Source organism: Pseudonaja textilis, chromosome 11 (assembly GCF_049901715.1).
Source record: "Pseudonaja textilis isolate UNSWEBS1 chromosome 11, rPseTex1.2, whole genome shotgun sequence".
NCBI classification, from domain to species: Eukaryota; Metazoa; Chordata; class Lepidosauria; order Squamata; family Elapidae; genus Pseudonaja; species Pseudonaja textilis.
This window is the reverse complement of record NC_142000.1, coordinates 1,458,487-1,578,151: the sequence shown is the minus strand read 5'-3', so window position 1 is coordinate 1,578,151 and position 119,665 is coordinate 1,458,487. Positions and strand designations below refer to the sequence as shown.

Sequence of the window (119,665 nt, the reverse complement as noted above, 5' to 3'; positions counted from 1 at the left end):
TGGATGGACCACTTGAACTAGAGTGGGTGGGAACGTTGCCATCACTTTGTATATGTGTTTTTCACGCGTAAATTCTCAGGTCTAGAATTCTTTTGATGCTATCACTTGATTTCCAGTAAAAGTTCCTTTACTCTATAACAATGGAGTTTAAGGGTGTCTTTCTTGGATTTTGAATGGAGCACTATCTGACATACTTAATGACCATTTGAAGTCATGACTGACCCCCCCCAAAGCTACTTACGACCCATTTTCAAAGTTACGGCTGCTGCATGCAGAGATACATGCACCCCAACATAACCTGATCGCATTTTGGGTGCTTGGCAACTGGCTCACATTGACAGCCATTTGTAGTGTCACAAGAGCACAATTTATGATGTTTCTTTCTGGTTTCTCTTGTTTACTTCTGGTTTCCTGCAAGAAACACCCACTGGGGAAAATGGTTTTGCTTAATGATTGCCACATTTGCTTAACCATTATAAAAACAGATCACAACTCTTGAATCAGGTCATGTGGTGCCTCAATGCATGACAATTTACAAATGAAATCCTATTCAATTCTAGACAAATGGCTGTCCAATGTATTCTCGAAAGCCTCCAGTGATGGAGCACCCACAGCTTATTTATTTATTGAATTTATATTGCCACCTATTTGCCCATTGCGACTCAAGATGGCTTACAGAATATAAAACCACATTTAAAACAATAAAAACTAACAAAAAGAATCAAATAAATTAATATAGTGCAATATAAAATCACCCCCAGATCTCACCCCACCCCCGTCCCGGCGACAGCAGATCACACAAGTCATTTGATGGGCTCCGTCCTGCTTTGGGTGCCCCAGGCCCGCTAGCAGACCCAGGTCTTCAGTGTCTTTTGGAAGAGTATTAGAGTGGGGGCCGTTCTAATCTCTGGGGGAATGATGTTCCAGAGAGAGGGAGCCACCACAAAGAAGGTCCCACCAGGTGTATCTCCCTCAGGGATGGGACCCAACATTCCTTGCCTCCCCGCTCTGATGGGTTGGATAGATGTGACCTGCAAGAGACAGTCCCTCAGATAACCTGGTCCCAGGCCTTTCCACTGGTTGTTCTGTCAGGAACATTCTCCTTAGTTTACACATCATGTGAGCTTGTGGGGGGGGAGGGGGGAGGTGCCTTCAAGTTAGTGTTGATTTTTGACTTTCATTGGACAAGCCCCTGCCATTTTCTTGGCATGTTTTTTTTTTGGGGGGGGGGGGCTTTGCCATCACCTCCTGGGGCTGCTCAGAGTCAACCAACCACCTTTGTGCCCAAGGTCTCCCCGTTTCTAGCCTAAAACCTTAACTACTGAACCAAGCTGGCTCTTGAAGAAGTGACCTGCAGTTCACAAAATCTTATGTCTTTTAGTACAATTTGTTAGATGCCAGTGGTGGGCTCCTAACCTGGGATGAAATGTGTGAAACAAAGAATTGAATTGGTTTATAGTGCAGTACTTGACATCTACAGCAGATGGCACTGCAGAGTAGCATACCAGGCTCTCCCACTCTCAGGAATTTGTACAGCAGTTGCTCTCTCTCACTTCAGCTCAGACTGGTCTGCCTATATAGGTAATGTAAATCCACTGATAAAAAAGATTTAATTCTATGTCCTGCACAACATTTAGCCCTTTGGTGGTTCAAAATAACAAGCAGCAAAGGTTATTTCGCAGTTAAGACAAGCTGGTTACTGTTTTAGTTTCAGGTTTAATGCAGTTTCTTAGAACAATTTGTTAAGAGTAATTTAATACTACCATATACACACATATCACACCTCGGTCTGCTTATATTGGGCAGAAGTTTTAAAATATGGTTTTATTTAAACTGTTAAAAATAACAAGCTAATACGAACTAATACAAAGTAAGGAAAAAGTAAGGAGGGAAAGGAAGGAAGGAAAGAAGAAAATAAAGGGAAAACAAAAACTGCAAGAAAAGAAAAACAAGTAGAAGAAAAATAGAAAAGGAAGATACAAAGTAACTTCCAATATTAACAGCAATTATAAGTTAACTTTCTTTTTTTTCTGATAAGTAATAAAACTATTGGCAATGATGCCCATCTGTCATCGGCGTTCTCTTTATTTTGGCATTTCATGATATGTTAACTATTTATCTTTGCCTCTTGTGTATAAAATGCTCCTTGTACTGACATTCATAAGGATGAGTTGGGCACCTCCTGGTTTGTATCTATTCCTTCTTCTCAATATGGCACATTTAACATAATAATTTTTGAAATCTACATTTACTTTGACTTTGTTGTATTATAAATAGCATGTCACCCAAATCTCAGATCACATCATTTAAACACTAAACATCTCTTATTTTTCAGTAAGTAATACCAACTCTTTCATTGAAACGAAACAACAAGCTCTAAAATATAATTTCAGATCAGATAAACCCAACCCTCTTCCTTCCTTTGCATATTGTAACACTTTATACTTAGCTTGTGATTTTTTTCCCCCTTTGCCAATATATCAGACTTAGATACATTGTTTTGCCAGGTCATAATCAAAGGAAAACTTCCCCCCACACACACACTTTTCCCCCACTTTTAATTTTGTATCATTAATACTCATTTGACATTTATTGGAGTCTCATTTGATACTCTGTAGTTGCATTCATATTGTCTGTTTCATATTACCTTTATCTTTTATTGTTTTGTAAAATACACCAATTGCTGGTATTCTGTAACATTTAACATTCATAGGAAAATCCAGTCCATTGGTCTATTTAATTTAATATTTTCAAAAGCGCTTTTTGCTAAAAAGTAATATTTCAAACTTACTGTTCTTTATCAATTTAAACTACTTTACATTAAATCCTTGTTCAGCTTTTTGCTAAACAATTTAAAATCCTTTAAAACCATTTTCACTTTCTTTGATCCAGAAAAACGGAAGATTCCCCAAGCAGTTTTTCCTTATTCTGCCAATTGGAAGATCTTTAACTGTAATTTTTTTATCTGATAGTTGTTTTAAAATAGTGGTATCTGATAGTTGTTAAAAAAGGATGCATGAAGCTTTGAAATGACACGGAGAGATGGAGGGAAGTATGCAGTGGGGTACCCCAAAACTCCATCTTAAGCCCAGTATTCTTCAACATCTTCATCAATGATTTAGAGGAGGGGATAGATGGGGAACTCCTCAAATTCTCAGATGACACCAAGCTGGCAGGAATAGCTACCACTCCAGAAGATACAGAAGGACCTCGATGGGTCCTATCAATGGTGAAAAAAGTAAGGTTCTATATTTAGGCAAGAAAAACTAAATGTACGAGTATAGGACAGATGGTACCTTGCTCAATAGTAGGAACTGTGAGAGGGATCTTTTAATCCTAGTGGGCAATCACTTAAATATGAGCCAGCTGTGTGCTGCAACTGCCAAAAAAGCCAACACAATCCTAGGCTTCATTAACAGAGGGATAGAATCGGGGGTGGGTTTCTACCGTTTCTGTCCACCTCTATAGAACCGGTAGCTCTGGAGAGCAGCAGACAGAGAACCGGTTCTATGTCTGCTGAGGTTTTTGCCCACCTGGGCTCTTACCTGATCTTTATTTCCTGATTTTTCAACTTCAGCTGCTGAAGGAGGCACAGCTGCAGTTAAAAAAACAAGAGGGCTGTTTCAGGCAAGGCTCACAGCGGGCAGGGAAGCTGGTAAATCCCGGACCGGTAGTTAACCCTGTTATATCCCACCCCTGGATAGAATCAAGATCAGATGAAGTGTTAATATACATTTCAGGAGACTAAAATTCTCAAAAAGAAACCTAATATATACATATTTAACAGCTTTCTGATAACTTTGCAATAGAACTTTGGTGTGTGTGCGTGTGTGCTAAACGCTTTGTAAGATCTTGTCATCTGCAGTAGTTTGGATTATGGCTGCTTGCTTTGGGGGTTTCTGATTTCCGCCTGTAGCAATTTGGACAATTTTTAATAGGACAGCAACAGAGGTGATATTCAGCAGGTTCTGATCAGTTCTGGAAAACTGGTATCAGAAATTTTGAATAGTTCAGAATCCCGCCTCTGACTGGCCCCGCCATCCCCATCTCTTCTCTGCCTCCCATTGAGTCCCAGCTGATCGGCTGGGTCTTCTTTTCTTGCCCTGCACAGGAGAACGGAGCTGGAAAGCAGGTTAGCGGGGTGGGGAGAGAATAGGGATTTTACAGGATCCTTCCCTTGCCATGCCCATCAAGCCATGCCCACAGAACCAGTAGTAAATTTTTTTGAATCCCACCATTGTACAGCAAGTATAAAAATGGTTCACAGGACCATCGATCTCCTAGGAGACACATATGGGAGGGGAAGGAGAAGTCACTGTATGGGAGGGGAAAGGGCTCAGGAAAACCACTCTGCAGAACCTGGCATTAAACTGAGCAAGGCAACAACACTGCCAGACAAAGCCCTGTTGGGCAGCAGCATTCATGAGAAGAATGAGTAAAGGAGATGGTTCAAAATCCTGTTATTTTACAGAATTATAGATTAGACTAACAAGAGTTGGAAGGGACCTTGGAGGGTGGGGTCTTCTAATCCAATCCCCTGCTCAAGCAGGAGACCCTGTGACATTTCTCTATCTGTAGGGCAGGTAAGTGTAGTGGTGGCTCTATGGCACCCCAGGGCCTAACCTCAGAGAGGTAGGGCTAAAGCTTTGCTACTGACAAAAAATGCATTACATACAGTTATAGCTCAGAACTGACTTTTATCTCTACTTAAAGGATTTAAATATCTCAGATATTCTCACTGTTGGCAGAAGTGCAAGCAGCTGTCTGTCAGGTTTAATGGTGGTGGCAAAACGAAGTCACTACAGAATATTTTGCTCCAAATTGTTGACCTGCAGCATAATTCCTGCACCTTCCTCGTTGCTGGTAGGGCAGCTTTCTTTCTTCAACATGGTTCAGGAATCTCCACAGGGCTTGTTCCAAGAAGTCAAGGTGGGCCTCTGATGCTGCACCCATCATCACATCACGCATTGCACTATCACAGCCAAGACCTTGGCTTTTTCTGACCATACCCTGTGAGCCCTCCTGACCTGGTTTGTTGACAGCAATACCATTTAGACTTATATGCCACCTCACAGTGCTTTACAGTCCGCTCTAGCCTGTTTACAGAGTCAGCCTCTTGCCCCCAATAATTTGGCTCCTCATTTTACCTGCCACAGAAGTCAACCTTGAGCCTGGTGAGATTTGAATTGCCAAATCAGTCTGCAGTACTCTAACCACTGTGACTGAGCCACCACGGCTAATGGTGATGATGCTAAAAATAATCGGTAGAAACCAGGATAATCCAAGGAGAGGGCAGAAAGACATTTGCTTTCTTCACAGATGGGCTGCAAAATAGGAGTTACAGATGGATCCGGAGTAGCTTTGCTTGAGCAGAGGATGTACCAACTCCATGGTATTTTTACTCCAGTTCAGCAGCTGCACCTGAAGCAGAATCAAATGTGTGCCATCAAGTCGTTATCAGCTCCTAGCAACTGCATAGCCTTCCCTCCCTATGAAAATCTTATCCCTAACCTGTACTTTCAGTTCTCCTGAGGTGCACTCATCACTAACGTAGGTGAGTCCATCCACCTTGTTGCCTCTCTTCTCTCCCCTTCTCTTTCCCAGCATTAGAGCCTTTCCAGAGACCATGGGTCGAAAGTAGGATGAGAGTCATTTGTGTCTCAAAGGACCATAGCAGACCTAAGTACAGTACAGGTAGTCCTCAACTTACAACAATTGAGACCAAAATTTTTGTTGCTAAGTGAGACATTTAAGTTCCCCCCCATTTTATGACTTTTCTTGCCATAGTTAAGTGAATCAGTTAAATTTGTAATATGGCTGTTAAGTGAACCTGGTTTCCCTCACTGTCTTTGCTTGTCAGAAGGTGGCAAATGGTGATCACAATTGACCCTCAGATACTACAATTGCCATAAATATCCATCAGTTGACAATTTTCCTCAGGTGACCCTCGGGATGCTGTGAAAAAACCGGTCCAGGGTCACTTTTTTCAATGCTGTTGTAACTTCAAATGGTCACTAAACGAACTGTTGTAAGTCGAGGTCTAGCTGTACTGTGCAAAAGTTTTAGGCAGCCGTGAATGCTTTCCGAAGTAGAAGCTTTTATATTTTATCAATTGCCAACATGGGGAAAGTCGATGAACAGAAGAGACGTCCAAATAAAATCAATATTTGGGGTAAATCGGGAGCCTCTCAGAGCTGGATAACGAACAAGAGCGGAAGAGTCGGCCGTTATAACAGTCCCCTTCGCTGGGCTTTCAGAATGGAGAAGCGGGCTTCAAATCCACACATCTCGAGGGCTGTCCCGGCTCAGGCCCCGCGCTCCCCTTCCCGGGGGAACGAGCGAGAGCCCGCGCCCACCTTGGGCCCGGCCAGGCGCCGCGCGAACCGGCGGGCCTGGAAGGAGGCGACGGCCCCGGGCCCCAGGAGGACGTCGACCTTAATCGAAGCGAGGGTCCGGGTCAGGGTCCGGGTCGGCCACGCCGGGTCTGGCCCGGGGAAACGGCCGGCCTGCGCCGTCGAGACCCGCGGGCTGACGGGACCCGTTGCCGGGCGCCGCTTGGCGAAAAGAGCCGCTCTAGGCGCTCAACCGTTTCCGGCCGCCTCGCCCCGCCCCTCCGCCTGTCAGTCCAGCAGAAGCCCCGCCCCGCGCAGACCCCTCCCCTCGGCGTCCGGCTGAGAGCCACCACTGTCGCGCCGCTCCTCCGTTTCCGGGCCGCAGCCGCCGCCGCCTAACCGCCCGCCCTCCCGCCGCTCCGGAGCGCAGCCACCCACCGGCCGAGCCCGCGTGACGGGCAGAGCGCCGCCGGCCTTCAGCGCGGTGGCAGGTGAGCCAGGGCCGCGCGCCCGCCGGGGCCTGGGCTCCCTCAGCAGGGCGGCCGCCGGTCGGTTCCGTGGTGGGAAGAAGGGGCGCCTGGCCTGACGGCCCTCCAGCTGGCCGCCGCCCAGCCCCGCGGCCCTTGGGGGGGCGGGGGTCGAGGCGCGGGTCCGCCGAGGGGAGGGGAGGGGAGAAGAGAGAGCCCTTGCCCGGAGGGTGAATTCTGAGGGGGCGAGTGCGCCTGCGTGGCGGGGCCCCGGCTCGCCCCTCGCAGGTCGGGACCCTCGCCCGCCGGGCGGGGACGGGCGGGATCCCCGGCTGCCCCGGGCCGGAGGCGAGTCGCAGCCCGCTGGCCTCGGCTGGAGTGGGCCGCCCCGCGTCCCCTTGGACGGACTGGGGCGGCGGCGGCGGCGGCTGAGGGAAGGTCTCCCGGGGCCGGTCGTAGAGCGGGGGGGGGGGCGTGAAAGACGGCCTGGGGCCATTTTAGGCTGGGCTGCTTTGAAGGAAGAAGGAACGGCCCCCTTTTCAGGAGGGGATCGCCTCAAGTGAAGGGCTGGATTCCGTTGGTTCTGAACCAGTGGGGAAGAACCCGAAAGTGTCTGCCTGTCTTTTGGGGGATGCGGGGTGGGGTGGATCTTGCCCTGCCTTGGAAAGTTCATCTCCTGCTGTCTCCGGCATCCTTGCAGAAACAGGGGGGTCAGGTGTCATTTCCAAAGTTTACACATTTCATCAAATAGTAAAAAGAAACCCACACAGAAAGAATAAGTCAGCATCTGAAAAGAGAACTTCGTCTGTTTTTTTTTATCCTTCTTAATCTGATTTAATTTTCAGGAAAGACTTCCAATAAGCAAAGCACATCCCTTTTGTTGTAAAATTGTTATTTTTAGGACGCTCTTTTGGTGTGATAAATTTGCCATTAAGTTGCAAGGTTATTCCTGTATAGAGTTTCTAATTGTGCACACACCATAATATTAAACTGCTTGAGGTGCAATATATTGCTTTAATGCAATAACAGTATTAAAATAACACAGGAAGGCTCAATGAAGAAAAGTGTTAAATATGAAAGCATGTGAGCTAGTGCTGTAGCTTTATCTTATTATTTTGAATGCTATAAATAAAAAAGTCACACCTATAAAATTGTTTGGAGTAGTGCTCATATTTTTGGATAATATATTTGGGCTATTTGTACATAATTAATCTGCTACAGCAAAATTTTTAGAATAGTGATCCTTTAAAGAGTATACCAAAGAGTATAACATTTATTGTGGTATATTTTGCATTGACTACAGAGTCCTGATCAACCAGTCCATGAATTATCTCAGTTTAGCTGATTTCATGAGTTCAAAGAAAAAGAATAGGCAAAAATAATCAAAATTTACCATTATGCAAAAGATTGAGCAGGAACATAATTCAATTTAGTTCAGTTGTTTCACACAGGGTGTTTATTTGAAGTTTGTTTATTCAAGAATGTTTCTTTAAAAAGAGCTGTGGACAGTTAAAAATTTGCCGTTTTTACATATGTTATTGAATCTTATATCCTTTAAATGTGTTTCTTTGAATTTAGAATTATTCCACTTGTCACTTTCAGGTTGTGTTTATGCAGTACAAAAAGTGCAGTTTATAAACAAAAGGCATGAATTAGGAGTACATACTCTGAAACGGCTCTCTTTTAATGCAACTTATCTCACAGTGTTGTAGGAGGACTGAGAAACCAAATATATAATAATTGGTATCTTCAAGTACTATAGGGATGATGAGATAAAATGTACTGTATGAATAAAATGCTCAGCAGTATAGTAGTCCTCAACTTACAACAGTTCATTTAGTGACAGTACAGTTACAATCTCACTAAAAAAGTGACTCATGACCGTTTTTCACACTTAGAATACTTTATTGGCCAAGTGTGATTAGACACACAAGGAATTTGCCTCTGGTGCATAACCTGTAACTATCATTACAGTATCCCGTGGTCACATGATCAAAATTAAGATGCATATTTATGACTGTTGCAATGTCCTAGGGTCATGTGATCACTTTTGCAACCTTCTGACAAGCAAAGTGGGGAAGCCAGATTCACTTAACAACAGTGTCACTAACCAAACTGCCGTGGTTCACTTAATAAGAAAACGGGGCAAATTTCATTTAACAAATGCTTTACTTAGCAACAGAAATTTTGGGCTCAATTGTGGTCATAAGTTGAGGATTACCTGAACTGCTCTGCTAGCAGTATTTGTATTAGATTCCCTATGTGGTTTCTACTTTAAACATCATTTTTCAAAATTCCATGGTATAATTTTTACATTATATCTACTTGTGCTTCATTTTCCTGCAATGGGAAATATATTTCTCTGTTGTTTTTTTTTGTGTGTGTGTGTGTATTTTCTGGCAGTGCTGTGCAGTCTTTATATTGCTGAGATGATTGCTTTACCTATGCAGCCTTAATAAATTTAATCCTGTGATGCTGAAATGGCATATATGCCAGTGTTGCAGATGAAAGTGCTGACTTCAAGGTTTTTGGGAGCTGCAGCAGAAGTTGCTAATTAAGGAAAGTCATTGTTCGGTCACTCTGGTATGACATGAAGTTGATATGCAGATTGAGATCCCAATTGTGCTGTTAGTGAATGGATTTGGATAAGTGACTGGTTGGATTCACACATTGTATTCATTTGTAATATGGCCTGTTTGGCCACTGCTGAGTCTGTAATGTGATCCAACAATTAGTACTTGTAGACTATAGTTTGGGAAATAGTATAACTGGATCCAACTAATTATGAGTTAGTCAAAGAATATAGTTAAGCACGGTATGTGAGCCACCTATGTTTTTCCTATATTATTGAAAAGTTATGAAAATGATGGTAGCAGAAGCTTTAAATAGAACTTAATAAAGGCATTAAACCTGTAATGTAGCATGGCAAAATTTCTGAGAAATGAGCATTTATAGTAAAGTTTTCTTCTCTAAATGAGCCACAGTGCGTGCTTGCCTTTATGAATCTACTCTTGAGATGTGCAGTCAGCCTCTCAGAAATTCTTGAAGTTTTGTGGCTCCAGGAGATGGGATGGATGTTAACTTGCTCTTCTGGATTCACAGATGTTAAGAATTGTCCTGATTAAAAGGGAGAGAGAAACAAATAGCCCAACAGGCAAGAGTATTGCAATTTTATTCGCAGCCATCTTTCCAAACAGCTTGTTTTTGAGCATAGATGTCCCACAAGATGTTTTCTTAGTAAATTATGTAACCCTTTGTTTACTAGTTAGTGTTGCTGGTTTGAATAAATATAGCTGTCTCATAGTCAACTCACATATTAAGCATGATTTATTAATAAACCATAGTTAGCTGGCTCACCTATTGTGTTTAAGATACAAGCTGTGTTTTATAGACTACAGTTGTTAGGTTCACACAAGCAAAACAAATCATATTTAGTCACTATAAAGATTTCTCAGTTATGGTTTGTGAACCACGGCTTATGTCTTATTGAAATGTGCAAATGCTATAGATGCAAGAATCTTCTTTGAAAATATAAACTAGGTTCTGACATCCATATTTAAAGATAATTGTTTTAGTTAGTATGATTTGTAAATATTACCAGAACTAAGTTAAAACCATGTTATATTTGATGCAATAGATCAAAGTCTTATTAACTAGGAACAAAACTTAGTATAATGTGTGAACTTGCCATTATGCATGCATCAAAAACAATTAAGAATAATTGTAGGAGAACTCTTATGTTACAAAATCTCTTGTATATGATATTGTATTCTGGATCCTACTGTATTTTTATTGTACATTTTCAGGTCTTAAATAGGCAGTTGATTTATGAAAATGAATCTTATTGATGCATAATAAGGTTAAAGCAGAAGTGTAAACTTGCAGATCCAATCCTAAATTGCAGTTATTCCACTGGTCTACCATTATAGCAACAGCCCTATATAGTATAATGCAAAAAGAACTCGGGAGTATTTGTGCACAGAATTATATTTCTCTTTCAGATATCTTGTGTTTTGAGGCACTTGTTACAATTAGGCATTTTCTGTCGATTCTGCACAGGGGGGAAAATCCTGTTACAGAGATGATGTTTGGTACATGTTACAAATTTTGTGGTTATTGCCTGTCCACAAATGTTAAGTGGATAATTATTCCTTATTAGTATAAAAAACAAACTTCACTTGTTCAAAATATTAGTATAGTAGTTAACCATGATTAACCCAGTTGGATTCACAATCAGAAAAATCCATAAACCTTGGGTCTAAAAATCACAGTGCTCTAATTCATAGTTGAAACTATTCTAAACTATATTAGGATACAGAGTAACAGAGTTGGAAGAGACCTTCTACCCCAACTCCCTGCCCAGTCAGGGCATACCATTGCAGGCAAATGTTAGTCCAGTCTCTTCTTAAAAACTTCCAGTATTGGAGCACCCACAAAGTCTGGAGGCAAACTAATTGTTCTAATTGTTAATTGTTCCATTGATTAATTGTTCTAATTGTCAGGAAAAATCTCCTTGGTTCTAGGATGCTTCTCTCCTTGATTAGTTTATTACTTTCCAGCCATTGCTTCTTGTTCTGCCTTTTTGTGAATAAGTGTGGTGGCCCTTCAAATATTGGAACAGGGCTATCATGTCACCCCTGGCCCTTTTCATTAAACTAGACCTACCCAATTCTTGCAACGTTTCTTCATATGTTTTAGCCCCCCTAATTATCTTTGTCATTCTTCTCTGTACTCTTTATAGAGTCTCAACATCTTTTGTACATCGTAGAGATCAAAACTGAGTGCAGCATTCCAAGTATTCTCTTACCAAGCATTATAAAGTGGTGTTAGCACTTCATGTGGTGTCCCTCTGTTAATACAGCCTAGGACGGCATTGGCTGCTTGGGCAGCTGCAGCACGTTGCTGGCTAATATTTAAATATTTTTCAGTAGGACTCCATTAGCTAGCTGTGAACTTGGAACTATAATTTCTTACCTAAATTATCATCATGGAGTCATGTTGGCCTGATTCACAACCATCTGTTTAAACACCATTTGTCCAATTTGCCATTAAAAATGCTAAAAGTCAGAATCAAGCCAACCATATTATAGCTTAATTTAATTGATTGTTGTTTGGTAATTATTGAGAGGTCAACATTTATGAAAATTATGAACGCTTTGCCTTTTATTTATGAAATTAGTGCAATACTTCAGATGAGTGTCATATGAGTCTGTACAGATGAGAATACTACATGCATGCAATGACATAAAAATGTGAATTTTTCTAACTTTAATGTGATTAAATGTGTACACATGGCCAGCTTAGAGTGAAACTTGTTGATACCAATCAGTTATTAGTGAAAGCTAGCAGTACTCAATGCACGCTTAATATGATACTAGTTTTCTGAAATTAAAACCTTAAGTGAAACCAAATATCTTGTTGCTGGTTCTTTTCTTCTACCTTTCCCAACATTCTTCAGAGAGCTAGTTGTTCATAAAATGTGTCCAAAGTAGAATAATTTACATAGAATAATTTTCATTGCATTACATTTCAGCTAGCTATTGACCAAATTTCATGGTTTACTTTAAATTTGCTTTATTGGATTGCCAAAATTGCTGGATCCACAAGTGTGTAATTTATTGGTTTTTGGCTTTGGGCTGAAAATTGTCTACTTGTGCTTTGTTTAGGAACCACTGGGCTAAAGCAAATATCTTTATATCTGTCGATCATATTGGCAATCCTATTTTTATCAACAGCCGCACGAAAAAGTGCTGCTGAGTTTTGTCTAAACTCAAACCCTTTGATTTTGAAGCCATGATCATCTTCTTCTGCCTGGACCTCGTTTGCTTTCAATCTTTCCCTGCAGGATTGAGTGAAATACGCCTTAGTTTTCCGAGTGTCGTATCACATGTCTGAAATATTCTAACTTTTGCTTTTTTATGGTTTTGATGATTTCCCTTGGCTTTCAAAGGTGGCTTATCACTTCATTTCTGATTTTGTCAACCCAGCTTATATGTAACAGCCATCTGTAAATCCATATTTCAAATGCTTCTAGTCTCTTCAGGTGGCTTTCTGTCAGAGACCAATTCTCTACTCAGAATATAGTTTAGCATAATGCATGAACTCAGTTACTATGTCTGTACATAATGTCAAGCCATTAAAACCAGAGCTTATAAATTGGACTCACATACTGAGCTAAGATAGCATAGGATTGAACCATTTTATGGTTTCCATGATGGAAGAATAAGAATTACTTTCCCCATTATTTGCTGCATTTAGTTCTTAAACTGCTAGATCGGTTGAGTTTTCAGTAATTTCAGATCTTACTGTAGTCCACAAGTTATTAATTAAATGATGGAAGTCTGCGATAATAAAATGAAATTTCTCTTTTAGCAGATTGGGCTTAAAATTAGAGATAGACTCTGCTGAAAAACGGTAAAAGTAAGTTCAAACTGAGAAAAGTCACCCTGATATTGTGAATTAGTGGTCAAGGTACTAGATTTAATAGGTAGCAGTAGGGTACAAATGAAATTGTCATTTGAACACTGCGGCTTAATTCCTCCTCTTCTTTAAGACTGGGGTCTGGATGGGCAGCGAGCTATTAACGCTATGAGAGATGTACCATATTGAAGTCTGGTGCTATTGTTTATGAAGGGGAATATGTATGGCATGACAACATTAAGTTCTTATCTACCGTGGATTTTCCATACCCTCTTTTTCTTTCCTGCATACTTTCAGATGGAAGCTTTCCCCCCTGTTTTTGAGAATGCTAATTCCAAGCTGCAGGGTGAAAGAATGTGTGGTCAAATAGAGCACAACTGATCATTAAGACAAACAATTGTTTTTAGTGAGTGTATTAAAAGCAAGTGCCATTATTCTATGTTTTCCTCAAAATTTTGTAGCCTTAACATTCATCCATAGTTTCCTTTTGCATGTATATTTCCCAGTACGTACCCTTTATTTGAAAAATAGCAGCGGTGGAGGAATTGTACTCTAACATCAAAGAGAGCTATTTGGAATCTACCTGACTTTAAGAGTTTGTGTCTTTTTTCCAAAAGGAGCATGGGAAGACCAGTTCCCGTAAATACTACATGACATGAATGTTCCAGAAGCCAGGTCTGATAATTTCAGTATTTCCTGTGAAATGAAAAGTAAATTTAGTTAATTTTACAGTTAGAAAAAAACACCATGTTTCCCATTGAAAATAGAGCAAATTGTAGAAGCTTAATAGAGAAGTTAAAGTACTGTAGAATTGCCATATCTTTCCTTTATCCTCCATGCATGTTGGACTATAATTCCTTTATTCCATGGTCATTGGCCAAACAGATTTAGAAGCAGAGTGATTATGCTCCAACACAGTTGGGAAATAATAGTCTATAGAATTGCCTATCTGAGCCCCATTGCCTTTGACAATTAACTTTTAAGATAACATGACAAAATAGAGCGGTGACTTTCCTGTCTTAACACAAGGGGCTTTAGCAGTTTCTGCATACCTGACATTGTTTTTAGAGATATTGTTCAGTAAGTATTAAGAATAAGTTTACTAAATTTTGTGGCTTTGCAAATTTATGGCTGGTTTTTTTTTCCAGAATTTTTAAAGATCTTTAGCTATACTATATTACACAAGCCAGAAAGAGCTGAGAAAACATCTAGAAACCCCTGGCATCCTGGATACAAACTGTTTCAATTTCTTCCCTCAGGACATCTCTGTAGGACATTGCATGCCAAAATAACCAGACATAAAGACAGTTCCCCCTACCCCATGCCATCACTCTGCTAAAGACATAATTCCCACAACACTGTCTTATGCCTAAGGATATCTCACCATATATCTTTCTTCTCATCTTTCAATTACCTACTCCTTATGATTATCACTTTGTTGGTTGTATCTTATCTGTAATTGTATCTTACGATTTATCACTTTCTTGCTTGCATGTACACTGATAGCTTATGCACCAGAGACAAATTCCTTGTGTGCCTAGTCACATTTGGCCAATAAAGAATATTCTATTCTATTTATGTTTAAAGAATGTTTTGACTGAGTAACACAGCTTTGATTTAACTCATATGGAATTAATAAAGAGTGGACCTTCAAATAGTTTGAGAGTTATCATCCAGCATTCTGTAGCCAGTTTTTCTCTTGGCTTTGTTGTTTGTCTAGGCCAGTGTTTCTTTAAGTAATGTGGATTGGTATGCTGGCTGAGGAATTCTGGGAGTTTAACTTGACTTAAACTTAACGCTTTTACAGATATCGGTGCAAGATGTAGGCTGTTCAGAGTAAAGCCGCCTTTTTCAATTGACTGATGGTGAATTTGTGAATCCTAATGGTGTTCAAGTGGTACTCCAATTGTTGTGGGACTGCACCCCAAGGCAGCTATTACTGTTGGTGCTACCTTTGCTTTCTTTTGCCAAAGTCGTTCGATTTCTATTTGCAAGCCTTTATATTTTGTTATATTTCCCATTTCCTTGCAGAGATGGCACTTACTATCTGTTGCTGTCTTCTCAATTTTGGTTTTGTATGCATTTGTTCTTAAGCAGGTTGTCAAACTGGCGGCCCATGGGCCACATGCGTCACAGGTAGGTCACGCCTACCTCAGCTCCGCGAAGGGAAAAAACATCACAATAAGCCATGTGATGGCAATGTGACACCACGAGTTTGACACCCATGTTCTTAAGGCTTGGTCTTGTGTAGCCGGAATTAGTTTCCTGCTTTTAGCCAATGCTTATTATTATCTACCTCCCCTGCTATTTTGAATGCACTGGTCATGTAATGCCTTGGCTTCCCATGCCTCCATTCTGTTCTTCATTTGGTCTTATAGGGCTGTTTGGTTTCTCCAGTAGTCAGTAGGCCTTCCTGGTATACTAGCGTCAGTGCATCTTTTTCACTATTCTAAGTAGTCTTCAACTATTCTTCCAATGCCCTTTTTTCTTCTTTAATCCATCTGATGTACTTGGAACTTTACATGCACACCCATTTCCCTTTGTAAGAAGAGTCTCAATGTTGCTGCGAGGATGAAGGGCATTATTTTTCCTGCTATTTATCCAAGGCCTTTAGTTCTGCTTGAGCCCACTCCTCTGTTGCAGCTGTGTATCTAATGACTGGAATTGCTCTGGTGTGGATTGCCTTAATGCTGAATTTGGACTTTTAAGATCTTCACTCTCTTGATATATTCATTTCTCATCTTTTTTAAAAAAACTTAATTAGGCTTGATATTGTCAGCTTGAAGGATGCCCAGGTATTTATAGAGATTGCCTTGATCCTGCCTCTTGATGCCATTTCCATAGGGCACCTTGATTTCGTCAATTTTCACTGTTTTCCCCATTTGATGGTAAGAATATCCTGGCTGTATATATGGAGAGTGTTGAACAGCGATTCTGTTTTAGATGGCGTTTTTCATATAGCTTCAGACTGTCCATGTAAAGGAGTGGGATAGCCTGGCAGATGTTCTTGATGTTTGATAAACATGAACTGAGTTATTCAGTATTGTTAACAGAGGAATCCGTGCAACGACAAATAGTAGTGGCTATTGTGTGTCCCTTTGGAAGATTCCTCTCTTGACATTAACCTCTCCCATTCTATCACCATTGACCAGCAACTTTGTCTTCCATTGTGCCATTGAACTTTGCACTGACTCCTGTTATTTCTAGGCACTTGATTATCCAAACTTGTGGTAGGGAGCTGAATGCCTTCCTGTAATCAATCCATCCTGCATTCTTGATCTCCCTACTCTTGCTGTTTTCCAGAATCATCTTGTCAATTAGGAATTGATCTTCTGTTCCTCTGCTATGGGTTCTTTTCTTCTCCAGTGGAAAGAACTTATTTTTAGGGGTGGCAAACTGGCGGCCTGCATCACACAATCCACGGCGCCCACCCCAGCTCTGCGACGGGGAAGAACATCACATGACGGCAACATGATGCCACAAGTTTGACACCTCTATGAACTAGATGCTGTTGGAGTGCATCAGCTACCACACCAGTTAGCAATTCAAACGTTGATAAGCAAGTAATTGGCCTGTAGTTGTCTGGTGCTGCCCCTTTTTGGGGATCTTTTGTTATCAGGCAGGTTGTGCCAAATGTTAGCCACTCTTCAATTTCACCTTCTTACAGTATGTTGTTAAACTGCTTGGCAAAGCATGGGTGTACACTATTCAGATGTTTCAACCAAAATCCATGCAATTCATTTTTATCTAGTGCTTTTATTAGGTTTATATTCTATATTTAGTACAGTTCAAGGTGGTACATATAAGTGCTTCATTATTGTTCTCACAAGTATCTTGTTCTTGATTTAGAGGCTGAAAGGTAAACAATTTTAGTTCTTTAGTACATTAAACCTGAGCAAAATGGCACACTTGGGATCAGTTCTAAGACTTTCTGACATGCTATTCTTTGTGCAACCTTATAATTTGACTTGTGTTGCTTTGCAATTAATTTGTTGCTTGGTTTTGTGACTTTAAAAATATCTTGACCTATTTAAATCATGTTTGCCTTGTATTTGTGGCTGAAAATATAATCTGATTAACCTAGTCAAACTGCTAGTGACTAATTTCTGATTTTATGGTAAAAGTATGTTGCATTTTGTTGTAAAAAGCTGGTGTGACTAAAGAAATTTATGATCAAGATCAAATGATTTTTCTTTTAAAATCTGAGCAAGTAAAATGTTTATCTTCTACTTAAGTGATTTAAATTTTTGCATAATAATAAAATAAATTAGGTTTAATCAATGGAATTTAACTCATTTTTTGCCTGCTCATTTCAAAGGATATAAATTCACTTAATAAGATAAAGTGTTCCTTTGTTAGTTTCTAGTTTTCTTACTTTATATTGTGGATAAAAGGAAGGTGAGCTCAGGTTATGTTCTTGTGTGGTAAGAAATGTTGAGCAAAATTAACTCAGTCCGATTATTAACAAACCTATTCAAGAAGTTAAATATATGGGAAAATCAGATATGTTGAGGATTGCAGAAATAGTTAATAAATGAAAATATATTAAAACAAGGTGCAAGTTTATTTCATAAGCAATGCAAAACCTGTATCATGAGAAAGAAGAAACTTGATCATGATTGGTCAAGTGGTTAAAGATGGTGAGTAGTAATAGCTTTTTGTAGTAGGCTTTTGGACAATTCATGTGCAGTTTGCTTTTTCTCTTAGACTTCTAACTAAATGTCAGGGTGGATTCGAAAATGTTTCAGTGGATTTTTAAATGCATGTTAAAATAATATAGTGGGTTTGATAATAAGTCTGAAAATAAGATTGAAATTGTTTTGAGTTACCAGTATTCCAAAATGATAAGCTGAGATTTGAGAAATGTATATGTTGGTTGTTCATTTACGCAGAAAAGTCCTTTAGCACAATAACCATATTCATGCAAAATGACTTGAAAAGAATTCTCATTTCTTCTTCAGTATGGTAGACCTATGTACAGTGGCTGATTTGTTCTCACTTGGCTTCTTCTGTCAGAGGGTGCAGCTACAATGACTAAAAACTTTCCAGGGAGAAAAAAAATAAAGTTGCATTCTAGAAAGGGCTTCAGGCATTCCGCTCCCAGACAAACCAGTAATAATTGGAAACCAGTGTTAGACGTTAGCATTAGACTCTAACTTGGTGGTAAGTAACTTCAAAGTACGGAGGGTCCTTGCTTACCCATCATTTGTTTAGCGACTGCTCAAAGTTACAATGGTCCAATGAAAAAATAACTATGGACCATTTATGACCTTCACAGTGCTCCTCAATCATTTTATTGCCATTACAGTCAGTATGTGTTGTCTTGTGCCTGACCTATAGGTTTTCTTTTTCCTTTTTCCCCTTGCACATTGAAAGCAATGCAACCATGCCTATAGCCTGGGGCTGAGGGCTGCAGACACATTATGCACACAGCTTACAGTGCTCTCTTGAAATCTTCTGTGGTTGCTCTACAAGGGGTTGGGGAAGCAAGTGATTTCTGTTTGCCTTCCCTGCAAAGTGGAGTGATTGGAGAGGAAGAGATTTCAAGAGAGGAAGCTGTTTGCTTTTCCACAGATCAAAAGGAACCACTCACATTTGCACCGGGGAAAGGAGAGAAACAAATGAGATTGTCTACAGAAATGGAGGTTTTTTTTCCCTTCTACATCCCGCATACAGAATGGAGTGATTGGAGAGAAAGAGATTTCAAGAGAGTGCTGTAATGTTTCTTATTCAGCACTCCTGCAGTTCCCAGCCCAGGCTGCAGTGTGACTCCGTTGCTTTCTATGTATAGAAGACGATAGGCAGCCATTAGAGCATTCCCAAAGGGCGAGGGAGTAGTTAGGAGGCAAAGAAGAAGAAGATGTGAAACTGGCTAGTCTTGTCTCTTTTCATCCAGAAAGTACAGGCAGTCCTCGACTTACAACAGTTCATTTTGTGACTGTTCAAACTTACAACAGCACTGAAAAAAGTGACTTATAACCGTTTTTCACACTTATAACCATTGCAGCATCCCCATGGTCATGTGATTTACATTCGGATGCTTGGCAAGTGACTCGCATTTATGACTGTTGCAGTGTCCTGGGGTCATGTGATCCTTTTTTGCAAACTTCTGACAAGCAAAGTCAAAGGGGAAACCAGGTTCATTTAAGAAGCTTGTTACTAACTTAACAACTGTGGCAAGAAAAGTCATAAAATGGGGTAAAGTTCACTTAGCAAATGTCTCACTTAAGCAATAAAAATTTTGGACTCAATTGTGGTCATAAGTTGAGGAATGCCTGTACAGTCATGGTCACCTGCTTTTCTAGCTAGTGGAAATGCTTGGCAGTACAACTGTGGTTCCAATTGGGGTTGTTAACTCAGTACAGTGGAACCTTAGGTCACAAACACTTCTGTTCACGACCAAATCGGGTGACGACCAAAAATTTTGGGAAGTTGTTGCTTCTGGTCACAAACAGATACAGCCACAGCGATTTTCCCTGCTGCGGTGATTTCCCCTTCTGCACCATTTTTTTTTGTCCGTGCATGCACAGTCAGTCTTGTTTCCGGTCAAGACCAAATCGGGTTGCGACCGAAGTTCTGGAACAGATTACGGTCATGACCCAAGGTTCCACTCTGTCATATTTAATTAGATGTGATGACCCAGGGTGGGATACAAAACAAACACAGTCACAGAAAACAGGTGAAGCCCCTTTTATTCCTTCAGCTTGCTTCCAAGTTCAGAATATCTTTGATGGAAGACAAAAGAAAACTCCCACACAGTTACATGAAGAAGGAAAAAAGCAACACAAACCAGGCAAGATCAGGGCTGGAGGATGTCCAAGATAATACACACACTGGGAAGGACGCCAAACTCTGGAGAGTTAAAAACTAGAGATATTTACACGCTTTGTTTCCAGCATTTGCCAGTACGCAAGTCCAAACTCTTATTCAGTTGTCACACCTGCAGCCCATGAAGAGGATCAAGGCCCTCTCCTCCCGAGCAGACCACGTCTTTCCCTTATCCTCTCCTCCCTGCGTGACCTAGGATGGAGAGGAGATGGGCCTGGGTCTTCCTCTGACTGCCCAGCCGGCCTCTGCCCTTCCCCAGCCTCCTCCACAACCTCTGGAGCCACACTCCCACTTCCTGTCGGCTGTTCCTCCTCTCCCTCAGAGTCAGTCTCCACCAGGGGCATGACATAGGATCACTGACCTTGATGGGAAGTGGCAAACCAGGCATTGTTTTTTTCTGATCATTTTTTTTTAATTGGAAAGAACTAAGCAGAATCAGTAGGACAACATAAACTAGTATACTTTAAACCAGGGGTGTCCAACCTTGGCAACTTTAAGACTTGTGGACTTCAATTCCCAGAATTCCTCAGCTAGCTGAGGAATTCTGGGAATTGAAGTCCACAAGTCTTAAAGTTGCCAAGGTTGGACACCCCTGGTTTAAACCATTATGCCAGATATATTTCACCAGATAAAGGAGGAGAGACCCTACTTTTTCAGTAACTTCCCTTCCCCACCCCCAGCTTTAAATTATTTATCATATATTTATGGCCACCCATCTCACCTGATGCGACTCTGAATGGTGTACGAACAATGATACTCATGGACTCCTAACTCATTGCAGAGCCAGAGACAGTGAGTCCTTGGAATGGAATGTGTGGGTGACCTTGGGGAAGGAGGGAAAGGGAGGCTGCCTGGGAAATAATCAGAGAAGAAAGGCAGGAGCCCCAGTGACTTCACAGTCAAAGGAAGAAACTGGGGAAAGACCTGCCATAAAGGATCAGGCAGTTAAACATAGCTGGGGGAAGTTTGTACTTTCAAACTTGCAAAATTCCGTTAATGCAGCCTTCCAGGAAACTGGAATTAACTCATTTGGTCATGTTTCCTTTCTGCTTTACCTGGGTGTCAGCCTTCAAGACCTTCCTCCTTTCCTTTGCTTCTTTCTGGCTGCCATGAGTAATGGGCTGGGGTGGGGAGTGGAGAGTGTTGAAAGAGTTAATAACTGATATTGTATAACCTGGGGTTTCTCATTCCTGCTTGGCTTTCTCTTCTCTGCTCAATTGCAAACCTTTATCTGAGTAAGCCTAGGTCAACTAATCATCACCACCTGGAGATGTCCACACGTTGAACTTCACAACTTTGAATTGGAAGAACCGTTTGAACTATTGGGGGTGGGAACATTTCACTCCCTTGATATATGTGATGCACGTGCCTATTTCCTCAGATTCGGAATTCTCTTGTTGCTACCACTTGACTTCCAGTAAAAGATACCTTTTCTCTAATTACAAGAGTCTAATTTCTTTCCTGGATTTAGAATGGAGGACTAACAATTATAGCCCTGCCTTAAGGATAAAGCCAGCTGGGCGACCTTGGGCCAATCACTATCTCCCACCTCTAGGAAGGAGGCGAAGGCGAACGACTTTTGAAAAACTTTCCCAAAAAGTCCAGGCAGTCTTTGAGAATTGGGCGCAGCTGAATGCAAGAAAAAAAAGCTGATGGTTTGCCTTTGGACTTTTTTTTTTCATTATCCTTGATAAATAATTCAACAGGTATGAAGGATATAAGTTGAGACACTTTGATTGCTTTCATACAGCAAGACTGAAATGCCAGCTATAGCTCTGAAACAATGCACATATTGTACATATAAGAAAACAAAAGTACAATTCATTTCAGTAGCTCTTAATTCCAACTAATTTGCAACTAATTTCAGAGCTCTTAAAATACTAAAATATACATTATAAAATATATTTTAATGCCAAATTATGTTTCATAAGTACATCGTATTTTAGGAGCTGATCTAAAGATTTATAGTGTGGTTCTTGGAAGCAAGGATATCAAAGTCTGTAGAAAGAAGAAGGGAGCTTCAAAGCAAAAAGTAGCCTGAATTTTAGATAATAGAACAGTAGATAATCTCTCATTTTGATTAAAGAGCAGTGCTGGAGAAGGTTATTTAATGCTTCCTTTTTTGAAAAAAAAGGCTACCTTTATTCCTCTCTGGGTGATACAGAAGCAATACAGGAAGTTCATTTGGGAAGACTGCTGTTTTAATTTAGCATAAGCAAATTATGCTGTGATCTAAAGGGAAGAAAAATAGGAGGAAGTCCATTCTTGTTTCTCCCATGTCACATGTTCTGTGACTCTGAGAAGATGTCAAAAACTGAGTGGTGCTATACTTGAACGCCATTTCCCCTTGTAAGCGGGACAGGTCAGGAGTGGGTTGCTCTTGTCCTAGCTGCTTGGACAAAGGCTGTCTAAAAGGCTGATTAGCCTAGCTCTGCCCACTCTGGGTGGCTCCTCCCAGATTTCAGCAAATGCGTCACAACAGATAGGACTGCCCCTGAAAAAGACCAATGGAGACCGTTATTGGGTCCCCCCTCCCATCAGCCCCCATTATGGACCACTTCCATTAGGGTGGGGCTGACCTGTCTCGCCTACAAGGAGAAATGGCGTTCAGGTATACCAGCGCCCATTCTCCCTTGTAAGGCTGCAACAGGTCAGGCATGGGACATACCAAAGCTGGATTGTCCTCGGGAGGGTTTAAGACTGGTCCTGGTCTAGGTAACTGAGTATTGAGAGGGGTGGCAAACAAATCCACCACCGGGAGAATCTCTGGGTGAGATTTGGAGAAACCGGGAAGGGTGTAGCTTCCATTCCGTGTGGTCTTTAGTAGCTCTGCTGAGCCAAGTCAGCCTGCACATTATCTGCGCCAGAGATATGCTCAGCCCGAATGGACAGGAGGAACTGCTCTGCCCATCTACCCAGAGCCTCTGCTTCTAACATAAGGGATTTGGACCTCATGCCCCCCTGTCTGTTAATATGGGCTTTAGTGGTTACATTGTCAGTCAAGACAAGGACATTTGAGCCAGAGATGATGTGACTAAATTTTCTGAGGGCTAATCGGACAGCCCTAAGCTCCGCCAATTGATATTGTGTGCTTGTTCCTCAGTTGACCAGATGCCCGAGCCAAGTGAGAACCTAGATAAGCTCCCCAACTGGATAAGGAGACATCAGTCGTGAGAATGAGTCTGTCCTCCACCTTGAAGGACTGACCCTTAGAAATGGCTCTAGAGAGCTACCATAGCAAGGAATGCGACACCTGCTTAGGAACCTTAACCCTCATTAAGGAGTGACTCTTACCGGTCTTCTGATGAGGCAAGTGGAACCACTGGAGGTCCTGGCATGGAGCCTGGCCCAGGGAACGATACCAATACATAAAATCATGTTACTTAAAAGTTGGGAGAAATGAGCTAAAGGAGTGGAGCTCTCTCTCATAATGCTCTTTACAAGCAAGGCTGTGTCTTGTCTTTCCTGTGAAAGGAAAACCTGACAACCCCAGGTGTCAATAATGGCTCCCAAATGAAGCAGATGAGTGGAAGGATTAAACTGGCTCTTTTTAATATTAATGGAAAAATCAAGATCCTGCAATACTGAAATGGTGGTCTGCAGGTTCCTCTGAGTCCTTTGAAAAAAAGAAGATAGAACCAAAATCGTCCAGATAACATTGCAGACGCACCAGGAAGGAATGTAGGTGCGCTGCTAGGTAAGCCAAAACTTTGGTGAACACTCCAGGGGTGGAAGACAACTCAAAGGGAAGGGCCCTGTATTGGAAATGCTGCCCCTGATAACAAAGCCTTAAGAAACATCTATGGGAATAACAGATTGGAATGTGTAAATAAGCTTCTGTCAGATCTATGGAAGTGAGGCAGTCCCCCTGCCTAATGCTCTCCAGAATAGTCTGGAGAGAATGCATTTTGAAACGCCTGTAAACTATAAATTTATTGAGCCTTTTCAGGTCAAGAATTGCCCTCCACCCCCCAAGGCCTTGGGGATGACAAAGAGTCTGGAATAAAATCCCGCCCCTCGCTGGTCCTCGGGGACCTCTTGGATGGCTCTGAGCTCGAGCAAGTGCTGGATAGCTGATTCCATGAGCCCCCTGCTCACCTTATCCCTAGAAATAGGGCAGGAGATGAAAAACTTCAGAAGAGTGGAGTAGAACTCTAGTGAAAGACCCAATCTTACTGAATTTAACACCCAGGCGTCTGTGTAATCTCTCCCCATTTGTTAGCAAACCTAGCTAACTGACCACCAATGGGGAAAGTCTAAGACAAATTAGTGTTGGCGACGGAACGGGTGACTTTCTCCTCCTCGAAAGGGCTGTTTGTCCGAGAATTGCTGTCTGCCCATGCCTGAATGATCTGGAGGAGGCTCAGGATGTTGATAGGAGGCCTTGGCTGAATGCTGGAAGCCAGATCCAGAATCCGCCCAGAAAGACAGGTGCCTGAAGTAAGGGGCAAGTCAATCCTCTGCCCTCTTGTACAGTGATAGAAGCACCTTCCTCTTATCCTTGGTTTTGACGAGGAACGGTTCTAAAGCTTCCCCAAAAAGCTTGTCCCTGCGCACAGGGCTAGCTTCCACTTCCTCCTTCCATCAGCCTGCCAATTACGCAACCAACACATGTGTCTGGTGATAGCTTTGGTGGCAAACTTGGCCCTGTGAAAAGTGTCATATGCTGTGAATTCAGTTGCCACCACAGTCTTATTGAGATCCTGATGGGTATGGATGTCCGTGCAGGAATTCTCTCTTGTAGTTGCTTCAACCATTTTAGTGACGTTCTGGTGAAGAACAAGGCTGCTGTAAATGCCTTGACCGCCCAGGCAGCCGCCTAGTGTGATCTCTGGAGAGACTGTTTGATCTGCTTTTCCTTGGCCTTGAGGACGTCCTCTGGATCAGAAAGAGCTGAAGAGGTGGAGACCAATGCTGAAACAGGTACGTCCACCATGGGCACTTGAAGGCTATTTGTGAGCTCTGAACCAACATTGAAAAATCTGTGGTCCGAAGACAAGGAATTGGGCCCTGTGGCTGGAGTCTCCAGCTGCTTCTGAACAACCTTCAGAAAAAGTCTAGAAGATGGGACCACCTCCTTCCTCACCGTCAGTTTGTTGAAGAGAACATCCTACTCCATGGGAGGCTGAACAGGGACCTCATCCTTCAGACTGGCCGTGTTCCTGGTTTTGAATAGCAAAGGGGTGAATAATATATGCTTGAAACAACCCGTGAACACTGGGATCTCAGGAGAAACGCCCTCATCCTCAGACATATCAGACTCTGTCTTGTCAAAGAATGCTCTATCAATCAAAGAATGCTCAGCAGCCAGAGATGGAGCATAGCCCGATACAGAAGGAGACGCATGTTCCTGAATGAAGGAACCCCTTTCTGACAGTAGAGCCTCTTGATCCCGGGAAGGTCTCACTGAAACCTCAGATGCCACTGAAGAATGCTGGGCAAACCTACGGATACCTTCAGAGATACCCTTCCTGATAGCAGCTAGGACAAGAGCAACCCACTCCTGACCTGTCGTAGTCTTACAAGGGAGAAGAAGGTAATACATACACATTTCCCCATAACTTCATCAAGACGATTCCAAGTTCTTCATCAAAAGATGCTTCCAAGGAAGTGATGCATTGTGGCTCAGGAAGGTTTGGGCTTCTTGTTCACGCAGAAGCAGTGGTTGTACTTTTATTTATTCATTCTATTGATACGATGTTTGTCTTATTGTCTCGAACTATTCTGGGTGGCTTATAGTATGAAATATATATATATATATATAAAAGGGTTAAAATTAAATTTAATAAGTAAAAGGTTAGAACCAACTTCACAGAAAATACTGGGCTGGGCCTTTGTCTCTCACTCCCTCAACCATCTCCAGCGTAGGACACCCCCTGGGGCCCCCAAGCTAACTGGCAGAGCCAAATTTTAAGGCTTCTCCAGAAGGTCAGAAAGGTGGAAGCGGGTGTCTCCTCAGGAGGCAAGAGGTTCCAGAGGGTGGGGGCCACAGCAAAAAAGGCCCCTTGATCCCATCAGCTGAAATGTTGAACGATTTATTTGCGTATATCAGTTCTCTACTGGCATTTGCTTGTGGTTCTTACTCTTCTGCTTTTTAAGGGAGCATGTTCACTTGCATTGCTCTTTCTTTCATTGTATCTGTTAATGTGCAGTTTCATTTGTCTTCATGAATTCACACTGATTGATTGAATAATTATAGGCCATAAAGGTGTTTTTGTTTCCTAGCAGTTCAGTGAGTTATTGAGTTCAATAACTTGAGCCTGGTCACTTGTGCCTCAAATGAGAACTCTGTGTTGGATTGTTTGTTTTCTTGGCTCTCCATGATAGTCTCAGAATCTTCTACAAAACCCAAGTTCAAAGGCAAACTCTTAGTATCGTGCTTCTTCAGAGTACAACCTTCACTTCCATTGAGTGTTACAGGGAATGTCATGGCTTATAAAGTTCTGATCTTTATAGGTATCCAGAAGTGATGACATTTAGTTGGTCTTCTTATATTTAGAAATTTAACTTTAGTCCTATTTTTTCACTATGTTCTTTGGCTTTTAGGATTAGGATTTATAGATCCTTTGTGGTGCCATTAGCCAATGCAGCTTATTGAAGTTTCTTCCTCCAATTCTAAAACCAGATTTATTTTCTTCCAATCCACCTTCCCTTGATATACACTATGCTCAGTATATATGGGTTGACTAAACATGGAGAGTATATACAGTTTTGTTGGTCTCCTTTGCATGTTTTGTCTATAATTTGGCTTTCTGACCTGTACGTACATTTCTCATGAGGACAGTGAAATGTTCTGGAATTATGGCCACTTTTCACAGTTTGATGTGATCAACATAATCAAAGCCCTTTCTATAATCAATAGGGTTATGTTTGATAATCATGAATGTTCTTGGATAAGCCTTTTTCATTTAGGACTGATTCCTGTGGTTCAAATAATGCTACAACAGACACGAAGCTGTGTTCCTCTTCACATGGCTCAGGATCTGGCCCTTATGAAAACAGGGTGTCTACTCTTGTCCATTTATTTTGGTAAATTTCCTTGGTAAAGGAAACAAAAATAACATAAAATACTCCTTCCTCCATGCTTTTTTGGGGAGGTCACGTCTGCAGCTCTGAGACAGGATACCACTGTTGAGCATGAAAAAAGAACGGAATTGAAGTTTTCCTGGTCAGTAGTTTTTTCCAGTGCTTTTACTAAATAATTAAGAAATATTGAGATTTTTCCTGTTTTGGAGAGATTAAGCTTGCCTAAAAAAGGATGTGTGTGGGAAAAGAACCACATGCTTTCTGAAAATTTCCAACTCCTTGCACTGCATTTTACAAAGGAGACTCTTTATAATTAATATTAGTGATAATAAGATAGGCCTGTTCTGTATCCGTCTTGAATTTATGTGTGTGGAGATGTTATAAAATAAAAGTGATGTGTTGCATTGGCCTTTTTCTGTTTCTTGGATTTTTGGTCACACAAGAAACATAACCGTAAAGTCAATATGATTAAAATTAGCAGAAAACTATATAATTAAAATTTATTAACACTTAACATTCAGGAATTTTAACTCCCAGTTAAAAGAAGGCAGTTTCTACTGGTTTCCTAACACTCACTCACTCTCTCTCTCTCTCTCTCTCTCTCTTTCTGTGTGTGTGTGTGTGTGTGTATTGCACAACTTCCTGAGACGAGTATTCCGTAGCCTGAGAGTTAGACTGGAGAAGGCTATCTATCAGGCAGCCGGTAGGCAAGAGGGGCATTTACCAATGGACTTCTGCTTATTTCACCTGCGTAGGTTAATCGGAAGAAGAGGCGTTCATTATATATGTGGGCCCTAAGCTGTTTAGGATTTTAAAGGTCAGTGCCAGCGCTTCAAATTTTGTCCAATAGACAGTAAATAGTGCAAGTTTTTCCGGGACAGGTACTGTGTGACTCTTGTAGCTTGGTACCGGCTAGCAACCTGCATTTTATCTGACTTGGAAGCTTGGATACTTTTCAAAGCTAGCCTCATAAAGAGTTCATTCCTCAAGTTGACACGGGCTGTAACAGACTTGCGAATAGACATCTGCAAGTCTAACCAGTTTACGAAAGGTGGCAATTGGCTGATAGTTTTGAAAACACACAGTTCATCACAGAATTCTACAGATCCAGTGAAAATTAAGGTTGAGGGACAATTCCTAACTGCAGATGTCAAATATGTGGCCCATGGGCTTCATGCGGCCTACAGCTTCCCGAGGGTGGCCCAAATCAGCTTAAAATGCAACTGTGTCCGGCTTGGCTCCATTCAAAATCCAAGAAAGAAAACCTTAAGACTGCATTGTTATAGAGAAAAGGACTTTTACTGAATATGAAGTGGTAGCAACAGAAGAAATACAAGTTCTGAAGCAAAAGGCGCAGAAATTACATCTAAAAAATTATCCCATGTTCTCACCCCAACAGTTCAAACTGGACATCCAATCTGAGGTGTGAATAATGTCATGTGGGTACATCTTCAGGTGGCGTCTCACACATCTGGTATGCCAAGACGGTCGACCTTGGCCTAGAATAGAATAGGTTAAGTTGATTAAATGCATTGATTGAATAGAGTATCATCTGTGTTTTATTGGATGTTACTTTGTTAAATCTTTCTCAGTTTGTCAGTCTTCAAGATTTCTGCTTGACTCTTTCCAGCTACCATAGAACTGGGGGGGGGGGATGATTGGGCCTCATGGGGGGGGGAAGGGTGCTGGAGGTTGAAGTTGTATGAATTGTAAAAGTTGGAATGCTTATTTGCTTACTGCGCAAATGCAGCCACTTATCTTTTCAATGCATTTAATCATCTTTGTTTGCTCTTCTTTGCAATTTTTCCAAATATTTCTCAACATCTTTTTAGTAATGTGGTGACCAAAACTGGATACAGTATTCCAGGTGTGGCCTCACTAAAGCTTTATAAAGTGGTACTAATACTGATTTTGATTCTAGGTCTCTGTTCAGTAGTGGGATTCAAAAACTATTACTACCAGTTCTGTAGGTGTGGCATGGTGGGCGTGGCCATGTGAATGGGTGGGTGTGGCTTTCTTTTTTTTGCAGCCCCACCCATTTGGGGGAGCTTCCTAGCCTCAGAAGAGCCTCTGGGGGGGCGTTTTTGCTCCCGTAAGGCTCCTCTGGGGCTCTGGAAGGCAAAAAATGGAATGGGGCCCCTGAGCTCTTCCCTCCATTTTTGGCCTTCCTGGGCCTCAGCAAGGGGAATCTACAGCTGATTGTCAGGAGGGAAAAAAAGAAAGAAATACCTTAGGCGAATGTCAGGCAGGAGGGCGACCGGGTGGCGGGGCGTGGCCAGCCAGAACTTACTACCGGTTCGGCGACCCACACCAAATTCTTGCTACCGGTTCGCCCGATCCAGTGCAAACCGGCTGACTACCACCACTGCATCTGTTTATACAACCAAGGATTGTATGTGCTTTTTTGCGCTGCCGCCACGTACTAATAGCTCATATTTAAATGAATATCCACTAGGACTCAAGATCCCTCTCACACTTTTTTGAGCCAGATTTCACCTAATCTGTACTTGTACCTTTGGTTTTTCCTGCCTAAGTGTAAAACCTTATTTTTCTATACATTGAATTTTATTTTGTTAGATAGGGCCCATTGTTCAAGTCTGTCAAAATCCTTTTGGATCCCGAGCTTTTTTTCTGTGGTGTTGGCTATTCCTGCCAGCTTAGTGTCATCTGCAAATTTAATGAGTTCCCCTTCTATTCCCCTCATCTAAGTCTTTTATGAAGATGTTGAAGAGTGTTGGGCCTAAGATGGAACCTTGTGGTACCCGACTGTTTACTTCCCTCCATGTAGATTAAGGATGACGCATTGAGTATGGTTTATCAGCAGTTACAAATCCATCTGGTGGGGATATTGTCTAGCCCACATTTTTCTAACTTAGCAAGAAATAGTATGTGGTCCACTTTGTCGAATGCCTTTCTGAGGTCTTAATTGTACACAGTATTTCGCTGATCTACTAATTTAGTTACTTTGTCAAAGAATGAAATAAGATTAGTTCGGCATGATCTGTTTTTAACAAACCCATGCTGGCTTTTAGTTATAACTTTATTTATTTCTAGATGTTCGCGGATATATTTTTTAATTATCTTTCCAGGTACTGATGTTAAGCTGATTGGTCTATAGTTTCTTGGTCTGCCTTTCTTTCCTTTTTTGAAGATAGGAACCACATCAGCTCTTTTCCAGTCCTCAGGTAATTCCAAGGTGCTCCGGGATCCTTGAAAGATACAGTTCAGTGGTTCTGAGATGACCTCTGCCAGCTCCTTCAGAACTCTGGGAGGTAATCCATCAGGTCCCAAAGATTTATATTTATCAAGATCAGATGGGTGTTCTCTAACTTGCTTATTTTTATTTTAATTTTTAATCTGTCTTTTACAGTTATGTTTTAGGTAGGTTGGGCTATATTCCTTTTTGTGTGAAGTTTGATAAATTAAGCAGTTCTGCCTGTTATTTCCTTGTCATCTTCTCTTACGTGGGCCTACTGGTTCCTTGACTTTTTTCTTATTTATATGTTGAAAGAAAATTTTTAAGATTATCTTTGACTTTTGTTGCAAGTCTTCATTCATTTTGAGCCTTTGCTTTCCTAATTTCCAAACAGATTGAAATTTCCTCTTTTCAATTGTTGATTGTTAACTTCATAAAATTTTAAGTGTTTAATAATTAAAGTTGAAATCAACTTAGAATAACTTCAGAGAAGAAGGAAAGAAGGTATAAACCAAAAGAGGGGGGCAATTTTTTCTTTTTTCTATTTTTTTTCTTTTATTGCAATATTAAATTCGGAAAGAAAAAGAGAAGAAAGACATTTAGATTTAAACGCTTACAAACTATTGGGAGAAATGTGGTCCCACAAATAGAGATAAACATCAACTCATAGGGCTGGACGAGATCTTGGAGATCTTCTAATCCAACCCCTTGCCCAGGGTCCTTATTCCATCCTGGACAAATGATTGTCCAATCTTTTCTTGAAAACCTTTAGCAATGGAGCACTAAGAACTCCGGGAGGCAGCTGTTCCACTGATTAAGGAAAACCTTCCCTATTTCCAGGTAGGATCTCCCTCCGACAAGCTTTCACCCATTGCTTCCTGTCTTGCCCTCAGGTGCTGTGGAGAATAAATCACCACACTCTTCCCTGTGACAGCCTTTCTAATGTTAGGAGACAGCTATGTTTTCCCTAAGCGTTTTCTTTGTTAGGCTAAACATGCCTACTTCCCTTAGCTATTCATTGTACTATGTCACATTGTTCTATCTTACGAAGAAGTAGGTTGGGATCTACTTTGTCAAATGTTGAAGTCTACGTATGCTATATCCAAAGTGTTTCCTTTATCCAGTAATTTAGTCACTTTATCAAAGAAGGCAATAAGGCTTGTTTGACATGACCTGCTTTTAAGAAACCCACGCTGGCTTCTAGTAATCAGCTTGTCCACTCTAGGCACTCACAGATCCGTTGCTTGATCATCTTTTCCCATATAGCCCAATTGTATGCCAGGTAGGCCTTTATAGGCAACAACCAGCACCTTGAACCACATCCAGGAGCCCACTAGAGTCAGAGCAGTGGCATTATATGGCTATGAAAGATGCAGAACCTGCCTGAACTGGATCAGTTACAGCTTCTGAATGCCCCTTATAGAGTATCTTACTTTGTAATATAGAGCATCTTAGAGCCATCCAAATGGGAGATGGTTAAGATAAGAGTTGCTGCGTGAGGTATGAGTTACTGTGAGCAGGGCTTCCTGGTTCAGAAATGGTGGGGCGCAAGCTGAACCTGTGCAAAAGTCTCCTTAGCTGCAGCTGCCATCTGCTCTTGGAGTAGGAGCGGTAAGTCCAGGAGAAACCCCAGATTCCCCGGGGAAAGTATCCCCAGGCAGAGTTAAGGGTGGAAAAAGAGGCCTCTTCCCCTCAGGCCACCCAGTCTTCTCAAACAAGCCATAATCCTCCATTGGACCCACACAGGCCCCAGGCAATGGGGAAGGACCGTTTCAACTGGCCCAAAGCGGAAGTGTGCAACTGGGAGGAGACCCGGGTTTTGTAGTCCCTTCCTTTGTAAGTCAGCTGGTATTGCTGCAATTTACTTTTTTTATAACTTATAATCCTCTTTACATTCCTCTGGATTGTAAACGAGCTCTAAATATTTTAAATAAAGGAAAAAAAACCCTCCATAATTTAATAAAGATGCGCTATGCTCAAATCACTGGTTTCTAAGTGCTTGTGCGATTTGCAGTGACATTGGAGAACAGGAAACAGGTCATTTTAACACTCTTAGGCTTAACTCTTCATTTTTCATTACTGTTTTTCCTTTCTTTTTGCTGTTTCTGATGGACTTGACAGCCAGGAATGTGGCATTATGTTTTATGTGTAAAAGTGGCATGCATGAATAAGAGACTGTAGAGGAGAAGAAATTTTTTTTCCGAGCCTTATCCTGGATTTTTTTTTTAAAAAAATGCTGGAGTATAGTTTCTGAGACCTATGCAGGTAGTTTTTGTTTTACAACAGTTCATTTAGTGACCATTTGAAATTACAACAGCATTGAAAAAAGTGACATGACCATTTTGATGAGCCACGGTGGTGCAGTGATTAGAGTGCAGTTCTGCAGGCTCCTTCTGCTGCCTGCCAGCTGCCTGCAATTTGGCAGTTCAAATCTCACCAGGCTCAAGGTTGACTCAGCCTTCCAAGGTGGGTAAAACGAGGACCCAGATTGTTGTGGGCAAGAGGCTGACTCTGTAACCGCTTGCAAAGCACTGTGAAATGGTATATAAGTGCTATTGCTATCTTCCTTCCTTCCTTCTTTCCTTCTTTCCTTCCTTCCTTCCTTCCTTCCTTCCTTCCTTCCTTCCTTCCTTCCTTCCTTCCTTCCTTCATGCAGTATTGCAGGCTAATTCTGCCCACTGCCAAGAGTTCGATTCTCACCAGGCTCAAGGTTGACTCAGCCTTCCATCCTTCCGAGGTGGGTAAAATGAGGACCCAAATTGTTGGGGGTAACATGCTGACTCCATAAATTGCTTAGAGGGGGTGGAAAGCCCTGTGAAGCCGTATATAAGTCTTAACTGCTGTTGCTATTGCTATTTTTCACACTTGGAATCATTGCAGCATCCCCATGGTCATGTGATCAAAATTTGACAAGTAAAGTCAATGGGGAAGCCAGGCACACTTAACAACTGTGTTACTAACAACTACAGTGATTCACTTAACAGTTGTGGCAAGAAAGATCGTAAAATGGAGCAAAATTCACTTAGCAACATAAGTTTTGGGCTCAATTGTGATTATAAGTCGAGGACTATCTGTATATATGCCTACAGAGGTGCATACAAGTGTGTCACTTTTTTTTATCCACCCGGAGGATCTTCAGCATTAGTTTCAGTTAAAACTGGTGATCTAAGTTGAGAAATGGCAAAGCTGGAGGGTTTTACAGTATTTCTAAGTTACTCTTCAGCAAGACATTTTCTTAAAACAGGTCACATTCAACTATCACCTGATTTCTCTCAAGGCATTTTGTAAGACCAAAAGTATAAACAGAGGAAGTGTTGAATGTCTGAACTTTAAATTGGACTGTAAATGACAAAAGACTTGTGATATCTTGAGTATATTTATTGTATTTCAGTTCAGTTTACAAATAAGACACAAGTGTTTATGTGACAGTCTACTATCCAGATTATTGTCAGACAGGTAGGAGTTAGCTTTTTATAGTAAAATATATTACTAAACAATAAACTTTTTGCAATTTTCCCTTGCCAGGAAATGACCTAGAGGCCTTACATTTCTGCATCCTATATATTCTACAATCAAGAAAAATGAACCCTGAAAGCACCACCACTTAGTAATATTAAAAGGAAACTACCTCAGCACCAAGAAGCAAAAGTGGAAAGGCTTGCAATAAAAAGAAAAGAAAACATATGTTATGAATAAAGTGTAGTAGCAAAGACTCTAGAAAAATATATGCTTTTTTTCAGTATTAAGATGGGATTTGACTGACAGGCTCCGTCAAATCAAGAAGTTATTTTGTCTGCTGATGTTAAGACTCAGTGATTCTTCAAGAACAGTCATAGTCTGCATTACTCATCACTGTTGAGCAGTGATTTTCCTTTCCCTTTCCTAATACTAACTGAAGAAAAATATAACAATGGTACTACTTTTTAAACATGAGTTTTCTTCAATTTAAAACAATATTAACACCAGGTGTCAGAAATGGATTGACAGAAAAACTGCAGCAAATGGCTTTTGTGTCTTGTACATTGCAACAACATTTTGGGTGCCCACTGTAGAACGCTTAAGGAGGAAATAGTACTTTTAGTTACCACCACTTGCTTTTGTGATTATAATTTGTAATTGCAGCAGTGCTGCATTTGAACAGTGACTTGTACGAGTCAGCAAAACAGCTGCCATTTTCACTATTGACACCTAGTACCTTGACTTTTTTTTTTTTTTTTCAAATGCCTTTTCTGAAAATTATGTGCATGGTCCTCTGCTATTGCTAGACATGGATGGATTTCCAAGAGAGCAACTCATGAGAATGAATTAATTCAAAAAACCCTTGGCCAAGTACTTCCTTATGTATTGCTGCAGTGCACAAGAAAGTAAAATGGACTATAAGCGGCGCTTCTTGCTTGGCGGGTCCAAGCAAAAAGGGCAGCAACACCAGCAGTATCAAGTGCCAGAACTGGGCAAGACTCTGGGCGCCTCCTTAGCATCTTCAGCTCCAACCACTCCTCTGGTTTCCCTGGCTGCTGCTGGCAGCTGCAGTCATGCGACTCCGGTCGCAGACCTCCAGCAGGGAATCTCCAAATACCTAGATGCACTCAATGTCTTTTGTCGTGCAAGCACTTTCCTCACAGACCTTTTCAGCAGTGTATTCCGGAACTCGCACTATTCTAAGGCAGCTATGCAACTGAAGGACGTGCAGGAACATGTCATGGAGGCAGCAAGTCGACTCACAGCAGCAATAAAACCAGAAATTGCAAAAATGCTCATGGAACTTAGTGCTGGAGCAGCCAACTTCAAAGATCAGAAGGAGTTCAGCCTACAGGACATTGAGGTAAGTTGCTTCCTTCCTTTAGGCAAGATCTGCTAAAAGATTTTAGGGTTGCATTCAGGGTAGACATCTCCAGTAGAAACCAGAGAAACACTTGAGCTACTGCACCTGGTATTTTCCTTGGAAAAATAGTGGTTGTGTTACTTTGAAACGTTTAACAGGTGGACTGATGCGGTCAACACATACCTTCCAAGCAATTAAAGTACCACTAATAAATGTATGAAAAAACAAAACTTCATGGGATTATGGATACATGGTAAGTTAGCTTTAGTTTGATACTGACATTATAAGAACGAATGCAGTTATTGTTTTTAATTTCCCTGGAATCTATGGGTACCTTTTCTTTTATATCAAGCCCTGTGCATGTAGGACATAAAATGCGAAATCCGTCAACATATCTATTACTGCAGTGACAGTTCAAAAACAGCATTATAGTGCCCATTCCCGTATAGTGTAGGGTTTGGATGTTTAAAGTAGTAACTGAATCCATATGTTTGAGTATGCTGCTTCTAGACATTAACTCTAAGAAGATAACATTGATCTAAGATTAAGTTTTGAACCCTTCACATCTTTTTTGAGGTTTGGTCCATTATTCAGAAATAAGGCCCCCTGGTAAGGTTTATGATATGCACTGGATTCCTGAATACCTTATGAAGTTTCCAATTGGCATGGCTCCACTTTATGAATGTAAAAAGGGATAAAATACTTGTTTTGCGGTGGTGTAGAGCTGGATTGTCTTTTCTAGCAGCAATCGGTATATATGGAATAAGAGCCATCAGTACTGAGAACACACCTTCTGTTTGGAATAATAATTCGCTCTCTTGAATTGGTAATGGGTACGGTAAAGCACAGTCCTGAAAAGATGGGAGATCCTCTAGATTGGTCCTCTGATTGTGGAGAGAGAGGGAGGGAGACACACAGAGAGAGAAAGAGAGAGAGAGAGAGAGGGAGGGAGAATTTTGGATGGTGCCATATTTTTTTTTAGCATTTTAGGCTTGCTGAGTAGCTTTTAAGAATCTTAGAATACCAAAAAACAGAGTTATGTATAGGGGCTGGGCAGGTCTTCTATTAACACACACACACACACACCCTGCATAAGCAGGAGACCCTACACGATTCCAGACAAATTGAGGTCTAATCTCTTCTTAAACTCCTGTGATGGAGTATCCACAACTTCACTGACAGGAATAGGACAGGACAGGATGTTGGCGACCTAATCCAGTGCCCTGCTCAAGCAGGAGAACCTACACCATCTCAGACAAATGGCTGTCCAGTCAAAAACCACCAGGGAAGAAGCGCCCACAACTTCTGGAGGCAACTTCTGTTCCACTGGTTAATTGTCCTCCCTGTTAGGAAGTTTCTCCTTCATTCCAAGTTGCTTCTCTCTTTGGTTAGTTTCAAACCATTATTTCTTGTCCTGCCCTCTGGGGCTTTGGAGAATAATTTGACCCCCTCTTCTTTGTAAAAGTCCCTCAAATACTGGAATACCACTGTCATGTCTATTACCCCTAATTCTTCTTTTCTTTAGGTTAACCAGACCCAAAACTTGCACCCATTCTTCATATGGTTTAGTCTCCAGGCCTTTGATCATCTTAGTTGATCCTCTCTCAAACTTTTTCCAAAGTCTTAGTATCTTTTTTGTAATATAGTGATCAAAATTGGTTGCAGTATTCCAGGAAATTTCTCCTTGGTTTTAAAATGGATGTCTCCTTGATAAGTTTCCGTCTATTACTTCTTGTCCCCCAGATATTTTGGGGAATAAATTTACCCCCTCCTTTCTGTGACAGCCATTCAAACATTAAAATACGGCTATCATGTCACGCTTAGTTCTTCTCTACATCAGACCAGACATTCCCAGTTACAGCAACTATTCATCCTATGCTTTAGCTCCCAGACCCCTACTCATCTTAGTTGCTCTTCTGTAGGAGATGATTAGGCTGAGCCCGAAGGAAGGGTCAAATGCATAATGAGTCACAAGTCCCTGCGCCCCCACAAGTAATCCAAGTCCAGCCCACCCTGAATGCCAACTTAATTCCTGGTCATTTGACCTTGACTGTTAATAGCTCAGGTTTTTGTAGAGAGCTTAAGCTTGCAATAAATCTTTATACTCATTTGAACTGCCTGAATCTCGGGATTTCTTTGGCGCTTGTCATTTGGAGTTCCTTACAAAATGCATAGCTGTGTGCGGTCTGGTCCAAGGCTCTCTTGTCACTTGCTTATTCTAATCATCTTTTTTTTTAAAAATAAAGTTTTGTTGAGTTTTAACAAAACAAATAAAACATCTTATTTGAGTACAGCATGGTTAGGATTAGGGTTAGGGTTATTACATTTCCATACAGCCACAATTTCATATGCATATTCATCTTATATATTCAACTTCATATCTTATTACTCTTTTTCCAACTTCTCACTATTTCTCCCTTCTCTTAATTTTCTTTTATGATTATCTCATTTTCTTCTTATTTAATTGTATTTCTTTTACCTAAATTTCTATATCTTTTTATTCATTATATTTATACTTTTGTCTGTCTTGTTTACAATTTCATTATGTTCTCTTCCAACATTCTTAAGAAGCAAAATTCCCTCTATGATTGCCAATTGGAGTGCAACATCTTTAAGTCTTGTTATTATCATATAAAATTTAACTAAACATTAAATGTATGCATTCTAAAATTATAACATTCAAATTTCTAATATCTATTTTATATCATGTAAATCTCATCATTCAGACTCTGCTTGGTACTTCCCCTTAAAAATGTAAAAAGAAACATTCTAAAAACATAGCAAAAACAATATATATATATATAAACATTAGTGAGCAAAATAGTTATTCAACTTTATTCTAGTACTGGTATGAGCCTTGTAAATCTTCCACGTTTCTTTTCAATATTTATCGATCTTTGAGAACAATTGAAATGTTTCCCTCCCTTCTTCATTATTACTTACTTGTTAATAAGTATACTATTGGATAATCATACAATTTTATCTTATAAGTTATTTACTATTAAAAAGCAAAATAATTATTCAAATTCATTCTAGTAACAGGTATAAATTTCCTTATAAATCTTTCACATTTCTTTTCGATATTTTATCAATCTTTAGAAACAATTACAATGTTTCCCTCTCTTTATTATTGCATTAATTATAAATAAACATACCATTACATATCAACACAGTTTTATCTCATAGATTATTTACTTATTTCATTTCTAACTCATTACAGTATTCTACTGTCACAACACTATCTTTTGTACCTTTGCAGAATCCTCACTTTTAACTTAATTTAGCCATTGTCTCTGTGTTTTCTACCTGAGTAAATACCTTTAATCCAAGTACTTTTCCCCTTTTTCTTTATTTCCTGGTTTTGTCCCTCATGAGTTCTTTCCCTTTCTATCTTCCCCCCTTTTTCCTCATCCCTTTTTTAATACCCTTCTCTCTCTAATTTTCCCTTCTGTGGTTTTCTTTTCTGTTTCTCCTTGTTGTTATACTTCTTTTTCAGACTATTTTTCTTTTTGGCTGTTCCCTTTAATCTCAAACTTTTAACTCCTTTCCCCCTTTTTCCCCTTATTACCACACTTTGCATTATTTGATCCTTGAAAATGGCTTCTTCTTTGTCCCGCCCTTCTTCTTGCTCTTGAAGCTTTTCCTTCTGCTTTTCATAGTTCAGGATCTCCATTTCAAGAAATTCAAATACGAAGCCAAAGGATCTTCCTCCCTTTCTGCATCTTCTTTCTGTTTTTTAAGACTCATCTTTAATTCCTCCAGGAGTGATGGCATTTTAAACACTTTTGAACAACCACCCGATTGACTTTAAGTAAAAACAGAAAAAGAAAGAAAAAAACCAATGCCCAAAACTTTTTTTAAAAATCACTAAATGATCCCAGTCTGTTCCTTCTTGTTTCTTTCCTTTACTTTTCCTTTCCATGGGTTACTCTATCTTTTAATAAGATTTCAGTTACAATGTATCCTCGGGAGTCTTTTCAAAGTTTCGCTGTTAATCCTCTTTATTTTTCCAGGTGGCACTCCATTTTTCCATTATTCCAAGTCCCACCCTTTTGCCTCCACTCTTCTCCTTTTTTAGGGCTTTAAAATGACCAAGAAAAAAAAAATCTTTATTCTCCTTTTGACACTTAGATTTCAGCTTAAGGTTGCCTATTAGTGTCAAAATAGATTAATATAAATTTCTTTCCATACCATTTGTAATTGTCAATATAAAGGTAAAAAAAGGGTTTTTAACCTCCTTTTCTCTCCCCTTCACCGCTTAAAAGTCTTCTTTCAGAAGTATCCCTCTAAGTACTTTTAGATTCAGGGTACCTTGCTTAGATGTTCTCTGTTGTTTAGCCCAGTCTGTCCTGCTTTCCTCTTCGTCTTCCTCCTGCACAATCTTATCCAGTCGGGTTCTCCTTTGAGGTGGCCATTTCTGACCACCGCTGCAACCGCCTTCGGGGAAAGGGAGTTTAGACCAGCCAAGGAGGAGAGATGCGGCTCCCCTCTACTTGGCTAGCAATCTCCCCCCTCTTCACCACCTCTACGGGGTGGCTTCAGCCCCAAATCCAAAGGATCGGGGTGCTCCAGCAGTGAGCACAGATCGAAACCGCGCACGATCACGGATTTCGGTCTGTCGCTGAAGAAACCCAAACTGGAAGAGCCTTATTCTAATCATCTTATTGGTTATAGCCCTTTTTTCAGCTTCTCATTGCCTACTTCTTGATAAGATAGAAGAATAGAATTCTTTATTGGCCAAGTGTGATTGGACACGCTACAAATTTGTGCATAAGCTCTCAGTGTACATAAAAGATATAAGTGATAAATCATGATCATAAACATATTCATCATGAATCATGACACATTCATCATGAATCACATTCATCATCATTTTTGCTTATTTAGTATCTTACCTAGTGATAGTCAGGATAGTCACTTAGTGTTAGTCATCAGATGACTTAATGGTAGTCATAGGATACTAGATAAGCAATAAAAATCATACTAGGAAACTAAATGAAACAATATGAATTGTAAAGATGCAAGCAACAAGGTCATATATAGTCATAATTAGAAAAGCAATAAGGTTATAGTCATGAGTAGAAAGGGAGATAAGTAATAGGAAGGATAAGAAGAATGGTAATATAGCCTTACTAAATAGTTGCACAGTCTTGTGAGAATTATTTGCTTAGCAGTGATGGCGTGTGGAGAAAAAATGTCCTTGTGTCTAGTTGTTCTGGTGCACAGTGCTCTGTAGCGTTGTTTTGAGGGAAGGAGTTGAAACAGTTTATGTCCAGAATGTGAGGAGTCTGTAGATATTTTCACAATCCTCTTTTTGACTTGTGCAGTAGACAGGTCCTCAATGGAAGGCAGGTTGGTAGCAATTGTTTTTTCTGCAGTCCTAATTGAAGTCTTTGTCTTGTTTGATCACAGAGCCGAACCAGACAGTTATAGAGGTGCAGGTGACAGACTCAATAATTCCTCTGTAGAACTGGATTAGCAGCTCCTTGGGCAGTTTGAGCTTTCTGAGTTGGCGCAGAAAGAACATTCTTTGTTGTGCTTTTTTGATGACATTTCTGATATTAGAGGTCCATTTTAAGTCTTGAGATATGATAGAACCTAGAAACTCGAAGGTCTCCACTGTTGATAGGGTGTTGTCTAGTATTGTAAGAGGTGGTAGTATAGGAGGGTTTCTCCTAAAATCTACCATCATTTCTACGGTTTTGAGTGTGTTTAGTTCAAGACTGTTCCAGTCGCACCACAAGGCTTGTTGCTCAACCTCCTGTCTGTATGCAGATTAATTGTTGTCCTGATTGAGACCAATCACTGTTATATCATCTGTAAACTTCAGTACTTTAACAGAGGGATCATTTGAGATGCAGTCACTGGTATTTAGAAAGAGGTGGAGACACCACACAGCCCTGGGTGGCCCCTGTGCTAATTGTATAGGTATCTGATGTGATCTTGCCTAGCTTCACCTGCTGTTGGCTGTCTGTTAGAAAGCTTATGATCCATTTACAAGTGTGGGCAGGCACAGCGAGCTGATTTAGTTTAATTAGAAGAATATCTGGAATGATGGTATTGAATGCCATGCTGATGTCTGCAAAGAGGACTCTTGTGTAGTTCTTCGGAGATTCACAGTGTTGTAGGATGTAGTGCAGAGCCATATTGACAGCATCATCTGCCGATCTATTTGATTGGTAGTCAATTTACAAAAATGTGGTATATAGACAGCATCAGCACCAGATGGATTCATAACTAGCTGACCAACTCCACTCAACATGTAATCCTTAATAGATTGTATGCAAATACAATCTCCAAGCTTAATATGTATCATCTGCAAATTTGAAAATCATATTTTTGACTTGCTGTTCAAAATGTTTATAATTTATAAATATCACAGAGCTTCTGCCTGTCACTTCCCACGAGGTTAATACAGGTAATCATTCATTTGTTTGATACAGTTGTTCAACCAACTTTTTTCAGTCTTATGGTAGTGGAGTCCACAGCACACAGTTTGCCATCTTTCTCACTCTCACTCTCACTTACTAATAAATTACCTAGATTGTTTATTAGCAAGTACAAATACAGCCAAAGAGTATAGCATAACTGTATATTCCAAATTAGCAAATCACCTTACAAGAATTGGGTTAGTGATGAGTTGTTTGGGCCCTGAGCTTGATGTTGATACTATCATCTTATTCTGGCTTGGTCAGAATATTTTATTCTTACACCGACTTTGCTTTCTGAATTTTACATAATAGTAAAGGATCTAGTTTTGCTTTTCTGCTATTACAATTATTATTGTAATTCAGATGACATCTGCAGGGAAAGCAAGAAGAATACAAACAGATTATCTTGAGGACATGATGTAAAAAATACTGCTGCAGGAAGGTCTTGATAAGAATCGTTTTTTCCTTGCATAAATGCCACTCCAGCTTAGTGATGTCTCTATATCAGGGGTCTCCAACCTTGGCAACTTTAAGACTTGTGGACTTCAACTCCCACAATTCCTTAGCCAGAATTCTGGGAGTTGAAGTCCACAAGTCTTAAAATTGGCATGGTTGGAGACCCCTGCTCTATATTGTCAATAGCTTTCTTCATATCTTCTTAAGCTATGTGTTGCTTCATGTCCTCTGTGTTTTTGTAAGAGATACCCCTGGTAAAAATATTTCATGTTCTAAATTTGCAGAACCCTCCTGTGTAACTGGTACTGTTAGCTAAATTTTCTGCATTCTTGTTCTCTATATCCATCCCAACAGTTCGCCTCAGGCATTTCTGTCTTAAGTAAAAGTGACAGGTGTCACTTTATTTTTATTGCATCATGGCTATTGCTGATACCACATGGGTTACCTTGCCATCTAAGCATTAGGGAGTACACAGAAGTGCATTTTTCTTTTAGCATAATGCAAAATATACTCACAGAATTTATAATTTGGGATATGTAAGTATGTATGAATGAAGTTACATTGGAATAGCTCTCCCTTGGTTAAAGATAGCCTTGATTGTTCTCCGTGTCTTCCTGTCTGAGTTTATGTGTAAGATGATTAAAGTATTATTTCCAGTCTTCAGAGCGGTTGAGCTTCTATGGTGTTTATAGTGAGGATAGCAAGCTGCATGTACTTTACTTTATGCATAAGGTAACTTAGGAGTTTAGGTTAAAGCACTGTGATGGTAAAATATGTCCAACAGTTTACAAACAGAGGCCATGTTCATTTTGGGAGGCTTTTAAGAAAAGGTGGGAGAGGATGATTGAGCAGGCTTTCCGGCACAATTTACAGTAACAGGTGGTTTTCGACTCCTGACAGTAATGGAGCCTGCCTCTTGCTGTGGGAAATCAAGTTATATGTTAAATGAAATGCATAATTATGACCCCCCCCCCATCCCCGCTTTCCCCAATGCATTGGTTAAATGAATGCATAGGCCGTTCAGTCGAGCATGGAGGGACTTGGGTGGGGGAGGCCTCGTGCAGGCAAGGTGCGCCCCCACCTCCTGAGATACTCCGTGCTCTGCTTCCTGCCCCTTGGGTCCCCCAGAGCCCTACGGGCCTCCTCCATACCCCACCCTGTCGCACTCACATGCTTCCCTTTTGAGCCCAGGAAGTTGGAGTGGGGAAGGCCGCTCTGTTCCTGGGCCACAGGGCATCATCCGGGAGGAGAAATGCTGCTGCTTTGCCTCCCCTTGCAAATGGGGAAGAACCGGGAGTTGGGGAGGACGGGATTGCGAGGGGGGGGAGCAAAAGCATCAGTGTTTCTCCTCCTGGGTTGTGTGATGTGGCCCAGCAAGGGCCCTGCCTTCCCTCCTCTGACTTCCAAAGCTCTGGATAGTTTCAAAAACTATGTGAGCAAATGGTGGTGGGGGTTGGAGAGGAGTGCATTGGACCCGGTGGGGGTGGCAAAGCAGACCCTGCGCCTTTGGGGACCTGGCAAGCCAAGATGGGAGGGGGAAATAAGTGGGTGGGTGTGCTGCAGCATCAGAAGGGTGAAGGACTGCAAGGGGTTGTAACTTTGAAAGAGGTTCGTATGTAGTTTTTGGGGAGGGTGTTGTAGCTTCAGACATTTGTTAAATAGCCTGTTGTACCTCGAGGACTATCTGCCTCAGTCACTTTGAATGCAGTAGGGATTGTCTGGCACGATCTGTTTTTAACAAACCCATGTTATCTTCTAGTAATAGCTTTGCTTGCTTGCTTGTCTTTTCCAGGATCTTCCCAGGTCTTGATGTCAGGTTGACTGGTTTGTAATTTCCTGGATCCGTTTTCTTTTTCTTCCTGTTTTGAAAACTGGAACCCAACCAGCCCTTTTCCAGTCCTCTGGTGCAGATTTTTTCAGGCAGCCTCTTTGAGAGTGAAAGAGTTACTTGGTGCAGGCATTCCATCTCGTGTAGGATGAAATCAGTCTGGTAGGCAAGCGGCTGGCTGGAAAAGTCTTGAAATCCAGGCAGCATTTGGGCCTAGAGTGTTTGCAGCCGCCCCCCCCAGTAACAAGAGGGCTCCTGGCTCCAACACCCCCCCATGCTGCAAACTCTCCATGTCAAAAACCTGCTTGATTTGGGGACTCACCTTTTTCAGCCAACCCCAGGAATCGGAGCCATCTTGGCATTGGCCATGGCTTGCAATGGCTTCTCTGCTGGCTTCTTCATTGACTTTCCAAGGAAGCTGGCAGAGGAATTGCAAATGGGGATCACATAATCGTAGGGCATGAGTGTAAAAGATTTGCCAAGCACCTGGATTGTAATTGTGTGACTGCAGGAACATTGCAATGGCCGTAACTTTGGGGGCGTGTCGTAAGTCTCTGTTCAGCACCATCATAATTTCAAAGAGTTGTTAAGAGAGAACTATCAGTAGTTTGGTGATTCTGTGCAAAATATTGGTGTATGAATAGAAAATAGTTTGATATTACCTTGAAAGGACCCTAAAAGCCTTCAGGCCTACTATATCATATAGTGTTGTGAGAAATAGTTGCTTTGTGTTCCTCATTGATTTGGTCTCAAATTCTCTGATGATCTCGTATTCTATGTTATTGCTGCTCAAATGTTTCTGTGGACTAGAAATAGATGTTTTTGGATTTTCCCTTATTCCCTATCTTTGACCTGCCTTAGAGGACAGCTTCATTTAATTTTATGGTATGTATGTATGTATGTATGTATGCATGCATGCATGTGTGTGTGTTTTTATTTTATTTTTAATTTAACTTTAATTTTTTTCTCCTTTTCATTCAAGCCCAAAGTGATGTAGATGTGCTTATGATTGTATCCTTCACACTGCATCAAAATGAAAGTTGAACTTTTCCTAAGCCCTTGTCATGGACTATTGCTAAATCATACTGGCCTGCTAGTCAGAAGAATTAAAACCATTTCCAAAATTTATTTTCTCCCTTTAAGCTACTGCAGTTCTGGAGAGAAGTATAGGGTGCAAAGTAAGTGAAACTGTTGGTGCAAGCTTTGCAAATATTTCATCTGGGACTTGTAATGGTGCCTCCTATCTGCAAGCAGAGGACAAGTGAGGGCTATTCATATACCAACTTGCGCTGACCCTTCAACTTCTACTTGGAATCTCATTCAGAATTGCATCCTTAATATACACTTGCTTCATGGCTATCATCTCTTGCAAGCTCCTTAGAAGTTATTCTTGAGCAAAACTGCAACAGATAACCAAGCTGGCTTGTCTGTGCTGAATGTATTTAAGAATTTTCATATTTATAAGAGATTAAATCAAAAGAAAAAAGTGCCAGAAAAGAAAATTGAAAGTTAAGAAATGAATAAATTACTTCCAACCATTTTTTTGAACAGATAATTACAATCTTATTGTTCCCCTTTCCTCTTAAATATTTTTCACATCCCCATACTTCCTCATTTACTCCGAATCTTTCTCAGTCTTCAGTTCCAACCTTTTTTTTTATTCAACAAAAAAAACCATATCAGGTTTCCATCTTTCAAAAAAGTTTTTGTTCTTTGTTTTCTCACTAAACAGAGAACATTTAACATCTGTATGAAGAGTTTTGTCATTTTTGCAAATTCTGACATTTTCACAATCTCATCCTCCACTGTGGGAATTCCATTGTTTTTCCATCATTGTGCATACAATAAATGTTTCTGAGGTTACCATTGATACTGTATAGTATCAATCTGCCATGAGCCTTTTATAATTCATTGTCCATAAGTCCCAATAAAAGAAGTTCTGGTTTCTTAGCACTCTTTTAAAATCCTTTGTATTATTACATGAATTTGTATCCAAAATTTCGTAGCTTTCTCACATGTCCATATGCATCCTGGTGAGACTGTGTTCCATCCTCATTCAGATGCTTAGCAACTGCCTTATGCCCACGCCTCCAAGGTCACACTGGGTTGTACTTGAGAAAAATGTCATCCCTTCCACTATCACGGTCTCTGGGTAAACCTAAGACACTTTTATTCAAGTGGTGGTGATGGTTTGTGCACATAGACAGTCTTTTAACATAAAACACTCACATTTACTTGCATCTCAATCTGCAACACTTTGAAGGAAAAACAGTATTTTAAATGGATATAGAGTTATATGTTCTGAAATTTTGTAAATTAAGTTGGCTGTGTTGACAGCCTGCTTTGTAATCATAACTTGTTTTTATTTATCATAGTAGGCTAAATTGTGGAGCTGCAAACGTCTTTGTATCGTCTGTGCTCTTTAGTCTGATATTTTCAAAATATGAAAATAAATATATTAAATACATTATTTTAAGTTAAATGAATTGGATTCAAAACAAGTGGTTTTGTTTCTTTAAGAGGTTTTGTAAAGCCCCTAAGTGATGCAAGTCTTTTCTGGTATTTTCTTATTGAATACTTAAAATAATGAAACTTCACAAAGAAGTCCACCAGCATACCTAAGTGGTTAGGTTTAAACTTTGTAGGAAGAAAGGAAATTACTGAATTGGAATGGAATGTGAGAGGAGACTGGATGAAACGGATAGGGAGAAGTGAGCCACTACCAGTTCTACTCAAGTAGATTTAGGTTCGACCATTTCTGACCAATTCTTGTTAATAAATAAATAAATGAAGTAAGGAGAACGGTTCAGGAGACCATATGTGCTTTGGTCTGTGAAAAGTTTTCTTTAATCATAGAATCTCCAAAATACTGGCATTAGTTAATTTGATAAAAATACACTTCAGTTGAATAACTTTCCTAGCATACTCTTTTCCAGATTCCATTAGCAATAATATCACGTATAAAATACAAGGAGTTTTGTTTGTTACATAGGTAGCAAAAGTAGTAACTGAAATTATTTCTGTATATTTAATAAAGACTTCTATAATAGGATAATCATCTGAAACTTTACTGGAACACTTGAATTTTATTTAAATTTGCATATGAATCAAATACTGAAAGTAGGACTAGGTCACTTGTGAGTTGCTTACAAATGTATGAGACTATGAAAAAGAATATTTATTCTCCAGCACGATGATTGGAGAATCCATAGCTTAAAAACCCTTTTGATCAATAAGTTTTCCACAGATTGATTGATTTGATTTAGGTACTGCCCAATTCTAGATCAACTCTTGGTGGCTCAGGATAAGAATTTTTTTTAAAAAAAGAACAAATAAAAATATATAGTCTAAGTAGAAAATGTTAAATAAGATGCAACACAACAACCTGTGACGTGCTAGTAGCACAAGGGGCTACAATCATCCCAGGCCAGAGCCTGGTCTTTAAATCCACAGGAGCACCAGCATGGTGGGAGCCCTCTAGATTTCAAGGGGAACTTCAATCCAGAAGAGACTAAGAAGGTTCTAGATAGACAGCACTGCTTGATCGGAGGAACCTCAAGCGTACCAATTCTGCCAGACGGAACCACCTGGAGATTGGTAGTATCAGGCAACAGAATCGCACATGGAAGCATACTAGGAAGCACTGGAGCTTGCAAAGCGGAGGTCTTGCCTGGACATGTTGAAGCATGCCCATTACTGCTGTTGCTCTCACTTTCTGGCCTAGTTGAAGCTTCTGAGAAGTATTTAAAAGCAGCCCCACGCAGAGTGCATTGCAGCGGTCAAACCACTAGTGATAGGCAAATAGTCCTCGGCTTAGCCCTGGGATTCCCATCACAAAGTGAGGTGATTGTAAGCAGCAGTGCCACACAGCTCGCTTAGCAACAGAAATCCTGGCATTGCTGTCATTAATTGAATTAGCGCTAGTCATTAACTGAGGACCCACCCCTATCAAAGCCACTCTGGCTCCCTCTCTCCCAGCCTTGACCTTTGGTAAGCTAAGGGACTGCCTCCTCTTCGACTCCCCTCCCCCATCTGTGTTCATTCGGCCACCCTGCAACCTCCCCTGTGGGGCTGCAAAGCAGCCCCAAAACGGTGGGGTGTGTTGCTGCTTGTCATCCTGTAGCTTTTTTGGGACTTCTTGCTGTGTTGTGGCTCTGGGGGGCTTCTTGGCATGCCGCTGTCCTGGGGCTGCAAACATGACCCCTGAGCCGCAAAGTGCAGTGCAAAGCCCCAGCTATCCCTGAAAGCCTCAGCCCTCATAGCACACGGCACAAAGCTGCAGACTGGATATTCCCTGGATACTCCATGTCAGAGGAGAATTCTGGGAGTTAAAGTCCACAAGTCTTAAAAGTTGCCTAGTTTCGGGATCCCTGCTCTATGCAACTGAAAGTTGGACCCTGAAGAAGCAAAATAGGAAGGGCAATGGTGTTTTTGTACTCTGGTGTTGGAGAAGAGTCCTAAGAATAACACGAGCAACCAAAAAAAACTCCCCAAAACCCAAGGGATCATCAGACAACTCACACCTGGATTTTCAGTGAAGTCACAAAAGTGTCACCAGCTGAAATTGTACTACTTTGGACAGATTATGTGAAGACCTATCTCTCTCCCTGGAGAAGGCTCTATAGCAATAGCCCTTAGACTTATATACTGCTTTATAATGCTTTACAGCCCTCACTCAATGGTTTACAGAGACAGCATGTTGCCCCCAACAATTTGGGTCCTCATTTTACCCACCTCAGGAGGATGGAAGGCTGAGAATGCTGGGAAAAGTGGGAGGAAAGAGTTTTAGTTTTGATTTTAGTTTAGTTTATTGTTTATTAATTAGTGTGATCATATTAAATACAATAAGATAAATAATGCTGTGTATTGGGATCTAAAAATATTCAGTGAAATAATTGTGTAAGATTATTGAAACCAGAAGCTCTCAAGTTGCATTTTAACTGTCAACATGGCAGTTTTTCTTAACCTCCATGAGTCCGTGCCTTGATTATTGATGGGTTCCTAATGGGCTATTTGTCAATTAGTGACTTTAAATGTTACGCTCTGGCTGGAGCATTTAAAGGACAGTCAAGGGGGTATGAGTGATGTCTTCTATTTGTGGTGGGCCACATATATATCTCTTTTGTGGATGAGATGCTGGATAACATTGTCCATGTTTAAAATCAAGGCGCTCAAACCTTGCTCTGGTTACAACTATTATTTGATCTTGTATTACACCATAGTTAGATATCTTTCTGTTGTAAGACATTCTGAGCCAAGCATTTTAAACACTGAACGTTGGTAAATGTCACTTTATCAACGTGAGCACTAGCATTAAGAATCCTGTTTGCTAATAAAAAGCCAAATCATCCGCAAAGGCTTACAATTTAAATTCTTCTTTTTAAATTTTCATTCCTTTTATACTCTTATCATCTCTAATATTTCTATTCAGCACTTCCAAAGTTAATACAAATAGCAAAGGTGATAGTGGGCATCCTTGTCTTGTACCTTTTCTTATATTGATAGGATCTGTCAATTCTCCCTCTATCATTACCTTTGCCATTTGCTTATGGTATATGGCTTCTATTGCTTGAATAAATTTTCTGGCAAAACCCATCTGTTCCAATAATAATAACATGAATCTCCAATTCACATTATCAAATGCCTTTTGTGCATCTAAGAATATCAATGCCATTTGTTTTTCAGGGTGTGCCTCATAATATTCCAAAGTATCCAAAATTACTCTCATATTATCTTTAATTTGTCTCTGGCAGAAATCCATTTTGGTCAGGATGAATAAAGTTATTTAAGTATTTTTTAAGTCTTTCTGCCAAAATTGAAGCAAAAATTTTGAAGTCTACATTTAGTAAAGAAATAGGTCTATAGTTCTTAATTTGCAGTGGATCAGCCTCTTCTTTTGGAATAAGTGTAATATAGGCTTCTGACCATGTTTTAGGTATCTTCTTCTTTAACATAACTTCATTCATGACTTCTAGCAGTGGAAGGCTCAGCGATTCTTGTAACGTTTTATAAAATTCTGCCGGAAGCCCATCTGGACCTGGTGCCTTTCCATTATTTTGCTTCTTAAGTGCTTCAGTTAATTCCATCATTGTTATATTACTTTCTAACATTTTTTCAGTCTCTTTAGGTATCTTAGGTAAATTAGCATTCTGTAAGTACTGTTTGACTCTTTCCTCATCAATATTCTCTTGCTTATATAGTTGTCCATAGAAGTCTCGAATAATTTCCTTTTTCTCTTTGTTGCCCTAGCAAATTTGACCTTGATCATCTATTAACTGCAATATTTTCCTTGATTCTTTCTCTTTTCTCAGTTTATATGCTAGCCATCTACCTGGTTTGTTTGCATCTTCAAAGTAGTTCTGTTTAGCACTTCTAATTTTCTGTGCTAATTCTTTTTTCTCTATTTGACCCATTTTGTGTTTAATTATGTCCAGTTTTAGTTTAATGTCTTTTTTTCTGTGGTGTTTTCTGTAGTTCTTTTTCAAGTCTTTTATGCTCATCTTCTAGAACTTTAGTGGCTTGCCTTTTCCTGATGTTCCTTTTCCTTGTATAGTCTATTATCACGCCTCTAGCATATGCCTTCATTGTGTCCCAAACATTCTGAGTTGAAGTATCTTCTTTTTTATTTTCTCTAAAGAAGGCCAATTCTTTCTCCATCCTCTGTATAAAGTCTTTTTCCTTTAAAATAGTATTATTTAACGTCCATCTCAATCTTCTTTTTTGTCCTTTCCATTTAATTGTCACTGGATTGTGGTCTGCCCAAGTACTTGTTTCAATGTTTGCTTCTTGAATATTAGTTCTGTTAAAATCCAAATCATATCTATTCTAGACCATTATAAATGTCTATTTGAGTAGAAAGTATATTATTTGATTTTAGCATTTCTTTCTCTCCATATATCTTTTAATAATTACTTCATCTGTCATTTTAAAGAAGGATTTAGGAAGAATCTTTCTATTTTGTTTTGTTATTGTTGCTGTATAATCCAATTTATTGTCTACAATTCCATTGAAATCTCTCATCATAACTATATTACCATAGTCCAGTTCAATTATTTTCATATGTAATTTTTTATAGAATTCTTCTTGTTTATTATTCGGAGCATAAATTGCAATCAGGAGTGTTTTCATATTATTGTCCATTATTTCTACCATTAATACTCTTCCATCTTCATCAGTATGAATCAATTTTGCTGAAATAGTCTCTTTAATATATAAAACCACTCCTCTTTTCTTACATTGAGTCAAAGAAGTAAATATTTTCCCTAATTTTGGTTGGACCAACAATTGTTCATATTGTTTTTTAATGTGTACTTCTTTTAGACAGATTATATCAAATTTTAATTTCTCCAATTTATGAAAAAAAAATTCCTTCTTTTAACAGCCGAATTAAGTCAATTTATATTCATTGTAATCAGTTTTATCTCTTCCATGATTATACTTTGTAGTTAGGTTTGGTGGCTCTCGTGGATCTTGGTTCACGTGGTTCTTTAATTTCCATCTGTCCACCTACTGCGCCTTCTTCTTTTACAGTCTCCATTTGGTCCTCTTGAAATTCAGTTAATGAGACCTCTTTTTCTGCCTCTTCATTTCTCTTTCCAAAGAATTCTGCATAAAATAATTCTGCTTTCTCAATTGAATCAATTCTATGTCTCTGTTCTTGCCATGTAAACATTAATCCTTCTGGAATTAGCCATCTGTAGTTCACCTCTTTTTTCAGTAGCATTTTAGTTAAAAATCAGTATTCTCTTCTTATCTCTCTCACTTTTCTGGGTATTTGTTTTAAAACCACAATCTCCTTGCCCTTATATTTCAGCGTTTTCTTTCTTGCCACTTGCAATATTTGTGTTTTAATGGTTTTTTTTGTAAATCTAATATGAACTTCTCTTGGTAGGTTATTTCTCATTGCATATCTTGTAAAAACTCGATATACTTCATCTACTCCATCCATCATCTTCTCTTCTGTTATTTCCAAAGCTTCCGCTAGAATTTCTATCATTATCTCAGCTAAATTTTGTCCTTTTTCTTCCTCTATGTTTTGAAATCTGAGATAAAATTCTGATCTATCCATCTCCCATATCAGCATCCCACTTTTATCTTGTTCAACCACTGTTAATCTATTGTCAATATCTCCAATCTTCTTGTCTCTTTGTTTATCTTCTTCTTCAATTTTTTGGAATCTCTCATCATACGTCAACATCATTTGTTGGATGTTCTCCACTTTTTCATCAGTTTTCCCTGTTCCTTTGTTCAATGTTCTCTATTCTTTGTTCAGTGTTCTCTGTTCTTTGTTCAATGTTCTCTATTCTCTTTTCAATATTCTCTGATTTTACTTGAATATTTTGAATTCCTTGCATAATCATCTGTAAGGTCACTTTTTCTTGTTCTTTGTCTTGCTTTAGCATTGTCTGGATTGAACGTTGGCCAGATGGTGGGGAAGGCGGAAGTAGAAGTTGAAGGGCCAGAAGCTATCAATTTCTGGCTCATTTTAAATAATTCAAAATCTTCAGGTTCTTCTGAACCTTAATCCAATTATGGAGTAGCCAATTATAATCCAAGATGAAAAGTAAAAATGGTAGAGAGAAAAAAGCCCAATAATAGTAAATGGAAAAAGGGGGAAAGTTTCTTCAGGTTCTTCTGAACCTTAATCCAATTATGAAGTAGTCAATTGTAATCCAAGATAAAAAATAAAAATAATAAAAGGAAAAAAGCCCAATAATAATAAAAAGAAGATGAGAGAAAAATTTCTTCAGGTTCTTCACAGCTTAATCCAATTAAGAGGTCTCAAAAATAAAAATAAACAAAAACATAAAAATGAACCAAAAGTATGGATGGAAAAAGCAAAAATCTCAACGAAGAAAGAAAAAGAAAAGAAAATTTTTTGAGGCTTTCCCTTTAAAATAAAAAGCGAAAGTGGAAATATTACAAAAATAAAAGTTTTTTTTTAAAAAAAGAAAGGAGTACAGTAGAGCCGGTAAGGAGGGATAGCACAACTTAAAAAAATAAATAAAAAGAACACACTGCACTTTATTTAATCATCCAAGGCTCTTATTATAACTCTCTTCTCCACAGACTTCAAAACCAAGCTTCAATTGTTGATAGAAATCCAGAAGAACACCTGCAATAACACTCTCCCGTGCTCTTCCCTCTATCTTATCCGGTTGCAATGTCCTTGAAAGGGAGTCTCTCTTTCTTTCTCAGCTTTCTCAGCTTCGTCTAAGATACTTTCAAGCCTCTAGTTGGCAGTGTTACAAAGTTTCTTTGCTCTCACCTTCCCCCTCTTTTCCCAGACAAAACGTAATAGAAGTTAAAAAAAAAAAGAGAGAAAGAAAACCATTTGTCCAAGATGGTATGAGGATTCCTGCTTTGGGCAGGGGACTGGACTAGAAGACCTCGATGGTCCCTTTCACCCCAATGAGTCTAATTAATTAATGACACAATAAGCATCCAACTTCCCTAGATATCCCTTCAGGCCAACTTCAGATTGCATATAAGGATCATACCATTCACCTATAGAAGAGATTGTGCATAAGGATCATGTCATTGGCATAAATCTAGGTTGATGTGTATTAAGTATCTTTGGCATGTGGACTTACTGAAAGCAGAGGAATCCTGGCTTGTCAGTACATAGAAGTTAATCAGCGTTGGGACCAGAGTGCCTCCCTGTCATAGGAATTTTAGGTTTCAGATGCCATTTGCTCCCATATGGAAACAGGGGTTTGTATAGAGAGTCTTAACAGTCTGGGTTCCATGCCCAGAAGTTTTGGATCATTTTCCTTAATAAATTAATTAACAGTATAATGTTTTGACTCACAGGTTTAACTGGGTTCTCTTTATCTAGTTTTAGGATCTGTATGGAGAACAGATAAATTTTGGGTCATATTTATGCAAAAATATTAACAATTCTAGACATCATAAATTTTTAGGTGCTATTGTGCTTCAAAAGGGCAGGCTTCTTGGGGAAGAAGGCAGAGCCTCCTTGCTGACGGACCGTAGATCGCGACTCTCTGCGGCTATGGTCTGTGCTCTTTCGTTGGAGAGCCCCGATTATTACGATTAGGGGCTGAAGCTGCCTTGGAGAGGCAGCGGAGTAAGGGAAGCCGCGAGCCAGGTTGAGGGGAGCCCCATCTCCCCTCCTGGGCTTGGTCTTTTTCCCCCCGAAGACGAATGCAGCGGTGGTTTAAAATGGCCACCCCGAAGAGGAGGACTCAGCTGGATTAAGATTTGTGCAGGAGGGAAGAAAGAGGTGGATAACATCTGAACCGGGACAACTGGGCAATACAACTAAACAAAAGTACCCCGGGGTTAAGGTAACATAGAATTTTTAAGAAAAGAAAAGTGAGCGGCGAAATTAGAAAGGGACGGGGGGGGAAAAGAAAATAACAATAATAAAGTTTACAAATTGGAGACTGGACTGTGCTGGAATATTGACGTTTGTAAAACCCTAAACAAAAAAATAGGGGGAAAAAGTGAAGACTTCGTATAATGGAGAATGCCACTATTTGACAAAAACTTGAGCTCAAACAAAAGGGAAAGCATCCTGTTTCTGAATGAACTTGTGTGGATATAACCTTAAAGAAATATTGAAACAAAGTTAGAATCTTAGAAAGTGAAAGCAGAACCAGAATAAAGAAAAAAGCAAGGAAAGACTGACTGTGGGATTGATTGATGTTTGTGGGATAGACCCTGGGCTGGAATAACTGAGAACTTTAGAAAATTGAAAGAAGGAAAGTAAAAGTGGTTTTTTTGTGGACTTTAACGATCGTAAAATATAAGAGTGTGTAATGATGATATCTTCGGGAATTAAAAATGGAACTTAAAAACATGAGAGAATTACTACAGGAAAGGGGCGAATCACTTTGCTCTGTGTTAGAAAAAATGGAAATGGCGATTGAAGAACAAGAAGAAAGAGCTTCAGAGGAGGAGGAGTCGACTCAAGGAGAAGACATCTTAAATAGACAATTAACACAAAGAACACCACAAAGAAGTGGGGAAAGAAGGAAGGTTAAAAAGTTGAGATTTAAGAAGGCAATCAAAAGGGGGAATACCTGTGAAGTCGGGAAAGGCAGAAAGACCCAGCAGAAAAGGGGAAAGGAAGATATTAAGAAAGAGAGGGATATAAACTGGAATGAGAAAAGGTATGGGGGAAAGAGGGGGAGGAGAAGCAGTAAGAAACAGGTGCATGAAATAAAGAATTACGGGAATAGTAAAAGGTTGAAAAGAAATTGTTTTTTCAGAGATAATGGTTCATGAATTAAAAAGGGGATTCGGCAGGGTGACAAGGGGTAATAAGAATATTTCTGCAATTAAAAATATTTAGAAAATAGGGTAATATAGATACTGATAACTTTTATTAAAAATTAAGGGGGGAAAATATGCTGCGGAATCCAAATGAAAAGATGTAATGATTATTATTGTAACTTCTTAAAAATAAGGGTTTATTGGGAATCAAGATGAGGGAATCTTAAAGGTATATTTTAATCATTGAGGTGTCACACTCAAAGCAGTAAAAAGGGGGAAACCTATACTTGTTTTTTTTTCCTTTAGTGTTAAAATTTGTATTAATTTAGAATTTATAAAAAGAATGTGTAATGGAAAGGGAATATGACAGATCAAAGAACCAACTAAATTAATAAGTTAATGTAGACTATTAAAAGCAAGGAGAGACGTTGGTAACTTTTTATTATCATTATTATCATTATTATTATTATTATTAGGCAAACACATATTGTTTATCTTTATTTTTAAAATAAATATTAAAGGATTATATTTGAAATAATTGAAATGAAACAAAAAGATGTTTCGATTGAGATTAATGAAAGAGGCTAGAATTAATGTGTTTGTTTCTCTCCTTACTGAAAATTTGGAATGGAAAAGGTAATGATAGAATTAAGTATTCATATATGAATGTATAATTGCTGTCATATTTATATGTAAAGGTGATGACCCGGAAATATGTTGTCCACTAAAAAGAGATTTTTGTTTTTAATGTGAAAAACTGAATAAAATTTGTTTTAAAAAAGCGGGGGGGGGGCAGGCTTCTTCCTTTCCCAGTGTGCAGGAAGCACATTTGAATATGTGATGTATAGTTTAGTTTACGTTATTGTTGTTACACCTTGTACAACAAAATTAAATGCCATCTTCAGTGTACATCATACATAAGAAAACTATAAAAATAAAACACAAACACACATCCTTCACATTCTATACAATTGAATTGAAAGCCCCTGATACTACATTAGTATTGCATTACACAGTAGAATTCAAAAGAGCTGCTGCCCTGGGATAGAAGCTGTTTTTCAGCCTATTTGTCCTTGTTTTTATTGTCCTGTACCATCTGCCAGATGATAACAGTTTTTTTAAAAAAGGGGGTTCCCAGGATGAGATGGATCTTTGAGGATGTTTTGAACTTTCTTAAGGCAGCGGAAGCTCTAAAGCTCTTCCAAAGAGGGGAGAGGGCAACCCATGATCCTCTGTGCAATGACATTAACCCTCTGGAGTGCTTTCCTATCTGCCACTGTGCAATTGGCAAACCATACAGGGGTGCAGTATGTTAAAATGCTCTCTATGGTGCAGCGGGAGAAGGTCACCAGAAGTTTTTCATTCAGTGGTTTTCTGAGAAGTCTCAAGTAGTATAATCTCTTTAACCAGGGCTGCAATGTGGGGCCCCCAGGTCAGGTCCTCTTTCAGGGTAACACCCAGAAACTTAAAACTGGCCACTTGCTCCCCTCGGTCTCCATTGATAAGCAAGGGCTGGAGGTCTGATCTGTTCCTTCTATAATCCACTATAAGCTCGTTGGTCTTATTGGTGTTTCGGGCCAAGTTACTGTCTTCACACCACGAAAGCAACTGGTCTACCTCATCTCGGTAGGCAGACTCCTCCCCGCCAGGAGATAAGTCCCACCAGTGTTGTATCATCTGCAAATTTAGTCATAGTATTACTGGTGTGAGTGGGAATGCAGTCATGTACATAAAGAGTATAGAGTAAGGGACTCAACACACAACCCTGTGGTGCGCTCTGCTGCCTGCTGCCTGCTCAGCATTTGAGCATAAAGAGCCAGAAAGATTTACTGACCTCTGATGCCCAGAAAAGAATGGGAGCTGAAAGATTATTTTGAACTTGTAGCTTTTGAATGGATTCATTACCCAGGCACTTCAAGGGGAGATATCAGCATCTCCACTTGAGGAAGGCCACTTCCTAGCATCAGTGGACTGTGTGACGCCTGTCTTCAGCTCTCCCCAGAGAAGCACCGCACATTTATTGGTTTCAATTCATGGCTTTCTCGTCAGAAGGTTCCCATGAAGGCTCAACCCCAAGAACCGTCACCAATATTCCTTTTTAGTCTTAAGCTGCTTTTTTATTGGTCTAGGAAACTAATCAGATCTGGGGGGAATGATCCTGTTATTTCTTTTTCTTCATTCTGAGAGAAATTAAAATCAGCAAAGACCATCTTTGTGCACCTTGTAATCTTGGCTGAGTTGGCTTTCCAGCAGCCGAGTCTCCTTTGATTGCTATATGTCTCCTCCCTGAAAGCCCTGTAATAAAATCCAGGAGGGGATTTTTCAGACGATCTCCTCTCTTGGCCACTTATAGAACATGTATTCCTGCTCTGGACTCCTGCTCATTTTTAGCCTCGGCGTGTTTCTGACCGAGGCTGTGCCTTTTCCTCTGCTCCCTCTTTCAAGATATTGTGTGTTACTTGATTACCAACAGATTCGGGTTATCTCCTCTCTGCCACTAGTAAATTGTTGCGCATTCTTTCTCCTGCCTCGCAACTTCCCTTCGGCTGCTTGTTTGTAGCCGTCTCCAGACAAGCCTTCTGTCAGCTTTGGAAGCCGTATTCCACGCTGCCACATAGCCTGAGAAAGTGGGAGGGGGGGTGATTTCAATTGAGTCGTTCTAAGTAGACAAAATAAAATTCTTTTCTCAGTTCAAGGTTATTAAGTGTGGCACAGGATGGAAAAAGGATCTTACATTGGGACGGATCGTGATTGGTCCATGTGATGTGATGACGGAAGAAAAGGGGATGGTTATTAGTTTGGGACGTTGTGGGGAGTCCGGGAAACTTTTAGTTTCGAGATTCCACAGATATGATGCCAGGTGCGATTCTCATAAAGGTCCTTTTGAGATGATGCTTGTCTCAGAGTTACTGATTGGAAGGGAGGATTTTTGCTGGAACGCTGACATCTTCCTGACCTCTTCACTAGCCTGGCTCCAGAAGCTGCCTTCCTCCTCCAGTTCGTTTCTTGCCCAGCTCCTCTTCAAGCCACATTCCACGTTCACATCACTCCTGCACTTGGCCTGCCAATTGCATGGATATTTTCTCCCTTCACTGAAGCCAGGGCACGAAAACAGCAGAAAGTCTATTGGCTCTGGAGCTCCTCCTCCTTTATATAACTCAGATACTTTGGAAGGCATCTGTCTGAGCCCTTTCCACAATTATCTTGTAATCCTGGACACTTTAGAGTACAGTAGAATGCAAGAGTCCCGCCTTAGCCATGAAAGCCAGTTGGGTGACCTTTGGCCATTCACACACACTCAGCCCAACTCTTTGTTGCTATTGTGGAATAATAGGAGTAGGAAAGTGTGTTGCATATATTTTCTGCTTTGAATTATTTGTAAATAATTATAAATAAAAATGTTTCAGCCCCCAGTTTCTACAGACCTCCATCAAGGCCATTTTCTTTACTGGCTGCGTCTTTTGTTTCCAGATGGATCAATAAGGAGGGATATTTGTCGGTAGGCTCAATTCCTTCCTTCCTTCCTTCCTTCCTTCCTTCCTTCCTTCCTTCCTTCCTTCCTTCCTTCCTTCCTTCCTTCCTTCCTCCCTCCCTCCCTCCCTCCCTCCCTCCCTCCCTCCCTTCAGTGGAACACTTTTCTTGATAGGCTGCCTCACTGTAGATTATGATTTCAGTCTCATCAAGTACCCAGGGCTTCTCCCTCTTCACAACAAGGGCAGGAATCCTTTCCTTTGCGCAGCTGTAGAGTCCTCTTCCACAAACCTGAGACTTTTGCCTACAGATGCTCTTCAACTATAGCTCCAGAAGATGCTCAACAATGAATCATAGAATCATAGAGCTGGAAATTATCTAAAGAGACATATAGTCCAACCTCTGAATATGGCAGGATTCTCTACACAATTCCCAATAAATCCCCACCAATCTCTGAAGATTCCACTGAAAGGGGAAAAGCCACTATGGGCAGCAACCGTTTCCACTGACTTCTCTTACTGCCAAGACGTAATGTCTCATTTGTGTCTTCAGCCTTCTAGCAAGTCAGGTATTTGAAAACAGTTATTGCATCCCTCTCAGCTTTCTCTTCTGCAAGCTTAACATGCTAGGATTTGTGGGACCTCCTGTTCTTTTCCCGTTGTAGCCATTTTCTGGACTTGGTCCAGTTCATAAAAGTTTTTTAAATTGCAGAATTGAACACAATAGCCCAAGTGAGGTTGGTCTTGGATTACGCCCAGTTAATTAACAGGATGAAGGTTTTTTGGAGTGGGAGTCTTCATTTGTGCCACATTCATCTCCATTCTTCCATCTCTTCAGTTTTCTCCTAACTTTGGGGGGCTTTTGGTGATACACGTCCCTCGCAAGAATTTCCTGTGCCAAATCAAGAATTCGTTGTCCTGTCAAATAAGTTGGACAGTTTATCTTTGCCTTCTCTAGAAGGTCAGTAAGTGTAGAGAAACAATAAGAATGAGTGCCTTGAAGAATAAATCCAAGTGTGGTTCTGTAAATGCCAGCTGGGCCCCAAAAGGGAGGCGAGAGTCATCAAAATTGGCCTACCATGAGTATTCTAGGTATTAATGGAAGGCTCTCAAGAGTCTGTTGTTGTTATATTCTGTAGCAGTAAATTACACTTCTAATAGTGTAGTAGCGGGGTCTGTTTCTCGTGATGGCCCACCTCCGAGGGCTGGCAGTCAGCAGGACAGTTCTTGTTTTCAGGAAGGAAGAGACAATACATGGCACATTCCCTGCAGGTCATGAAAGCAAGTCTTCCCAACTCCCCTCTCTCGGAGTGAACGTGAAAGCATGTTTGCTTGCTCGGTGATTACTGTAAGGATTAGAGTGTTTAATAATTTAATCGATAGCACAGTATATGTTTGCTTAAATTAACAAACTACAAAAAATACCAAGGCTTTAATAATATACTGCAGTTTAACATTCTAGGTTAGAGCACATTCATAGACCATATATATGTTTATTCAACAATAAATTCCATGATATTCCATGGGCTTATTTCTAGTTAAATGTTTAACTACAGGTAGCCTCGTGTTACGACCACAATTGAGCCCAGAATTTGTTTTGCTAAGTGAAACATATGTTAAGTGAGCTTGCTCCATTTTACGACTTTTCTCACCACATTTGTTAAGTGAATCACTGCAGTTGATAAGTTAGTGAAATGGTTGTTAGGTGAATATGGATTCCCCATTGACTTTGTTTGTCAGAAGGTCACAAAAGGGGGTCGCATAACCCTGGGACACAGCAGCCATCATAAATGTGAGTCAGTTGCCAAGCATCCAAATGTAAATCACATGACCATGAGGATGATGCAACGGTCATAAGTGTGAAAACTGGTCACAGAGCTGTTGTTAACTTTTGAATGGTCACTGAATGTTGTATGTCAAAGACCACCTATAGATGCTTTGCAGTTGCAGCCTGAAGTTTTAATCCTGTAAACAGTGGTCTTTCAGTATAGAGAAGAAATGCTTTTTTAATTTCAAAAATATGCATAGGATAGTGAAACAACATTTCTCTCAAGTTGAGCTTGGTTTTGGGTGATTTTGTGAACAATTTTTCCTTTCCATAGAAATGAGCTGCCATTGAAAAGCTTAATGTGCTTGGGGTGGTTAATACTTGGGTAAAAGGCCACTAGGAAATGCCAGGATGGGGGGGGGAAATCCAGGGTGAGATCATCAGATATTTTGCATGTGAAGATCTAGTTTGAATACAAATCCCACCATGTTCCTGAATCTAATGATGGTCTATATTTTTATTTATTTTTAACAGGTACTTGGACGTTGCTTTTTGACCGTGATGCAGGTTCATTTTCAGTTTCTATCCCAGGCTTTGCAGAAAGTCCAGCCAGTGGCTCAGTCATGCTTCATTGAGGCTGCAGCCCAGGAAAGAAAAAATTCTAGCATGAGTGAGACATCCAGCGCAAACCCCACAACCGAACTGGATGAAGCAGTCCGGTCATGGAAGGGAGCAACAGAGGTAGGGCTCCTGCTGCTGCTGCTGCTGCTGCTGCTGCTGTGTGGAGATGTCAGGACTTCTGCATTCAGGCTTCCCTCTTTAATCAGGATAGGCAGAATTGTTGCCTTTTCCTTCAACCATCACATAACTTAGTTTTGTTTCCTTTATGATGCCTAGGTTTCCATGTGCAGGGGAATTTTTCGAGGGTCACGTTCAGAAGATATGCTTATTAATTAGGTCAAAGAGTTTAAGTGGGCTCTGCAAGAGGAAAGTTGACCCAGCCAATCAAACTTAAAGTGCCCACTTTTTTAAAGTGCCCACCTGATGGCCCCAGTAATTCTGCTTTATCAACTGAGTGGATAAAATAGCTGATGAGAGGGATTAATTAACACTTCTAATTTTGCACCAGAGCCAGAATCTTAGAATGCTGTGTTAATAACAATCGCAAGTAGCATTTAGGCTTGTATACCAACCCATAACGCTTTTTTCAGCACTCTCTGGGCGGTGCATTACTTGCATATTGCCCCTAACAATCTGGGTCCTCGTTTTATTGACCTCAGAAGGATGGAAGGCTGAGTTGAGCCCTGCCAGGATCGAACTCCAGGCTGTGGGCAGAGCTTGCCTGCAGTACTGCACTTCAACCACTTCACCACCACCTTCCTATTTGTGGACGAGCCCACAAATGTTGATCATCTCTCTTTCAAGAATATTGTCAGACCATCTGCCTTCCCTTGGGAAACGGCAAATATAGACTGGAGGTTGGATCTGAGACGTTTCCTCCCTCAATGAGTTCTGAAGTTGGGGTGTCTCTTTACCCTCCAGGCAAAGCCCCCTTCCCTTCGGCGGGTGGCTGCTCTCCCCGTTCTACCCCAACTGCTTCTCTGCCTCCTTTGGAGCTGGGCCCGTTTGCTACACAGGGCTAAAGTCAGGCTGGGTTTGGAAATTTTGAAATAGCTGGCAGAGATGAGACGATTATTAGAGATGGCAAAATTGACTTGTTTGTTTAGACAATAACTAACATCCATTAGCGCTTGGAAATGCCTTACAAACTTTTTGCTGAAAAAAGGAAAAAAAAATGAACTTGTGATGTATGAGTTTGAGGATTAGAAAGGATAGGCTCTGGGGAAAAAATTACTGTTGTAGTGTTAGAGGGAGTGGGTAAAATATAAATTAATTGATGATGATAAGGAGGAAGCCGCTCCTTATATAACTTTTTTCTTTTCTTTTTTTCTTTTTCACTTACTTATTACATTCATTTCCTTTCCTCATTCAAAATTTGTACTATTTTTGTTTTTAAATTGTTTTCAGAAACGATACCAAAAGAATTCTATTTGCAAAGTTAGCCCCTTTGTCTATCATGATGAAGTGATCTTTGATCAGAGTTATGTTTGTAAAAACAAAGCTGCCTCTTTCCTAAACTTTGGCTTAATGTCCCAATATGAAATATAAACTATGACATTTAACTTCACTTAAACAATTCAAAACTACTCCTGTCATTTTGTCACCTTTTCTGCCACCTCTTTAAAAGGCCACTTCACGGCTTCGAGAGAAAGAGGGAGGCCGTGATGGCTGCTTGGCTGGAATCGAAGTCCAGCAACTCTTCTGCTCCCAGAATGTGGCCATCCCAGAGCACCAGCTAAAAGAATTGAACTTGAAAACGGACAGTGCTTTGCAGGTCAGTTTCCCTGGAGGGGATGATTATTTTCTTTACTCTCCAGACAGGGCACGATGTCCATGGTAAGGACTGGTGGTATGAAGGGGTGCTTTTCCTGTTTGGGGTTTTATGGACAGTCTGTTCTGATATTTATCTCTTATGTGGTGCTTTTTTTTATATATATATGTATCAGGCATATAAGATTGCTTTGGATAGTTTGGGTCACTGTGAATATGCAATGAAGGCTGGTTTCCACTTGAATCCAAAGGCAATTGAAGAAAGCTTGCAGGTAAGAGCCTCTTTCTCTGGATCTAGTCAAGAGAGGCAAAACTGGTGGGTAACAATCAAGTGGTTCTCTTTTGCTTTGGACTTTTGTGGCTTTAGGGCTGCTGCAGTGAAGCTGAAGCTCAGCAGACTGGACGGAGACAGACTCCCTCCCAGCCTATTCAGTGTGAGCTGCCAACTGTTCCCATCCAGATAGGGGCCCACTTTCTGAAAGGAATATCCTTCAACGAATCTGCAGCAGATAACTTAAAACTGAAAACGGTAAGTCTCTTCAGTTGCACTGTCGATTTTTTTGTCCTTCTGGGAGTAGAATCTTACTATGTGCTAGAACCAGATAGGTAGAGGGCAGGCCTTTGAAAATTTGTGGTACTGGGACACGTATATGTGGTATTCATGAGAAAGTGAAGTTGAGTTAGGTGCAAAAACCAATTCTGTGTTCAGCTAAGAAAACCTCTCTGCCATTTTACTTGGGCATCTTTTCTGCTTTGTGTCATGCCATCCTGAACTTCTCTGGCAGTTTCCCCTTGCATTCGGAATGGCTTTGTATGGTCATGGTTTGCTTCCTTGTCTCAGTTTGAGCTGTACATTTTTTCCCTGTAATTGCAAAGAAATTCCTCCTAATGTCTCGATGTGAACTTAACCTCTGTGTCTTGGTCTAACCTTCCAATTCCTGCTGTGCTTCTCCTCAAGGTGGCAGGGGTGGAGGTGGGGGCGGCAGTGGACAAGGTATGTTGTTAATTCTGGCAACCCTTTAGGGACTTTTTGCTGACATAAGGACTGAAAAGATGGTGCTTTATAGGTAAGAGATGGGATACGAGATACAGTTTGAGTTTGCAACCTCAAAAGTGGTGAAGGAGTCATTACACTTGTGATGAAGATTGGAAGTCACGTCTTTATATACTTCTTTCTTTATCGTAGTCTTACTTTTTTCTTGCATTTTTACTCCTCCTTTCTATTGTCTTTTAAGTTTAGTTTGGATTAGATTTTACTATTATAATCAACATTCTTAATAAAAATTGTGTGCGTATGTGTGTGTGTGTGGTTGGAGAGCATAGTGGTTAGAGCACTGCCGTTTGATATAGGAGACTGGGGTTAAATCCTATATGTTTGTCAGTAGGGATCCTTCAGCAAAAAACACCCCTTAATGTTTCCTACTTCATGTATGGGAATGAAACGAATTAAGAGTTATGCCAGCTCAGATGTCACCTCGTTTAACAAGTATCACATTTGGGAAACCGAACAACCTGAAGATATTGGAGCTATTGAAACGAATCATCTATGGATGAAACAAGAGAACCTGGAATTGACGAAATGCTACTATACCTGTAGTCCTGATCGGAGGAGACATATGATATGGGATGGATGGACAGCAAACCGACTGTAAGGACTTGCCTCGTCTGTCTTCTCAGGAAAGCACGACTCTTGAAACAGATGGTATTTCCCAAGGAGCTTTTACTGAGATAAGGGATTGCAGAGAAGTCAGGCGGAGTCTGAAGATTCCCACACAAAGCGTTCAGCTAATTTCCCCTGTTCATCCCCCACCCAGAGCCCCATGTCCACCCGTGGCCAATGCGATGCCGCACAGCTGTTATGAGAACTCAGAGGTGGGCTGGTGATAACAGGTCGTCCTTGGGGGGCCGTGGCCTCGGGTAACAGGCTGAAACTGCCTGGGAGGGAATCCATCCTGATGGCCCAGTCCCCCTCCCTAGTTCCCATGCAGTTACAGCAAAAGCGAAAGCAGTCCACGAAGCATCGTTCTGGCAGGAACCTGACACCTCCACCACTTTGAGAAATGCCCAGTGCTCCAACAGTGAGGAGGAAGCTGTTCTCACAACTTGAGGTAGATCAAACTATGTATTACATTCTTGACTCAAGAAGAGTTGGAGAAACAACTGGATGTGCAACGTTCAACACCTGGAGCTGGAAGGTTTTCTACCCCCTCCGTTACAGAGCACAAATGCTAATATGGGTATAAGATCATGGATGAATTAGCTGCAGTGAACTCTCAAGATCAGCTGCCAAGAGTCACTGGAGAAGTGCTGATACATCAGATAGTATGTGAGGAGATTTCAGTAGAGCCCTCACGCCAGTCCTTAAAGTAAACTACACACGTAGATGCTGCTAACAGCCGGCTTCCAGGTAGAGGGGAGACAGGACAGGGCTGATTATGAAGGACCTGCACAAGGAAACAAACCACCCACACTGTGTTTCCCCGAAAATAAATCTGGGTCTTATATTAATTTTTGCTCCAAAAGATGCATTAAGGGTTATTTTTAGGTTACGTCTTATTTTGGGGGAAATATAATAATAAATGTGTCCGTCTGGTTGATGATCTTAACTGGAGCATATTTGGTGGGTAGGGCTTATATTACAAGCATCCTGAAAAATCTTGATGGGGCTTATTTTCCAGTTGAATCTTTTTTTGTGTGGGGGGGGAAACGGGTCATTAACCTTTCTCTCCACAACATGAAAAGTCCTATCAGACTTTCAGAGTGCCGTTAGAAGAGACAAGGAGCAGTATTACAACATCAGTAAAGATATTGAAGATGGAACAACCATGGAAAAGCATAGCTCCTCAAATATTGAAAGACACGTCAGCCTTATTCCTTCTCTTTGTTAGTCTAGACATACACAGTTCCTGCAACTATTCATCATACCCTTTACCTTCCAGTCCCCCAATCATCTTTATTGCTCTTCTCTGCCCTCTTTTTGGGGTTCTCAACACATAATGAAAGCAATTTTTTGTAGCCTCCAGTAACCTAAGATGAAGTCCATCCGGCCCTATGATCTAAATTTCTTTAAATTGGTTACATTCTTATATTCCCCTTGTGTAACCTCTTTTTTTCTGCAATGTCATAATAATGGTCAGCTAGGACTCCAATTCCCTCTGGTTCAAACTAGGAATTAAGAAGCTCTTGTCATCATCACTTTCTCTTTGGATTGTCATTTCCCATGGAAATGACCTTGAATTCATCTTTGACTATATTCCTCTCCTTATATTTCCAATAGATTTCTCTTTTACTCTTACGTTTCATTCTGTTAGCATAGTCTATCTTGAATTCTACATATTTTGTCTTTTCCTATCTATTAGCATAGTATTTCTGAGCTGCAGAAAACCAGTAGTTTTCATTAAAACATGTGAAAAATGTTGCTTCTTTTCACATTCTTTTTATATTTCAGCAATTCTACATTTGTTCAATCAATTATGGCCTTGAAACTTGCAACTATATATGCAGATTCTGTTCTTGATTAATTTAATAATATAATTAGATAGAAATCCTTCTCTCTGCTATCCTTCTTGGTCTCTGGGATTCCTCTCTTTGGGAGAATTTTGACTGAAGAGAGCAGTGATCCACTTGAAATCTCGTAGCCTGGCTCTGATTTTCAGATACGGAGAGTTGGATTTAATGTCAAAAATAAAAATTAAAGCAAACAGCCTCCCTTTAAACTATCCCCCCAATCTCTTCAACAGGATGGTTTCATGCATTGTTTTTTTTCTCTCCACTCAGTACCACTTTCCAACATTCTCTTGTACTGCTTCTGGAGATGCCATTGGCATTTCCTTTTGATCCTGTCCATGTGCACACCGAATAGTTGGAGCTGGAACGGGGGCGTGGCAATGCCTGGAAGCAGTAAGTTTGTGGGAAACTGGTGAAGATTGGCTTGGGCCATCGTAACTTGAAGAACGGTACTATAAGTAGGAGTGCTAGAGATCGGCAGTGCAAAATAGATTGAGTTGGAGTGGGCAATTATCTGTCTTGCTTGGGTATTCTTTTTTTGCTTAACCCCTCCCCCCCCCTTGTGTTATATTGACAGCACACTATGATACAATTAATTAAAGAAGCTGGCTACCATAATGGAATGACCCCAAGAGATGACTCTCCTGTGACAGAAGTCCTGAATCAAGTTTGCCCTTCTACATGGCGGGGAGCATGTAAAACGGCGGTACAGTTGTTGTTTGGACAAGCTGGGCTGGTAAGTATCGGTGGATTGACAGCTGTATGAAGGTGGCCAAAGTGAAGGGAAGGCAGGAGTGGAAGGCAGGTCATTAGAGACTAACCTTAAATCACAGCACTTGGGCCTGTGGCAAAATGCTGGATTCAGGGTTTCAGCCAGCCTGATCTTATTTTCTCCACTTTGCTCCTCTCGACCTCCCCATTTCTCTCTCTCGTTACTCTTGAGATGGTCACACTTGCGGTTTCCTCCCTTTCAGTTTTTTCTCTGGCCTTTGCAAATATTGCTGACAGCAGCTCTTGTCTGTGTAGGTAATTCAGCTTGGACTAAGTTTGCTTTTGGCAGATACCACAATATCATTAACCAGCACATTCGACGTGATCATTGTTTTAGGGAGGACGTATAAACCTAAGAGCCAAATGGGTCTGAGCATATGGACGTATTTCCCTGAATGTTTCATCTGCTTTGCCATGTTTTTCCTTGAGTGGTCAGCAAAAGAGATGTTCAAGTGGGACTTTTCTAGCTTCCTATCATAGCAGTTTAGTTTTGAATTTGGCATGACAAAAATATTTATATTCCTGATTTTTCATCCTAATTTCAGGCAGTTACTTTCTTACTCTGCCCACAGGGAAAAAATTACAACGTGGATATATAGGTAGTCCTTGACTTACAACCATTGGTTTAGTGACATTCAAAGATACAGCGGTACTGAAAAAGTGACTTATGACCACGTTTCACATTTATGACTGATGCAGCATCCCCAAGGTCACGTGGTCAAAATCTGGTGACTTGGCAAGTGGCATGTATTTATTTAGGAGTCATTGAGTGACGACGCTTGGATGTCCTTTAATGTCTTTTAAGATCCATTGTTTCTGGTGCGTTGAAGCGATTAAATCCCTTTGGGTGTTTTGCAGAGCCAGGGAAGCAGTTTCAGGAAGTCAGCCGCATTGCTTCTAGTTGACTCTGCTGGTGAAGATCCTGTTTGGGGGTTGGTGGAGGAGGAAACATCTGTCCAGCAAGAACAATGGCTGCTGGAAGTCATTTCCCAGGCCCCGGGGGTGTGGAAGGTTAATTGGCTGGGATTGAGTCAAGTTTGGTTGAATCGGTTGGCTGTGTGCCTGTTTCCCTTGAAACAGACAGTGCGTATTCTGCCCCTAAAATCTGCTGTCTCTGCAGACAGTTTGAGGACGAGGACAAAGCTTTCATGCAAGGGACCTGGGGGTGGTGGGGGTGGTCAAGAGTTGTTTTTTTTTCCAATCTTGTCTGGCAGTTTTAAGCAGGATTAAAACGGATCCCATGAGTTCAAATGTTTACCTTTCCAAAAAAGCAGGAAAAGGAAGATTAAATTATCAGCGGATGAAAAATGTTTAGTGAAATGCTTGCCTCTAAATATATCCTGGACGTTCTTAACTATCACATTTCACGATTAGCATTTTAGCACCTCCTCACAACTGTAAATATCATTCATATATATCTCTTTGTTTAATGTTTACATGTTCTTGATCAGTGTCCGTGGTGGCGGCAACAAAATGATTTGTTGTTAAGTTTGAAGAGGGACATTCTAGTACTTTTAAAGTGGCGGTTGCTTACTTATTTTTCTTTGCAATTAGGTGGTTGTAGACACAGCACAGAATGAAAATAAAGAAGCTTATGCACCACAAATCAGCTTGGAAGGCTCCAGAATTGTGGTTCAAGTCCCATCAACTTGGTAATTAGAATTTGCTACTTAAGGAAACCCAGAACAGCATTGTGTGTGTTGTTCTGCGTGGAAAAAGTTAAGAAATTTTATTTTAAAGCTCTGTGTATTTTACAGTATGATCAAAACTATCCCAATACAGTAATTTGAAGGGAGTACATGGTTTTTCATGCAGTTGATTATTACAGTGGTAATAAATTTTGAATGATCTCTGGAAGCTTCACACTGAGAGCCTGCCTAACCTTTTGTCAGAAGATTGTCCTGTGTCACGTTCAGAACATTAATAATCTGATCATGAATTATAATACTAATTAATGTAATTAATTAGCATAATATAATTGATGGAAATATCTGATTCTCCATTTGCACCAGGTGCCTGAAAGAAGATCCTGCAACAATGTCTCTGCTGCAGAGAAGTCTGGATCCAGAGAAAACGTTGGGACTGGTAGATGTACTTTATACTGCCATGTTTGATCTAAATCGCTGGAAAGAAGGAAGGTTGGTAGACCTGGCTGTGGCTGCAGTTGGTACAAAATCAGCATTGCATAACACTCCTTGTTCAGGTGGAAATGACTGTGAGAAGCTTCATCTCGTTGTTGAAGCCACTTACACTATAAATCAGAATTTCTGGGCGGCAGCATTTGACATGCTAGGAAAACCATGGTAGTTTTTTTTCCCATACACATCTTAGCTTCCCATTTCAAGGACGTATTAGATTTATATGCCTCTGAGAAATTGGCTTGAACATGTTGCTTTAAAGTGGGGGTGGGTGGGAAACAGAGTAATCCAGAGACAAGAGGGTGTGGTCCCTCCATAGCAAAGGGCTGATCCCCCAAACCCAGATCAGAACACCACTACCCTGAGAGAAAGACTAGATCCAGTGTGTGACCTCTCAGGTGGGTTGGCTCTGTGTAAGTTGTAACTTGTCCATGGTGTCCATGAACCCTCCTGAACCACCCTTAGTGCCAGGTTCAAAGAAGGCAGCTTGAAGTTCCCCAGGACTTGGGAACCCCACTACCCACCTAGCCATAGGATTGTGGATCTCAGGCAATTGCTGCTACACTGCAAAGAGAGAGAGAGAGAAGCAAACAGAAATCCCAATTGATCCCTATGGCTCAACCTCACCTAGCAAGTCTCCCATCCATCTATGTCTGGAGCCCCACACCTGAAGGCCTTTGGAAACAACCCCCAGTCTCCATGCCTGCCCTGGAGTCTTGGCTGATGCCGCATCCAGAATCCAGGGGGGCCCATTACAGAGAGGAGACCCAGACACATCTGGTTCCAGGAATAGAGTCAGATGTGGGCCATTGGTTTGTATTTTGTTCGTCCCCGAATTGCATGTTTATATCTAGTTTTCCCAGGTCGTTTTTTTAATCTGAACCGGAGGGTCATTTTTGTTTCCCCAGGGAACAAGCGTTGCCCTACATCCAGATCCAACTCCAACGTGAGAGCTCTGACTTCGGAAGTCACACTGACTTACCATCTGGAAACGGCAGTAAAGCAGCGGGGGGGTTGCAGAAGACTTTCTCAAAGTTGACATCACGATTTACCAAAAAAACTTCTTGTACAAGTTCAAACAACAGTGGGAATTACTCCATTCCTAATATACCTTCTAAAACCCATTTTATAGCTAACAACTCAGAGGACAAAGCAAAACTACCAAGTAACGCAGACGTGCGACTGCAAAGTATCTTGAACCTGGGCAACTTTCCGAGGGTTCTTGAGCCTGCCCAGCTGATGCAGAGCTCAAACCACCACGGGGTCAATGGCCTCCTTGAAAGGCCGGAGGGAGGCATTGCGGAAGATGGTAAGGATGCCAAGGGCATGAATCTACCAACTGACCAGGAAATGCAGGAGGTCATTGATTTCCTGTCGGGTTTCAACACGGGCAAGTCCCAACAGACTTCTCCCCTGATGAGAAGAAGAACCTCGGTTGCCTCCTCCTCCTCTTCTGCTGCAGCAGAACAGAAAGCAGCTGCTGTGCAGCTGCCGTCACTACAGTTGTCATCTCACACCCCACTGCATCACCTTCAGCCCGGACTGCCCCAGCAGGCCCACCCCCAGAAACCCCAACAGCAGCAGCAGCAGCAGCAGCAGCAGCACTATCAGCCCCTGCGCCAGCCCATTGGGTCGCAGCAGCGCCTGCCCAGTAAGTGGTCAGCGGGTTCCAGCCAGCCCCCCGGCCAGACTGTTGGGCCAGGGCTGTCCTCGCTGCCTCAGTGGAGCAGCCACGCCTTTTCCGACCTGAGCCCGGACCTCTACAGCCTGGGCCTTGTGAACAGCTACATGGATAGCATGATGTCAGAGATGCTGGGGCAGAAACCTCAAGGGCCCAGAAACAACACGTGGCCAAACCGCGACCAAAGTGACGGGATCTTCGGGGTGCTGGGAGAATTTCTACCTTTTGACCCTGCAGGTAAGTTCAACTGATGGGGATGGTGTTATGTCACAGCATATTGGAATGTGTTTTTGAATACCAGGGCATTATCCTAAGCTAGCAGTCTCCTATCTGATCTGGGCAGCGCGATTTTGAGTTTAACCTGAAATTTTCTCTCCCCCTTTGATCTGAATTGCTTTACTTTGTTATTGGTTTTTAGCATGGTGAACTAATTTGTGTTTGCGCTTTGGATAACTATTGTAAGCACCCAACAGCAGCTTTTTATGATCATAGTTTTATTTGTATTCCTTTTTTTTAACAAATTTTATTCAGTTTTTCACATTAAAAACAAAAATCTCTTTTTAGTGGACAACATATTTCCGGGTCATCACCTTTACATATAAATATGACAGCAATTATACATTCATATATGCATACTTAATTCTATTATTACCTTTTCCATTCCAAATTTTCAGTAAGGAGAGAAACAAACACATTAATTCTAGCCTCTTTCATTAATCTCAATCGAAACATCTTTTTGTTTCATTTCAATTATTTCAAATATAATCCTTTAATATGTATTTTTAAATATAAAGATAAACAATATGTGTTTGTGTAATAATAATAATAATATTAATAATGATAATAATAAAGGTTACCAATGTCTCTCCTTGCTTTTAATAGTCTATATTAACTTATTAATTTAGTTGGTTCTTTAGTCTGTCATATTCCATTTCCATTACACATTCTTTTTATAAATTCTAGATTTTTTATTTCATGCACCTGTTTCTTACTGCTTCTCCTCCCCCTCTTTCCCCCATACCTTTTCTCATTCCAGTTTATATCCCTCTCTTTCTTAATATCTTCCTTTCCCCTTTTCTGCTGGGTCTTTCTGCCTTCCCGACTTCACAGGTATTCCCCCTTTTGATTGCCTTCTTAAATCTCAACTTTTTAACCTTCCTTCTTTCCCCACTTCTTTGTAGTGTTCTTTGTGTTAATTGTCTATTTAAGATGTCTTCTCCTTGAGTCGACTCCTCCTCCTCTGAAGCTCTTTCTTCTTGTTCTTCAGTCGCCATTTCCATTTTTTCTAACACAGAGCAAAGTGATTCGCCTTTTTCCTCTTTCCTCTCTCATGTTTTTAAGTTGCATTTTTAATTCCTGAAGAGATATCATCATTACACACTCTTATATTTTATGATCCTTAAAGTCCACACAAAAAAAACACTTTTACTTTCCTTCTTTCTTCTTTCAATTTTCTAAAGTTCTCAGTTCTTCCAGCCCAGGGTCTATACCAAAAACATCAATCAATCCCACAGTCAGTCTTTCCTTGCTTTTTTCTTTATTCTGGTTCTGCTTTCACTTTCTAAGATTCTAACTTTGTTTCAATATTTCTTTAAGGTTATATCCACACAAGTTCATTCAGAAACAGGATGCTTTCCCTTTTGTTTGAGCTCAAGTTTTTGTCAAATGGTGGCACTCTCCATTATACGAAGTCTTCACCTTTTCCCCCTATTTTTTTGTTTAGGGTTTTTCGAACCTCAATATTCCAGCACAGTCCAGTCTCCAATTTGTAAACTTTATTATTGTTATTTTTTGACAATCTTAATTCCAGCTTTATTTTATGCCTGTTTATTACCAAAATATTTTTGTCCAATTTAGTTAAATCTTTAGTTCTGGCTTCTTCCTTTCCCAGTTTGAAGCCCTGCTTAGCTGTCAAAAATATTTTCTTTTTTTTCCCCTGTCCCTTTGTAATTTTGCCACTCACTTTTCTTTTCTTAAAAATTCCATGTTACCTTAATCCCGGGGTATTTTTGTTTAGTTGTATTGCCCAGTTGTCCCGGTTCAGATGTTATCCACCTCTTTCTTCCCTCCTGCACAAATCTTAATCCAGCTGAGTCCTCCTCTTCGGGGTGGCCATTTTAAACCACCGCTGCAGTCATCTTTAGGGGAGAAAAGACCAAGCCCAGGAGGGGAGATGGGGCTCCCCTCAACCTGGCTCGCGGCTTCCCCTTACTCCGCTGCCCCTCCAAGGCAGCTTCAGCCCCTAATCGTAATAACCGGGGCTCTCCAATGAAAGAGCACGGACCCTAGCTGCAGAGAGTCGCGATCTACGGTCCATCAGCGAGGAGGCTCCGCCTTCTTTTTCACCATATTCTCAACTTTGTGAAAGCGCCCACTTTCACTTGTATTCCTTTTTTGATCAGCATAGAAAGTTTCCCTTTCCCTGTCCGTGGGCATCAGGCCATCACCGCTTCCACTACCCGAGTGATGGCCTGGCTGCTGCTTTGCTCGTGGTTTGCATTACACAAAGACAAGTTGCCAGGAAAGCCCTTTTCTGTGAAGGGCTGAATATTCGGCATTCAACAAACATTCCATACTATTAACTGTTTTCTTACATGGATGCAGGCACACACCGAGGGGTGGCTTGCTAAGCATCAAGAATTAAATCAGGGGTAATTGGGGAAGAAATAGCTGACTGATAGAGACTCCTTTTCTTCTGCCCAGTTGGCTCAGATCCAGAGTTTGCCCGCTATGTGGCTGGGGTCAGCCAGGCCATGCAACAGAAAAGGCAGGCGCAACACTTTCGTCGTCCCAGCAATGCACGTAGCAACTGGTCTCATCCTGATGACCTCCACAGGACCTGGCCCTTCCCAGAGTATTTCACAGATGGGTAAGGTGCCTTTAGTAACTCTTCTTTGTATACTGTATTGTGCAGTTTTTTATAGAAATTAAGTAAATTTGCTTTGATTGATTGTTGAGGCTGTTTTGTTAATCCAATACATTTTGTTTTTTACATTAAATGTTCATGTTGCACTTCTCTTAGGTTCAAAATGGTACATACAGATAAACAACGCCTCTGTTTTTCTTTTTAAGGGGATATGCCTGGGATACTTAGCTAAGAATAATTCCAAACATAGGAACTTAAGCTACAAGAGAAATCCTGTATTTACCTTGTAGTTTGAAATTGTCCCTCGAGATCTTGCTCTTTTGAAGAGGGAGTGCAAGGACTCCATTTTGCCTGGCTCCTGGGGCCACCCCTCTCAACCCTGCCTTGCTGTTTCTTCGCAGGGAGATGACCAGCAGCTGGTCAGGGACTCAGGGGGACTCTGCCAGCTCCAGTGACGAGACCTCCTCAGCCAATGGAGACAGTTTGTTTTCCATGTTCTCAGGGCCTGACATTGTGGCTGCTGTCAAACAAAGAAGGTAATGCTTTGCAGAAAAGCTGTCTGTCTTAACCTCGGTTTTCCTCCCTTGCCCTAGCAGGAATCACAGAAGAAGCTCTGTTTGGAAATTCAGATATCTCTTCTTTCTTACTGCTCCTGAATTGATTCCCGTGTGGTGCTACCTCACCTTACGAATAGATTTAGATAGTAAATGAGGGGCTGAGAGGCAGAATTCAAAGACAGTAGGTTGATGGTGCTTACATGGACCAGTTCCGAGGCGCCTGCTTTTAGGGAGTCAGAATACTTGCTGTAAAGTAATTATGGAAAGAGTGTCTGTGTGGGAATGTCTTAGCTGTCCAGGTAACAAAAGAATGGAGCTGGTATGAATTGGGTTCGGTCTTGTGTCAGAGCCAGTAAATGTGTTCACACAATCACTGGATGCATGGATGCCTCCGAAGGATAACTCAAAGTCCTGGGTTTGTATGGCAGGTTGAATCTTTGCTTTAGATATGCAGCAGGTCATTGTCAAACATACTTGAACTAGATGAATTCTTGGCTGAGTCTAACGCTGTTGCTCCTGGCTTAGAGATGATAGGGGGAGCAATTACAACTTCCCACAGTTATTCCAGAAGAATACTAGGGTGCTAGTTGATAGAATGCTGAAGCAGAATTCCCAGTGCACTGTGTGTGTCGATAGCTGGGTTGGTATCCCCACCTAATGGAATCAGTTAATGTCAGAGGGGATTCCTTCGTCTGGCATATTTGGGGGTGCCATGCCTTCTCTCAGTTTGACTATAGAATTACTGAATAGAGTATTGCATAGATTAAACAGTTTTCCCCCCATTAAACTATCATGACATTTTCCCTTCATTGAAATGAATATATGTAAATAATTTATTGCTTGTAAATCGCTTTGAAGAGAGATGGGCAGCAAACAAATTTAGTAAATCAACATTTTTATTTTGGGGTTTTTCAGAAAACACAGCAGTGGGGAACAAGACACAAGCACACTTCCTTCACCGCCACTCCTTTCCACCGTGGATGATCATAACCAGGCAAGTCTTCGACTGGATAGGGCGCCTCTGAAAGAGGCCGAGAGCGGAAGGCAGGCATTGAATGGCGGCTTGCGGGTCAGTTTTCAAAAGCAGCAACTTGAGACAAATGGAGTGTCAGCTTTGGAAGCCGTATTCCACGCTGCCACATAACCTGAGAAAGTGGGAGGAGGTGATTTCAATTGAGCAGTTCTAAGTAGACAAAGTAAAATTCTTTTCTTAGTTCAAGGTTGTTAAGTGTGGCACGACAGACTAAGACTGGGACGGATCGTGATTGGTCCATGTGATGTGATGATGGAAGAAAAGGGGGTGGTTTGTAGTTTGGGACATTGTGGGGAGTCCGGGAAACTTTTAGTTTAGAGATTCCACAGATATGATGCCAGGTGCGATTCTCATAAAGGTCCTTTTGAGATGATGCTTGTCTCGGAGTTACTGATTGGAAGGGAGGTTTTTTGCTGGAACGCTGACATGGAGACTCAGATTAAACCGCCTTCCTAAACCAACTTCCTAGATTAAAGGCTGATGATACCCTGTTCCCTTTGGGTGACTGGAATTTATTTCAGGTTGCTTGCTTTTATTTATAAACAAAATGTATTATGAGGTTTGTTTCTTTAGTGAATTGCGAGGATTACCCCTCTTTGTTTTTCCACAGCCAGGTTTGGGGTTTGGCAGGAAAACTGTTTGGCTGGGGAGCTTAGATTGGCTCCTACTGCTAGAGAACCTTGATCCCAGCCAAACATCCAGCACGTTGACAGCTTGTGTGCCTTTTCTCCCATAGCCAGAGAAGGCCAAAAAGAGGGAGCTTTAAATGCAGGAAGGAGGGCAATAACTGAGGCGAGGGGTGGGCGTGAGCAGGCGTCTCTTTTGAAGAACCTTCCCAGAAATCCCCGCTTGCGGGTGGACCCTTAAAAGGCAGCCCGGGGGCAGTTTTGCAGGCCACCCACAGTTCTGTGCTCCGTCCAAGAAAAAGGGAGATGACTAATAGAAAACAATCTAATCGGACAGCACTGGGTTACCTGGGACAAAGGTGAAGGTTGCTGAGGGGCAGCTTCATTTTAGTATTTCACACTTTCCCCCCCAGAACTGTAGAAAAATGATTGAAGGAGCCATTGAGCCAGGGGTCTCCAAACCTGGCAACTTTAAGACTTGTGGACTTCATCTCCCAGAATTCTTCAGCCAATTCTCCAGCGTAGCTGGCTGGAGAATTCTGAGAGTTGAAGTCCACAAGTCTTAAAGTTGCCAGGTTTGGAGAGCTCTGCGTCAAGCAGCTAATTGTATTAATGATGTGAAAGGCTGTGTTTAGAGCTGATTCAAGGTCTCTGCGTAAAGCCAAAAGACTGGGAGGTTGTGGGAAGGTGTGAAGTCTGTGTTTTTTGTCATTTATCCCTGGCTTCGGTGGCAGCGTTTGAAACTCAGCTGTCCTCCTTGCTGTTGCAGGACAATAAAACTAAAACTTGGCCCCCGAAGGCTCCTTGGCAGCACACACAGTCGGGTCAAAATATGTCTTTATATCAGCTAAGCAGCCCTGCCAGCCACTGGAACGACGCCATGCAGATGCTGCCGTCTCCCGTTTGGTCCGCCGCCAACGACTGCCCTCCTCCGCCCACAGGGATGGCCTCCCCGTTTGCCTACACCCAGCAGCCTCCGCAGTCGCCACCGTTGCCCCTGGCTCAGCACAAGCAGGGGCCCAAGGGCTTTAAACCTTTTCCGGGCAAGCACGAGCGCCGGCCATCCTATCTGCCGCAGTACTGATGCCCCGTTTCCTCCTGGCCGGAGAAGCAGCAGCCGAGGACCAAAGTCTTTGGTATGATCCGGGCTTGCTTGGTTTCTGTCTGCTGGGGGGTGGCGGTGGCGGGGCGGGGGGGCGTAACAGCTTTGGTAGTGAAGTCTCTCGTTCCTTGCGGCCCTTGGCACCCGGTGTCTACCCAACAGCCTAAGCTGTGACCCTTTCAAAGCATACGGATGCCCCCGGTCACAAAAGGTGACCCTCTCACCGCAGAAAACACTGTATTTTATAGCTATTTTTTCATATAGATTTATAGTTACCATTTCTTGCTAAAACAGATTTGAGTATTTTTAAGCCAATCTAGCAGTTTTGCTCAACGCTCATTTTCTTCAGATTTCTAATTGACAAAAATTATAAAGTCTTCGCTCTGACTTTCACAGGCTGTGATAGCTTTTTTAATGCAGTCGTTGTTAATATGCTGCAAACTCTTTGAAACAGGAGTGGGGCAAACAACAACTGAGAACCTGATTCTTTCCAGTTACTTAGTTTGTGCAAAACAGCTGGAACCGCTTGAAGTCCGTGAAAAGTGATCCTGGCCAAGCAGCGTGAGCCCTGTCCACCTCCATGAAGTCCTTTTGGTGGGTTTATGACACTCCGTTTGATACGCCTCCATTTGGCCAAAGGCATTATCCATACAGTGCTCCTTAAATATATGAAAGAATAGTTAAGACTACTTGCAAATATAAGTCTTATTTCAATGCTAGACTTAGTGTGTAAAAACATGAGCTGGCTCAGAAGAGAGAACTTAAAAACACTATTTTTTGTAGTGCTAAGAATTAAAATAAAGTACTTTCAGTCAATATGTGCCATTAAATAATTGAACCTGTGGAATTAGAAATATCTTCCAACCAAAGTGGATCTGGGGAATGACTGGTGCTTCAAATGGGAAAAAGGTAAATATGTATAGTGATCCCATTGTATATTAATCGAAGTGAGAGAAGTCTTTATAAAACCTATTTAAATTTTCATATTTCATCTTTGAAAGAGTAATTATAAACCACAATATTTTCTGGTATAAAGGTTTTTGACAGTATTAATATTATTTTTATATTTTCTTAATTCATATCATTCTAATACATTGACAAGTAAAATGGGTTATTAGTTATAAATACACATAGTTTTTGATGAAGATAAAAGCACATTTAAGTTCCCATTTTCTACAAACTTACATGTGTATATTAAAGATACCAAATATATATACACACACACACACACACATACATACATTCATATATATATACATATACATTTTTGTGTGTATGTATGTGTGTGTGTGTATATATATATATATATATATATATATATATATATATATATATATATATATATATATATATATATATATATATAATTTTCATCCTAGAAAAACACTAAATGTTGGGGTGGGTCGCGTAAAAGCCCTTCCACCCTCTGCTTGTGCGCCGTTTGGCGGGCCTAAAATGTTACTCTTTGTGCTGGTTAAGGATGCCAATGTTGCCTGTATTTATGATACTGTCATCTTGTTTCTTGAGATCCCATCCTTACCATGTTTACAGAACTGTTTGCTGTGCATAACTTTACAGTCATGTGCTTTGCACAATCAGTGTGGCTTCTGTCTGTACATTGTTAATGTTCTGTACTTTCTGCTAAAATGTTGGTGAATTTAAAAGTGATTTTGAGTCTCCTCAAGTATACAATTGAAAACTTGTATTGGACCTAAAATTGATTGCAGTTGTATGCCACAAGGCTTTCAAGTACAGATATATGTTGTGTTGAAATTTCCTGTAGAGCATTTAAGCTGCTGTTGCAGTTGAGTGACAAATGCAAACATTGGCAATTTTCTAAAATCCAAGTTAAATAGTGGAAATGCAGGTGGATCATTTTTTTGTCTGGTAGGTGCTGCATCATCCACTGCTTCCAGTTATTCTGAACACCTATAATTTTCCCAAGTATTGGCAAGCAAGGTTTCATACTGCCTAGTGCAAGGGGCACGGTGCTTAGTCAGATTATCTTTTAACGCAGTACTTACGTGAATAACTAATGCTTTGAAACTGGAACTGGACATTTTGTTTTTAATGTTGAAGCACCTGTAAGTAAAAACAACCCTATTTGCTTTATTAAAGATATACCTTTAATAATAGATTTTATTGTCTTAAAATAAGATTTATCCAAAAGGGAACGTTTGAAAGTTATTCTCCCGCTGTGGCTGGAGAGAATCGCTAGCTGGGCTCCTCCTCTTTCCAGCAGACGAGAACAATTTTGGGGTGCCCAAGGTGGTAGGAAAAGACCTACCTAATGTCAGAATTAAGAGCCGCTCATGTCAGAATTAATCCATATCAGTAATAAATCCATATCAAGCAAAACTCCAAGGTCAGCAGATTCCTCAAAGAGTTCTTTTATTAGAAATATCCTATTGGCACAGATCTGGTGAAAACTGACTCTGAAGACTCCTGCGATTTACACCAACTAAAAGTTTTTCTACTTTCTCAAAACAATCAGTCACATGGTCCAATCACGGTGCAGTGTAGCAACCAGGTAGCATCACTCCACCTTCCTCTGCCCAGGTGGTGTGACAATGTCCTTGGCTCTCAAGAGAAAATATTTTGTTTTGGCTACAGAATCCCCGCTATCTCAACCTCCCCCTCTCCGTCCCTCAGCTCCAGTGTGGTAACACTGAAGCAGTCAAAAATGACTTTGGTCAGGTCAGCTTCAGGGTTTACACCTACTGCACTGATTCCCCTGTACAACTGATTCGACCTTCCCAAGGTGGGAATAGAGGGTGTGCCTGCCAGGTACCTGCCTGGTCTCGCCTTCAAGCAGCTACCTCTCCAGGAGGCCCAGTCACCCCATCTGCCAAGCAGCATTCTCTCTTCACATCCCAGTGGTCTCCCCTGGAAAGCCCGGTGCTGATTCCTTAGCAGTTATTGGTATCATCCTTGATCCCTTGCCCTGTAAAAGAAGAGGGCCCCCAACATAGACCGGGGGGTGGGGATGTGTTTTTTAGAAAAGGAGCGTTGAATGCCGAGAGAACAGGGGCTCCCACAGCTGGCTCTCTTCTAGATAGGTAGGAGGGGAGGGGGAGCTGTCAAAGGAGCAGGTTTCCATGGATACCAATCCCAATCCAGTTTCTCATTGCTGACCAGCATTTTTTTTTTTTATATAAAATTCTCATTTCTGAAGGAACCCAATCCCGGCCATCCCCTGATCCATTAGTGAACCTGGTGGCTGAAGCTGTCCCAGTAGAAAGCAGCCCATTCCAGGCCCCTGGGTGGAAATCAAACTACCAATCAAAGCAGCAGCAGTCCAGATCCCACATAACAAAGACTTCTCCAGATAATCTTCTTTTCCCTATTTGCCTAAGTGACCTGTATTGCCAGAGATACCGGAGTGCTTTGCAGTTTTCTGTAGCTATATTATAGAGTTCAAGGCTGTTCTGACCCAAACCTTGTTCCAAGGAAACAAACACCAAACAGAGGTAAAACCTTTTAATGTTTCTCTGCAAATTCACTTCATTCACAGTTAAAAAGCTATTAAAACTAATTGTCTCTGGTAAGAACGAGCCTTGCCAAGGTGGTGCAAGGCTGCCAAGGACACTAGATTAAGTTGCCAAAAAATATTCAAAACAAAGTCTCCAAACCCAAACCAGGATAGTCCGAACATCCACAAGGCTTGAAGTGCAAGAACTTCTTTGCTTCCAGCAAAGAACTCCGGTTTCTCGGGCTGGCTTTTATCTCTTAGGGAGGGCCCATCACCTTGCAGCCTTACTCCCGAGTTGCCTGTGCTGCTGCAGCTGCTCTTTCCTTTGAGCAGCCCTGCGTGCACATGCACTGGGCACAAGGCTCCTCGGGGAGCTCTTCCTCACTGCTGCCAGCCTCCACAATCCCCGAAGGCAGCACTCCACTCCCTGATGGTCCTGGCCCCATCCCTGCATCACACGCAGGCCCCTCATTGGAGTCCTCGCTCTCCGAGACCTCAGCCATCTGCACCACTACTGGCAAACCACAACAAAGGCCCTGTATCACGATTGATTTATAACTCTGTCCTGGTGATAAAATAAAGAAAAAGACTTCCAGAGGCTCCACATCATTGGTCATCTCCTTGCCACCAAGACCATCGAGGCGGTTCCACTGGCAAGAGTCCCCATTTGTTTCAAGGTGTTGTTTTTTTTCATGGTAGCCTGAAACAAGGTGGATTGGAGTGATCTAGATTTCATACAAATAAGTCAGTATCAGAGTCCTCCATATTTCTTGTGGAGAAACCAAATCCCTCTCAGATTACTTTCAGCCTAGAAACTATTAAACTTCTTGGGCAAATTTACTTACATTATTTTGCCTATTCCACTGGAAGTTCTTGAGATATGAATATCGGAGCTGCCTCTCCCCATGTACCCTCCTCCTTTTGGGGCTGGCATTGAGCTCCAGAATGCACAAAGAGACAAGGAGTTTGATCGACCCAAATCTAGGCATCCTCATTAAAAAGCCGTGATTTCTACTTTAAAAAAGACGAACGTAACATCCAGAATCCAATACATCTCACCTAGTCTTGGCATAATTCAGAAGAAATATCTGCATCTAACAATGTGTAAGCAACTGGAAACAATTTTAGGTAGGTACACCTGGTTCTCCCAGATCACAGAATGTACAGGACTTATTAGAATTGCATGTCAATTAAACTGAATAATCTTGGTTTATCTCCAGGGCCTCATCATGCATGGATTGAGTTCACACATGCCTTGCTTGAGCAGGGAGTTGAACTCAGACCTCTAAGGTCCCTTCCAATATAACAATCTTACAAAGAGTGCTATTCTCCTTCCAGAAAGCAATAATGGTGGGAAAACAAGCTATGATTCCACTGAGCCTTACATATGAAAGAGTCCTTTGAATAGTGGATGTTTAAGGCTGTGGACAGGAAAACCCATCTTGGAAGGTCTCCACGCAGAGGCAGTGGCCCACACAAGGCTTCAGGCATACCATGAAGTCTTGGTGGGCTGGAAAACCAAATCTGCAGAAACTTGAGTTACCCCAAAATATATTTATTACCTTGACAAGTTCTGCTGATTTTGACAGAAATGCAGAAATGAACACACGTGATACGTGAAGGCAGAACCAAGTCCTAATCTGTCGCAAGAGAAGCCCCAAGAAATTGGGAAGAGGTGGAATTTCAGTTTCTGTCCTTCTCGACAGAAGACATCTAGGGCTCCTTCAGTTCCAAAGGCAGATTTGGTTTAGCTGGTCTGATGTGGATCTGGAAGAAGGTAGGTTCTCCTGTTGAGAAGGGGGCTGGACTAGAAGACCTTCAAGATCCCTTCCAGCTCCTATCCTATCATCTTCCTATCTTGTTTTCTTTTCTATTTTTTTCTATTTTCTATTCTCTTCTATTCACAAGTTTTTCAAGAGATCATACACGGTTCAGAATCCTTCCGTAGATCTTTTCCCACTGGAAGCTGCTTCCTGAATAACAATATCTTCATGGCAGTAGCCATAGATTCTCTGACCATCAGATGTTCCCCGGGAGTTTCAAGTCACTCCGCTCACCCAGATCCTGCATTTGATACACCTGAAGACCACAGCAACTGATTAAGAAAAGCCCGATATCCAAAATGAAACAACTGTCCCCAAATCCTCCCTTTCACACTGGACGCCCTCAGCCAGTGAACCCAGCTGCACCCTCCGGGGCCCCCCTGCTTGGTCCTGAAAGGGCTGCTCTGCCCACGTGTTGAATCTGTCTTTGTAGCAAGTAAACGTCCTCCTGCCGGGTGAGCTTCCTGGGCTGGTGGGACAGGCCTTCATGGACCCTTTCAGGGTTCCCCACCCACATTCAAGGCAACTCCACTCTCTGTGGCATACAAGATCTATACCGGCTGTGCTTCTTTTTGACATTTAGAGAAGCAGTGACGGAAATGGCGTGCCCGCCCATCTTCATGTTCTCTCCAGTGTGCCAGTACTGCCCACAAGTTCTTCTCTGTGACAGTTCCCAAATGAGTTCAGGTCTTTTCTGCAGGCGTCCCACCAAAAGCAGCACAAGCCCAGGCCTTTTCCATTAGTGCTTCTCTGAGTCACATTGTTCTGACCCAGGCTTTGTAAACCTAATTATTCACAAGCTTGTTTTAAAAGCAAAACCTATTTTATTGCAACCCTGGGAATTGTTTTCATTCCCAGCCAAAATTAATCTTAAACAGTTCCCCAAGATAAGCACACACCTTTCAGTTCTGTGAAATGCTGCCAAAAACAGAAGTATCCAATTATCTAGAAAAGAAGCCAACAAAAGTACAAGAAAAAAACCAACCAAAGTACACAAAGCTTCGAGGAGGACTCGGAACTGATCAAACTACTTTGCTTCCTGCAAAGGTTTCATCATCTTAGCCTGTCCTTCATCCCTTATGGGAGGGGCAATCACCTCCCAGCCTTAATCCCAAGTCGGCCTTTTTGTTTCAGCTGCTCTCACCTTCTAGCAGCTCTGCGCATGCACGCACTGAGAACAGGCTCCCCTGGGTCCTCTGCCTTGCTGCTGCCAGGCTCCAAAGGCAGCACCCCACTCCCAGATAGTCCTGGCCCCATCTCTGCATCAGACACAGGGCCCTCGCCCGAGTCCTCCTCAGACTCCCTGACTGGTCCCCTTTCTTCCCCACTGTCTGATTCTGCTGCAGTCTGCACCGGCTGCTGGCGAACCACAACACACACATCCAGAGCAGGAAGACAATTCTTTTACATATATATTGCAGTCCTTCGAGTCTGCAGAAGACATGCTGTCATGTACTTACTTCATCTGTGGATATGGAGGTGGCTCTGCAGTCCTGCTGAAACGCCAGGATCTGGCCCAGTGGGGCACTGGAAGTCCTTTGTTTAACAACTATAGGGGTTGTTCTGTGATGCCATTCACAATTTTCTATTAATTAGTGGAGGCTTCTTAGCACAGGGCTTGTCAGAGCTTCTGTCAACAAGCTGCAGTTTCTAGGTCCCCTTGCTTCATATAGAGGCCTCTCCTTCAGTAGGAAAGTCCTACACCCAGCCTGTTCAGCAAATAGCCCCCACCCACCCCTTTGCAACCCCTCCCAAGTTCTAGCCGAAACTTCATTCCAGTCACAGGAGGAAAATCAAACGCTGGACTTGCAAAGATGATTGATTGATGTTGCTGACCAGGGAAGCTTATGTACAGTATCTTCCACCTACTGTCTTTATAAAACAGAGCCGAGGTTGATTTGGGGGAGTTTTGGTGGAGTGGAATATCTGTCTTATAGTATTGGAAACAAGCAAATAGGTGGAAGCTAGAAAAAGCATTGCTGAAAAATGCAACTGTTCTTGAAAATTAGCTTGAGTTTTAGTTGTTGGCCTTTCTCTTCTCTTTCTTCGTTTAACCATTCCCTTTCTTTCTTTCTTTCCATCCATCCACTTTTCTTCCTTCTGTTTTCTTTAGTTCTCTTCCCACTGGAGCTATCATTTTGCCTTGCTATCTCCATCCTATTTCCACCCTTCTTTCTAGCTGTTTCCGCTGGAAAGAGTAAGTGTAGTGTGTATATTTGTTTTCTATGTGTGAGAAGGAATGGGTGGTCCATGCAGATGGAAATATGCTAATTTAATAAAGGGAGTGCCTTATTTTACAGGTAATACACTTGGATCAATAGGCTTGCATTCAATTAATAAAAATATTTTTCTCTTCAGCCTGCCCATTGTTAGGCTGTGGGTTCTGCCACATACATTCGCTTACATATATCCACATGTACATACAAGCCATTTATTGGAGCATACGAATATGCAGCATAAGTTTCATCTGACTTTACTAAGAGGTGTGTAAAAAAGCTGTCTAGGTTATCAGAAACAGCGGATCACAACTATTATAAAATGGATGCAGTGCTATAATGCGCTTTGATTGACTTTTATCACCCTGGTAACTCAAATTCAAGAAGTTATTCTAAATACTACTTTATTTAATTGAAATCCTTAGTAAATGATTTTGGAACCTTTAATACATATATAATAATTTTACAATGACTTAACACGTTTTAATACATTTGTGGGTTCCAAACTATAACTAGAGGGCAACCTCACTTGCACTTAAGTTCTAATTCAACATTAGCCACAGGAGGGACCAAAAGGGGAACTAAGGACATTTCCTGACAGAACAACGATCCAGTGGACCGGCTTTCTTCAACACTGGAGAGTTTTAAGAAGAGACTGGACAAGCACTGTCCATTGTTTCTTAAAAAATCCTTTTAAATAAATTTATTTTTAAATTCTGAACATTTTAAATGTTTGCCACTTTTAAATTTTTGATCTAAATGTTTTAATTTTAGGGGAATTTTTTAAAAAACACTTTTTAACATTTTGAAAACTCTTTAATTTTTAAATGAACTAGCTGTGAAAAGAAAACATAGCCTTGGAAGAAGAATCTGATGTTGTTGTGATTTGCAAGATACGTTCCATGTATGTACTCATAACCTGAACTATACACGTACTAAATGTACATTTAAATGAATTTCTTGAAGAAAAAGATCTATTCTAGCAGCAACTCCAACCACTCTAAACCTACAAAATGAGAAGCTCCAACCAAAGCAAGAAGACTGAACCCAAATAAGGAACAAACTGCTAGCAGAAGAAATGAACCTGTACATGAACCTTGACAGACAAACCGATGGAAACGTGTCACTCATAGAAGAAAATGACGACCAAGAGCAAATTCCCTGCTGAACAGTGCAGCCCAATCCAGTGAAGCCCCACTAGAGCTGAGCAACTGATTTCATATCTTCCTCCTGGAAAAAAAGTATGCAGACACCTGGAGCTGGAACATCACCAACTGTTCTGTTACAGGAAGAAAAGTAGTCCAAACTTTCCAAGAAAAAATGGTGAGTGTTGGGGATAGGAGAGTCACTTCTCAGGAGAACGGAATTGGCAGCCTTAAACCGGACAATCAATATAGGGAGGTTAGTTGTCTCCTTGGAGCAAATATGAAAGAAGTTGCTGAGAGCCTTACTAAAATAATAAAGCCCACAAATTACCATCCCTTCTTTTTCATGTGGGAACAAATGACAATATCAAGAGACCATGAGCAGCTCAGCAAGAAAGGTAAGGACCTAGGAGCACTTTTTTTTGCTTTTTGAACAAAAGACCAACATCCAAGGATGGAACAAAGGACTCCAGAAATAAAGTTAAGAGATGGTGCCACCAAGAGCAGTTTGGATCCCTAGACCAACCTGCACGACATACCTGAAGGGCTTCTGGCAAGGGATGGGCTGCACCTCAAAAGAACTGAGCTATTAGCTCAGTTTATCCAGGGGGCTTTAATCTAAACCTAAGGGGGGAGGGTGACCAATCTCTAGGATTTTTAGCACCTCAAGACAAAATCAAGTAAGGTAGGGAATGCTGAGGAAGGGGATGTAAAGCAAGTGACGTAGGAACTATACCCAGAATGAGCCATAATAAATAACTCATGCTTATACACTAACGCTTTAGGTTTGGGGAACAAACAGGATGAACTTAAAAGTACTAGTATATAAGGGCAGGTATTGATAGTTACCGTTACTGAAACTTGACGGGATGAAACTCATGACTGGAAAAGATATAAACTGTTCAAAAGAAACAGACTTAACAAAAGAGGTGGAATTGCACTTTATGTAGAAAACCATTACAACTTTACAGAAATGCATAAAACCAATATAATGAAAAATTACTTAGTTTTATTAGCAGGGAACATTTCAAAGATTGCTAATGTATCTAAAAAGAAGAACCAAAAAGCCACATTACCTTGTTGTTTGCATCAATCGAAGTTTCACTTGAAAGCTGATTTACACTTTTAGATTGCCAAATACATAGGGACTTAGGATAATTCCAGAGTTTAAAATAAATTATAGTCTACAATCAAAGCTTAGCATTCTTAGCATAAGACAAATATGAAAAAAAAAAAAACTTTGCCTGTAAAAACTGTGACACCCCCCCCCTCCCCACTTCTGGTAGTGAAATGTTACTGTAACTGTCTTCAATAGCATTTTCTTTTGCGTAAGGAGGGTGGTAATCAATCAGTATTTACTGATCATGCAAAGGCAAAGCCTCTTTTACGGGCAGCTCCGTTCTGCCGTTTTCGGCCAGATTCTTCAGGCGCTGCTGGCCGTCTCTTCCTCTGCTGATTCATCCTCTGTAAACAGACGTGACGGGAACGGTGTCATTCTATGACCGTCTTCTCTGCGTTTGGGGAAGGAGATGAATCAGCAATAGTAGCCAAATAAATAAGGTTTCTGTGCAATGTGTGCTGGTGCCTGTAGGAAGAAAAACAAAGCAGCAACTTAATTTTCAGAACTGCTGTTCCGGTTTCTCAAGAGTCGGCAAAGACTTCTGGGGTCTTCTCACTAAAGCAAGCTCATCTTGTATTCATGGGATTGCAGTTGAAGTCTTACACTAAGCTGCTTATTTATACACCTAATCACCTCCCAATTCTAGGACAATGTAAGCCAGTCTAGGATTAATTACAGAGGTGGTATTCAGCAGGTTCTGATCAGTTGTGGAGAACCAGTAGCAGAAATTTTGATTAGTTCAGAGAACTGGCGGTAACTTTCTCCCTGGAATAGGGAAGGAATGGAGATTTTGCATTATCCTTCCCCTACCACATCCACCAAGCCATGCCCACAGAACCAGTAGTAAAATTTTTTGAATCCCGCCACTGGTTAATTATTAACCTCCACCTGAAATAGTCTTACTAAGTTTGTTTATTCTCATCCAGCTAAGCAGAATGGAACAACTTGCCACAGAACTTAACAATTTCAATTTAATTATTTAACAGTAACCCAGCCCTTGAGCTTATCAACAGTTTTGTGCAAGAGATTTCCATTGGCAGAAGCGCATTTCAGGGGCGGCAGCAAATAATCTGCAGTATGTGACATGGAGGCCACGCTTCAGTGGAAGGAGGGTGATCCACCTGCCACCAACGGGTCCAGGCACGAACGAGCGGAATTTAAACACACATCCATCCTTCTGTCAGAATAAAAATCCTTACTGCAGGCATTCTGTGGCTCTTCCTTTATTCTGATACTCCACAATGCAGCGGATCAGCTGATCATTTTCATCCAGCAGCTGAAAGTCACAAGAGGCAACCTTACGTTACAAACGGAGCTCCTATACAAAGTCAGCACCCTCCCTCCCTACTAGAGAACGAAATACTTTGGGGAGCATTAAAAAGGCAGGATAGAATATTTTCCCTAAAGGAGAAATATGGGGAGGGGGGGAATCTTAAGGGGGGCAGGAACCAGCCCCAGTCTCCCTGCCCCAAGCAGAAACTGTGAGGAGACGGGCTTCTGGTGGTCCATTCAGAAAGGCTGGGTCAGCCAGAGACTCTACATCAGGGGTGTCCAACCTTAGCAACTTTAAGACTTGTGGACTTCAACTCCCAGAATTCTGGGAGTTGAAGTCCACAAGTCTTAAAGTTGCCAAGGTTGGACACCCCTGCTCTACATAAACAAATAAACAAGCCAAAGGTTGCCAAGATTTGCTCAGACAAACACCTAGGATTTGCACATCCCCCTTTTTGCCTATAGAACCAGCCATGACCCCTATATGACCCCATAGGGATCCAGAAGGTATAAAAACCCACCCACTCAAAAACCCCATTTTGTCAGCGACCCAGAAGCGCGCTGTGTGTGTGTGTGTGTGTGTGTGTGTGTGTGTGTGTGTGTAGGCTTTTTTTTTGTTCGTTCGTTCTTAAGGAACCTCCCGTTTTATTCTCGGCTTCCTAAGCCGCCTGACCCGAGACGCCCCTCGGGTCTCCCTCCGGCACGGCCCTCAAAGCCTGGGACGCTTGAATCCACCTCGCAGCTCGCCTGCCGGGGCTCATCCGCGGAGGCCGCGCGCCCGGGGCTGAAGCCGGGAGTCCCCCTCAGCACGATTCGCCCCTCCTCCTCCTCCGCCGGCGAGCACCCCGGGCAGCAGCGCCTCCCTGAACCTCCGCCCCACGCGGGAAGGAAGCGCGGCCAACCCGGAGCCTGGCCCGGGACCTCCCCCAATTCCTTCCCCGCGAGGAGGCTCCCTTCCCGCCGCTCACCCGTCGCAGCGTCTCCTGGTTCACCTCGGCTTTGCCGCGCAGGCGCTCGGGGACGAAGACCACCGACATGGCGCGGCCGGAAAGCCCGTTTTCCACGCCGCAAAGCCTGCCGGGACTCCCCGCTACGCGACCATTGGCTGCTCTCTGCGGCTCCCGCGCGGGAGGCCCCGCCCCCACGGGCGCTTAGAGACCAGCGATATTGTAGAGAAGCTCACCCCTATTGGACTGCTAGCTTCCGCGCGGACCTTTCGGACACCTTTTACGTCATTCGCGCCATTGAGTTCCTCGCGTCGGGTTGGCGCGACGATTGACGGTGCGAAAAAAAGTTGCGTGTGAGCGCCCCCTGGCGCTAAAGGACGCCCGGCGGAGAAAGTGCATCTTCTGGCGGCCCCGCAATGCTCAGTTGAAGCGGAGGCTGAGAAGGGACGCTGGGGCCCTTTTCCCGGGGCGAAACCCAGGGAAAAGAAGGCCGAGGGGAGGCGGGACAGCAGGCTCCAGTATTTGAGGGTCTGCCACAAAGAAAGGGCGGGGAGGCGGCAACCTATTTCCCAAGACAAGATGGAAACGGATGGAAACTAACCAAGGAGAGAAGCAACCTAGATCTCAGCAATTTCCTGACAGTGAGGTCAATCAACCAGTGGAACAGCTTCACTTCAGAAGTTGTGAATGTTCCAACACTGGAGACTGGACAGCCACTTGTCTGAAATAGCATAAGATCTCCTGCTTGAGCAGGGGGCTGGACTAGAAGACCTCTAAGGTCCCTTCTAACTCCTTATTTTATCTAAGACCTTCCCTTGGGGATCTCAGGCGTGCAAGTTTTCCTGAGCCCTGGTGCAGCAGTGGTTGCTACAGTGCAGGACTGCTGAATGCCGACTGCCTGCAATTTGGCAGTTCAAATCCCAACAGGCTCAAGGTTGACTCAGCCTTCCGCCCTTCCAAGGTGGGTAAAATGAGGGTCCAGATGGTTTGGGTCTGACTCTGACTTCTCAACATCTTCAAAGTAAAACCAAAGTCCAGTTGCCTTTTGAAAAAGTATCTTAGGGACAACCAGGACCTGGATGACTGAGAATCTTCATAGACAGCTGCTTTGTCACTGTTTACTTTATTCTATTTTCTTTTCTGTTTACACGCCTTTCCATTTTCCTTATTATTGTAAGCAGTCTAAAGTCGCCCCACGACAAGATAGGCAGCAAATGAATTTAACAAATAATAATAAAGCAACACAAAATCATGATTGCAATTTATTGATTTTACTTTGTCTACATTAACCTTGCTTATTGCAGATGAAAATGTATGTGTAGTCCCACAGATAATATGCTAATAAAAAAAAATAGGGATTGTCCGGAATTGAATAAACTTAAAATGGAATTGCAGGAGAAGGAAGAAAAAGAATATTATACAGTCTTGGGAGAAATGGTATTGTAAGCACTGGACTTTACCCCTTCAACCGAAAAGAATGAACTTCTGAAAGCTAGGTACTTCAAAAGGAATTCTTTATTGAAAGGAAGTGATCCAGGTACTAATCAAAGCAGAATCTAAGATGCTTCCAGGCATACAGTAAAAGATAAAGGGAGTTAGAACCCCTCCCCTTATTCTAATGTGGATTTAGTCAAAGAACCAACATGTGGCTAGTCCTCCAGTTGTATATCATGTGCAAGTTATACAGATTCAATATAAGATTTAAGTTATTCAGGTTACATCAAAAAGGATTACTTGAACCAACTCCTCGCCCCCTTTTTCTTTCATTGAAGAATGGCAGATACACGAATCTGACAGGTATGTTTTGTTAGATAACAGGAACAAAAGACAATGCAAAATGTAAATGATGTACATATGTGTGTTTGTGCATAGATACATCTATATGTATATCTATATGTCTGTCTGTCTGCATGTAAATGAATATGGAAAAGCCAATGCCACAACGTACGGCAAAAAACTAAATATGATTTGTTTTTAAAACTGTAAAACTTTAATAAAATTTCTTTTAAAAAGAAACCAGTTTAAAGACATGCATTCCCACCCGTTTTCCCATCTGCTGCCACACATTGGCAACTCACAACATACATTGCAAAAACAAAAATCATAAAATGCCCATTAAAAAACCCTGTTCAGCTTCAGGTTTTTTTCACAGCTTTCCGAAGGCAAATCTTTGCCTCAGGAAGATGGAAAGGGCAGAAGTTTAACAAGTAACGTTATTGAGGAGCGTTTGCCGGAGATGGAGCCGTCAGGAAAGGTTCCTCCGGTGACTTTGAGCCTCCCTCTCTTCGTCGTAGGGAGCCAGAAGCGGCTTCTCCGGAGACGGCAGCTCCAGAGGGGCAGCCTAGCCGCCCAGCCGCTTCCCGCAGGTTTTATTATTATGGGGCGCCTTCCGTTCAAACGGGGCCCAGAAGGGCGAGGGGGGGCATCTTCCAAGGCTGCCCTCTTGCCAGGCCCCCTTCTCGGGAGGGCCAGGAGCAGGGGTCCCCAAGCTTGGCCCCTTTAAGACTGGTGGACTTCAACTCCCATAATTCTCCAGCCAGCTTAGCTGCCGGACGGGGAAGCTTCGCTGTGGCTGGAGAATTCTGGGAGTTGAAGTCCACCAGTCTTAAAGGGGCCAAAGTTTGGAGGCCTCTGGCCAGGAGACAGAGGATTGGTCAGGATTGGTCGGGTGAGGCCGGTCGAGGCCTACTTCCTCTTCGGCGCCTGTTTGGGGGGCGGGGCGGGACGCGACACCCAAGAGGCGGCTCCGGACGAGGCACAGCCGGGCCGGGCTGCGCGGGGCTGAGGAGGCTCTTCTTTCCGGCGGCTCCGCGCGCGAAGCTCCGCCACGACCGGAAACGACCCCTCGCTCAAGCCCCGCCCCCTCCAGGCGCCGCTTCCGTCAACAGCCTCGCCCGCTGTTTTCGCAAAGCCTGTCCTCCGCAGAAGCGTGATGTTGCAGCGCCTTGGCGACTCTTAACTTTTCTTAAGTCTACGGGAATCGCAGCCCTTTTCTCGCGCCCTTCAAAATCCCGTAGAGCGATTGGTCGACGTCTCCTGCAAAAGGCGGCCCTCGCCTTGATTGGCAAGCCGGCAAGCCAAAGAGAGCGCCAGAGAGGCGTGCCCGGGGAGGGGCCACTTCGTGCGCGGTCTGTTGCCAGGGCGTCGGTTGTCCGGCAGCGGCCAATCGGGGCGCGGGGTTCGCAGAGGGCGCCCGGGGCCGTTCCCCGCAGAAGCGCCGCTGCTCCCTCAGGTGAGTCTTCAACTGGCGGGCCGGGCCGGGCCGGAGGTTTCCCGGTCTCAGCTCTCCGGGGGTTGCCGCGCCGTTCAGCGGCCGGCGGAACTCCCCGCCACCAGACGTCGAGGCGGAGGGCGGAGTTCAGGCCGCGGCCTCCCGCGCGCTTGTGGGCTCTGCGCGGTTTTGCACTTCCCAGCCGCAGCCGCGCTTCCTGGCGGGCGCTGCGGCGGAGCCCCGAGGCTTCCCGGGCGGCCCTCTCAGCCCATCTCCTCCCTTCTGCAGAGCGGCCTCCGCGCGCCTGGAAGGGAGACCGAGGCGTCGCCACGGATGGTTCCCCGCTGACGAAGAAGCCGCCGCCGCTGCTGCCCGCTCGGGAGCCGGAGCCCTGGGGGGCTGAGCCCCCGCGCTGCCGGACGGGGAAGCGACCATGGCGGCGGCCGTCGCCACCAAGACGACCTGGAAGCTGCGTGAGTGGGGCTCCCTCTTGGGCGGGGCCCCGGCTTCTCCTCTCGCCTCGGCCCGCCCTGGACGATGGCTGGGGGGGCGGGGGGCGGCTCTTTCCCATCGACGGGATGGGGAGGTCGGGGGAGGCAGAGAGAGAACCACCCTTGGCCGCCGCTGCTGCTGCTCCGGGACGGGCAGGCTCTCCGGCTGGAGGCCAAGAAGGAGGCAACGGCTCGATCGGGTTTCCCCGGCATTAGTGAAGCTCTTTAGGCCAGGGGTCTCCCACCTTGGCCCCCCTGAAGGCCTGGAGGGCTTCAACTCCCAGCAAAGCTGGCTGGAGAATTCTGGGAGTTGAAGTCCGCCAGGCTTAGAGTGGCCAAGGATGGAGACCCCTGCTTTAGGCTGAACTTGGGAGTCTATTTATATTTATATTTATTTATATGGACTGTTTCCCAGTATGATTTGATTGCTTGTTGTACCCTATGACTATTAAGTGTTGCATCTGATGATTCTTGATGAATGTCTTTTTATGTGCACCGAGAGCATTTGCACCAAGACAAATTCCTTGTGTCTCCAATCACACTTGGCCAATAAAGAATTCATTCATCCATCCATCCATTCATTCATTTTCCTGGTAGGCCAAGCAGTACTAAAGAAAGAAGCCCCTCCAGTCTACTATCCGGAGCCCTGGAACTAAGGAAAGATGCTAATAACTTGCACTTGCTTTCTTACCTAGAGGAAATCATTGCCCACAGCAGCAATGTTTCTTCCCTCGTCCTGGGCAAAAGTTCAGGCCGGCTCCTGGCAACAGGCGGAGATGATTGTCGAGTTAATATCTGGTCTGTTAACAAGCCCAACTGCATAATGGTAAGACTTGGTTCACTTCTTTGGGATATGATGGAAGAGATGGGCCCAAAGAAGCTCTGAGTTTGTCTTTCTTCAAAAGAGGGGAGGAGCCCTTGTTTCTTCTGCCTTTTTAGTTATGGGCTCATTTGACTGTTTAGGTCAGGGGTCCCCAAACTTGGCAACTTTAAGACTTGTGGACTTCAACTCCGGCTGGAGAATTCTGGGAGTTGAAGTCCACAAGTCTTAAAGTTGCCAAGTTTGGGGAGCCCTGGTGTAGGTGCTGTGCTGTGCTTTTGAGAGTGGCCCATGGTGTTCTGGAACAAGATGCTTAACACGTGGACTAAGGCTGATTTGGACTGGTTTCACAATGAGGACTGGTTACCATGTTTTCCTGACAAGATTGCATTTGGGGGGATTCAAATCACATGCTAAGCCAAAGACAGAGAAGCCACATTATGGCTTTGTGAAAGGAAATGTTCTGTCTCTTTCCCACAATATATTTTTTTTAATGTCTGTTCCTGCATGATTTTTAAAAGGGTTTTCTTTCTTTCCTATCTCCACATAAACTCTTAGTGAATAAAAGCCACTGTTTACGAACTGTGTTGCAGGATTGATCCTATGTAACTGTCTTGTATTCTCGCTGATGCCCCTTTAGTTTGTTGGAGGGTCATCTATAATAATTTTGATATTGCCACAGTTTCCTTTTCTGCTGATTGATTGTTTAGGCCAGGGGTCTTCAGACTTCAGCTTTAAGACTTGTGGACTTCAACTCCCAGAATTCCTCCTCCAGTCATGTTGGCTCAGGAATTCTGGGAGTTGAAGTCCACAAGTCTTAAACATGCGAAGTTTGAAGATCCTTGGTTTAGGCTCTAATCTTCTATACCCTATGTAGTCTATAAAAGAGAAAAGAAATGTACTTAGTAGACATACTCTTGTGCTGTTGGAATAGTATGCTGCCTAATTCTGGCCCAGTGGAATTCCCACAAATGCACGTGACAATTTGCCCTTTACTGCAATGCCGTTCCTGAGACACACTTTTGACTGTTGGGGGCTGAATTGGTAGCCAAGTGGTCCTTATCCGTTTTTAAAGGGTAAGAGCATAGCATCCTCTCTGGTGGTTAGTATCCAAAGGAAAGCACCCTGGGGGAGACATTGACCTCAGTGATACCGACTTCCCTGCCTTGACCCGCGTCCTGCACAAATGTAAAACCTAACTCCATTCTGTAAACTGGGTATTTCTGCACCTGATCAGTCTCAGGGTCTCTTGGAAGCCTTGGACTGCCACCTTAGGTGGGAGAGTTCTGTAGCGAATCCGAGAGGGAGGTGCTGCCTTCTCTTGGGTATTGGTGCTCTGTGTTTATATGTGTTTGACTGGAACTTGGAGCTTCTCGACCACTGACCATCAGTTATTATTATGTAAACTTTGTTTATTTTAGAAAGGGTTTTGCGGGAGGTAATTCTGTAAAGTGCTCAGTGCATGAGTTGTGAAGTGAAGAAACAAATTTGGCAAACCCAGGGGTACGTTATTTGAGGACAGAAAGTGACCCTACACCGTTTTTCTATCACTGCTCTAAGAAATCAGTTATTCTGCTGCCCTTTTTGGCTAACAACATTAATGTTTTGTTTTTCTTGGCTGATGACTTACCATCTTTTCAACAATGAGCAGCTGCTTAATAGAAGAACTCACTTTTGATTACCATCCAGGGCGATGTAGGTGATCAAATAACAGTGTTTTCTGCCAGTTTTCCTAATTGAAAGTTCTTGGCCAAAATAATTATTAGCTGATATTTCGTTTGCACTAGATCCCCTTAGCAGAACAGTTGAATCTGTAAGGTTGAAAAGCAGGAGGTCTCAACCCCCTTTTTCCAAAGGCCCTCGAGGAGTTCCAGCACTTGCCCTGCTTGTTCAGTGGCACGGGGGCTCCCGCTTCCACCCACAATCTCCCATGATATAGCTCCCCCCACCAAAGAAGGTCCTACAACCTGTACTGCCTTTAGTCACCAAAAAACGTTAAAACGGAGACAATGAACTCATTATAATGCAACCTCCTGGCTGTTAAAATAAGTGCTGGCCAGAGGATTCAGATTTTCTTTCCTTCTCTGGTGGGAGACAGGCCAATTTCATAAGACATAAGCAAAATTAAATTTTATTAGGAAAAAGACATGAGAAACCCTCCCTTTTTATTTGAATACTCATTAGGAAAGAAGGTAACTTGCGGAGCTGCCCAATTTCACAGGAGCGTATGTATGTGTGTTTGTTTTCAAACTAGTCTTGACTCTTGGCAACTACAAAATCCATGAAGTTTTCTAGGCAAGATTTCTCTCAGTAGCCTTGCTATTGTCTTTTTTCCAGGGCTAAGACTGTGATCGGTCCATTATTTATATCTAAAGCAAGATTCCCAGCTTCTGGTTCAAGACATTTATCACTCCGCTGATTTGGCTCTCTTTCACACACAGACACAAAACACAGCTTCTTACTTGGTTAAAAACAGAACAGGGAAAATTCCCCAAGAGATATGTTACCCTTCTAGTAAGCCACAAGATGGTGGTTTTACAGGCTGCTTCAACTGTCTTTTGGCAACTTAACCAAACACTTTGGTGGAAGAAGAGAGGGGCATCCACTAAGTAACTCTTTCGTTTGCTGACTTGGTGTGTGTCTCTAAAAACAGCAGTCTCCAGCGGTGTGTGAGTTGTGCTTTTCTGTGGTCACGCCCCAGCGTTTTAGCCTTGTGGTTGGGCAGATTTCCCTAAGCAGCCAGTAGGCAGCTCAACCTGCAGCTCGCTGAGTGTGATAAGGATGTTCTTCCCAGGGTTTGGCCCAGCTGACTCCCGATAGCGATGGGAAGGGATGGCGTGCGCTACCCCTAAGCTGCTTAGGAGAGGCTGAGTGAACAGCTCTTGTTCCTTTTGGATGCTCTGCACAGACCACCTTGGCTTTTCCCAAGTTAACATGCCCTAAGTGTAAACCGGGCAACGTACTACACAACGCTAAAAGTATATTTGGTAGCATTAAATGCTGGAAGGTTGTTTCTGGCTAATGATACTTTGTAGTCCAGTATTTACTTAAGGAAAATTACCGACAGTTTTTAATTTTGACGCTACAAAGGCTGTGATGACAATTACCCCAGCCACTGCGGCTTCCTTAGCAAACCACTACTCTAAACACTGAAAAGCCGGTTGAAGATTCATCCAAGGAAGTTACATTGCAGCCCAGACAGAGGGACTTTGAAGTTGTTAAGCAGCTTCTAGGCCTTCTCTATAGCTGGGAATCTGAACACAGTCAGTGCAGGGTGAGTTTGGATTGCCAATATCTCAGAGGCTTCAGGTTAAGGCTAGGTAGGTAGGCTCCCAATGTCACTTTTACAGCACAAATCTCCAAGGCTTCTGGGCTGGGCTGGAGGCCAGCGAAAAACCTCCGTACTCCCCAAAGGGCCCAATAACTTTTGTCCTCTTAAGACAAAAAATACGTGGCTTCTAGAAGTTGGCCCTCTTTTCCGGAGCATCAATATCCAAGATCAAAAAAATGGGGGTGCAAGGAAAAAGGTGACCATAGGGGTGATGTTGGGGGCCATTAAATCAGCCACCATTATAAAAGTAGCGTATTGTTTAGATGGAAAATCATATATAAATCTCTATTTGTGAAAATAACTGCTACTGTATGTTTTAATGTACCAAAGGAAAAACGTGTAGCATTACTCCACACATGGAAGTTACCTAATTTCCAGAGCAAATTTCACAACTCTGGTGATTGTCCATTACCAGATGGCTTTTCTTTCATCAAAAAATGTTTACTGATTAATTTGAGCAAGGAATACTCCAAATGTGTATTCCTTACACTGGATTTAGAAAGTCTACGTACCGCTGTTAAAATGCCAAGTTTCTGAGATGTAAAAAAATCAAACCAACACGAGTAATTTCATTTTTTTCCCACTTTTTGAGTAACATATAAGCTATACAATTCAATTGAAAAACAAACAAATCTTTTAGGAGGGGAGATAATAATGAAAAAACTGACAATAATGTGATTACATAAAGATGCACACTCTTAAGCTAATACTTTGCTGAAGCAGCTTTTGATTTTATGACGGCATTCGGTCTTTTGGGGTAGGAACCTAGGAGACGGCACATCTTCACCTGGGGATCTTTGCCCACTCTTCCTTACGAAAGCATCCTAAATCTGCACAGGAGGTGCCCTCCAAGCTGTGAGGGCATCTCCTGCGAACAGCTCTCTTTAGATCACCTCACAGTTTTTCAGTTGGATTCAGATCCAGGCTCTGGCTGGGCCATTTCAAAAATTTGCTCTTCTTCTGGGAAAGCCCTTCTTTTGTTGATTGGGAAGCATGCTTTGGTTCATTGTTGTCCTGTTGAAGGATGAAATTCCTCTGCATCTTCAGCCTTTTAGCAAAGGGTGTATAGACTTTCTACATCCACTGTATATGCCGGCACAGCACCCAACCCCATATTTCCTTCTGGCTCAAAGAAATGGGTCTACTTCCCGTTGGCAGACATCTGTCTCCTTGCTACCACAGATATCCTTGGAGCTGAACAGCTGTAGGTCCTTTTTTAAACAGGGCAGAGAGAGAGAGATTCTGCCTTTCTACTAAGAGAATTCAGAGGCAGAAACAGCAGTTGGTCAATTGGAAAAAAATAATTTATTTTGCAGTCATCCTTTAAACTTTTCCACACAAAAAGTCAGGAAGTGCGTATTGTTTAATAAAGGCTAGCAAATTGGCATATTTGCATAATTTTTTTACCTCTCTTGCACCAAAAGACAAAATTAAGCCTATCAACAAAAATCTTCTTTATGTGCTGCTACTGCTCAGATCCTTATTTCATGACCAAGTTAATTGTGGCTGGCACTCCTCCCTTCAGTTGGCTGACTCTTGTTTTTTTTTTTTTCATCTTGATCAGAGTCTAACCGGTCACACAACGCCTGTGGAGAGTGTGAAGATTAATACAAATGAAGAGCTCATTGTTGCAGGATCTCAGTCAGGCTCCATTCGGATCTGGGACTTGGAAGCTGCCAAAAGTAGGTTGGAAGAAAGATTGTTCTGGCACCTTCTCTCGTCCAGCTGGCCTGTAGAAAGGAGGCTGGAGAACTAAGTTCTGCTCTGAGTGTTGCCAGGGCCCTTAGTCTTAGTCTCTTTCAGGTAAAAGTCTGCTGTTGATCTCGGTCTGCGTGAGAATTGGATCTCCCTGGATTCTCCCCTGTTAGGCCACAGAGAGTGATAAGGAGTTTTGAGCCACAGATTTCCTTTCTGGTCACCCAGTAGCTTTGCCTTAAGAAATCATAACACGAGAAACAAAAAATACACATTTCACATAGATTTTATTGAAACTGACTTTGGAATTAAATGTTAGTTAAAAGTGCTGTTATGAACAGAACTGGTTCTCCTTCAAGCAACAGAGAAAAATTATACAGTACATAGATCAGGATCTCACTTGATAAATATTTATAGTATAGACACACAATTAATTATAGCATTTTAAATGCCTTGGCATGTTCTGTGCTTATGTGTAATATCGGCAGGGTACCACTTTTCAGGAAGCATGAAAATGCTTGCTAGCGTCAGTCCGATAACTAGAGCCAGGCTTAAGTAGAAAAACGTGATTCTGTGGACTTCTTAAAGGAGCGTGTGATATTTCAAAGCATGTAGAAAGGATTTTGGCCTGCAGACATTGGCTCTTTTTTGTCTCTTAAGTTTTATCTATAGGCCATGGCCAGGTCTAAAACTGTATATGTGTGTAATCATACAAACATTGCCATTATAGCAAGAACCATTTTAAAAAGAATTAGTAAACGGAAAAAAAAAATGTCCTAAAATGATCTCATAAAAGCTATTGATTAATACAAGAACCCAGAACTATATTGTGTTTTGAAATAAAGAGATACTCTACTTTGTTGGTCAATTGCATCCTAAGGGCAAGCAGGCATCCCCTGATCACCTTACTCTCTTAGGAAGATTTCAATAACTTCTCTATGAAATCCCTGGCCGGTGGAAGAAGCAGCCCGTGTGTGTGTGTGTGTGTGTGTGTGTGTGTGTGTGTGTGTGTGTGTGTGTGTGTGTGTGTGTGTAGAAGCGTTTAAAAGGATGATGTGGACTTGGGGAAGATCTTTGCCCACCAGGCTGGCTTCCCTGCAGTTTCTGCCCCCTCTAGACAGAAGCTTTGCTCTTGTTGAGTGAAAAAGTTGGCGTAGCTTACAAGCACCTGGAAAGTTAGTTGCAGCAACCCCCAGTTGAAGCGGGTTTGGTTTCCTTATGGCTTACCTCCACACTAATGGGAGGGATGCTGGAGTCTTGTGGATGGGAACAGCTTCTGCAACCGGCATATTTTTCCCCGTCCTTGATTGTTGCCTGCTAGGTTTGACTAGTCAAGTTGACTAAGAAGTTGGAACTGTACGTTTTTATCATTAATCTATTATAGGAAGTAGATCCTGTTTGTCTGGCGTTCAGTTCAGTTTTGCACACAATATGAGGCCTCCTGTGACCAGTTTATAAAGCTTTAATATCCTTCCCCGTTGATTTCTTCTGTTATAGAAAAATGACCCTAATCTGACCTATTCACCTTTAAGAAGGAGCATTTTGATTAACTTTATAATTTTATAATTATTTTAAAAATAAAACTTAACTAAATAAAACACAAAATTATATCAGCCACGCTGTCTTGGCATGCATTTATTACTGGCAGAATGGTGCCTTTTTAAATCATAATTTTCTTTCCCTGAATTTCCTCTTCAGTCCTCCGCACATTAATGGGCCATAAAGCCAATATTTGCAGCCTTGATTTCCACCCTTACGGAGGCTTTGTAGCTTCAGGGTCCATGGACACCAACATTAAGGTAAGGCCGATGCCTCTCTTCCCCTCCCCCCCCCCCACCCTCTACCTCTGCATGGTCTGATGATGAAGGTGGCGATGGGCAGAAGCAGGTGAAATGAATCAATAGTCGGTGTGCCCAAGTAGCTGCTTGGAGTTCTTGCTTTTGAATGTGTCTTTTGGCCACTTCTGAGTTTTGGCCAGTTTCTTGGTCATCCTATTGTAGTCGGGAATTTCTTCATGAAATGAAGATGGGAAAGAGTTTTGCCCTTTTCAAAAGTGCCCAGAGACCTGAAAGACACGAATATTTTTCTGGGTAACCCTGAACAACGGATACTTTTTCTCCAACATAGCCATCCATTTGTAGAAGCCACAGAAAGATCTGTGCACCGTTATCAAACCCCAGGAGGAGGAGGAGGAGGAAGAGAGGAGAATGCAGGACCTTCCGTGAAAAAGGGGAGACTGGTTTCTTAGAGTGGCCCAAAGATCCCTTTCAAATTCTATTAGCTCCATGCGCTGAAACGGTTACTCAGTCCCAAGTCAGAAATCAGGACTTCTTAATGTGAAGACAGGCCTTGATTGATTAGGACGGTTAAATGTTTTCTTCTTTTAAAAAGAAACAGTAATTTTTTTTTCTTTCATGCAGCTTTGGGATGTAAGAAAAAAAAGTTGTGTCTTCAGGTACAAGGTAAGAAGGAAAAATACGCTCTGTTTCCCCTGATCTCCTGAGACCCGCTTGTGCAACGCGTAACATTGACCGGGGCAATTTGAGAAGCTTTATGAATCCAGAATGACCAACGTGCTTGTCTTCTGACAAAGAGAAAGCAAAATACCAATCCGTTTTCCTGCAAGATACAATAACTGCACTTATATGCGATTCTGTTTTTCCTGGTGTTTCCCCCGCTTCAGGCTGCCGTGAACTCCAGAGGGCCGGGGGAGGGGGCAGGCGTGAACGCCGTTGTTGTCAAGGGGCTCTTGTGGCCCCTCCCCTCCTTTGGTCTCCTTTGCTGCCTTAGCTGACCCCTGACCCCCCCCCCACGGGAATTTCTCTGGGGCGTGTCATCGTAGGGGAAGACCTCCTCTCTCAGCCCAGCTTCCCTCACTGGGCTGCCGCCGTCTAAAGGGGTGAGAGGGGGCTATTTGGAAGGTTGCCTTGAAGGAAAGGCCGGATGCAAACCCATCTTGGTTCCCCTGTGCAGGGCCACACAGGGGCGGTTCGGTGCCTCCGCTTCAGTCCGGATGGGAAATGGCTGGCATCCTCCTCCGACGACCACACAGTGAAGGTAGGTGGGCCCTGCGCCCCCCCCTCCCCGCTCCCCCCCCCTTTCGATGGCGGCCTGGGCCATAGAACCGCTTAGCAGATGGGAGTGAATTGTGTTAGCGCTCTGGGCAAGAAAAGCCTTTCTGGTTCTTCCCCTGCCTAGTTGTGGGACCTGGCTGCCGGAAAGATCATGTTTGAGTTCACGGGACACACGGGACCAGTCAACGTCATTGAATTCCACCCCAATGAGTACCTGTTGGCCTCGGGGAGCTCCGACAGGTAACGTGGGCTCTCGCTGGGGCTGGAGAGGCTCTCCTTGACGGGGAAGGTTTGCCGAGGGCTTGTTGGACGATGTCACGGGCACTCATGGGGTGGCGGGCAGGCTTTGAACGGTTGTTGACGTGTGTGGAAGGGGTTCCTGCTTTTAGGGAAGGCCCCTTTTTTTTTTTTAACCAGCTTGGAAGCTGGTGCTTCAGGAGGAAGTCAGGATTTGCCCTCTGAGGTCCCTGTAATGTTTTCCATTGTGCTGAAGCCTCCATGAAGCCCCTGAGAATTGCTGTGCCTGATCCTGGAGCTGGTCTCCTCTTTGTGCTCAAAGCAGCATTTCTTCGTTTGCTTCCCTCCCTCCCTCCCTTCCTTCCTTCCCTACTGCGAAAATGTAGAATCCCTCAGGATTCTCTCAGCTCTCAGGATTCAATACCTGTGCGGCATAAACAGAGGCGTTAATGTTGAACTGGCCTGCTCAGTTGTCTGTGTGTAAAATCTTTCCTGGTGGGTTGTGGTCCCCTAAAGCAGACCTTCCCAACCTTTCCGGCTGGGGGGGCATGGTTCCTTGTGAGCGGTGGGCAGACATGTACACGCAGCTCCATTTGCGCTAGTGGCGGGCACACCATGGAGCGCAGGTGCTCGCCCTCTGCTCGCACAAGTGGAGATGTGCACATGTAGCTGCCCAGCACTTCTGTGCCTTGGTTCAGAGCAGCTCACGGGCCGGTAGTGGGCCACAGCCCGGGGGTGTGGGGGGGGGGGCCTGCCCTAAAGGATTCCGCTGCCTGGATCCTTCTCGGCTTCCTGCTGTGGGAGAGATGGTGGTCCTTCCTCCGCCGGCCACAATGCCAAGAGATTGTTTGGAGAGCTGGCATTGGTCCAGCAGTCAGCAAAGCCTTTTCTCTCCCATTTGCTCAGCCTGCTGCTCTTCTGCAGAGTTTTAGGCAGGAGTTGTGTGCCGTAGGAGTCTCCCGTCTTCTGCCCTCTTTTGCCACTCCCTGGCTTTCCTCCTGAGTTGTGCAACTTGGCTACGGCTTCATTATTTTTGTTTCATGGTTTGGCAATTAAACAGGATTAAATTATTGTAGGAATAGGCTTCTGTGTATTCAAGTAATTTGTCGAGACAGTTTCTTTTGCTGATTCTGCATTTATTTTTCAAAGCATTTGCATCATGAAATCTTAGACAATATCTGCTGTCTTCTTTCTCTGACTCAAAACCAAAGGTTTCACCCTAGATATGTTTTCCTGATTTCCTAGCAGTGTTACCCTTGTGGATATACCGTGTTTCTCATAAAATAAGGCCAGGCCTTATTTTTTTTTGACACCTGCAAAAACGGCTAGGCTGTCTTTTCGGGGGTGACTTAATTTCCTCCCCCACCTAGAGCGGCCCATACGCACGTACCTCTCCACGAGGCCGTTTCTATCGGCCGATGAAAGCTCCCCGAAGGCAGAGTCCCCAGCCGCTTCAGGGCGAGGCGTGGCTGCCCGTGTCCCCTCGCCTTTAGGCAGTCTCTTTCGGGTGATGGAAGCTCCCCAAGTGCAGTCACCAGCCACTTCGATCGGCCAGTAGAAGCGGCCTTGGGGCGAGCGCACACACACACTTGCCTCGCTGCGAGGCTGCTACTATCGGCAGACGAAAGCTCCCTTGAAGGCAGAGTCCCCAGCCGCTTCGGGGCAAGGCGAGGCTGCCCGTGTCCCCTCGCCCTCCCCTCGAGGGCAGGAAGGGAAGAAGTAGCAGCTTGTGCTTAACCGAGTTTCTGAACCTGAAGGTCCCTGCTCTTCCACCACCTCTCTTTTTACCGGGGGTCCGAAGACCCTTTGAGTTCATTCATTCATTTACGTTTCCCCAAGGGGCTTTTGGGGGGTTCTCCCCTGCAATGCAGCCATCATCTCTCCCGGGCCCAGCAGGACGCCGTCCTCCCCACTGGAGGGAGTTGGGGGTTCAGGGAAGTGTCCTGTTAATCATTAAAGCCATCTGAAAGACCACCCTTTGGGCCCACCAGGATGATCTTCACCCAGCTCAGGCAAAAAACCCAGGAGCCCCTCCACTCCGCCCCCCTCCCTGCCCCCCCCCAGTGCCTGCTCTGCTCAAGTCAGAGATGGTGGGGACGACAAGCCTTGGATTCCCAGAGTGCACCTGGGAGGGGGCTTGTCTAGGATGGAAGCTAAGCAGGGTTGGAGCTGGGATGGAGTCCCCAGGAGAGGATTTCCAAGGCTAGAGAGAGAAGTTTAAAAGAGCGGGACAGGAGAAGACAAAAGCTTCTTTAGCGACCCTCCTGCGATCCAAATAGTTGCAGTGGGAAATCGAGGGGGGGGGAATAGGGCTATCTGAGGGGACGAAGAAGAGCGGCTGGCTCAAGAAGCAGAAATGCAGCGGGAATCTTGGGGTCGTCTGATATTTATTCTGACAACAGCCTATGTACTTGCCCATTGAGCTTGCTGTTGCATTGAGTTTCCAGTTGCATTGAATTTGCATAGGCAAATTTATTTGCATAGGCGCACCACGCCCCAAAGCGGCTGGGGACTCTGTCTTCAAGGGAGCTTTTGTAGGCTGATAGAAGCGGCTTCGCGGCGAGGGGAGTGTGTGTGTGCGCTCACCCCGAGGCCACTTCTACCGGCCGATCGAAGTGGCTGGTGACTGCACTTGGGGAGCTTCCATCGCCCGAAAAAGACTGCCTAAAGGCGAGGGGACACAGGCAGCCACACCTCGCCCCGAAGCGTCTGGGGACTCTGCCTTCAAGGGAGCTTCTATTGGCTATCGGGGTATTCTAGCCTAGGCTACCTGCAGGCCACTCCTAAAGGCAAGTTTTCCCCCCATTCCCCCTGCCCTTCCCCCCCATTTCTCTTCACCTCGTGTAGTTCTAACAAACGATGTGAGAAATGGCGGGGAAACGCCTGGTTTGAATAGGCCTAAATTTTGGGAGCGAGGCTTAATTTCACCTCATGCCTAGAAATCATGCTGGGCCTTCCTATTGGTGGAGGCCGTATTGTTGGAGAAGCACGGTGCTATATCACATTTTCTGATGGTCATATGTACATTGTATATATTATTGTATGTACATTGAGTACCGTGCTGACTGTATCAAAAGTAAGTCACACAACCCACAACTCACCATCCAACCCTACTTCAACCAATCCACCATCACCCAAGACAAGGCATGCATGCTCCTAACTACCTCAGTTCCAACTACAATTGGCCTTACATGCAACCTACTCAATGCAAGAAGCCTTGTGAATAAAATACCTGAATTCTTAAAATACCTGAATATCTGAACTCTTACTAAATATGGCTAAATTCGACATCATATTTGTCTGTGAAACATGGCTGAACGCATCTCTCCCTGACTCCATTACCACAGTAAGAGACTATCATGTTTACCGATCAGATCGTGAAATCCGTAGAGAAGGTGGAATTGCTATCTTCTATAAAAAGTCCTAAAAAACATCCAAGCTGCCCAAGAGCTTGCTCTTCCTGAGACCATCATCTGTGAACTGTCCTTAAATATCACATTTTGATTCTCACTATGTTACAGAGCCCCTGATTATGACATCGAACATGTAAACAAGCTAAATACACTACTAACATGGGCAGCATCCAGCCCACACGCTTTTATCTTTCTTGGTGACTTCAATCTACCTCATATTAACTGGACCCTAAACGAATGTACAACTGAACCCATACACGCAACCTTCTACAATGCAGTAACAAACCTGGGACTGGAACAACAAGTAACCAACAATACTAGACTTAACAACTGCCTCCATCTCATCTTCTGCAATAGTTTGAATTCAATTTACAGAATACAAATTAAAGAACCCTTTTCCAACAATGACCACAGCATGATCAACTTTTGTCTCAATATATGTCCACACAAAAATCATCACAATGACAGAATCCCCAATTATATCTTATAGACAACGATCTCTCATCCCTTGATTGGCAATTTCTATTCAATGGATGCAATACTGTTGAAGACCATTACAACATTTTTTATTTGAAGTCAAAAGAGTCATCAAACTATATGTACCAACAACAATTCCCAAAACCAGAAAAAAACAGATTACCCATAACAATAAGGAAGCTTCAATCCAAAAAGAGATCACTTTGGCGGAAAAACAAATCTGGTCAGGTTGCCAACTTCATAAGCCGCTACAAAAATTTATGCCATCAGATAAAGACTGAATGCACCAATTATCACATTAAACAAGAGGAAAACCTTCTATGTACCAATTCCACCTGCACTTCCTACAGTTTTGTAAACAACAAACTAAAAGACTAAAGGTCCATCCCACCCCTGAAAGGACCTAATGGTAAAGACTGCAATGATGACACCATTAAAGCCAACCTCTTTAACACATTCTTTGGCTCAGTATTTGTAAACAGCAATGGATCATGCCCAGTATTTCCTAGTCAAACCACAGACAACTACAATGATCTAATACATATTGATTTTACAGAAGAAAATGTTGAAAAAGCACTATGCAATCAAACCATCTCTAAGCATAATCTTTGAAAAATCTTTGAGGACCAGCTCCTTGCCAAAACTATGGTCACTAGCCACGGTCATCCCCATCTTCAAAAAGGGAGACCCCAGCTTAGTTGAAAATTACAGACCAATCTCCTTATGCTGCGTCACCTGTAAAGTCATGGAATCAATTATTAACCAATCCATTATCCTCCACTGAGAAACAAACAACCTACTCTCTAATAAACCATTTGGTTTCAGAAAAAAACTATCCTGCAATCTGCAACTCTTACACCGCAAAAACATATGGACTACACAACTCGATCAGGGCAAAGCAATAGACGCAATCTACATAGACTTCTGTAAAGCCTTTGATTCAGTGGTATACGACAAACTGCTCCTAAAACTAAAATCTCATAGTATCTCTGGACACCTGCATAACTGGATAGAAGTATTCCTGTCAAACGGACAACAAATGGTCAAAATTGGGAGTGTCCTATCAAATTCTGTACCTGTCAACAGTGGTGTCTCCCAAGGCAGTGTTCTAGGATCAACTCTCTTCATACTCTACATAAATGTGATCATATCAAGAGCAACTGCGTTCTCTTTGCTGATGATGTAAAGCTATTCAACACCACCAACAATACTGCTACCCTTCACAAAGCCCTTGACTATGTATCAGAATGGTCAAACAAATGGCAACTTCAAATCTCAACAAATAAATGCTCTGTCTTACATATTGGCAAAAAAAATCAGAAAATAAAATACAGGCTGAATAGTCAAGACCTTGTTGATGATCCAAACTCTGTCAAGGATCTTGTAGTACTCATCTCTAATGACCTAAGTGCCAGAGCCCACTGTAACTACATAGTCAAAAAGGCGTTAAGAGTTGTTAACCTAATCTTACGTAGCTTTTTCTCTGGTAATATTACACTAATAACTAGAGCTTACAAAACATTTGCTAGACCTATACTCGAATACAGCTCATCAGTCTGGAACCCACATTACGTATCTGATATTAACACAGTTGAGAAAGTCCAGAAATATTTCACAAGAAGAGTTCTCCACTCCTCTACTCATTGCAGAATACCTTAAGCCACCAGACTCGAAATTGTAGACCTAGAAAACCTGGAACTATGACGCCTTCACTCCGATCTAAGTATAGTATATAAAATCATACACTGCAACTTCCTACCTGTTAATGAATCCTTCAGCTTCAACCATAACAATACAAGAGCACACAATAGATACAAACTCAAGGTAAACTGCACCAAACTTGATTGCAGGAAATACGACTTCAGCAACAGAGGGGCCCATGTCTGGAATACTCTACCTGACTCTGTGGTTTCTTCCCCAAACTCCAAAAACTTTAACCTCAGACTGTCTACTATTGACCTCACCCCTTTCCTAAGAGGTCTGCGGGGGGCGTGCATAAGCGCACCAACATGTCTACCGTCCCTGTCCTATTGTTTCTTTTATTTTTCTTATATGTATCCATTTCAGGTATTCATAACTATGTTTATAGTTATACCTGTTATCTTATAATCGCTTGAATAAATAAATACATAAATACAAATAGACATAAATATAGACATAAATTGGGAGATATTTTTTTAAAAAGCCAGGGATCCTTGTTATCTTCCTCAAAGATTTTTCCATTAAGAAATATTAGCTTGGATTAAAAATTGAAATATACTCCAGTATGTTGCTAGGAAGGGTTATGCAAGAACTTGACTAGGCAAAGGAGAGAAGGCAAAAGCTGTTTGAAGCGCACCCTCGCCCCAATAATTCACGCTCTTTCACATTCCGCCCTGGGGCTTGGACCCCGGCTGAGGAGCTCCTTTAGAATGACTGAAATTGTTTAAGGAGAGGTGGGTCAATGTTCCGCACTTTAGGAATCTGAGCGAGTGGCAGCTCTCCTTAAGAACCCAGACATAGAGAAATGAGATGTAAACAGAGCTGGAAATCAGAGTTTGGCGGCTGTTTGGTGGCTGGAAGCACAGAGTGACGAAAGAAGGTGGGATTGGGAAGAGCTGATCTTTCATTCCCACCATCTTTGCCTTTTTTTTTGTTTTCTTGTAGGACAGTCAGATTCTGGGACTTGGAGAAGTTCCAGACAGTGAGCTGCATTGAGGAAGAGGCCACGCCTGTCAGGTGAGATGCAACAGGTGTTTGTCAGCAGGAAAGACGGTGAGCTGTTAGACTGGGGGTTTCCGCCCATCCATGGCTTCAGCTGGCCGCATTTTAGGCTTTTCTTCAAATGTGGGGGCCGTGTCAGGTGAAATGGCACTCTTGTTGCCTCCCCCCCACCCCCACCCCTGCAGGTGTGTGCTTTTCAACCCTGACGGCTGCTGCTTATACGCCGGCAGCCAGGATGCCCTGCGCGTGTATGGCTGGGAGCCTGAGCGCTGCTTCGAAGTGGTCTTGGTGAACTGGGGCAAAGTGGCTGACCTGTCGATCTGTAACAATCAGCTGGTGAGTGAAGGAGGAAGGGCGGAGTCAGAGCTTCTGGCTGATCCTGGGCCCAGTTGTTCCGCTGCCCCCCCACAGAGGGCTTCAAGGGGGCCGGGGCAGGAACGGGAGGGCTGCCCCCAGCCCCACCGTGTTGCTTGCCAGGGCGGTTTCCTTCCGTAGCCCCAGTTCTCCCTGTAGCTCTGAGGAAGAGCAGCCAGCCTGGTGCAGCACAGAATCTTTTTCTCGATGCTCCTTGCAAATGCCTGAAAGTCTAACAATGTGGATTCTTTCCGTTAGATTGGCGTTTCTTTTACCCAAAGCACCGTCTCCTCCTATGTCGTGGACCTCAGCAGAATCACAAAATGTGGGTCTGGGCTCCACGGGCTGCTCCGAGATGACAAACCCCTGAGCCCGCCCCCATCTCTGGGCTCCTCCCTACGACGGATCTATGAAAGGCCGACCACCACCTGCAGCAAGCCCCAGAGGTGAGGGGGTGGGCTCTTGGGGAGGAGGGGTGAGCAGAGGGCTCCTGGGGGGTTAGTGGGGGTGGAGGCTCAGCTCCCTGGTCCCTGACCCCGCCTCTCCTCCCGCAGAGTGAAACACAACTCGGAGAGTGAGAGGCGCAGTCCGAGCAGTGAGGATGACAAGGAAGAAAGGGAATCCACCGCAGAGATCCAGAACTTGGAGGATTACAAAGAGATATTCCAGCCAAAGAACTCCATCAGTGAGTTGGGCTTCACATTCGTGGGTGGCTGGGGCTTTGACGTTAAGCAAAATACACCTTGCCTGTGTCTGTAGCCTCAACTTGATGAAGCTCTTAAGAAGGCCTGTTCCGTCTGAAACGCTGGCTCAGCGATGGTGAACCTTTTGGTTGTGGCGTGCCAAAAGCACGGGCCAGCACCCACAATGCAATGCACTCCGTCCCTCTGCACATGCGCCTGCAACACCACCACCACCCTTGCCCGTCCCCTTACCTGCACTGCGCATGCGCATGCCTTCCAAATGATTTTCGGCCTCCTGGGGGCTCGGGGGAAGCCTCTGCTGCCTTTGAAGGCTGAAAAACGGGCCCCTTTCATCCCTTTGGGTAAGTGACGGAAAAGGTCCATTTTTTGGCCTCCGAAGACTGCAGAGGCTTCCCCCGAGCCCCCAGGAGGCCGAAAATGCGCCCCCCTGGGTTCCAGAGGCCCTCCAGAGGCTGAATACGGGCACTTCCAGTATTTCCAGAAGCCCTGTTTTTCAGCCTCCTGAGGCTGCAGAGGCTTTCCTCGAGCCTCAGGAGGCCAAAAAAGGCCTCCAACAGGCTGAAAATCAGCTGGGAGATGCGTGCATGCACAGTGCGGGTAAGTTTGGCTGGGCTTGCATGCCCGCACAAATGGTGCCATAGTTCGCCATCACGGCTCCAGCTGCTTTAGAAAACTCTTTCCTCCGGAAGCTTCCAAGAGGCCGCCTTGCGTCTGCAAGTGGCTACAAAAGAGCTGACCCAGCAGTTGCTCAGGTGGTGAGAGAGATCTTCATATCCGAGTTTCCAGGTGGATCGTTAGCGAGGGTTTTCCTTCCCCTGAATGCGCTGTTGGAGGGCAGAAGGGGCTATGAGCTGGAGCTTGTATTGCTCAGCTCCTTGTGCCCGGAGTCCTTCCGGTCACCTGAAGTGGGGAAGAGTTACTGGGCAGTGCAGGAGAGCCGCACTGGAGTCAAGCTGCAGAAATCCAGAATAATGCCGTTTCTTCGGTCACCTTACGAGAAAGAAAAAGGTTCTGGTTGAAGTTGGGGTTTTGTCTTTCTAGCACGAACTCCCCCCAGCAAGAGTGAGCCTTTTCCTGCTCCTCCAGAAGACGGTGAGTTCAGAGGCCTTTCCTGATGTCTCCCGGGTGTTCATAAGCGGTAAAAGCGGGGGGCGCTGGCTGGGGGGCTATTCGAATGCGGAAAGAATTCAGTGTAATGGACCGCTTGGTTCTCTGCTCCCAAGGCGGCCAAAGGGGAGTCAGCTCAGGCTTGTGGTCCTGGGCAAAGGGGACCAGGGGCTTCCCTTTGTGGCTCCGCGTTCGGGGACGCCCGGGAGCAGTGGAGGGGGTGGTCTCAGGGAAGCCCCCAAGCAGGGCACGTACCCAGGTGCTGCTCCTCTCTTGCTTCCTGCAGCAGTCCAGGGGTTGGCAGTCAGCCCTCCTTCCTGCAGCCCTTGCCAGCTGTCTCTCCTCTGGATTTTGCTCCGGGGGTCAGCTGCATCTCCCGGGGACCCTGGCCCTCTTTGGCGGGGCTCGATTCCACAATGTGCTCTGTGAAGAAATGCTGTGGAGCCTCGGTCGTGACCCTGATCCGTTCCAGGATTTCGGCTGCAACCCAATTTGGTTGCGACCAAAGGCACATCCATCTGCGCCTGCACGGGCAAACCCCCGCCCCCCCAAATGGCACCAAAAGGGAAATCGGCGCAGAAAGGGAATCTTTCCACACCGATTTTGTTCACCACCCAATTTTTGAATTGTGACCCGATTCAAAAATCGGGTGGAATTTTTGTTTGCCACCCGATTTGGTTGTGAATGGGAGTCTTCGCGACTCGGGGTTCCGCTGTACCTAAGAATTGGGCCCAATGAAAACTCGCCATTACCAGGCAGTGCGTGATTTTATGTCCTTTCATCAGGCGGCCTTTTTATGTACCGCCCTTGTAAGCTTAAAGAAAGTCCAAAGAAAGCTGGGACTTTTCTCCAGAGCAGCATTGTGCCCAGCAGCATGGGTTTGGAGGTGGTGGTTTCGGCCTCTCCCAAGGAGATCCTCTCCCCCTCTCCCTCTAGAGGCCGCACCTGCGAAGGAGGCCCTGCGGGCTGGCCAAGCAGCAGACGCCGTGTCCCCGTTGCCAGGCCAGGAGAAGGTAAGTGCCTGGCCGCCTGGTTCTCCGGATGGGGGCTGCTCCTTTGGGGGTGGAGGCCGCCTCCGCCCATCTCTGGCCTGTGGGGGAGAGCAGGTGGGTGGCTGAGTTTGGGCTTTGAGCTGGCCAGTCCTGCGTGAGCCTGAGGAAGGGCAGGAGGGAGAGAGAGAAGGCTGGTGCCTGCAGCCCCCCCCCCCGTGGCCTCTTTGGGCCCGATTAGGGGAAGCGGGGGGGGGGGCAGCATCCCTCCTCCCCTCCCTCCCTCCCTCTTTCTCCATCAACCATTCCAGTGGTAAATGTGGTAAAAGAAACTTCTGGGACATTATTTTACCAGTCGTGTATAACTTGACTGGTAACCCCTCATAGGCACAGAAGTAGCAAGGCCAGCTCTAAAGTTCTGACGCAAAACCCAGCGTGGGTAAAATCCTCCTTTTCCCCCTGGGCCTCCCCACGGTTCATTGCCCACCAATCCAAGAGTTTCATTTCGTTTGGGGAACATCCTGAGCACCCCAGAGTTTTCCCAGCGTTTGATTTTGGGATTGTCCCAGGCGGCGTCCCTCCCCCACATTCCAGTACTTTCCCTCCCCCCTCCCTGTTCGTTTGTTGTCTGGTTGCGAGCGGGGTGTGTGTGTGTGCGACAAGTCAGCCCTGACACTCTTCTTCTCTCTCTCTCTCTCTCTCTCTCTCTCTTTCTTTCTTTGTCTCTGTCTCTGTCTCTTTCTCTCCCTTCCCTTTTCTCTCTCTCTTTCTTTCTTTCTCTCTGTCTCTTTCTCTCCCTTCCCTTTTCTCTCTCTCTTTCTTTCTTTCTCTCTGTCTCTGTCTTTCTCTCCCTTCCCTTTTCTCTCTCTCTTTCTTTCTTTCTCGTTCCCTTTTTGTCTCTCTTCTTGCCCTGGAAAATGGTGTGACCGTCCTGTCCTGTCCTGTCCTTCCCTCCCACAGACGGGGCCTGGTCAGAGGCAGCCCGTAGCTGCCTCAACCCCAATAACGCGGGTGGAGCCCTCGGTGATTCCAGCTGCCCGGAATGAGCCTATTGGGCTGAAGGCCTCTGACTTCCTGCCGGTACGTTCCTTGCTTGCCCGAAAAGAGAAGAAATAGTCACTCGGACGCTATTTTAGGGAGCAGTTTTTGATTTGGCCAACAATCTTTAGGGTGTGTAAACAGTAAACTATCGATAGTAAAACAAGTGTAACAGTCAAAGATTAATATTTAGAAAGCAATGGATGGAAACCAGAGATCCAGTCTAGAACTAAGGAGAAATTTCCTGACAGTGAAAACGATTGGAGTGGCTTCCCTCCAGAAGCTGTGGGTGCTCCAAGAAGAGACTGGCCGGCCATTTGCCTGAAATGGTGTGGGGTTTCCTGCTGGAGCAGGGGGTTGGGCTTGAGGACCTCTAGGGTCCCTTCCAAACTCTGTCCTTTTGTTACTCTGTTGTTCTGAAAGTGGGCGAGGAAGGAAGGAGGAGGCGGCTCTGTGATTCGGAACAGCAGCCATTCTTAGGAATGTCTTTTATAACAGTATATTTTCTGGGTAGCGTTTTTATTTATATTGGCCACCAGGAGGCAGTACGTGACCGATTTGTCCTATTTTGGGGGGGAGGGGGGAGGGGGCTCAGACATATCTTTCAGGTGACAGAACAGGAGGGCCCTTTTTTCTTTCCTGTGTCAGTTCGCACAGCCCTCATTTATTGCTTTGCCCCTAAGCTACGATCCTGTTGCCTCCAAAGAAGAACCCAATCTAGGATGCAGCTTTCGGTTTACAGCTGCTGGGGCGGAAATTCCCTTGCAAGCATTTGCGATCCCCTCCCGCCCGGCTGGGTGTATTTCCCTTCGCCTCTCTGCTTGCAGGCCGTGAAGAACCAGGGCCTGGCGGAGATTGCAGACGAGGAGGCCATGTCCCAGATCCGGAAGGGCCATGAGACCATGTGTGTGGTGCTGACCAGTCGCCATAAGAATCTGGACACCGTGAGAGCCGTGTGGAGCACAGGGGACATCAAGGCAAGCTTGGGGGCTGGGTGGGGGCTTGTGAACCCCGTGGACTCCAGCATCCTATCACTCGATGGGTTAATTTCCCCATTATTGCTCATTTCTTTAGTGCCTGGCATACAATGTCACGTGTGTCTACACATGCTACACACACACTGCAGTCCTAAATTGCTGGTTCCTTCTATTCAGTGCTTAGGCGCCTATCCGTGGTGCATGTCGGGGAGTGAACTAGCTTTACACCAGCTGACTAGTGGCACTCAGGTTGCTGCCTCTCCCAGGCTTCTCCCAGGCGTCTCACCTGGCTGCGTCTTGTGCCACGATGCCTTGAGTCCAGCCAAGTCCAGTGCCAGCTTCCTGTCTCCACACTCATGAATGCAGCTAGGTTTTTGCCACCGAATTGGTACCCATTTGTCTACTTGCATTGTTGCAGGCTTTCAAACTGCTAGGTGGGCTTGGGATAAGGTGCCAGGAGCTCACTCCGTCTCACAGAGTCAGGCCATTGAAGCCTCCCCCTTTTCCCCACTGGGCTGGTGACCTAAACGCCTGATTTGATAATAATGGGATATAACTGACAAGAAGTTAGACATGGTTAGTTGATCAAACAGAGTATCTTATTTCTGCTTCGCAAAATCGAGTCCTAACTTTCATTCTTGCAAGAAGCCACACAATTTCAGGATCCCTAAAATGTTGATCTCCCCTGTTTGTTATGATGCTCACCTGGAGAGGAAGGGGCCTCTATGGATGTGGTCCTCTCGGTTTGAAAATCTTTTGATCTTCTGATCGATATTGTCTTCAGTCTGGTGGCCCATATGAATTTGGGAAACGGCTTGCGGGAGTGACTCGGCTTGGCCTTCCTGCCTCCATCGCAGGATTTACCCCTGGGGTGTCCTTTCTGCCCAAAAGAGCAAAATATTGTCATGCAAGCGACTTACTTTCCTTTTCAACAGAAGAGAATCTCTAACTCAGGGTTGAACTGTGGAGCTTGGTGTTCTCTGAGCTTGGTGGTTTTCTTGCCGATGTTTCATTACCAAATCAGATAACCGCATCAGTGCTTGAAGGGAGTAGGCTTTCTTCTCATTTTGTATACAAAATACTCTCATTTATTTAAGAGCAAATCCCACCCTCTCCCGGCGCTGATATTAATCTAGTCTGATAATGAACTGTTTCCACGAAAACAGATGCTGTCGATCTCTAGAAGCAAATCTATTAGAGGGTGAGGGGTGCTGGGACTTGCGGTTCAGCATCAAGTCTCTGTTCTCTATTCTCTGTTCCTGCCACAAAGCCACTGGGGGTCCTTGCCATAACCCTATTGTGGTTTCTCCTCAGACTTCAGTGGACTCTGCTGTGGCCATCAATGACCTCTCGGTGGTTGTGGACCTTCTGAACATTGTAAACCAAAAACCGTAAGTCTCTTGTCTTCTGCAGGGGGAGCAGAGCGTTGGTTGGGCTGGCTGGGTGCTGGATCTGGGTTCTTCTCATCCACCAGAGAATTTGCTGGCGTAGTGAGAAGTGTGATTGCTCCCTTGGCACGTAACATGCGGTGGATCCCACAGGCTCGCCTGGGCACCCAAATATTCTTTCCTATCTGGAGGGACACGAGTCCCCTGAGTGGTTCAGGGCACAGGATGCTAATCTGGGGCTGAACTTGAAGCCGCTGCCGGCTTTCACTCCTGGTGGGAATAGAGTCTGCAGGCTGAATGGTTAGCGGGCTCCATCTCCCCCCCCCACCCGCCCCCCTTTGGCTGCTTCAGCCAAGATTTTTTGTCAGAGTTCCAGAAAACCTCAATTCCAACAAATAACTCTGAGACGGACATCTTCTCAAAAAAAATTTTTTATTTGGGTAGTACACTGGCACATCTGGGAAATCCTGAATCTGAAAGTTCCGGGTCTCCTTGCAATAAGTAAAAAATTAAAAATCCATCCTCTGCACCCATCATTGCATCACATGCCCCAATCACCATCCTTGAGACGTCCTCTCCACCAGGTGCAGAAATAACATGACCTTGACTTAGAAGAAGATGATATTATGTCTCACCACCTCCACTCCAAGGAATTCCCGCCTCCCATTTCCCCAGGCTCAAGAATGTGGCAGCGTGGAAGCATCTGGGGTCAATATGGCTTCCAAAGCTGATACTCTGCCTCTGAGGACTCAGGAAGTGAGGGATGCCAGTAACCTCTCTCCTTTTCCCAGATCGCTCTGGAAACTGGATCTCTGCACGGTGGTCTTGCCACAGATAGAAAAGCTTCTGCAGAGCAAGTACGAAAGGTAACTCTTTCTCCGGGCTGGAAGCTTCGTTAAAAGCTCCTTGTTTGGCAGTGCTGGCTCAGGTCAAGCCAGGGTCCCAGGGGTGTGCCTTCACCAGCCTGGCTTACCTGAGGGATCGGTGGGAAGGTGGGCTGGGCTGGCTGCTCGGGGGGCCAAGGTGAGCACAGGGAAGCTTTGTCTCAGGGGTGTCAAAACTCCGTTTCCTTGAAGGTTTTGCGAAGATCAAGGTTGTGTTTGACCTTGGGGGCCGGGTGGGCATGACCAGCTCAACGTCACTTGTGTCGGGGGCACTTCTGGTGGCCCAAGTGCTCCGCCAGCGAAAACGGGGCTCGGGAGAGGATTGCCGGAAGCCGTCGCAGCCTCCCGAGCTCCGTTTTCGCTGACAAAAGGCCCCACGGGCCGGTGTTTCCAGGCTGGCCCTGCAAGGCCTTGAGTTTGACTCTCATCATCCACGTAAATAAAACGTGGAGGCTTTTTCGGCAGTCAGCCTGCAATACTATAGTCTAACCATTGTACCACCACAGTCCAGTGAACACCAAAAAGAGCAGAACGCATCTGCTCCAGCAGCCAACACCCAGACAAGCAGGGATTATGCCAATCTACTAAGGAGAAAACCACACACACACCAACACTGGCAGGACAGCAATCAGAGAGCAAAGTCCACACTCACTCACTCACGCTGATGATGTTACCCAGTTGGGTAATGAAACATCTGCATACAGACCACCCAGCTCAGGGAGCACTAAGGACTCCAGAGTTACCACTATTTTTGTTAAAAGCTCTTTCAAAGAAGCTCCGTCTCGTTTGTTCTCTGTGTGTCATGAGAGCTTTGTGCCAAACGCTCCAGATGCTGCCCCTGACAGCCGAGGGCTCTCCTGACTGTAGTCAAGATGCTGAATCGCTGGACAACCCTTGAGGGAAGACCTGGGCGATGCGCTGAAAGGAGTTCTTTTTAAACTCTCTCGTCTCCCCAATTCTCTTCCTCTCGTGCCAGTTACGTTCAGACAGGCTGTGCGTCCCTGAAGCTGATTCTCCAAAGGTTTCTGCCCCTGATTACGGACATCCTTGCCGCACCTCCGTCGGTGGGAGTGGACATCTCCCGAGAGGAGAGGTAACATGTCTTCATTTCTGTACCAGGCTTGGTGGTGTTGTGTGAACATTCAGTAATGTTGACCCTCTCGTGACACAGCGAATTCCACAGATTTAGGCTAGAAACGCCGGGACTTGCATGTTCCGCTTCACCTCATGGAGTCCAATTATGTCCTTCCAAGGCTGATTAGAGGCCTCTGATGGTGTCAAGTTCTTATTTGCTCCCTGCCCCCCCCCGCCCCTCCCCCAAGCTCGAAAAGCAAGGTACTTTTTCCAGGGCTTCTTTCCCAAGACGTATCTCAAGAGAGGGCGGGGTGAGCTGCTAAAGTCCTGGATTGTTTTGCCCCTCGAGAATCCAGTTTATCTCCCAGGTTCAAAGGCAGGAATGTTTTTAGTTTCTTCCTCACATTCCTGGTGTGAAGTGGGAATTCGGTGCCTTGTTCTCTTGACTCATGAGAGGAATGTCCAGACAGTTGCATGGGAAGCGCTATTAGCTCAACTGGCAGTTCCAAATGGCTCGTGTGCCCACATGTTCTTTCGGCTCTGGTGAATCCTTACTCCCTCGTTACCTGCTCAAGCACTGGCCTGGGACAGGCAGTTTTTTTTTTACTACCGGTTCTGTGGGCGTGGCAGAGGAAGGAGGCTGTAAAATCTCCAGTCAGAGATGGTATTTGCCGGTTCTCTGAACTACTTAAAATTCCCACTACCGGTTCTCCAGAATTGGTCAGAAGCTGCTGAGCCCCACCCCGGGAGCAGAGCACCAAAAAGGCTGCCTTCCTCTGGGCAGGGTCTCATTGGGGCCTTCCGACTTCTGTTGGCTAATTGACCCGAGTATTTCACTCAGAGAAGGGCCTTTGGGGTAAAGTTCAACTGACATTGGGGGCCCCACTTACACCCAGACGTGCCTACTTTTCCTGATGTTACTTGTATTACTGTTACTTCCTTAATTCTTTGTTCTGACGTGTTATAAAAAAAAACAAGTAAAATGCTCCCTGGGCCCTCCAGGGTGGTGGCACCCTTTTTGCCAGCTGCTTTCCTTCCTGACCCAGGCTCCAGAAGTGCCACATGTGCTACAAACAACTGAAAACCATCAGCGCGTTCATCAAGAACCGGTCTGGCCTCAGTGGCCGCCACGGCAGTGCCTTCCGGGAGCTGCACCTGCTGATGGCCGTCCTCGAGTGACCGCTGTGGCCTGGGCTGCATTTGCCTTCTGCATTTGCCCTGCAGCTCTGGAGATGCTGCCGCCAAGGGGTGGTCTTCTCGTGGCCTTCTGTGAGGCAGCCTCTTCTGCACCGCACCCAGTCCAGTGCCTTACAGACACCTTTCCAAGCAGACTTTCCTGCTGGGGCACCACTGACCTCCCTGCACCGTGGAGGATGCTGAGGCCCCCCGGCCCGATCCCCTTCTGGCCAGAGGGCTTCCATCGCCTCGCACCTCCCTCTCCCTGCCTGCCAACAATGGTGGTAAACTCCTGACTTGCGTCCAGCTCCCCAGCCCTCTGGAATCTGTGGGGGGACTGGCCTGGGGCTGCTGATATCCGTGACGCCGCTGCACCGGACCTGCAGAGCCCGAGCCAGGTTTTTCTGGTAACAGATGGAGCCGCTGCTGGTGGAAATTGTCTCGGTACTGAGGAACAGAATGGATTTCCCTGCATTGTTGGAGCCAGTTGGTCATGTAATTGTTAACTTATGACAAATTTTATTAAAAATTTGCAAATGGTTTCTGTGTCTACAGAATAAACTCAGAATAAGCTTCCTTTACAACTGATGCTGGTTAGAGGTTCTTACTGAAAACGGAGGGTTTCGCTCAAGACCAAATGGCAGAGAAGTTTTTTAGCTGCAAAGCTTGAAATCCCTCCATGGAAAAGCTTCAAATGTTGATCTATATTTATTTTTGCTGGAGAAAAAGTAAACATTTTAGAGGAAATTTAAATGGGACTCATTTAAATTTCTTCTAAAATGCTTATAGATAAGATACAGAGATTAGATATATACATACACCTACATCAGACACACACACACGAGCTATCGCAACCTTTATTTCTAGGTTTAATATTTATTTGTAAATGTTATATTTTTTTAAGAATCACGCTGACTTCTTGTCTTTCAAGAAGTAAGGAGGAAGAGGAGGCAGCTACCAATTTGAACCATCTTTAAGGAAATGTTAGAAAGTGCCTAGTAGTTTTCCTTTGCTTCGTTCCTCTGTATATTGTTTCATTGTCGTGGATCAGTTCATTTTGCTGAATGTCTCAACACTGACTTGACTCATCCTGGCCAAAGCAGCAGCTAAAACTACAAGGACGACTTATCTTGTGCCCCATGAACGGTGAGAGGATTGTGAGATACCAGTTTAGTCAAGAGTAATAAGATTATCACCTGTAGCCATTAGCTATTTATATATCTCTACCGAAATAATCCACAGATTGATGAGGGCCTAAATTAAATTCATTGCTTTAGTCTGATTTTTTTCTTCAAGCAGGTATCTTTGAGGAGATTGCCTTGTGCTCTTGAGCTATTCATTGATGTAACCTTGGAGGCATTCTTACTCCAAGAAAATGTAGAATGTAAAACATGAAAGCAAATCCATTAATCTATATTCTATAGATTAAACACTAAAACTACACTGCTCAAAAAAATTAAAGGGAACACTTAAACAACACAATGTAACTCCAGGTCAGCTACACTTCTGTGAAATCAAACTGTCAACACTGATAATCAATTTCACAGGCTGTTGTGCAAGTGGAATAGACAAC

General features: G+C 43.2%; 3 protein-coding genes across 5 annotated transcripts; 2 read left to right on the top strand and 1 right to left on the bottom strand.

Annotated features, from left to right (window-relative positions):
• Positions 1-6,665: 6,665 nt before the first annotated feature.
• Positions 6,666-77,768, top strand: GARRE1 (granule associated Rac and RHOG effector 1). 3 transcript variants are annotated; one of them, XM_087940399.1, is made up of 15 exons: positions 6,666-6,823; positions 33,795-35,091; positions 60,817-61,023; positions 62,531-62,677; positions 62,850-62,945; positions 63,041-63,202; positions 66,758-66,916; positions 68,506-68,603; positions 68,964-69,089; positions 69,998-71,007; positions 73,474-73,639; positions 74,038-74,172; positions 75,109-75,187; positions 76,622-76,988; positions 77,449-77,588. In XM_087940399.1, exons 2-14 carry the CDS (start codon positions 34,609-34,611, stop codon positions 76,934-76,936), a joined length of 3,183 nt encoding a protein of 1,060 aa, XP_087796525.1. In that variant the 5' UTR covers positions 6,666-6,823; positions 33,795-34,608; the 3' UTR covers positions 76,937-76,988; positions 77,449-77,588. The 3 variants fall into 3 exon arrangements, with proteins under 3 accessions (XP_087796525.1, XP_087796524.1, XP_026570147.1); XM_087940398.1 differs by having other exon boundaries at positions 77,409-77,546; XM_026714362.2 differs by lacking the exon at positions 33,795-35,091 and having other exon boundaries at positions 6,717-6,823; positions 76,622-77,768.
• An 8,767-nt stretch (positions 77,769-86,535) lies between these two features.
• SS18L2 (SS18 like 2) lies at positions 86,536-89,139 on the bottom strand. Its single transcript, XM_026714448.2, has 3 exons — positions 88,971-89,139; positions 87,930-88,006; positions 86,536-87,195 (listed from the first exon to the last, which is right to left on the bottom strand). Exons 1-3 carry the CDS (start codon positions 89,037-89,039, stop codon positions 87,102-87,104), a joined length of 240 nt encoding a protein of 79 aa, XP_026570233.1. The 5' UTR covers positions 89,040-89,139; the 3' UTR covers positions 86,536-87,101.
• Positions 89,140-91,665: 2,526 nt separating this feature from the next.
• On the top strand, positions 91,666-118,676 carry KATNB1 (katanin regulatory subunit B1). Its single transcript, XM_026714429.2, has 20 exons — positions 91,666-92,181; positions 92,449-92,633; positions 93,347-93,477; positions 98,367-98,484; positions 100,196-100,296; positions 100,918-100,959; positions 101,471-101,554; positions 101,696-101,811; positions 108,345-108,416; positions 108,587-108,737; positions 109,014-109,201; positions 109,310-109,440; positions 110,501-110,551; positions 111,503-111,579; positions 112,516-112,635; positions 113,421-113,570; positions 114,885-114,961; positions 115,750-115,824; positions 116,819-116,935; positions 117,963-118,676. The coding sequence occupies exons 2-20, from the start codon at positions 92,594-92,596 to the stop codon at positions 118,093-118,095; spliced, it is 1,974 nt and encodes a 657-aa protein (XP_026570214.1). The 5' UTR covers positions 91,666-92,181; positions 92,449-92,593; the 3' UTR covers positions 118,096-118,676.
• The last annotated feature ends 989 nt before the right edge of the window (positions 118,677-119,665 follow it).

What these genes read in the sequence shown, in the direction of transcription:
- GARRE1 (XM_087940399.1), top strand. Translation starts at nt 34,609, where the DNA reads ATGTATTGCTGCAGTGCACAAGAAAGTAAAATGGACTATAAGCGGCGC. An exon ending in GTTCAAGTCCCATCAACTTG is followed by an intron (nt 68,604 to 68,963) that starts GTAATTAGAATT and finishes CATTTGCACCAG; the next exon opens with GTGCCTGAAAGAAGATCCTG. An exon ending in CCAGAGTATTTCACAGATGG is followed by an intron (nt 73,640 to 74,037) that starts GTAAGGTGCCTT and finishes GTTTCTTCGCAG; the next exon opens with GGAGATGACCAGCAGCTGGT.
- SS18L2 (XM_026714448.2), bottom strand. Translation starts at nt 89,039, where the DNA reads ATGTCGGTGGTCTTCGTCCCCGAGCGCCTGCGCGGCAAAGCCGAGGTG. An exon ending in ACCAGGAGACGCTGCGACGG is followed by an intron (nt 88,007 to 88,970) that starts GTGAGCGGCGGG and finishes TGTGACTTTCAG; the next exon opens with CTGCTGGATGAAAATGATCA. An exon ending in AGAGCCACAGAATGCCTGCA is followed by an intron (nt 87,196 to 87,929) that starts GTAAGGATTTTT and finishes TTCTTCCTACAG; the next exon opens with GCACCAGCACACATTGCACA.
- KATNB1 (XM_026714429.2), top strand. Translation starts at nt 92,594, where the DNA reads ATGGCGGCGGCCGTCGCCACCAAGACGACCTGGAAGCTGC. An exon ending in ACAAGCCCAACTGCATAATG is followed by an intron (nt 93,478 to 98,366) that starts GTAAGACTTGGT and finishes CATCTTGATCAG; the next exon opens with AGTCTAACCGGTCACACAAC. An exon ending in GCCTCGGGGAGCTCCGACAG is followed by an intron (nt 101,812 to 108,344) that starts GTAACGTGGGCT and finishes GTTTTCTTGTAG; the next exon opens with GACAGTCAGATTCTGGGACT.